Source organism: Orbicella faveolata, unplaced genomic scaffold, assembly GCF_042242905.1.
Source record: "Orbicella faveolata isolate gen_17 unplaced genomic scaffold, um_ofav_v1 contig_47, whole genome shotgun sequence".
Classification (NCBI taxonomy): Eukaryota; Metazoa; Cnidaria; class Anthozoa; order Scleractinia; family Merulinidae; genus Orbicella; species Orbicella faveolata.
In genome coordinates, this window is record NW_028301577.1 from 10,158,075 (window position 1) to 10,300,750 (window position 142,676).

A 142,676-nucleotide genomic window follows, 5' to 3' on the forward strand; every position below is an offset into this window, starting at 1 on the left:
CCAATTAAACAATAGAGTGTTTCAGTGGAGGAACCATCGGCTGATAGTTGCCCCTCGAAAATTTGATATTCTTAAAACAAATATTTGCTCGAGAAGCGAAGCTTCGAGGGCAAATATGCTAGTTTTAAGAACATCAAATTTCTAAGGGGCAACTATCAGTCCGATAGTTCCGAGACATTAACACTGTATTATCTTTATCAGTTGTTCACCACTAAATTTTCTTCCGCGCGCCAGTTCAAAAATCATATTGAATTATTTTCAACTTTTTTTAGATGAAAGCCGTGAAAGCCAAATGTAAAATTTAAAAAGGAAAATAAACAAAACCCACTTAATACAAATTTCATTTGTATATATATATTTTTATAAGCTCGCTTGTCTACAGAAAATTTTTCACGGACAAGTACTATCCATTCGGGTATTTTCCTCGGACGGGCACTATGGGCTAATAGTGTCTCTACGCGGATGAGCACTATCGCGTCACGAGATCAATTTAAACCAATAAGAATCGGAGAAATTTAGTGGTGAACTATAATGGCTGATAGTGTACGAGTAGCTCAACCAATCAGATTGCAGTATTTGAATTAGTATACTATACTAATAGAATTCTACTACAGATGGGAGTTATTGTCCAATCGATCTTTCGTCGGTTCTAGACCCTAAGCGTTTTGATACTGATGACTTTGTAACGGAAATGATCAGAAGGGCTTAAAATTTAATGGTTTGGGACTGAAAGAGTAAATCACAGTCAGAATCTATATACTCACCCCATAATAACATTCGTTTCGTCTCCAAAGCAAAGCAAAATCCAGCAAAAAACTAAGCAAAACAAAAAATACAGGACATTGTTTCACATCTAAACATATCGGCATGTGAAATTTGGAGTTTTTTTTCCACAAAGTTCACTTTTGACCAAAAGTTGCTAACGCCCCTTTGCCATTTACCACCGAATCCTTCAATTGAGATTTGTTCAGTGAAAAACTTTCGTGTTGCTGCTTTTCCCTTTGCCATAGCCCAAAGCATCAAGCATTTTCCAGCAAAAGTGGTAACCAGCAAACAATCACTCTTCTGGCCCACGTTGTTCAAAGGGGTGGGTAACATTATGCACCGGATAAATCGCCATCCAGTGGATGGGCGTTGACAAAACAAACCACTCTATCCATTGGATAGTGATTTATCACGTGACCCTTCGAACAACTGGAACCTGAATTCTACATACGTCATTAATTGACTGAATTGTCAATTTGACATTTGCAATTGCTTACGCGCGCTTATCAGTTTCTTTCAAAAATTTCGAGCTTTTTTAATTAAAGAAACCGTAAATGCCCTCCTTTTAGTCTTCTCAGGAATTTGATTATCCATTTGTTTCTAAACGTTCTTTCAAAGCTTCGGAAAAACGAGGAAACGTTGCAATTTTGTCGACCACACCAAGCTACTGCACATTAATGGCTGATTGTGTGCAATGGCTCAGCCAATCAGATTACAGCATCTGCATTACGTGTAGTATACTAGTAGAATTCTACTAAAACTCTTTTCTTAAATGTATGAGGATTTAATTCCATTGACTTTCACGAGCCAATTTTAACTAAATTACATCAAAAGACACCACTCTTCATAAGTTATTTATTATTAAGCTTATTATCCAGCTGCTGTGTCTTAAATGATCTACAAGTACTTGTACTTGTATAACAACGTCGTGACACTTAACGCTATGCAAATACTTGTTCAACCGCCTATATCTTGCTAAACTCTTTAAAAAAAAACTAAAGTACTGTAAAGCTCCGAAAGTAGCCAGCTTCCCTGAAGCAGCAACAAAATTTCAAGATTGTAACAAATTCTGAATGTTGCAGCCCTCTGGGATTAACCATCTTACTGGAACGACATTAAAGGTACAAGTAACTGACTTTATGTTAAAAAGTAATACACCACAACATACATTGTAATTCCTTCTGGGAGGGGCTTAACATTAGAGAAGGGCTTATTTCAAATAAATTTCTATATATTAGTTAAGTTAGTAAAAGAAGTGAGTGTGCAAAGAAAGATATTTGCTTACCCAGGCTAGCGTGCTTGGGTATGCAACGAAACAGTCTCTCCAAAACAAAAGTCTATTTAGTCTAGCAAAATAAATCAAGCTAGAAAATGAAAATCAACTTTTACTGCTAAGCTGGAGAGAAACAGCGAAGTGAAAAAAACAAACAAACAAACAAACAAACAAAGGGGAAAAAAACTAAAATAAGATAAACCAACAAGTCAATTTTGGTAAAAAATAAACATTCTATTGTCTACTGTAGTTATAATAACCTTCATAATAGTACACATGAAAAAATTACTTGATTCTGATTGGCTAAGAGCAGTGCAGTTCAAGTGTAACACCAGTGCAAAAAGTGTAACACCAGTGCAAAAAGTGTAACACCAGTGCAACAAGTGTAACACCAGTGCAAATTACACATTGAAATTCTGGATTATGATTGACTGAAAGACAATAGGAACTTTTCTAAGAAAATGATATCACATAAAATGATAACGAAAATTTTGTGCTGAAACTTTGAAAAAAGTTTTCTCAAATGAGAAAAAATGGCTTCAAGAAAGATCTTTCAGCACTTCCTCAGCGCGAATTTTTTCATGTTTATATTATTAATAAGTAATCATACAGTTTTTCTCGTTCAATTTTGAGTTAATTTGCACTTGTGAGTTTTTCAAAAAGCTGAAATTACACTCGCCGAAGCGGCTCGTGCAATTTCAGCTTTTTGAAAAGGTCACTCATGCAAATTAATTCCAAAATGAACTTGAAACCGTATGATTACCTATACCAATGTAATTTGAAGCACTGTTTCATTATGTACAATTGAACCTCCTGTAGGTGAACATCTTTTAACCCCTTGAGTACCAGACCACTGCATTTGCTGTGTGTCCTGAAAATGGGTGTCCAGTGAAAAAATTCAAATGCAGTAAGCTTTTTCACTTAAACTATAGACATGAACGCATTTTCTGAAAGGTCATAAAAATGTCTCTTTGATGCGGTTAATTTCGCTGAGGTTGACACTATTTAATTTCCATACGATGTCACAGCAATCTTGAAAAAACTCCTACGAATCTCAGGTGCTGATAAAAGTTGTTTCTGGTGTACTGGGAGTTTGACTAAATCTCTTAAAATTTGCGTATGTCATATAGGCACCTAAGAGGCAAAAATCATGACGTACTGAGTACGTCATATAGGCACTCAAGGGGTTAAATCAAAACTAAGTATTGATTTACAAGACCATGACTTAGTGTCTGCCTATGGAGGTGTCCGTCTGTCAGAGATGTCCATTAGCAGAGGTGCAACTGTACTACACTTCTTACAATGATATATTTGAGATTAAAGGTGTAAAACGAAATCTGCCATAATTACAACAGATAATTTTACCTCAGAGAACAAAGATTATAAGTTTAAAAAAAAAAAAAAAAATTGGGAAGCTTGACATCCTGGCTACACATTTCCTGCCATACATATGTATCAGGGTGCAGTTCTTTGGGAAAATCCAAGTTGGATTCTTGAATCCAAATTCGGAATTTGCATTTCTTTACTGAACAGATTAATCCTGAAGATCACTCAAATCATGGCGCATCAAACGAACGGAAGAATCCACTCTGGGCTAGGATTCTTCAGTTCCTCTATTAAATGCACCACAATCAGAGTGATCTTGGATTAAACTGTTAAGTAAAGAAATGCAAAATCTGTTGTTGGAGTTAAGGATCCAATCGAAATGCAAAATGAATCCCATCGAAATGTGCCCTTAATTAAAATATACAGTTTATCAACAAAACATTTCTAGATAACTCCTGAAGTCAGTCTCTGCCAGCTACTCTTTCATATCATCTCCCTCTATATCTTCAACTTTGGTATCTCCTTTATCATCATCTGTAATATTGAAGAAAAAAACAGTTACTTGGTTATTTAGTCCAAGTATTTTTTTTGTTGGTAGGCTCCGTTCTTCCTGCTGCTCAAGGGATGTCTTAGATTTGCCTTGAAAAACTCCATGCTGTCCATGAAGTGATTGTGATAAAAGGCAGTAACTTATAAGCCCATACTGTAACATCTGTTCTTAAAACCCATGCAAGAACCGATGCAAAACTGCGAAGCTCTTCCAGTAGCACAGAATCTTATAGGTTGAATTTCAGATGTCTTTTGAGTGGGAAAAGAATATTATCAGCACATAAAAAAAATCAGCACAGGACATATGAGGTTCATACTAAAGTTACATGCATACAGGAGTCTTTAAATTACAATACTACTTGTCCAAATAAATTCCTCCAGAAAATAAGTCCCCCAAAAGTTAGACCCCAAAAAATCAAATCCAATTAAATCAGCCTCTTTCCTCTCTCATAAAAAATATTAACCAAAGTTGTTTGGTCAAAATGTCTTTCTTGAGTTGCTATGAACATTGTTCTAATATTTCAACAGGGTCAATGTCAAAAAAAACTTTAAATGCTTATTATTATCATTTTTATTGTTAATCACAGTATACAATTGTGCACTTAAAGACTTCCATGCACAATGTTCATTTAACGTAATTATGTGGATTTTTTTTTCTATATTCTTTACCTAGAAAGCCTTAACCAATGATAATATTATATGTTTTATTCATGTACACTCCAACCTACAATTTTTCAAGACAGTGCAAAATTCTTCCCATATACTGAATAAGTTTCACAATAATCAAATAAACAAAAATAGTCCTTCTGATAATAATCCCAACAAGACCCTTATTCTTGTCTACAACAATCAAACTTAGACAGTGAATTAAGAAACAGTCTGCAGATATTTTGAGGGAAAAATGCTCAAGGGAACAGAGCTTCAGCCTCTAACAACCTCAGAGACAGCTTTCCCAAGGGCATAGCTTAGTTATAATTTTTCATTTTTGTATACTTAACATATATATCTGACTTATAATTTGATATTGTTAACAATAATTAATATGATATATAGGTTAACTTAGTTTATGAAAATGAAAAATTTATATTCTCACAAATATAAAGATATCCCCCAGGCAAACTATTTCTGAGGTTGAAGCTCTCTGGGAGTTGGCAAATTTGCACTGTGACGTAGACCTTTGAACTGAATTTTTTATATTTACTTTTCAAGACGGTTCCATAAACTATAAATGGCTCAGTAAAAAATGAAATGAAAACCTCTAGTGGAGTAATATTTTATTCAAACATGGGTTAAATAGTGTAGTAAGAAGCAAAAAAATCTCCACATCCAAGTGTGTTTTTAAAAGCTCCTTCATTGTTGTCCGGATAGTCTCTGATTGTTGTCCGTGCTTAACACAGTTCACTAAGAAAGATTAGAGAGGTTTTTTGTTTTATTTCCTCTAATCCTGAAAGCAATCCAAAACAGGAATAAAAACAAGTCTCCTGTTCAAGGAAAATACTTACAAGCAGAAATATTCTCACTTCAATGCTTAAACAGCTTAAGACAGCAAAAGCTTGCTGTTTGCTGTTGATCATTTTTTTGCTTCATTTCCATTGTTTCTTACCAAACACTTACCAGCAATGTCAGCAGTCCACAGCGTCAAATTGTCCCTCAAAAGCTGCATTATCAAAGTACTATCCTTGTAGGAGTCTTCACTCAATGTATCCAGGTCACCAATGGCATCATCAAAGGCTGTCTTTGCCACCTTACAGGCTTTGTCTGAATCTCTTAGGATCTCATAATGAAATACGGAGTAGTTTAAGGCCAAGCCCAGTCGGATAGGGCTTGTGCATGGAAGACCTTTGCCTTCCTCTTCGGCTTTCGCATAAGCTTCCCTGGCATCCTCTTTGCGGCCACTATCATCAGATATTTCAGCTTGATATCTGTAGTAATCGCCCTTCCTGTTTGAAAGCAAACTCATCAGCCACTTAGCTAAAAGCCATTTAATGAGCAGCTGCAGGTAAGCTATATATTTTCAAGAGCTATTTCCGCAAAAAATTTCCTTCACTCACAATTTTGGGAAACATTTGCAGGACAATATTAAATATTAATAACTACTTAATAACCGAGAGTGAGGTCATTACGGGAAAATCTCAAACTGAGGTCTTTCCGTATTGACCTGGCTCTCGCTCGGTCAATACGGTAGGCTGAGGTTTGAGATTTTCCCATAATGACTGAACGGTCGAGGTTATTAAGTTGTTTATTATATGGCTCACGAATTGAAGAAAAAAAAAATCATTCGGGCAGAAGTCGTCAATTTACATCCGGCGATGCGCGCGTTTACCGATTCATTCATCGTCTCAAACCCAGGGCAAAACTAGACAGTCAGTGAACTTCACTACTGTAATTCTTTACGGGAAAAATGATTGTCACAGCCCTCAAAAAGGTATTCTAGTATCGTGGAGCCACAACTTGATGAGGGAGTTTTTCCAACTGTTGTGGCGAAACGTCAACGCATATAGAAAAGACAGAAAGTGCTTCAAAATGGTCCAAACCAACAGTCTTTTGGTGAAAGAAAATACTAATGCTGCAGAATGCACTGCTCAGAATAACTCGATCTTCGCATTCGCTTTCGACAACATATCTTGGCCTTCTTCATTCTGGGACTTATGAATGAACTTTTCAAGCCTTGTGAGCGTCTAAATCTTCCTGCAGGTATCAGAAACACTGCTACCGACAGAAACCGCCCGATTGTTTACATCTGATGATCCTGGAAGCTGATTTTCACTTGCTTGTGTTGAAGCGAGGGAATCTATTTGATGAGAACTGAAACGGAGTTCAATATTTTGGTAATTATTGTGACTAAGATGATAACTTATAAGTTTCTCCATGGTTTTCTACTCAGGATACGTGACACATCTGCCGATGGTGTTTTTCACTTAGCGATTTTAGCTTTACTCAACACTCGGCAAACTTTGATTGCTTTTCACTAGTGCTTGCCAAGGTTACCGGTAAGTCAAAAACGACTTCTATATAAATTTTATTAAGGAAAAATCCATAAACTTTTAGCTACTCGGAATTAAATTTACTTCTCTTACTGTTTTTAATCGGCTTTCATCGTTTCAATGCGCTTGAATTTTCAGAGCCGGGCTCTTCCTAATTTGCATAATCCGTAATCGGCCCGTGGGCATTATGGCTGCATAATGACCGCTCAGATCTTGCTCTTAGCCAATCAGAGCGCGCATTATATCGGCCACAAGCCAAAGCCATATAATAATATTAAATATTAAATATTAAGTAATGATTTTAAAGTGACTGGCAACCCAGGTGTGGGGACTCCCATACAAAAATTACAGGGATGCTAAACGTACCTTTTAGGGGTAAAAATTAAATTGGTTTTGGTACCTCTCAGGGTGTTAAGCCTCAAAAGGTCCACAGCAGGAGCTTTAGTGGTACCTTTTAGGGTATTGAGCTGAGAAAATATAGCAGGAGGTAATGAGTTATTTAAGAATTGGTACCTTTAAGGGGAGAAAAAAATTTCGAACCATGCCCACAAAACAGGATCTTCGTACCTCTTAGGGGTTCTTTTCAAAATTTCAAACAAGCATCCCTGTCCTTTTATATGGGAGTCCACCCCCGGGGACTGGCAACAGTTTCAAGCAGTTTCCAACAGTTTTACTTCTATTACAGTTCAGTAGTAACAAACTTTACCAAGTGATGTTACTGAAGTCACATAAATCGTCTGTAGGATGAGTTCAGAGCCACCTTGAATTTTTCAAAAATTTAACAAAAACACAGACTTTTACCAAAATAGAAAAATGCTTAGTTACAAAAAAAGATAATTGACACAGAAAAATTATTAGGTAAATTCACCCAGAATAACTTGAAAGCTAATTGAGCTGGGAAAAGGTGGCTCTGAACCCATCCTATAGATATTTTTAAAAAAACTTGGGAACTGGTGCTTAAAAGGTTAACGGGGTGCCAAATGCCATATGCTGAAGGGGGGTATCCATGGCAACCCTGGAAGCTGGAACCATCCTTGGATGGAAACCTTTGTGCAGGTGCTTGGAGAATGGAAGGACCTGAGAACAGGGTGACTTGGTACCTCCGATCACCAAAATAACCCCAAGCACCAACAATCTGATAGCAAGGATGAATATGAACGGCACACACCAGATGAGGCCAATGACCAGATGTTGCTGCTAGTCCCATGAAACAACAGTTGGACCCTGTTATTTCGAACTCTCTGGGTTAACAAGAAAATTGTTCAAAGTAGAAACCGCTCTTAAGGTCATTCCACTGAAATAGAACCTGCACTGAGATTTTTGAGAAACTTTGCCTATCGATTGTTTATATCATAGGAACTTAAATTTTGAAATAAAAATGAAGGGTCCCCATGTTCGTTTAGGAACAAAAGCACCTTGTTTATACCCATATAAATCCTTACAAAAGCACCATGATTGTAGTTATGATTGCTTGCTAAATTCACGTTTCCGACGGTTGCTTTTTGCCCTACACTGAGAATTGGTCCACAGTTATTTTACACAGAGAAATTTATTACTCAATTCAAAACAACAGAAAAAAATGATAGGTCACCATACTCATTTGCAAGAAAATGACGATTTACTGTTGTAAAGAAAAAGCCGCCATTTTTTAATGCGCACGCACTAATCATGCGTGAAATTATGCACAGTAGGGATGTGCAATGCAATACTGGGGAATGACCTTAAGTGTGGTTACATAGTATTGATGTGTCGAATTATAACTACTGGAAATGTCTCAAAACTGCAAGCCAGCCACCTCAACCTTTAAGCACTTCAAACAAAGTGCAACAAATTGTATATTGACTTCTTCAGTTCCTCTATAAGTCCAGGTCTGTCCAGTACTTACATTTTAAGAAAGAAAACCTTGGATTCGGTGTCGTCAGCATCAGGAATAAGAGGATCCTCCAGGAGAGAAATAATTTGCTCACAGACCTCATTGAGCTCTTTCTCAATTTGAAGTCTAAATTTCTTGCTCAGTTCTTTGTTCTTCTCCTCCTTGCCCTCTGCCTTTGCCTCCAATGAAGAAACTATACGCCATGCAGCTCTTTTAGCTCCGATCACATTCTTGTAGGCAACAGATAGAAGATTTCGCTCTTCAGTTGACAGCTTCGGCCCTTCCTTTGCAACTTTCCACATGTATTCTGCCATTTCTGATACATGAAAAATTGGAGAATATGAGCACCTGTTCTCAAAACAGCCAAATATTACTCCACATTTTATTTAATAAATTTTTTTTGTTACGTAATGCATTAGTGGAATTGCAGTGAGAAATATTATTGTCTTTTGATGTGCACTCCTCAAAAATGCCAAACTTGGCAACATGTCACTTTTCACTTACTGTCAGAATACACGTAGTTACCACTAACCACTGTACACGTAAGACAAAAAGCTAACTGCCAACTACAGATGGCATAGCGCATGTGTGAAGAATTCGTCATTTGAGCAAGCAATTTTAACAAATTATGGTTCAGTTTGGATAATGGCAAGATAACAATAGTGCATTGTTAAATGTGCGAATTCTGTCCTGCAATAACACAGCTCATACAACCTCGGACTGCTCACATGCGTTTTAGCTTTATGTAAAGCATTCCCTGCTAATGTAAAGGAAACTTGCTTCAAAGCACGTTCAAATTCATGACCAGACACACCTGCAATTTGGAAAATTAATTCACTTCAGGCATTTGCTCTCGTCTCACCTGCCAAATTCCTTACAGGTGATTAGATAATTTCCAAATCACATTTGAGCAGATTTTGCCTCCAGCTTTGACCACAAAGATCTGGGAACAATTTGGAGTAGGGTCTCTCCAAATTTTCCCACACCCTAATCATTCCAGAACTTTTTAAAACAACTCCTTGTTTGTCCTCTCTTCTAAATCTATCTCCAGGGGTATTTTTTTTGACAGAAACAAGACAAGTCTGAGGATTGTTAACATCTTTGAAAACCTAGTTTTGGCTTATTACAATACAGAAACGACGTTAACAACCCTCGGATTCATCTTGTTTATGTTATAGTCAAAACTGTTGGATGGTGCTGGATTTTCTATCGAGTTTTAGAATAATTCTACTAGCATTCTATCACGAATTCCAGTCTCTGATCGGCTAAGCTACTCAGTATCTATTCTGTGATAGATGTAGTGATTAGTGTAGCAGTGTGCACTTGTCAACAAAATGACGGCTGCTTCTTGGCGTTTTCAAAGTGTCTGTGAAGAGGATATAGATAAAGTTTTGAAGGACTATTAGATTTATACTTAAACAATTAGATAATTCGCTCTCAATTTCTATGTGAGGGCTATGCCCTCATCAACTATCACATGATAGAAATCCCTAGCTCATAATCTAATTGTTTAATAGAAACACAATTTTAAATTAATCAGCGTGAATATTTTCTTTGAGCTATTTTCTAAACCTATTTAGTGGTATTAAGCTTCATGTCTTATGAAAATGTGCATGGATTGAAGTGCCAATTGAAACTTTCAGCTGTATTCAGCCATCAGTTCAACGAACAATACAAAATGACTGAATGATTTCCTTTCTTTAGCCTTCTTGAGAACTGAATTACCCAGTGATGTTTTTAAATAAAGTTGTTTGAGTAAGGCAAAGCAAATGTTTAAATCCTTCAACTTGACTGAACTATAAAGGGAAAAACTATCCAATTATTATGTGCAGATGGTATAAACTTAGTTTGCCACTCTTCGCATAAGCTTATAAGAAAATTTAAATATTACATTGTTAGGGTACATCAACCAAAATGCTGGAAAATAAAATGCTCAACATATATATTACATGAAAAAGACAAAAAAGTCATTCATTATGTATGTTTCTCAACGTTTAACAGACCATACAAATTTCTCCTCATGCATAAGGTAACTTGGGAAAAACCCATGGACTAAATGAAGTTTTGTCCGCCTATTAAAAATGTAAGCTTATTTCACCCTTAAGCCAAAAATTAACATGTCACCGATTTACGGTGAACAGGAGGCAAGCTTCACAGATACACACCCGAGAGGCATCGCAGCAAACAGTTAAACAGAAACTACCCGATCAGACCAACCAAAATCGAACAGGTTTTTTTTAAAAAAAAAAAAAAAAAGCAGGCATGATAACACATCTTTTCATCAACAAGCCGCCAGAAATATGGAATATAAACGTACTTTTCTCACCACGTTAATTAAACAAACCGACCAGCTAGCACTCCTTTATACTGAATTGAATTGACACTACAATTAGAAAAGTCGCTTTCGACAATTCGTTTTAAGCGTCATTTTTCTCCCAGCGTAGATTATTTTAAACGATATGTCGGTGTACATTACTCAAAATGCCGCTCTGACAGCGCCGAATAACGAAGCGCCCACGCTGACAAGTGGCGAATCGATAAGCTTTTAGCAAAGGCAAAGCAAAGGTAAATCAAAGGCTTGTAGTGGAATTAAGTCTTATTTTCAATACTGCGTAACGAACCTTGGCAGGAGGGTAAAAAGCTAGATTTAACGAGAAGCGTGAATTCCATTCAAAAGTACTACATCAGCGAATCTGAACTCAAGCAATCTTTGTTAAAAGAAGGGGTTTTTTACAGTTTTTCTACCGTAACCGATGTGATGCGATCACAAACCGAGGATTCTAACAGTAACAACACAAAACGCCTACGATGGCGGCAAAAACGATCGGCTTACCTTCATACCGCTCAGCTTGTTCGGCTAGCTTGGCCAGGAACACATTCTTTTCCCTTTCTGACATTTTACTACGTATAAAAGAACGAAGATTTCCGCAACGCAGTGAAAATACCGGCTTTCTTGTTCAAACCAAGGCCAGGGCCATGTAAACTCCGAATAGCCTGGGGGCGAGTCAGCCTGGGCGGGAAACATTACTAACTCACGGGCGTGGAGTGGGGGATTTGCCTACTATCTCAGGGTTAGGCAGAGAATATGGTGCTTCCCAAGAAGGTATAATTTTTTTCAGATAGATCTAAAGACCTTTCAAAGGTTTTTTAATGTAATCTGTTTTCCTTTGCTAAATGTTTGGTGGCTCCTGTCCAACTGCTGGAAATCAAGCCTACTGACCTTCATTAAGGTGGACAGAAGTCACTGAGAATGTTAGAACAGAAAAACAGATCAGATAACAAAACTAACGTATGGATGGCAAGTAGGTTAGGATTGCTTTTATGGACAAATTTCAGATTGCCTTGGAGGATATTGATGGACACAGGGCAGTTACAGTGAAGCACACGCAACCTGTCATGGGAGGTGCAGTGGCCTCATGGTTAGTGCGCTGGCCTCTGCAGGACAAAGCGTTCTGGGTTTGACCCCTAGCTGGGGACACAATTGTGTTGTGTCTGTTGTGTTCTTAGGCAAGGCACTTTACTCTCACAGTGTCTCTCTCCACCCAGGTGTATAAATGGGTACTGGTGGATTTAATGTTGGGGGTAACCCTGCAATGGACTAGCATCCCATCCAAGGGGAGTAGAAATACCCCTAGTTGCTTCATGCTACAGAAACCGGAAATAAGTGCCAGCCTGAAGGGCCACTTGGCTCGTATGCAGACTTTACCTTTGCCTTTTTACATGCAACCTGTCCTGTGACATGGTGTTTAGGTAGTCAGTCAAAAAATAGAGTTTCATAAATGAATTTTACTAAATGAAAACAAGAAATGCAGTTACACATTATAAATACATCATTTATTATTCAACTACCCATGCCAATAATACTAATTATTGTGTAATAGCCCTTTTCACGGTTACCTTTGCTCATTTGTATCACAATAAAATCTAGCATGTAGGTGAGGCAATTTCGGGCTATTTTGTAGTTTTAGCCCGAAATTGCCTCGCATCCACGTGGATTAAATTGTAATGCAAATGAGAAAAATTAACCGTGAAAAGGGCTATTGAATAACAAATTCATGGAACTTATTTTGCAAAAATGTTCAACTGCCAAGTTCTGACTACTCATTTAAAACTGTATAAGTCAATAACTAATAAAAGTACCGTATAACCCCAAACTGAGCAACCTCAAGCATACTTTTTAGTAAAATAAAACGAAGACAAAAAATGGAAAAATAACAAATAGAAGACGTCATTATACACAGTGCATACCAGGATATGAATGATGTTTCTTTCTGATGTTTCTTTCTGATCCTCATTTGCCTCATGTGAAGGACTTCCGAATTACCTTAAGCCTCTTTCTCAAAGCAAGTTTTGGTGCCCATCCTTTCATATGAAAATGAGATTTCATTCACATGCAAATTAAACTCATTTTCAAACGAATGGTTGTGCACCAGGGCCTTGCTTTGATAGAGAGGCTTAGGCCAACTCAGAAATGGGTTATTCTGTGCTGATGTAATTAGTGTTTTCAAAATTGTATTCTCTATTTTGAAAGTTGTATTCTATGTGTTTTAACACTTCTCATGATTTTCTTCAGTTGCATAAGCACAAATAAAAACTCCCCGAACATAGCAACCCTCTATATTAGTACAGTTGCGGATCCAGGGGAGGGGCCTGGCTTCCCCCTTATTTTGGGTAAAAAAAAAAAAAAAAAATCACAGAAGGAAGAAAAGCCGTCAGGGCAAGCAAACCCCCCCCCCCCCCCCCCCCAGCTCAAGATCTGGATCTGCCACCGTAGTGGGCATGCTCACTACTTTTGGCAACGTATGGCACTTGTCTAACCTTCCTAATCAAATATGTAAAATCCCACGTTAAGCCCTGGGCTTATATAACTTCATAAGGGGTTTTGGGTGGGCTTATAAACAGGAGGGAGTTATATCAGGGGGGGGGGGAGGCATATAAGTGGAATAAAAAAATGTTTCGGAACAATGAGATAAAACTTATCTGAGAAATGAAATAAAGCTGACATAACATGACATTTAGAACTATTAAATTTATAATACAATTATCATGCATCACAATAAACAGGGAGTTTATTTCCAAAACATCTAGAAAACACTAATGTGACTGGAACAACTAGAACAGAACAGAACAAAAGTAAAAGAACTACAAGCCTTCACATTATCAGTTTACACATTAGATGGGCTCTATCCGGGGAGCTTACATCCGGAATAATTTCTTTGTTAGCAAATAGAATGGCTTATATCTGGAGGGGGGCTTTAACATGGGATTTTACGGTCTAAGGTGTTCCTAGTTTCAGGTCAAGATTGATTTGTTTGAAATTTCTTCGATACAGCTGCCAGGATTCTTTGAGTCCAGCCGTTCATTTTCCAAGACCATGGCCACACAAAAAAAAAAAAATTTAATTTTTTAAAATAATGGAAATCTCTCTTCCTCCGCTCAGTTCTTCTGCACTTGTGTTTGAGACACCTCTGTGTCAATTCTGAGCTCTACTGAGATCAGTCTACCATTTCTAACAAGCTGCTGCCAGGCTTTCAATTTTTGTGAGCCAGTAATGCAAGTAGTTTAGGGGCAGTTCCAGATCCTGACCCCATGGAAGGTCATAGAAATATTTCTAAGAGGGGGTGAGGTGGGGGGGGGGGGGTTTAAACCAAAATGCCTTCTGTGTGGGGAGGGTGAGGATATTTTCTTGCTCAACACAATCTGAGAGAAACTGTATGGATTTCTGTAGAGATACACAACTGAAACAGCATAGACTTTCACTAGGGGCTGGGCATCAGGCAAATTAATCGGCTGTGAGGATGATTTTGCTGGCCTGGTTTGACCATGTAGAGGAATGTTTTTCTTCTCAAGAATTCAGTTCAAAAAGTTTTGCCTGCCAGTGAAAACCAGTTGCCCTTCTGCTGAAAAAGTTAATGAAACTTTGGGGCTCAACTCTTTGATGTCTGTTATAAGCAGGGGAATATTTGAGTGTGTAAAGAGAGATCTCTATTTTACCAAGTGTTTCCTGGCTGAGTGGACCACAAAGGAGGCAAACAAAACCAATAATTCAATTTGCATGAGAAGTAAAAATTACACAAAACATGCTCGAACCATCAAAGGAGGACCAAAAGGTAAAAAAAGAAAACTTTAGAAAGATTTCCAACAATACACATGTGGTTCAATGTTGCTACTATCCAGAGCTACTACTGTATACATGTTTTCTATAAAAACAAAAAAAACCAGAACACCATAATAGTTACCAGAAATGATTTGAGAACAAAGCCTATGAGCATTAATTAAAATACAATGGAGAAGCTTGCTGTACACACTTGTCACCATATGATATAAAAACAGTTACGCAGCTAAGCATACAAGTCATTGATTAATGGTCTGTGACAAATGCAGAGTGTAGATAGACCTGTAGACTGTTTTTTTTTCCTAAGTACAAGTACAAGGGCTAACTGAAAATAAGCTAACCCATTCAGGTTAACTAGAACACTGTTTAGGTTAAGTTGAGTGCACTTCTACAGTCTGCATTTGTCCCACACCCTTTGATCACTCTTAAGCTTGGACTGCATCAACTACTCTTTGGCATCATCAGCTTCCATATCTTCAACTTTGGTGTCATCACCTTGAGCTGCAATGAAAAAACAAATGATTACCTGTTAATTTTTAAGGTGGCTAGCAGCAGTTTCCGGGGTTCAGAGCTGCTTCTCTGAACTTCATCCACAGAATTTTTTTTTCAAAATTTGCAAAAAGTTGCATCATAACATGCTATGTACAAGTTTAGTGACCAGGCCTATGTGGCCTAGAAGCATGTGTGGTGAAAAGGATACCATGTTTTCGGAGTGACCTTTTTAGTATGTGATGTTTTGCTTTAGCATGTTTCCAGTTTCAGAAGTTCAAGCATGTTCCATAAGTACTGATCAAGCTCGTCAGTGACCAGCGTTTTAGGCATCATAGTACAGCTTATATCCTCCCTTTGCATTTACTTTAGAGACTTTGCTTGCTTTAGAGACTTTGCTTTAGAGACTTTGCTCAACATGCCTAACGTGTCACGTGAACAATGAGTGCAGGGCTCAAAAACAAGTGCTGTCCGGTCATCCGGGACAAGTGGATTCTCCTTCTGGGCAAGTAACTTTTCATTCTCAATTGCTTGATGGGCAAGGGCTCACACAAGTCATCTACCAACTAAATCATTTAAGTCCTGTGGGTGACAAGGATAGTTTGGTGGCAAGTGGACAGTGCGTGGAGCCTTGAATTCTTACGTTTTTCATCTTGTGGTTGGCAAGAGTGGTGCGAAGAACTTTGGTGGCTAGGATTATAATTTGTGTCCACAGACTATAGCTTTGAAACAAGTAAAGATACCCCTGGGTCTCCTTAAATCTCGGGGAGAACACTGAAGTCATGTGACATTATATATCATTACTAAATTTGTATAGATCTCACTACCATGAGTAAACTGATGGAAAATTAATCCACAATGATACTGACACGTACAAAAGTACTAAATCTGCTATGAAAACTAAAAAAAGTGCTCTGAGGGAGGAAAGAATCTAGCTACAATGTACTGACACATCAAAGAGCAAATCCTGTTTTCAAAATTGCAAAAAACCTTTCAGGGGATGATTTCCACCCCCTTGTATGACTGAGGGTTAAGACAATTTCAATTTCTCTTATGGGGAGCAGGGAGGGTGCAGTGGTGAGTGCACCTGGGATTGATTCCGGCCCAGTGCCATATATACGTGGATTGAGTTTGTTGATGGTTCTCGCACAGCTCCAAGGGTTTTTCTCTGGATTCTCCAGTTTTCCTCCCTCCACAGAAACCAACACTCCAAATTCCAATTCAACTGGGATAGAGAACCCACATGAAAACCAGCCAAGGCTGATGTGGCTTCCTCTCTAAATATAGTTAATTATCTATTGAAAGAGATACCTTCAAGGTCAGCAGTCCACAGAGTCAAGTTGTCCCTCAAAAGCTGCATTATCAAGGTGCTGTCCTTGTATGACTCTTCACTCGTTGTATCCAGGTCCCCAATGGCCATATCAAAGGCTTTCTTTGCTAGGGCACAGGCCTTGCCCTGCTCATTGCAGATCTCATAATAAAATACGGAGAAGTTTAAGGCCAAGCCCAAGCGGATTGGGTGAGTGGATGGAAGACTCTCATTAGCTGTTTCCTCTGCCTTCTTGTAAGCCTCCAATGCCTTGTCTTGAATTTCTTTTACCCCAGCAATTTCAGCTTGATACCTGTAGTAATCACCCTTCCTGTTTAAAAGAAAACAGTTAGCTCATCTTATAGAATAAAGGATTTCATTTAACATGGTGGATCCAGGAAATTCAGAAAGAGGAAGTCATGGCAGTTGGCTCAATAAATTAGGGGAGAACAAATTAATTTCATTTGCTCCTCCTAGAAAATTTAAAATCTTTGTCCTCGGAGATCCGTTACCTGTATTCTGGGGCAGCTGTAACAAAAGAGCTGTGGCTTTGATTAATTCTTGGGTTGCACTGTGTGTCACACAATTAAAAAAATAACTCAAAAGCCATTCAGTGTATAAAGTCAAGAAATTATGATGTTATAGGGGATAAATAAAGAAGACATTTCTCCAAGTTTTAGGGCTACGAGTATGTTTTCCCAAACTTCAAATATTCATCAAAATATTTTGCACAAATTTACAGAACCCAGTATGGATCTGCCATGTTGGTGTACCTCCACAGTATACCAACATGGTGGCTGGAAAGTAGTGTAAACATCTGGAACTTACTTTGGCTATCTAGGCCACTGATTATCTGAACTGATCATGAAAGCAAACATTTAAATAAGCACTTGTCCTAATAATTCAACTTTTAAAAAGGCAAAAAATCCCAAGATAAGTATATATTTTTCGACAAACGCGTTCATAGCTTTATGTCACGCAGTGCCATAACTCTGAAATTCGAAATGTGCCTGTTTTCAGACAAAGTAAGCTACTGAGCTGAAAAGAAAATTTGTTAACTTTACTGCCTCTTAAGTCTGATGACGATAACAACTTTGGTGGCTCTTTAGTATTGGATTTTAGAAACTGATGACATCATGTGCAAACCAAGAATAGATCATAGATCATTATAGTGAATTCCTTAGGTAAAGGGGAGAGGGTAAGGGAGGGGGGTTAGCAGCAGCCCCCATTTGCTGTGTAACTCTCCCCTCAAACCCACCCATGAGCTACAGTGTACATCAGATTGTCCAGGTCAAGGCCCATAAACACGCAAAAAATTGATCAGGGACAATAATTATTTATTTTACTTATGTTTAAAACTGGATCAATGGATAACGAAATTCAAGATTTTCATTCAATTAGCCATCACGGAATATGAAACATCATACCATGCTCTACAAATATGGTGTGGAGGCACGGTGGCCTCATGGTTGGTGTGCTTCTCTCCAGATCAAGCGGTCAGGGTTCGAGCCCTGGCCGAGGACATTGCTTTTTGTTCCTGGGCAAGGCATTTTTACTCTCACAGTGCCTCTCTCTCTCCACCCAGGTGTATAAATGGGTACCGGTGAACTTAATGTTGGGAGTAACTCTGCGGTTGACTAGCATTCCATCCAGGAAGGGGGTTGGAGGGAATAGAAATACTCGTAGTTGCTTCATGCTACAGAAACCAGGATAAGCTCCAACCTGAAGGGCCACTTGGCTCGTATGCAGACTACAAATATGGTAAGCATACATATAATTTTTGGGGTATTTTTTCTATATTTTGCAGGCATTTTTTATAAACCAATATTATTCCACTTGTGCTTGTTGGATACAAGATGACATGTACATAATGACTTTTTCTTAAATATCAGTCTATTCTGGTACTTACATTTTATTAAGGAAAACCTTGGATTCACCACTTTCAGCATTAGGAATAAGGCATTCATCAAGCAGCTTGATAATTTCATCACAAATTTCATCAAGCTCCTTCTCTATTTGCTGCTTGAAGTTCTTGGTAATTTTTCTGGACTTCTCATCTTTGCCTTCCTTTTCTGCCTTTCCCTCTATGGAAGATATCATGCGCCATGCGGCTCTTTTAGCCCCAATCACATTCTTATAGGCAACAGACAGAAGATTCCGCTCCTCAACTGTCAGTTCGGTCTTGGTCGCATTCCTTTCTTCCACAACCTTTTTCATATACTCCGCCATTTCTGAAGTGACAAAAAAGAGGGGGATATGAGGACTAGCAGTGTATCAGAGCTTACTAGTAACTGATTATGTGTACAGTATGTACTGCAAGAAATTTGGATGATTTAAAATTAACAACTGGTATATGAATCACATGGTCTTAAGGAAAACTTGGTAATGATACACGTGGTAATATCATTTTGCTGAGCAAGCTTACAATCAATGCTTCTTTTCGGTGGCACAGATGACAATTAAAAAAAAAAATTAAAATTTGAGAGATCGCCAATTTGGTACGAGGGTACTTTTTGTTGGCTCTAAAACAGGGTTAAAAATAAGTTTCGGCTGGCTTTATTAGAGGACAGACGTAATGATATATAGATGGCATCATCAAAATTTGTTTTATTTTATGTTATAAAAAAGATAGATTCCATGTTGCATGCATCCGTTCAGTAAAAAATCATAGAAGACATCAAACTGTCGAAAGAACATCAATTACACACTCCGCTATTGCCTCACCTGCCACTTTTTTGTTCTTACCACATTTTGGTGTCATCTGTGATGTATTACTGAATAGATGGACAGCAGTAACATGGAATCTATTCATTGAGTTGATATTTAATAAACATAAGTTTGGGTGTCTCAAAAACTATGACCTAAGATCAAAGACCTTAGTTTTTGAGATCCTGAGGGAGACTTAGGTCTTAGTTTTTGAGATTCAGAGGGGCTCTTAGGACTTAGTTTTTGAGATTTGGAGGGGGGTCTTTCTGAGGGAGTCTTATGTCTTAGATTTTGAGATTTGCAGGGGGTAAGCCTTCGTTTTTGAGATTCTGAGGGAGTCTTAGGTCTTAATTTTTGAGATTCGGAGGGGCTCTTAGGACTTAGTTTTTGAGATTTGGAGGGGGTCTTTCTGAGGGAGTCTTATGTCTTAGATTTTGAGATTTGCAGGGGGTAAGCCTTCGTTTTTGAGATTCTGAGGGAGTCTTAGGTCTTAGTTTTTGAGATTCGGAGGGGGTCTTAGGTCTTAGTTTTCAAGATTCTGAGGGGGTCTTTTGAGATTCGGGGGGGGGGGTGGGTTAGATCTTAGGTCTTAGTTTTTGAGACACTCATATAAGCTTATATTTGCAGGGTGTGGAAAACATAAATTTATACTTCACTACTCAAAATGTGAAAAGATTTATGAAACCCAACTCCTTAGGAAGGGAAATCAACTGGATAATTTGCTTCTTTAGTGGCCAGTCAGGATGACAAACCTGACTCGGTCATAGTCGTGCCTTGTTTATGACAAGCGTCACTTTCGAGCCACAGTCGGCACAATGTGAAAACGCGTTCGTACAAATACCTAGTAGAAGCTAAGGTTCGCAGCAAAGAACAAACTTTTTGGCATCCAAATTCTGATTTTCCCAGGGTTTCACAGTTCACTTTGAGTCCGGAAAAAAAATGCCTAAAATAACGAAGGATGTCCTTAAGCTTAAGCTCATATTTTGCGGGCGAAATTGACGAATCCACGACGGCTTACCTTACCTAAATAGCAGGACAGATTAACAGAAGTCTACCTGGGAAGTGTAAACATCATTCAAAACTATAGTTTCAGGAAATCTGAATCCGTGAAATGTTTATGGTAAAATTGAAAAGAAGCATTTAATTAAGCTTATTTGTTGTTTGCCAACGTACCGATAAAATTATTTTAGCGCCATGCATAATTAGCTAACTACGATCAGAGGATTCTAACATAACAAAATGGCTACTGACGGTATAAAAACCATCCCTTTACCTTCATATCGCTCAGCTTGCTCGGCTATCTTGGCCACAAAAACGTTATCTCCTCCGCCTGACATTTTACCGCCGGAAAATGCAATGTAAGATTCTCGGCAAGAGTGAGGCAATAGTGGAGAAGTGTGAAGTTCAAAGTTGCGCGAGCCTGCAGTACATTCCACAGAAAGAGGTAAAAAACATGCGCCAAAATTTCAAAATGGCGGCCGCGTGGAGCGAAATAAAACCAAGTTTGTCCCACTCAATTTTAAATATCATGGAAAAGCTTGGCTTCCAAACGATGACACCAGTACAGGTAGGCAAAGAAATAATTTAGTTGTTACCATGTTAAGTGCTTTTTTAATTTGACTTTTCTCGTTACATTCAGACAGCCGCCATTCCCTTGTTTATGTCAAACAAAGATGTCGCTGTTGAAGCGGTAAGCTCATCAATCTCTCCCTACCAGTTGATTGTTATACATTGCCTTTGCTTTCCATGATAGTTCTGATTGATCCCCTGATTGATTTATAACGTTTTGAAAGCATAAAACCTCACAATCTCCTCCATCGATCTTGCCAATGTGCATATTTCCATGAGAAGCTTACGTAAAAGCGGAATCAATATAAATAATAACATCCTCGGTTTTGGGACAGGTTACAATGAAGACTAACCCTAACTTTGACCAAATACTGCCTTAATTATAACACCAGCGTCAAATTAGCTGTAATATAGTCATACAGCAGCCACGTTGGGGACAGGAAAGTGGCTGTTGTCGAGAGGTGGCCATTATGGGGAGGTAGGGGTGTAAATACAGCACCTGTTTTTTTTTTTTTTTCAGAGGGTTCAATATTTTCATATTACCAAAAAATGCTCATTGTAGCACAGAAATACCTAACACAATCAAAACATATCAATAAAACAGAAACCACACAGAGACAAGTCAAAGATCAACAATGTGCTGTACAGATCAAGTTTTGTGACCTTTTGCAATGAAAAGTGGGTTTTTGTATTCATCGTTGGTCATTTGTTGATTAACTGGCCATTGTGGAGAGGTTATTTTGGTAGTTTGGGATGCACTTTGGTGACCATTGCTGTGTTGTGGAGAGGTGGCCCTAATGTAGAGAGGTTAAAATAAGAGTGAATGTATGGAGTGTTCCCTGCGACCAAAAGTAATGACTGTTGTAAAGAGGTGGCTGTTATAGGGAGGTGGCATTAGGGGAAGTTGGACTCTACTATACTGTAACTCTGAAACAAGCCCTATTTGCTAAAGCTAATGGTTCAGTCTATTCCAAGCCCCTTCATCCCCCTCTGAAAAGAGCCATAACTGTTGAGCTAACCACTAGGTTAAAACCTGAGTTTCAGTCTGAAGTCTGCAGTGTCAAATACAAACTGCAGACTGCAGACTGAAATTAGCTTTAAAGCGCAGCGGTTAGATTTTAGTCCGAGAAAGGGTTACTTTTAGCCCTAATGTCAGAGTTAAAGCCAGTTAACTGATTTAAGATTGGAACAGCAAAATATGACTTTGTGTCATGAACATACTTTGTAGCTCTTTGATTTGTGATTTGCAATTTCAGGTTACAGGGTCTGGAAAAACCTTAGCATTCTTGATTCCTATTGTGGAAATTCTTCTTAGAAGGTTATTAGAGTTGTTATTATTTTCTAAATACTATGTTATTCTGTACATAAGCTCCTCTGCTTAAACTTCAACTACAGAATAAAAAGGTAAAGATGAGCTCTCTCTGGTGAAGTAGATATACCATATACAAAAATATTTATTTGCACCCTGTAATTCAGAACCTGTTTAAGAACCTGTTTTAAGCTTGATTGCCCAATAGATCTACCACAAACCTTTATATAATAACAATTTTGCGGGATTCTTGTGTATGTGTGTGTGGGTTTTTTTTTTTTCGATCCTGCCTTTCTCTTGTCGTCCACTGACCTTCTCCAGGATATTTCTAGGAGTCCCAATTGCTCTTTTACCTTCTGGTCTCCACCCCAATACCACAATAGATGGATTCAGCTAATGTGTTTACATCCTTGGTGCACTGTGGTGCCCTATTCAAATCATGTGATGGTTTATCAGGGCTCAATAATAGTGCTGTCCCATTGTCCTGGACAAGTAGATTTTCCCTCTGGGCAAGTAACTTTTCATTCTTACTCGCCTAATGGGCAAGGCCTCAGGCAAGTCAACTGCTAACTAAATCATTAAAAAAGCAAACTGACTTTTTTGGGGCAAGCAAAATTTGAGACCAACTTGTCTCAAGGGCAAGCTGGAATTCACGTTTTTGTCACACCCTGGTTCATTTGGGAGGTTACAATTGTTCTGTTCGTACATATTCCCATGCAATCATTTGTGTGTGACAAATTGCACAATTGTTACTTCCCAAATGAATCATCATATGGTCTGGATTGGGTGGCAGTAGGATGTAATCATGTTAATTAGCCAAATCCATCTATGCCATCACTGTATGTCTTTCCATGAATAATGTTTACGAAAATAAGTGATAAAAAACAGTCCATTGCAGGGCTTACCACTAACAGTATACATAAATAGCACAGTGGGTTTCTTAATGTACTGCTAAAGTGAAAAGACCATCCTAAACATCTTTTCTGATCTTTTTGTATTCCTTGGGCTGTGAAGATTTGCTCTGTCCCAGTCAGCTTTTGGGTATAATTTCTATGCCAATGGCATTGTGAAATATGTGATCCACAAATTCTGATGATGTGGTCTTCTTTTTTGCTTCTTTTCTTTCTTTTTTTTTTTTTTTGCAGGGAAGAAAAACTCAAGAAGCATGATGTAAGTGGTTTGTTGGATTACATGTAGTTAATGCAGAAACAGTAAATTTAAAATTCTATTATTGCACTTTTCAAGAAACCACATATATGCAATTGCCCATCCCAAGGAAGGTTATTTAAAACTCTGAGGGAGTGAAGGGTTTCAAAACCCAAAGCATTTAAAAGAAAGTAGGAAGGAGAAATGGAATTTCACAGAGGATTGGGGGAGCTACATGTGCATGTAGCTCTCAAGCCAAAGAAAAACCTTCTGGATATGTTGTAGTTTAAGATGTATTTTAGGTCAGAATGATTTCAAACTAGTTTAATTTTCGTCAATGGCAAAGTGGGAATCTTGGACTAAGAACTTAGTAGACCAATAAAGGTGAGCAAATTTGCAGTGATTGCTAGCATGGCCCAGTGGAGATGAAAGTTGACTACAAAGTCAGAGACTGTGTGTTTGAATGCAGGTGAGTACTAAATAAAATAAAGATTGGGGGGTGATATGGGATCCTGGCAGTGTAGAGTAGGGTAAGGTTAGGGGATGGGTGATGTGCATGTTATTCTTTTGAAGAACCCCCTTTCCCCCTCCTCCTCCCCCCCCCCTCCCCCCTCTCAAAAAAAAGAAGGTGAAAAAAAAAAAAAAATTAACCCAGGGTGAAATGAAGTAACCTAGGTTGAAATCATTCTGACCTGTTAACTACAACATATATTTTCTTAAATGGCACAAAAAACTTGTTGTTGGGTACAATTTTTGGGTGGTTTATTTTTAGAGGTGCTAGGGCATATTATCAAATGGAATTTTGCATCTTTGAAACATATTTTTCAGGAAGACTGAAATATGTTTCCTTTTCACGTAAATTATGTTACTGAGTAGTGACACAGTAAATTTATGAGTTCTTGAAACATGAAATATTCATTGAACCAAATAGTCAGTGTGATTCTGTTAGGTTGGCGCAATCATCATCACTCCCACGAGAGAACTAGCAAAACAGATTGATGAAGTCTTGAGAACTTTTACTGAAGATCTTCCTCAGTTAAAGTAAGTTTGTTTCTGTTCATAATTTTCCTGCATGTGTTAAATTACATTTAGAAAACACCATGTAAGAAAGCATACACTTAAACCTGTCCTTCAGTCTATTAAACAATTAGATTATGAGCTCAAGATTTCTATCACGTGATAGTTGACAAGGGCGCAGCCTGAGTTAACTATCACACATTGAAATCGAGAGCAAATAATCTAATTGTTTTAGTATATGTCTACTAGTCATTCAAATTTTAACTAAATCCTCTTCATAGACACTTCGAAAATGCCAAGAAGTGGCCTTCATTTTGTTGACAAGGGCACACTGCTACTCTACTCACCATCTATCACAGAATAGATAGTGAGTATTATAGCCAATCAGAGAACAGCGCACATGATAGAATGCTAGTTGATTTATACTAAAACTTATTCGTAAGTATAAATCAACTAGCATTCTATCACAAACACTATTCTCTGATTGGTTACGCTACTCACTATCTACTCTGTTGTAGATAGTGAGTTGCTCAACAGTGTGCAGTTGTTACCAAAATAACAGCCACTTCTTTGCGTTTTTGAAGTGTCTGTGAAGAGAATTTGGATAAAGTTTTGAAAGACTAGTAGATTTATACTAAAACATTTACTAGATTATTCGCTGTCAATTTCTACATGTGATAGTTGACTTGGGCTGTGCCCTCATCAGCTATCACACAATAGAAATCTCAAGTTCATAATAATCAAACTGTTTGATAGAAACACAGAACTGGCTGAGCTGTTGATGTAATGATGGTGTAAACAAAGAGAATTTACATTTTGATAACAAAATAAGCAGGTGATGTTCCATTCGTTTTCTCACATTGTTTGCTATTCATGTAATATATCAAACATGAGAGACAGTGTTTCATTGGAATATCCAAACACCAAGAAGAGAGTTGAAAATACGATGCACAGGAGGGTATTCGCAATTTGAGGTGTTTGGATAGCCAGTGAAACACTGCCTTGAGTGTTTGATAGAAAAACCAAAACTAAGGAGTAATGTTATGTGTAGACTATAATGCATAGATATGTACTCCGTAGACTGTAGTGTAAGTTTAATTGTAATTGTTGTAATTGTTCAAGCAAATGAAAAAAACAAAAAACAAAACGCAGAAGTAAAATCATCAAAATCTATGCTGATTAAGATTGGGTATCCAAACCTCCTTCACGGTTGTGATTTTCTTTGTTTTTACTTGATGAATTATTAATGAGTTTGAGAAGAGAAATAGAACACATTTTCTGTGTGTCTCTCTGCAACATTTCTCATTCTCCAAAAAATGTCCACATGTGTTTCTGTGACTTAATAGCAACAAAGAAGATGTTTTCCAGTTCTTGATGTTCTAATATTATTATTGATAAATTATTTGTGTTTCAATTGCTTTGAATGCTGAATTGTGAGGTCAAGTCTGGCTAGAGTTATTTTGTGGCTTTCTTGGTTTAAACTTTGATACTCTGACTGATTCAAATTGCTCTTCTCCACCCAGTGTTTTAAATAGGTGGAAATATCAGACAAAGTACTTAGCAGGAGATAGCGCAATATGATTATAATATGTGTCTTCTATCAAGTGGGCACTATCCAATTTCTGGATAAGGCTGCCCTGTCACAATACATGTATTTTGAGTCACTTTTTCTGATGAGCAGAATTGCATGTACTTTCAAATGGAAAGAAACATCACTGACAATAACAGTTTCTAAGGTAGTAAAGACAAAAAGTGATACTTAACTGAAAATTAACAAGAACGGTTATGACTAAGGAAGATTAAGACAGACTACAAGCAACAAACTTGAAGAAATTGGCCAATTTTTCCAAGATACACCTTCATTCTGTAGCTCCTTTAATATGGCTTTGACCTTGGTCATTTACTCTTGGTGATCGCCTGAACATGCCTGCCTTCACCAGCTTCAACTTTCCCAGCAATCTGAATTTCATATTATTTCAGTATATATTTCACAGTACTCTTAATAATATTCCACTATTCCCTCTGTAGTTTTATGAGAAGAGAAAATCTCAGCTGTTAGGTTCTGCTTAAATAAGTTGATGGACAAACAAATCAGTGTGAAATAGATGTCTTAAATGTTTTATTAGTAATGTTTTTTTTCAGGCAGTTACTGCTGATAGGAGGGGCAGATCCAGTGGAAGACATACAGAAATTCAAGTTAGATGGGTGAGGAATTTTGTTACAAAAGTCTGATTTTTCAAGTTGTGTTAAATTAAAGACACATTTTTGAGGGATATTTGGGAAAAAAATTTTCACGTCAAGTAATTTAATTTTCTATTTCACTCTACACCATCATGCCCTGCTCTACTCTTCTCCACTCGACTCCACTCCACACCATGCCACACCCTGCACATCCCCTCCCCACCCCACCATGACAGGCCACACAATGTCATGCTACAACTTACTGTTTAAGCTCTTTTTACTGAGAATGTACAAGGCCTCATCAAAACATCTTCTTTTCAATTTTTGTCTTTTCAAAAGAGGCCATATTCTTATTGGCACACCAGGAAGACTAGAGGATTTGTTCACGAGGAAACATGAAGGATTTGACTTGGCTGCTCATGTTCGATGTCTGGTGAGAACTGTTTGTTGAACTTTCACCAATTATACTTTGACATATTCTCTTGTCTTTAAGCTTTCAATAAACAAAGCATTAGAAGCTAAGAAATCTTTCCTCTCCTACACCGTACCCCGAAGCTCTTCATGTTAGGATTAAATAATAAGTATAGTACTGCTAACAGACAATAATTTTTAATTTTTGCATTGTAAATAGGAAGTCCTGGTGTTGGATGAGGCAGACAGATTATTGGACATGGGTTTTGAGACCAGGTGACTGGAACTCACTGTTGTAAAAATAATTGATAATAATTTTTTTTTTGTACATAATTGTATGAGCACTTGATGGTTCATTAGATTATAAGCCATGTGGGAGACCCATGCGTATGGGGGCAATGTGCCTAAGTGAATAGGGCGTGGGACTCGGAATCCTTAGGTCGCACGCGGGGTCAAGTCCCGCTCTGACCAGCAGCTGATTGTTCTTGGTAATCCCAAGGTCAACTATCAGCCAAACTTGTAAACTGACAGCCAGTCTGTCTCCTGCCAGTAAGGGATTTTTAACCATATTTTGTGTCATTGGCCCAGAAAACCCCCATTGGTTGGAGGGGAAGGGGGGCGGGGGCGGGAGGAAGGGGGCAGTGGTCAATTCCAATGTGTATAGTCATGCAAGAGATGGGAACACTCATCTTGGATAGGGTTGCATTAAGCTTAGTCATTTTTATAATAAAATAATTTTGTAATTTTTGATTTTATTTTTATTTTCAGCATAAATGCTATTTTAGGTTTTCTTCCAAAGCAAAGAAGAACAGTAAGTTTTGATCACTGGACTAAATGCTTGCTTTAGAGATATTGTTTACACACATTTTGTAACATCCTTTGAATAGAAAATTGCTTGAAATCAAGCATCTACATGTACTTGTTACAGACAATTGGACAGAGGTATTGTACAGGCTGATTTTTCTGCAGTATAAAGCTGCTAAATCCTCAAGCAACAACTTTGCTACTTTCACAATTCTATCACTTGAGCAGTATCATTGACAAGAATTTGATCACATTGTTTATACGCAGGGCCTGTTCTCTGCTACCCAGACAGATGAAGTTGAGGCATTAGTTAGAGCTGGACTCCGAAATCCTGTAAGAGTAACAGTCAGAGAAAAATATTCCAAATCCAAGGTAAGCATGGGTGGATAAGGTATGGTAAAAAATGAAGTCTGCATACAGTACGAGCCTAGTGGCTCATCAGGCCAGAGTTTATCCCAGTTTCTGTAGCATGAAACATCTAGGGGTATTTCTACTTCCCCCCTGGATAGGATGCTAGTCCATCGCAGGTTACCCCCAGCATTAAATTTGCGGGTACCCATTTATACTCCTGGGTAGAGACAGGCACTGTGAGAGTAAAGTGTCTTACTTAAGAACACGAAAAAATGTCCGAACCCAAGGGCTTGAACCTGGACACCTTGATCTGGAGGTGAGTGCACTAGCGATGAGGCGACTGGGCTTCCAGGTTTAGATCTCTTGATGGCCCTTAATTTACAAACTTGTATTGTTTTAATTTTTCCCATAGTCAGAGCAGAGGACACCATCCACACTAAAAAATTTCTACACAGTAAGTTGTTTTTAGGGTCACATATTGAATATGTTTCTTCAACAAAGCCTTTGTAAGCCTTTGTAATCTAAATATAAAACAACTAAAATATATAATAATAAAATACACTTGTAGACAGGAGGCCATTGTTGGGAGGTTACTGCAGTATTGATCGGCACCCAGGGGGACTCCGGTATAAAAAGGAGGGGGATGTTCCTCGGAAAGATTGAAAAGATCCCCTAAGAGGTACCAAGATCCTGTTTTGTGGGCATGGCTTGAAATGTTTTAACCCCTTAGAAATACCAATTCTACAACAGTACCACATATTAACAGTCAAATTCATTATTTTTAACAGCAATAAATCAGTTGATTGTTAAATACCTCCTGTCATATTGTTTTGAGCTCTAAAAGGTACCATGAAAGCTCCTGCTGTGGACCTTTTGAGGCTGAATACCCAAAGAGGTGCCAAAACCGCTTTTTTAACCCCTAAAAGATATGATGAGCACCCCTGTCCTTGTTATATGGGAGTGCTGGCATTGTGGTAGCATGAAAACTCCTGACCATTTACAGAGAGGCTGCAATAAGTCAGTTGAGTTTGGAATAATAATAGGATATGATACGTTACGATAACTCTATTTATGCATGGTATTTCCATCACTGTATTTATGATAATCAACTAGCTACCTGTCTTCCTAACTACTTGCAATCAAAGAGTACAAATTCCAAAAAAATAAAAACTGCTTTTCATGGAGGCCATGTGGAAAAAAATTCACTTAAAACTGTGGCAACTTAGTGTAGTCTTGAACTTGGTTAATGAAGTTGCTCATTTGAGCTGCACTGTACGAAAAACCTCTCTTCAGATAATTAGTGCGAAGTTGTGGAAGAACTAATACATTTTCAGTACTTCTTAAACAATAATTCTCTATCATGGTAGGCCTGCAATGCATGCAGAGAGCTAGATAATAAAGCTCTCTGCACGCATTGCTGGCCTATGATGATAGATCATTATAATCTATTATCATAGGCCTGCAATGCATGCAGAGAACTAAATAATTAAGCTTTCTGCATGAATTGCAGGTCTCTGATAATAGATTATAATTTTAATCCCATGAATGTTAAGTTTAATGTCATTCTGTTGTAGATTTGTCAAAGTGCGAGAAAGTTTTCAAGATTAGTGGCCTTTCTCAAGACAAGAAAAGTAAGTGACAACAGTAGGTCTGTTTCTCTTATTTGATTCCTTCTATAGGTACATGTTGTATTTCTTTGATTTCTATTTTTTTCTTTTCTGTTCAGACCTGCAAGAACATGGTATTTTTTAGTACTTGTGCTTGTGTCAATTATTTCTCAAAGGCTCTTGAGAGGTTAGTACAAGCTAAGAGAACCAGCAATCATTTACCGACTATCAAAAGAATTATGGTACATTTTCAGTTATTAACCATTAATTCCATCGACATTAAACCTTGGTGCTATATACAAGAATCGTGCAGTTATAGGATTATAGTCGCACTTCCACTAACGTCCACCTCTCTACAGCGGCCACAGTTTTTTTAGTCCCGGCAGACAGTGCATACATTCACTCTTATTTTAACCTCTTTATAACGCCCACCTCTCCACGACGGCCACGGCCACTTAGGAGCATCCCAACTGCGCGCAAAATCTCTCAACAACGGCCAATTAATCAACGACTGATGAACGGCGTATAGAAAAGCCTATTTGTACTGCAAAAGTTCGCAAAACTTGATCCGTACTGCGCACTTACGGGAAAAAGCGCGCGTTTCTCTTAACCAGTGAGACTCGCCTCCTAGCGTTTATTTGAATAATAATAATAGGCAATATGACAGACCTAAGAGATTTCATGAACTGTAAGTAAATGTCCCGAGAACAATAGGCATTCTGCGCGATGTCGTTGGTAGCGCATTGTCATCATTTTATTTTAGATTTATTGTTTGAAAAAAAATGTTGCACTTAAAAAACGGGTGTCAGACTACACTCCTATCTACCCATAACAGCGACTTCTCTGCAACGGTCACTTTTCTCCCTCCCCAAGGTGGTCATTGTGAAGAGTTTCGACTGTATGAGTGTACATTTTTGTGATTGCTGCTGTGGAGCAAGATAAAATATAGCTGATAAGTAATATATATGTATTTTTTTATTTTTTTTTTGCAGGCTTCTTTCAAACGTTAAAGTGTTGTCTATTCACGGCAAAATGAAATCAAAACGGCATAAAGTTTTTGACGCCTTCAGGAAGCTTGCGAGGTAAGCCAGTTGTAAACATGTAGTCACTGATACATGTCAGTTACCTCGTTAACCTGCAAATCTGTATCCTTGCAAATTACCACTATTGGTTCTAACGATTAAAAACTGTGCTACGCCAGATACGGAAAACCACTAAAAAACCGCCCTTTAGATGTGTAGATGTGGCCAAAAAATATGTGGAAAAGTATTCGAGGAAAGGGCCCAAAATCAATAACCTAGAACATTTTACAGTTTCACATACAAGGTGTTATAAAAAAAAAAAACTTAATATAAAAAGTGGACGAACACGAAAACTGACTTAATTAAAATGATCTAAATCTTTCACCAAAAGCCTAAATGGTCCCTAAACGTCCCATTATACGTTTCTACAAACAACAAAAAAAAGCTAGGTAATTGATTACTTGCCTATCTTATCATGACCAATTTGTAGAAAAAGGGTTGCTTTATTCGATTTCAGCATTTGTACGTGGTATGAAATAAAATTCAAGGTAATAAAACTTGAGGTAAATCACTAATGTGAAAACCTACCTCTTGACGTTCAAAACGCGAGTCGAAAACATTAAACGTGACGTCTGGCTCTGAGCACGTGACCGCTAGCCTTTTGCCGTTTGCGGTAAACGTGGATGTAAAAGTCTCTAATAAATTTCTGACTAATTTCGTCCCTTAAATTGTCCGAAATTACATTTATGTTTATTACTAACTTGCTGTTTCAGTGGTGTTTTGGTCTGCACGGATGTCATGGCGCGTGGAGTGGACATCCCTGAAGTGGACTGGGTCATACAGTTTGATCCTCCAAGCAGTGCAAAGTAGGACTCGTTTCAAAAATTGTTAGAACCTTTTTTGATTCACAGTGACGCTGCTACTTTGCGCGCAGCACTACTAGAGAGTTTATAGCCTGGTTTTCACTAGCGGCGCAAACACGAGCCGAACACAATAGTTCTTATTTCACCGTGAAAATGGCCTTGACACGGGCATAAGCACAAGCGCAAGCACAAGCACAAGGATCAATTTTTTTTTTCTCCCGTGCTTGCGCTTAGCTTGCATTTGCGCTGCAACAAGTGAAAACGAAATACTGCTCAGGCATGACACAAGCACAAGGATATTTACCATACATGGTTATGTTTGGCCAATGAAAACACTGGATCCAGATTACCTAGCGCCGTAAAACAGTTTGGAAGGTTGGGATGATTTTGCTTGTGCTTGTGTTTGCGTCGAATTTCGTTTTCACTTGAGTTATCCCTTTTGCTTGCGCTTGTGCTTGCGTCGCTAGTGAAAACCAGGCTGAAGCAAACCACGACTGCAACTTGACGGCGAGAGCGCCACCAAACAAAAGGTTTAATGAGAAAAACAGTAGCAGTGTTAGGGATTGGGAAGGCAAAACAGGCAAATGAGCCTATGGCCCGTGGCATTGGAAAGTTATGGACCATGTATAAAAAGTTTGAGTCATTAAGATAAGTATATGGTTAGTGCCGGCACTCGACTCCTGATCGAGTGGTCCGGGTTCGAGCCCAGGCCGAGGACATTATGTTGTGTTCTTAGGCAAGACACTTTATTCTCACAGTGCCTCTCTCCACCCAGGTGTATAAATGGGTACCGGTGAACTTAATGCTGGGGGGTAACCCTGCGATGGACTAGCATCCCATCCAGGGGGGAGTAGAAATACTCCTAGTTGCTTCATGCTACAGGAACCGGGATAAGCTCCTGCCTGGTGGGCCAACTGGCTCGTATGCATACTATGTCTTATTAAGTGTCAATGGGTGACTAAGATATGGCAGCAATGGCCAATGGGATTTAGATTTTTGCAGTTGGAATACAGTTAAGATTTAAATTCTAAAATCCTGAAAGTAGTTCTTCCTGCGTCCATTTTGGTACTTTCTACTAATTTAAGTAAACAAAATTTATTGGTTTGGTAAGCAATTCTTGTGCTCTTTTTTCCAGTGCCTTTGTTCATCGCTGTGGAAGAACGGCAAGGATTGGAAACCAAGGTAAAGCTAACGTGAACATCACATATACCACGTAGAGTACTTGTGAAAGAAAGGCGCGGTGGCCTGGTGATTAGCCCGCTGGTCTGTTTACTGTCGCTTCCCCTCCTTTTTTCTTAGTTATAAACGAGCGAGCGGAGGGTGCATGCAAGAGCAAACATTCTGGAATTCCGGGAGCAAAATCGAATAGAACGTAGATTTTTGGGAAGAAATTTTCGAAAATTCGGGTTCACCTTGTAGGTTTGTCCCCTTTTCCGGAAACTCATCTATCAGTCCGGTCCAGTACACCGCAAAATGCTGTTCACTTCGCCACTAGAAATTTCTGGAAATTCAAACGGGAATGTTTGATCGAATGTAGTGCCCCCTTTCTCTACTCAGATGTACAAACACCGTACTGGCTAATTGTTGGGCAACTTTGAAAAAATACAAGTGTTGTGTATCATTGGCTGCCAGTATCTCATTCAGAGCTGAGGAGTACTGACGAGTGTTCTCCTGTTTGTGATGTTTTTTTTTTTTCTGTTTTTGTTTTGTTTTGTTTTGTTTTTTTTTTTTTGTAGGAAATGCTTTGTTGTTTTTGCTACCGGCTGAAGAGTCTTACGTGGAATTTATCTCCATAAACCAAAAGGTGTGGAAATGGTTGAATTTCCTTCTTTTAAGGGAGACCTGGCAGCTCGTCAAGTGTGATCGTCTGTGTGGCAGCACTCTCGAGAAAGACTGTTGTTGGTAGCTAACGTTTTTCACAGCTTGAGTCGAAGTCATCTTCGGGCGGACTCAAGAGAAAAAAAAGTGTTTGTCTTGTGACAGTGTTCAGTTGTTTAACTGAGTGGTTAATTTTTTTGTAATGTGATTGTTTGATAAAATCAACCAATTCTACTGGGTTAAAACTGTTTTAAAATTAAAGATACTCCCCTCCCCTGTGAAAATAGTGGTCCTTATACGCAAAACACTTACCCCCGAACTTGAAAGATTGGTTTATGATATACTGCAGTGGTTAATGTTCATGAACCTCTCAGGAAGGGCAATATTATATTATAATTTCACAAATTAGACTGAGTGATTTCAATCTAGTAATTTGCTCAGTTGAGACTAGAGTGGGCGACAAATGTAGTTGGGACAATTTTAGAAAATCACACTTCGAGATATTTAACTCCTTATTCTATTTCAAATGCTTCTAGCGATGTAATTCTCTGAAATCCTGATATCTCTGCCTCCCCTCCCGATTCGATGCTATGCAGGTGCTGTGGTCTGCGTTGTCTGAAAGATAGGAAAAGCAAGATTATTTGGGAGTAGAGGGGTAGGGGTAAATGTTTCTAAGACGATTGGAAATAGAATTTTACCGTCGTGAAGTGTCTCAGCTTTTCTGTCTCTCATTGTAGTTCTGATTTTGCTTTACGTTACTCTCTTGAGAGCAGGTACCTCTGCAGTTGTTTGAAATAGAAGATGATGGAGCAGATGTCACGCCCAAGCTACGAAAAATGGCCATGAAGGACAGGTAGACAGTAAACTGTTTGATTCGAATTTTTTATTTGAAGTGGCTTTTACATGATTAAATAGCTGATTGAACTACAAGAAGGCCGAGAGAAAGAGGGTATGACTATAGGAGACATGGAGAAGTATGGTTGAGATGGAAGGAAGAGGAGTAGGTGAAGGAAGAGGAGGAATAGGAGCGAGAGTAGGAGTAGGAGGAAGACATGAAGGGAGAAGGTGTTGAAGGGGAGGAAAAAGGAGGAGGAAGTTAGAATGAGGGGAGGAGGCAGAGGAGAATGTGAAGTAGGAGGCGTAAGCGGCAGCGGACTCCGGAGGAAGGGGAGGAGTGGGAGGATGAAGAGGTAGAAAGCAGAAGAAGCTGCGTGTGGACCACCGCTAATGGTGCTGACGGGGTTGCTTGAGGGGAGACTGGTTAACAGTTCTAAACGTCCTTCCTCTGAATGTTTGAAATGTTGCCGCAGCACAATCCTCTTGTCATGACTTGTATTGACACTGGGTACGATCGAGACCTGAATCAATGTTAACGACTTGTCTCTAGATCAGGTTTCTTCACTTTTAGTCTTTAGTCTTTAGTATTTACAGGCCTCGGAATAACATAGCAGGAGAGGAATCTTGATGTTATCAATCGCACATGTCACGGATCCCGTCATAAAAAGTTCATCTTCCAATCCCTCCCACCCCCTTCCACCCTTTCCCACCCCCCGTAGCCCGGTGCTCGTGACTTGAAAGCCGCCGTTATGTAGGCTCCAAGCCCCAGCCGTGTGTTCCATGTTCATCATTCGCCAATGTAAGATATTTACATGAATGTGTATTGCCTATCATGTTTCAGGGATGTATACGAAAAGGGAATGAAGGCTTTTGTCTCATTTGTGCAGTTCTACAGAAAACATGAGTGCAGTCTAATCTTCCGATCAAGTGGTAAGGAAATGAATTTTTGTGTTTTCCTGAAAACTTGGCTCCCACCATGATTGAAGAACTTTGGACTTCAGTTCTAGTTCGCACGTGCAACCCAAACAATAACAAAACTATGCCATTCTTTCTTATTGCATTTGATAAGTTTGATTGACGTGGGACAGTGAGTAAAAACGACCGCGAAAACTATGAAAGTATTCAAAATATAATGCTAATGCGCTCAATACTGTAAGAAATTACTCTGTGGAGTCAACTTAGGTTATACCGTAACGGAAACGGGGTTCAGAGCCACCTTTTGAAAATTTAAGTTGGCTCTGAACCCTATATACAGACAGAATTATTTGTATGTGTTGTGTGAAATTGCCTTTTCTTTCCGTTTAACTTTTCTAAAGATCTAGAACTTGGAAAACTCGCCACCGGATTTGGCCTTCTCAAGTTGCCCGTCATGCCAGAGCTGAAGGATAAAACAGTCGACTTTGAACCAGCAGATGTGGATGTCGAGAAACTTTATTACAAGGACAAAAATAGGGAAAAGCAACGGAAGCGAAAACTGCAGGAACAACAGGACTCCAACCAGGATAGTTCGATTCAAACCAGCTCGAAGAAGAAGAAGAAATTCGGCAACGATTCTGTGGCCTGGTCCAAGAACAAGGAGAAGAGGGTGAAGAGAGAGAAACGGAGGGCACGAAGAGAATATCTGAAGAAGCAGCGTCAGAAACATTCATTTGATAACGACGAACTCGAGGACCTCGCGCGGGAAGCAAGCTTGGTTAAAAAGCTTAAGGCGGGAAAGATCAGCAAAGAACAGTTTGATTCGCAATTAGGAAATGATGAAGAAGAGGAAAATTAAGAACTGTGGGGAATTTTATTTGCGCGTTTTTAAAGCAGATGAATTCAACTTTGGGTGTTTTGTTGTTGTTGTTGTTATTATTTATTTAGCTATTTGTTTACAAAACAGACACTATAGAAAATAACACAAGTACACTGATGGGCCATTTCCGATATTTAACTCTAACTTGGTTCCGAGGCTTAGGATGATGAAACAAAAGAAATTAATTATTCATTCCTCAGCCTCGATGTGATTCCTTTTGTTTTATTCCCGGAGCCAAGTTAGAATTTTACATCTTGAAAATGGCCTATTATAATACAATGATTAACACTAAAAAACAATAGAAAACTTTCACTTCTTGGGCGCGCTACCTACAATCCCAGACAAAAGTCTTGGGACACCAAGCAAGTTCTCCCCTCCCCTCGCTTACAATGTTGATAATGGTGTGAATTTTTCCATTTTTGTTGAAAAAAACGCGACATTTTCCAACATTGATTAGAGGAGATGGGGGACACGTGGTCCGGCTCAAGTGTCCCAACTAATTGAAAATTCTCTCAAAATTGCACGAGCCTTTAGGCAAGTGCAATTTGAAATAATTTTCAAATATCACGAGTAGAGTAAATCCTTAATCCCCCGTAGGAGAAAAGATGCCGGCTGTACATTTTACCACAATGCCTTGCGAACGTAACACAGCCTGTAAGGCACAAAGAAAGCCAACTTTTTACAATATTTGTCCCTGGACTAAGGACACTGAGTAGCCTAGGTTTGTAGATTTTATAACGTTTCTGTACGTTTTTATGAACGTTGTTAAGGTTTTCGTGCGCTAAGTAAATATACCAGTCGCCATCTTTTTTCTTACGGAGGATTGCTCGAGCTTTCATACGATTACTCATTTATTATGACTGAGATAAGCACGAAAGCGCACGCGTTTATTTTCACTGCGGTGCAAATTAAAAATGATCGATGAATTGGCCTGCTCTCAGCCAATCACGATGGAGTAATTTTCTCAGTTTTATAATGAGGGAGTTTAATCAATGTACAGCACCGCAAATGATTCCCGATTTGGACTGCAAATGATCCCGAACCGCAAATGATCCCGCCGGAAAACGATGGATGGAATGGGGTTTGGTTCCACGTTGTTATTTATTTTATTTATTTTATTTTCATCATCCAAACGATAACTTTAATCAATCTAAAGAACAGGTACTGACAACGTAAACTACAATTTTAAATATAATTCTCATTAAAATTAATTTGATCTCATTATCTCTTGACAATTCTTCTGAAAACTCACGGAAAAAATGAAAGCTCGTAAACAGCGATACCATTTCTCAATTGGCTCGATCTACAGGAATAGCTTAATGCTAGTTATCAGAAGACTTACAAGGCTTTTTGGGGGCAGAGCTCAGTCACAGTGGCGACCAGATTATTTTTCGGTGTTTACGTGGTCACGTGAAAAGTTTACGTACTTTCGCATGGCACATTTTACAGAAATAGGCTTACCTCGCAATTGAGGTTAATGCGAGGAGTCTTTTCAAATGCAAATAACATAAATCTCTTTATGTCATGATAATCCTCGCATGATGAGCCTGTATTGTAAGCTAGTTCCAGTTAAATACGAATATGGCCTGTTGTATTCAAATTATTGTTTCGTGAAAGCCAGTGTCTGCTTAAGGCATTCACGAAATATGCACATCGGATAGGCAACATTTAATGTGCTCTTTATATGAATACACTAGCGCCAGTGTCGTAGCTACAGGTAGAAATAATCAGATTTGTCTTCGCGAATAAGTCTGGTTTTCCTGTGGCGCATCGTTTTTATTGACGTAACCCAGGCTGTTTACCATGCATTTACCCAAAAATTCCGGAAATTTCGGTTCTAGGTCGACCAACCGGAACATTTTCGACAGTATACGGGACGCCGAAATATTGGAGTGGAAAACGTGCTTACCATTCTCAATTCTTCAACGCTTTCTTGGAATTTATTGATCAGCCCGAGGTTGAACTCGTCCTAGTCTCTTTCGTGAAACTGTTTTTTCCCTTTATCGAGTCAACTATCACGCCAGAGTCAAATTCGTTAACAAGCGCTCACTTCTACGCTATTCGCTATCTACAACAGGATCATGGATAGTGAGTAGCGTAGCCAATCAGAGAACGGCATTCGTGGTAAAACGCTGGTAGATTTATACAAAAACTCGATAGAAACACGGTACATGTTTGCTGTTTCTGTTCCTAGATGTCACCGAACTAACGTGAGGTCCGTATTGGAGAAATATCATCGTCGATTTCTTGTTATCTTTGCAGGTTCGTAAAGAAAAAGAGGGAAACCAACATTTCTTCAATACGCACCTCAAGCAGATTTTCCTTTTCAGCGCGGACTAGTTCAGCGATAAACGATACTACGAAACAACGTAAATTTAATTCAGAGTTGGTACATGAATGTAACCACCGGGAGCACACAATCTTGCTGAGTAGGAAGAGGGTAAATAAAGGAATGAAAAGAGTGATTGAATAGTTCACCTTTGTTTCCTGTTGTCATTTCATACGCGACCTTACAGGGAAAACCGCAACCTACAAGTCCTGCGTAAACTCGTACCTAGGCCTTTTCGCGCTCTACGAATGTTTTTTTTTTTGGTTTGCATATAACACTGACGTCAATGTTATATGCAAACCAAAAAAAAAATTCGCAGAGCGCGAAAAGGCCTAGGTACGAGTTTACGCAGGATTTGCAGGTAGCGGTTTTTCATGTAAGGTCGCGTAAGAGATGACAACAGGAGACAAAGGTAAACTATTCATTCTTTTCATTCCTTTATTTACTCTCTTCCTACTCAGCAAGATTGTGTGCTCCATGTGATGTAACGAACATATTCAGCAGGTAAAAATACGGAAAATTCAATACATTGAAAACGCCTTCCTTTGCGTCGCTTAGGCCGTTTCAAAGTGATTTTTCAGTCAGTTTTTGCTTCAATACCACTGATGATATAGAAATAGGGTCAAAACTAAACCTCGTGGAATCGTCGTAAAACGGTCAGAAACTCATCAAGAACCAAGACTATGATCTGTAGCAGAAACATATTAAATAGTAAAAAACGTTTGAATTCTGGGCTTGCACTGTCACAGAATTAAAAATAATTCGGAAACCATTCAGTGGATAAAGTTAGACAATTGTGATGTTATAGGAGATTGGTAAAGAAGACACTTCTCCAAGTCTTGAGTCTGTGCGTTTTCCTAAACTTCAGATATTCGTCGAAATATTTTGTACAAATTTACAGAGCCCAGTATGGAGCCGCCATGTTGGTGTACCTCCATGGGACACCAACATGGCGGCCCGAAAATAGTGTAAACATCTGGAACTTAGTTTGTTTATCTAGGCCACTGATTATCTGTACTGAACAAACAAAGATTTACATAAGCCCTTTTCCTAATACTTTAACTTCTGAATAGGCTAAAAATCACGAGATAAGTATGTATTTTTCGACAAACGCGTTCGTAGCTTTATGTCACTCACCGCGATAACTCTGAAATTCAAAATGCGCTGGTTTCCAGAGGAAGCAAGTTACTGATCTGAAAAGTTGTAAACAGATATAAATTTACTTCCTCTTATGCCTAAGGATAAAAACTTTGGTGGCTCGTTAGTTTTGGATTTAAGAAAATGATCAAAATCAATCATTCCCATAATATATAGATTTAGCCAAGCCTAAAAGCGGAGCTCCTGGGCCGCTTTGTTCAAAACCCGATTAAGCTAACCCAGGATAAGCGAGAACTTTGATTTGAGTTTTGTAACTTTGCGGTGAGGTTTTACGTTTATTATTTTTGGCCCTCTGTTTTGATTTTGGATAATCTCAAACTACACCAAGACCCTAAAGCAGTGAAAAACACTTGTGTAGAGGATAAATTTATACTTCGGTTAACTTTTAATCCTGGGTTAGCGTTAACCCAATTTCCGAACAACCCGGCCCAGCCTCTGATTACAACCTGACATGAGCCCGCGATCCAATCGAAAACAAGTACTTGGTCAGCGGCCAACTTAAAAAACACATGACCTTTATGAGCTATAACCCTGAGCCCGCTATATGGTCATGTGATACTGGTCAGCGGATACGTTGTTTTGACAGGTGTCAATTGATCATAATATGGACGTCAAATATCAAAGACGTACGCTGGAAACCAAGACTTGGTATTAGCTGAAGTACGGCCGCGATGTTGTGCGACGTCGTCGTTGTCGTTTGTTGGGCGCACACGCCCGCGATGCACGTAATCGTGCGCCGATTACGTGACAAATAGGCGCGCAGAGAACCAATCACTAGTAAAAAAAACCCGCCGTAGATTTCCGATGAAACTTGGTACTTTTGTTGTTACTGGACAAGGAGATATTTAAAACGTAGTAAAAAGAGGGGGTCACTGCGCTTGTTTTCACGTCACAATGCTGACAAATACGGTTATTTAGGTGACTTTTGGTAATCTCCGTGCGCAACAAATAAGCTCGATTATTTTTCAATGCAGCGTGTTATATCACACAGAGTTTGACTTTCTTTGATTGTTTATTCATCTTCGTCTCAGAAAAAATGTCTTCAAATACCCTGCATTTTTTTATCTTTTAAGGAAACATAATTTGGACATGCGCTGTTGGGCCCGTTGTCTCTCTCTGTAGTATTTATTTCATTTGCCAAAAAAGTGGCCATAGATTTCTGCTAATGTTTTTCTCAGTTATCGAGGATATTGTTCTCATTTAAATTATGAAATAAAAAATGGGGGTCACCGTGCTCGTTTGAGAGAACAGGAGCATTTATTTCGCTATCGAGCTTAGTTTGAGGGAAATCTCTTACGTCTTGTACGCGCACGCGCTTATGCGCGCGCGCTAATGACGCGAAAATCGTGCGCAGTCTACAGTTCTCAAAACTTATGAAACGCGCTACATACTTTTTCGCTCAAAAGAGGTTCTCAAAAGACTTTTTAATTCCGAAATTTGTTACAGATACGATTGATTAGTAACTGGACCTAGTGTCGTACAATTTAGGGAGTAATCGTGTTTGTGATTTCAAATCGACCCGATTTTGAATTTACTCGCGCGATTAGTCCCTGAATTGTACTCCACTCGGTCCAATTACTATTGCAAGTAAGTCCGTGAGATGTGCCACTGCAATCGAGTTTGATGTGGGGAGCGGTTTCCTCTGTTCGCGCGTAAGACTGACTCCTGGACAGCTACTGACATCAGGAAAACAAAGGTATGAAAGCTTAGGAAACCTTTCATTCTTTTCTTTCCCTTATTTACTCTCACCCTCACTCCCCGTTGCTGATTCCCTTCCAAACCGCCGCCGTTATTCAAAAGCGAAATATCTGCGTAAGACTCGTTGAGAGTGAGGGAAAAACAAAAGAAAAACCTGGACACACTGCTCAATTGCACAGCATGAAAATCCTCGTCTTCGGCTCGTTACTGTAAGTACTATGTTGGTTGCCTCGACGACACCATACGTCATCATGTATCACGTGACAGTATGCCCGTCCGTTTACCGCGCCCCGCGTCCATCTTGCATTCTTCGCTTCGGGAGTTTTAACAGGTTCATCCGTTTGATATCCTCCTTAGTTTTGCCCATCGAAATGGCTGACCATGACCAATGTGTCTATATGGCCAAACTGGCAGAGCAGGCGGAGCGTTATGATGGTTTGTAGGCTTTTCTTGTTCGCCTTTTGTTTTTTTCGTAGAGAGTTGTAAGACAGGTTAAGCTAAATCGATGGAATTTTGCTGTATGCTACTCAACTGATGTATTCCTATCTATATTATCGTCTGTTTAAACTTTCGTTTTTGTTAACTGCTGAGCAAAGCTTACGATGGACAATTAAGGAGGGGATTTTGTATTGGAGGCAATATGCCATATCTAGTCGAAGTTTGACAAGCGATAGCTTCCTGAGGTTCGGATCGGTTTGAAGTGTTTACCTGTCGGTACACATTTTTGTTTGAGGGTTTTTTTTAAGGAAGTTGTTTACCTCTTTTTGCAGAAATGGTAGAATATATGAAGAAAATTGCTAACGAAAAAGGCCATCTTGAGATAGAAGAGCGCAATTTGCTCTCAGTAGCCTACAAGAATGTCATTGGAGCGAGAAGAGCTTCTTGGCGTGTTCTTTCGAGTCTGGAGAAAAACCAGCACGACCCATCGAAGACCGCCGATATAAAATCGTATAGAGAAAAAGTGGAACGAGAATTAAAAGATATCTGCCAGGATATTTTAAAATTATTGGATGAGCATTTGATCAAGAACGCAAAAGATGCTGAATCGAAGGTGTTTTACCATAAAATGTAAGTCGCTTTGATTTATTTATAAATGTAAGCGTGTACATTATTAGGTTAGGTACACGCCTGTGCGCTGAGTGTATCCAGGTTTGAATTTGATTAGCAAGACGTTTGAAATTCATGAAGTTTACCAAGCTAGGTATCCGAATCCAAGTTCACTGGAATAATGAATCTCTATAGATTATATAGAGTATTTCGGTATAAACTCTTAATCGATCAACATACGACACTTCGAATTTTTTGTCTTTCTTTTCAGCTGTTTGACTTCCATGCCCGTAGTTAAAAATTTAGCCTTCGAAGCTGTAAGCTTTTTATTAGCCTGCAAGTACAGACTTTTGTTGTCTTGGTGGACTGCTCAAAATTTAATCTGTATTGTTACGACTTGACAGCTTTGATGGCGTGACGATGCAACTCACATGTGACTCGTTTATAATATTATAATTTCAAAAGATATAGTTTAGTACATTATGATTGAATGAGTGGCCTTTTGACCTGCAGATCGATGCTTATGCTATACTTCTCCAGCAACTCCAATCCACTCTGAGTTGGTTTCATTTTTGCTGATGATGATCACAAACATACTTTTACATGTACAAAATAATGCAGTCCTGGTCATTACAGCTTCCCAGATTTGGGTAGCAGTATTTTCATTTTTATTTTGACTTGGTGTAGAAACAGACGTTTCGCAGTGGATGGCAGTAGCACATCGAAACGAAAGCTGCTCACTGGGGCAAAGCCACAGTAGGACGCTTATTTTCACTCATCTGCCTGTCATCTACCTTTCAGTTGAGAACTGTGCACCTTGTGTACAACGGTACCTTAGTCGCTATTTTGTACACTGATCCTTGTTCCTTGCTCACTGGTTGTATGGCTGAATCTCAACTGAAGCACAAATTGTTAAATGGCAAATTTGATCTTGTACATTTGACGGTTTCCTGTGGCCAGGAAACAGCAGTTTTCTCCTCTGGTGTCAGTAAACAGGGATTTCCATCAGTTTTCAAAAAGCAGATGCTAAGTTCTTGGCAAAAGCCTGGTACATACAAGGTTGATCCATTATTTTCTCAGGCTCACTCAAGTTGAAGCTCAAATAGTCAATGGATATTGTTAAAGCATTGAGCAAAAGTCAAGACAGATTAAGTTGTTGGGTGATATTAGTTAGCTTATTATGCCCTGTATTCTTGTGATCACCTGTGTACTGCTCTTGTATGGTTTCTATTCATACAAATTAATGTGCATTGATCTTGGGTATTGTGTTGTGATAGCCCTTTTAGCCGGGAGTAAATTATCTTTTCTCAGCTTCTTGGTTTGTTTTTACATAACATCTTGACTGTTGTCATCATCATTTTGGTCTTTAAAAGGAATTGTTTTCAGCTTAATTGATATCTAAGGTAGGCCTTCTGTTATTAAGCAATGGTGAGCCCAATCTACCTCACATTGCATCCGATTGCTGTCTCTACAGACTTTGCTGCATGTTTTCTGTGCTGGCAAGACTGAAGGGTGGCAGTCTTGCAGTATGGTTAATAAGATAATTAGAAATTGTATTTACTTATGTGTCAATGATCAGAGTCGTAAACAACTTTTGAGTGGGAAGGCAAGGGCTGAATGGATAATTATCTCTTTTGGATAACGGTCAAGTTCACAACATGGCAAGCTGTGCAATATCTTGCTTTAAAAGATTGCCGTTTTCCAACGTGTGGTGCAATAGCTACTTAATTTGTTCTCAAAGTTTAATATCAGCTTAATGACTCAGTAGGAAGGATAGACAGGAAATTGTTTTTCTCTCTGTTGTTGCACATGGACAAGATTAATGCAATGCTATCAAGGGATTCTTACTACCACTTGTCAGAATAAACCATGTAACGACTAGGACTTTCTTTGCTTTTGGGTGTCACATTTTTCCGTGACCCCCTGGGAATTATGCAACCCACTCTGTAGTACTTAAGCATTCTTCATTATGCGTAGTTTTGTTTTTTCATTTCCTCCAGTGCTTCTTAGCACTGAAAGTTCAATCTGCTGGTTTCTACCGGGTTTTCCTTAGTTGCTTCACTTTTGTTAGCCCTGAAGTACAGATTCTAGAGTTTGAGTCACCACAGTTTTTTGAATCACACACACCCATGATCACCATTTGTTTCTCTTGTGCCTACGCCCGGCATGATTAAACTTGTGCATTCAAACTGTGACGTCTGTAGCGCTTACTGGACCTACAAACCAGTTGACTGTGAACACTCTGCTTTGTTGTCAGTTTACTGTTAACTGTATGGTTTGTTTTGCGGGATTGTGCCATCGAACACGACATGAAGCGATTTAAAACAAACACTCAATAGCTCGACTGGATGATTATTCAAGCCATTTTATGTCAAGAGTACCACTGAAGAATTAATCGTTTTACTGGTTCCAGTAGCTGGTCTGTTAGTCAAATTCTAAATGACTCGAATAGGTCAGCATCTTGACACCAAGTGATGTTGTGGAAAAGCTGGGAAATTTTGAAAATATCTTTTTAGCAATTATGTGCATAATGGTTGGCTACTGCCAACCCATTAAAGCCCTACTAAGGTCATCATGCATGTTATTTTTTTGTTGGATTATCTCAACTGGGCCATATGGCAGTGTTTCAAATTACATAGTTAACCAAACAGGGAGTGTAATGAATTTATTCCGTTTTCTGACTTAGACTGGCGAAAGTGAATCAGACCAAGTTTAAACTAGAATTCCAGAGTTCAATCCATAAATGCAATGAAAACATACACAACAAGACATGATTTGAGTTAAATTTCATCATGTGACTAACAATCAGTAAATCAATGTCAGCTAAGGGGGGTCCCCTGAATTCCACACAGGGGGAAATGTTTTTGATTCATCACAGCATTTTTGCAGATGACTTTGAAAATATATGTCTATCATTGGTGGGAAAAAAGGTACAACTGTTTTGTAAATCTAATTCATTCTTATACAAGCTGGTTCTTAGCACTGCTTTAAGAAAACACTGAAAATGTATGGAAAATCCCTGTTGTCTCCTAACCTTCCTTCTGTAACTTCTTATTTGAAGGAAGGGGGACTACTGGCGCTATCAGGCTGAGTATCTTCCTGAAGATAAAAAGAGTAAAGGTGCTGAATCGGAAGAAGCTAAAAATTCTAAGACAGCTTATGAAGCGGCTCAAGATGAAGCCACAAGTTTGCCACCAACACATCCCATAAGACTGGGCCTGGCTCTTAACTTTTCTGTTTTCTACTATGAGATCATGGAACAATCAGACAAAGCCTGTAAGTTGGCTAAGACTGCCTTTGATGATGCTATGTTGGAGCTAGAAAATTCTGACAATTCAGATTTCAAGGATAGCACCTTAATTATGCAGCTGCTCAGGGACAACTTGACGTTGTGGACTTCTGAGTCAGAAGGTACATGTACATTCATGTCTGTTCTGTTTCGTTGGTTATTAACTCTTAATTGGACAATGCGAGTTGTCTTAATCAAGCTTTCAGCCCGAGAGGTGATAAAGTTATGATTCGCTTAAGAACTATTGTAAGCAGCAGAGGAATGGACAACATCTGTTTTCATTTTAGTAATTAAAACTGACTTTGTGATTGGCTGGATTTGATAGTAAGTTGAAATATAGCCCCCCCAAAAAAATTCAGAGAAGTAATAATGATGGTAGATGAATTCACAGGTGAAACACATGTCTAAAAAGATTTATATTGAGATGGCATTTAAGTTCAGAAACTTGTGTAGAAAAATTTAGAAACTTCATTGATGGCCCTTTTGATTAAAATTTAGTGTTGTTTTTTTATTACCACTTTGCAGATGTAGACCCAGATGGAGAAGACAAGGACTCTTAAGGATCTTAAAGAGAGAATTTAAAAAACTGTATAAACGTAAACAGCTACTGATTATTCTTTTGCTATAGATTGAACAAAGAAAGTTTGTGCTCTGTGCGCAGATAATGGTTAACTTTATGAGCATCCTTGCAGATATTTCCACTGTCAGGGTCCTGTTTCTTAAAGTGCTTGGTTTATGACGCTCGTCTATCAGTTGCATCTAAGTGTGAAAGCATAATGAAATGACATTTTCTACATGAGCATGAAAGTTAATGTTGTAATAGTGGTCTTCAGACTTCAAGATGAAGACGTCAAGACTTCGTTTGATTGAATGACAGATAATGACAGATTGAACTGGGTTGAGGTGAATTTTAGTTCTGTGTTGTAATGGTAAAGGTGATGTCCATGTCGGCCCAAGTGGTCCATACAGCCAGAGCTTTTTCTGCTTTCCGTAGCATTAAGCAACTGGGAGTCAGTCTTTTGATGGACAAAATTTGAGTGAAGTCAAGTTTCTGATTATTTATAGCACTTTCAAGCAGGAAGAGAAGAAATTTTTGACCTGCTTACACTTGAAGACACATTGAGAGAAATTGTTTATTTTGTTACACAAATCTAAACTTCTCAGTAATTTTTCATGTCTTCATATTGTAACTTTTGCTGAACGAAGTTGTTTTTGCCCCCAACATTGATGTTGAGCACTAATTTTGTCTTGTCAAACTGTCTTGGCTTTGTCCCACCTGAAATGTGTGATAAAACATTAACTAATTATTAATGACACACTATCAGTGTACTGTTGCGTTATTTGCAACTCTTGCCCACGTAAAGATTATCTGCAGGGCTGTCATTAAGGGCTGTAACCTGTAACACCTGTTACGGCTGAGTATGCTTGATTTTCCCTTGATGTTACGGGCGAAATAGCCTGTTGATAGAATTCACCCACAGAGTACTAAGTTTGCTACTGGTGTGTAGAGCAAGGTTACAGGTGACTCAAAACTTAATGACAGCCCTGATCTGTCATTCAATCAAAGTTTGAAGGTCAAGGAACAATCATGTTACAAGAAGTTGTTTTTTTTAATCATTTGTGCACACTTGATGCAACCAATGGTAACTAAATGTACATGTAAACATGACAACATAGCAGTAGCTGTATCAAAGTGCAAGACCCTTTCTCTGAAAAATCTTTGTCAGGAAGCCAAAATTTCATGTAAAATAATTATTAATGTATCTCAATTTCTAGCATGCAATCTTGAACTACAATGATTATATTTTTAGGTCTGAAAGCATCAATTCAATTTTTGTTACTTCTCCTGGTACACAGGGAATTTTCTGATTGTATGTACTATTATGTATGTATGTATTCACTTTTTTTTAGCAATAAAACAAATAAGCAGTTTGTGTTGATTTACAACAGTTGCATTGCTTTGTAGACTTGTTATAGTTAGCCTCCAAAGTACAAGCCATGACAATAGACCAGTTTTCAATATAATTTATTGAAATTCTAACGGGCTCCCGAGGCTTACTAAAACTAAAGAAATTAAATTGACTTAGAGGCACAAAATAGACAAAATTGGCCTATTTTACCTGCTGTTTTTGAATTGCTAAATATCTTGTTGATTAGCCTTGGCCTTACAGTGGATGAAGGAAAACACCTTAGTAACCTAGTAAGCTTCATATCAAAGGTGCAAATGCCTTTGTTGTGCATTAGAGCATGTTTCTTGCACTCAATGCAACATTTTGGCAGCATTTTCTTGGTCAGGATTACAGAGGATTTCCAAACTGTGTTTGTATGTCTCAAGTTGGTCACAAACTTGACAATTTCATTGCCAAGATACCAGAAATATGAACTTCAAAACAAAGTTGTGAATTTTGTTGTACACTTCAACTTGACGGAGTTTTGAGGCCTGGTTGATAGCGCCATTAGCATACATCCTGTAGTAGTTTGTATAGTGTGATTGTCTGGGTGAGGGTATTTCTAAAAAGAACTGTTGTTGGTGATTGACGTTTCAACAACCTGAGTGGAAGTTATCTTCAGAGTTAAGTGACTCCCTTGACTCTGAAGATGACTTCCACTCAGGTTGTCGAAACATCGGTCACCAACAACAGTAATGTTGTTTTCAAAGCTACCCTCGGATGACTACACTGTACAAACTACTGATACTCCTGGGTTCAAACCATTTACTATGACACATCCTTAACCCAACAAGGACAAGTTGTACAGATCCCCTTCAACAACACCATAGGAATGTAGAAAGATGAACATGATAATTGAGGTGTACCTTGGGAAGATGGGATGGAAGTATCCTGCCTCATGGGGTATGGTTTTCAAGCTATTGTTAGCCTTCGAGCCGGCTCATGTTGAAGCACGAGCCATGAGTTTAGAATTGAGCGGCAAAGCTGCAAGACGAGAAAGTGAGCTTGCTCTGATCTCTGCAAATTTTTCATTTCCCACTTTTCGACCAATGGTATTTCACTTTGCTTAGCAAAAAAAGAAAATTTCAGAGATCAGGACAGGCTCACTTTCTTGGTGCCTTTTCACCAGACTCCACCCACCAGATCACTTCTTTCTTTGCTGCCCAAGCTTGTAACTTAAAGGTGAGCCTGCTTGCAGGCTAGGCTATTGTGAATTGTTTTAACCCTTTGATTTGTAACAGGGTTTGCATCCACTATACTGGATATAAGCTTAGTGGCTCTAACGAGAAAGAATTAGCTAATGGCTGCTTTGAGCTATGAGAAATAGGGTACAGATTTTATATTCCGGATGGGAAATATGTATTGGTTTCAAATGGAATAAGCCACCAACAATTGTTTTGGAAAGCACCCACCTCTACTGGTGCTGTGTACATACAACAGCTCATAATTTTTGTTTTAATTTTGTAGGAAAGGTGATTATCTCAGATACGAGGCTGAATTTAGCACAGAAAATGAGAGAAAAAAGGCCGCAGAGGAATCATTGCAGGCATACAAAGAAGCCTCGGATGTAGCTACGAAAGAACTAGCACCAACCAATGCTATCCGACTTGGTTTGGCTCTCAACTTTTCTGTGTTCTATTACGAGATCCTTAATGCTCCAGAACGAGCCTGTCGGTTGGCCAAGTCGGCCTTTGATGATGCTATCACCCAACTTGGAAATATGGAAGAAGGCCAATACAAGGACAGCACCCTGATCATGCAACTCTTGAGAGACAACTTGACTCTCTGGACTTCAGACATGCAAGGAGATGGAGAGGGCGAAGGTCAGTTATTCACTTTGTTCTAAGGCCCCATATTTATGGTCTTGTTAACCTGAGACAATCGCCCCCTGAGTTACCAAGGCTGTAGCCAGACTTTCATCAGACACTAGGTATGTTGTATCAGTCATAAGACTGTAAAGTGTTGTGCAGGCATACCCCTCCCACCACCCCCCAAAACTGAATTTTTATCAGCTCTAAAGTGCTCTATTTTTTTTAGCATTGTCTCTGCATTCTTCATTTACATAGGAAGAAGATGACATTGTAGAATTATGAAGTTAAGAACTCTCGAGTTAATCTTTCCAAAAAAAGTGTAAATCAGTGACTGCTGTTTCTTGCCTTATGGGGAGGGGATGGTTGGAGAGGGGGGGGGGGGTGGATGGAAGCATGCCCCCTCTCTAAAAAATAATTAGAAAAATCAAAGTCTTGAAGATGTGTGTTCCTTGATTTTGAGTGGCACTCTGGCTCTTTGGTGGGACTTTTCTACTTTAAAGTGAAGGTAGTGTAAGATTGCTTTCATTCACTTGATGCTTGAGGGCTCTGAAAATGGCATGCTTTTATTGCTTGCAACATATTTATACTTGCTACAAAGCGGCGTCCATTTGCTAAGATTGTGTGTTTTTTCTTTTTTATATAATAATCAAATGAATGTGTGTGCTCTGATTGGTCAATCAGCTATGGTTTATGGTGCCAGTAAACTCATGGAAATTTTGTGTGTCTTCTGAATTATTGTATAAAAGTAGTAGACCACAAGTTTTTATGGTTTGGAGGCATGATAAACCACTTGGGATGTTGGAAGAACACTCGAAGAATTCGTAAATCACTCACCTACGGCTCATGATTTATGAATTCTTCTCATGTTCTTCCAACATCCTGCATGGTTTATCAGGCGATAAACCATAAAAGCTTGTGGTCTATTGCTTAAATATACCTCTCCTCACAAACTTGTCATGCAAAGTCTTCCCATTATTTGAAGAAAACTCAGAATCACTCTGATAAGTCATTTGTCTCTCTCCCATAACCTTGCAGCTTAGAATGTATGTCAGCAAGGATATTTTGCACTTAGAAAAAGGCCTGAATGGAGATCTTGTTGCTAATGGTAATAAGTTCTTTGACTAAATGTTAGTTTTTTTTATTTTTTCAGATGAAACCGCACAGGGTAATTTAGAGATTCAAGATGTTGAGCAGGACGATGCTTAGCAATTTGTCACTGTGTTACATTAGAAAGGTATACTATGCTAAATATTGCAAAGACTATGTTGATTGGAACAAATTATGTTGTATCTCGTACCTTTACCTTGCCGTTGGCCAATACTGCTATGTAGTATTTTTTAATAATTTGTGCTCCATATTATATTGTCATATGGTTTGATTTTATTAGTGATTAATATAAGGCCCTCCAGTTGACTTTGTCTCTGACATAATACAATCATATGGAATGCATCTGTGTCAGTCTTTGATTAATTATGTAAAAGTGTTAATAAAGAAAATGTTATATGCTGGACTAAAAACCTGTTTGTACACAACAAGAAACAGCAAAATATTAACTTCTTATTAACTGAGAGTGAGGTCTTTATGGGAAAATCTCAAACCAAGAACTTGCCATACTGACCGAGCGATAGCAGGGTCAATACAGCAAGGCCAAGGTTATAAGTTATTAATTAATGAGTTGCTTACTATATGGCTTTCTGTTTTGGTTTTGCGAGCCCATAATAGGCCTGTGGGCATTATGGGAGAATAATGCACTACAGTTGGCCAATCAGAGTGCTTATTATATTGGCCACAAACGCAAGCCATATAATAAATTATTGCTGTTATTATAATTATTATTGTTCTTGTTCTTATTAGTAGTAGTATTGGTATAGATAATCATGAATGCGAGTGCAATCAAGGATTTCCACTACATTTGATATATTTGAAAATTCTCCCCCATTTGCACGAGCCTTTAGGCGAGAGTAATTTGAAAGAATTTTCAAATATCACGAGTAGTAAATCCGTAATTGCGTGCACAATAAGTGAATTACTTGTTTATTATATGAATGAGAACATTACCAATGCATACGTGTTAAGTTGCACTGGAGTCCAAATTAAAAATTAACGATTAATTGACCTGCTGTCAGCCAATCACAATGAAGAAATTTCACCAGTCATATAATAATTATCTCTATTTTTGTTTCGCATGTCACAGTTCCTTTTTCAAACAAACAGCTTTTCAAGTACCACTGGGTGGGTAATGTTCTGAATGGGATGAATCACTGTCAAGTGGATGGAAGTTGACAAAACAAACTCTGTTATCCTCTGTACATTGATTTATATGATGGATAACGACCTCTGGGAACAGGCAACTCAATGCCCTGTTTTTGTGGTATTGAAAATTTGCAAAAATGGTGAAAAATCAGCGATTAATTTTTGTAAGTAAAGTCATTTTACGATATTCTTTGAGTCATAAGCAAAACTGGGAAAGTACTAAACTTTGAGTCCTCGCAATTGAGTTAAATTTATTATTAATAACTTTTAATAGATGAAAAGCAAATCCATATGATCAGTCGTCAGGGGCAGATAAGGAGGCAAAAGGAATGTGCCATCCCCCTCCCCCTCCCCTTTGTGGTTCAGGACCTAAAGATCTAGGTCAGGGCACTTTGAGTAATACTGTTTCAGTTATTTTTGTTAATTATGAGCTCTTCAAAATGGCAGAAGAAGGGGGAAGGTTATGCCATGGCATGAAGATGAGCTGTTTCCTGGACTGCTACAACCACCCCCCAACCACTCCCCATGTCTGTAGTTCTGGTTACAAGTCATTTCGGGGCTAGCGTCTGCGGAAAAAGTTGAACCAGATTTTATTTCATGCATCAAAGGGCGTGAATTTTAATTAAATTGAGCACATGTATGGACGGCTGCCGCCTACGGAAAAAGTGCGGTTCAACTTTTTCAGCAGACTTTAGCCTTCCATACATTTGCTCCGTTTTATTTTATGCACGTAAAGCTTCTCAAATTCACGCTCATTGACAGGCATAAAAAACGTGACAGTGGAAATCCAGCGTTTCACCTATAGATGGGAAATTCACTAAAAAGGCGCCATTCTTACCACGGGAAAAACAATTTGTAATTTTGTTAAGCGACAACAACCGTCGGCGGCCCGGAATTTGATTCTCGGAGTAATCACATTGGTACTTGGAAGGGGGAAAATCTGTGGGTAGATCTTGTGTATGTTTTAAATTTTAAAATAGTGCACTCTTGGACAACTTATTGAGGGCTGTAATTGACTGTAGCCTATTTAGCAGTCAAAGATGTCATCAGCCAGTTCTTTATTAATAATATTAAGAAAGCCCTATCTATGGTGGTGTTTTTTTTTTTTGTGAATTCTTTTAAGTTCAATGCATGCGAAGTGTTGTGGTAAAAAAGATGGTAGTAGCAATGCGCTTTAGAAAATAGCCCAAAGACAATAAGCGCGCTGATTGGTTAAAAACACAAAGAAAGAAAAAACGTTCTCTTAGTTGTTCGTTATTATTATATCTAGAAAACATTTTTTTTCCGTGTCTCTATTGAGTTTTAGTATAAATCTACTAGCGTTCTATCACAAATGTCGTTCTCTGATTGGCTACGCTATTCGCTATCTATTCTGTGATAGATAGTGAGTTGCGTAGCAGTGTACCCTTGCTAACAAAATGGCGGCCGCTTCTTGGCGTTTTCGAAATGTCTGTAAAGTGGATTTAGATAAAGTTTTGAACGACTTGTAGAGTTAAACTGAAACGATTAGATTATTCGCTCTCGATTTCCGTGTGCGATAGTTGACTCTTGCTGCGCCCTCGTCGACTATCACGCGATAGAAATCTCGAGCTCATAATCTAATTGTTTAATAAAAACACGGTACGTGTTTTCTATTTCTCAAGTGTAAAAAAGAGCACAATAGAAGCGATGCATAGTGGTTGTAAAAAAAGCGAGGTTTTAAGCCTTTCCACAAATATCCGGATATTTCTTGGGATATTTTAGTTTCCGAGATATTTAGAGAATATTAAGATATTTAGACAATTTAGGGATATTTAGCCATATTTATAGCTTATTTTGGCGTAGACCTGTGTTTTCCAGTTCTATGGCAGAAACAACCCAGTTCTGCGATTTCCCACTTGAAAGATATATTCCATATCACTAAAAGCGCTAAAGCAGCAATTTTCCTAAATGGTGGATGCTGGTAACATCAAAGCGCTTAAATCTTCTTCCTAGGCTTTTGTACATTATGCTTTTATTTCCCCACTAAAATGCTCCACCTTAATGCTCCATTTTTCCCACTAAAATGCTCGGTCACCCCCAAAAAAGTCACTAAAATGTTCGGTTAATGCTCATACATAGGGTTTCTCACAAAGGTGACTAAACAAACATGGCCGCCTTTAATTTGATTTCACTGCCGCTGACCTCTCCTCAGTTTCCACTCGGCTGTATTGGGGTGGCGTTTGAAATTTTTCCAATTTCGAGTTACGTCTTCATTTTCTCATAAAAAAAAAAATTATTTCTATTTTCTGTAGAAAAAAAAACAACAAATTTTCCAAGAAAATGCCAGTAAAATGCTTGAATAATGCTTAATGCTTTTGCCTAACTAAAATGCTCAAAAAAATGCTAGCATAATGTACAAAAGCCTACTTCTTCCCCAACTTCTGTTACTGCAAGAAAATTTTGGCCTAAGTGATTCAGAATCGATTATTTTTAAAACAAAAAGAGTTGTGAAGAGGGTTCTATTTTTTAAAACAATACGAGTTATGTAGAGGGTTTTGCGAGATGTTAAGGAAAATTTTGTGATGTTTAGAAATTTTTTGAGAACTTCCGGAAAGATAGGCGATTTTATAATCACGCGATTGTTGTGGAAAGGCCAACGAGGTTTTGACCCCAGAAACCCTCACGTGCTGCACGTGCCCCAGAATACTAAGAGACACATCTTGAAAGACAGCCCAACGGCTCATAAGTCAGATGATCACGATTGTGAATTACATACATTTGAAAGGAGTTGAACTTATAACATTTTATTAGAAAATTAATGCATCCAGTTCAAAAGACATTATTTTGTAATTTACACAGGCTAAAAATACATCTTGAATGATTCACCAGAATCTGTGACACTCGCTCGACCTCTAGAATGGTACACAGACCTCTCTCAGGCCTGGGCAAGGTGGGTGTCACACATTGGTTTGTCACGCAACCTTTCTTTTACTGTAAAAGAATTTGCGTAACGATCCAAATAAACAGCAGCAAAGGAGAGAGAAGAGACTGAACAACAGGATAAAAGGCATGGGATGGAAAGAAATATTTCTTGGACATGAAATTGGCGATAGCTCCACTTTTTTAGCTCTGGTATTTTAGGGAGTCAGCTGCGGTCTACCCCGATGTCCCTAGGGAGAGGCATTTTGTTTCCCTCGAAACATGACCCCGAGGGAACGAGGCTGAGTCGCGGTCGTTTGATAACAAACTTGGCTTATATATGAGATTAAAAAAGGTGAAAACATTTTGTGTAGGGGGTCGGATGGGGGTGTGAGTATTTTGTTGTTGTTAATTTACGACATTATTCAGCTCCTCTGACCTTGATGCCCCTCCCCAGGCAATGGAACTTTCTTGGAGGAACATTCATGAACCTCGATTTATTTAGAATCCCTAATTTCTTATCTTACGCTACTTATCATCACTATTATTATCGTTATTTTCAAACAACTAGGCCTTGCTGATTTGAAGGGTGTTGATGACTCAGTCATCCTCGCCACCTGAGAAAAGAAAAAAAATTCATGTATGGCTAGTGGTGGGAAAGCCTTAGGGGTTAGAGGCGCATACATCAGGGGGAGGGTGGAGATCTAATCTTTACCTCGTCAACTCTAGCTCCGAGGACCGGAGCAAGACCTGCTCGGTATAGGGAATATATATTTTTGCTAGTCTTTGCAAGGGCGTAGCTGGGGGGGGGGGGGGGTGGGTCCTGGGGTGCCCATGACTCCCCCTTTGTAAGCCTTTTTTTTAAGCAAACAACCTACAACAGGTGGCGCAAACGGCATGGCAATCTGGTGAGTACCCTCACTTTGACCCAGTGTGACCCCCTTTTGAAAAATCCTTGCTACGCCCCTGCATTGCCTGATTAGCGTTCGACGTTTAGGCATGGTGTTAGATACGAATTGACTCGATCCAAGCATTTCAAAAAAAGCCTGCGAAACTTAGTTATTAGGCACTGGTCAAAAAGTCTAGCGAGGGAGCATTTTAAAATGCGGTGGATAGACAACACATGATCAACCCCTTCCATACGACACAAAACTAAGTGACTCACCCCTGAATGAAGGTTGAAAATTACATGACCCACCTCCTATAAAGCATGACATTTTTGGCTGCATAATCCAACAAAATAATAATTTCAGCCCGATGCGTAATTAAATGTGTGGTCAATTGTTCCAGAAGTATCAAGGCTTTGATTATCTAAAACAATTAATTTTTGAATGCGTTTAGCTCTTTGGAAGGTCCTTTAGATGTTATTTTCAAGGTGCAGTTGACTTCCAAAAACTCCAAACTTTGTAGGTGGCAAAAGTACTACTGAGCCCATACAAAGTAAAATTTTGCGTTTTTAAACCCAGGCTGCAATAAAGTTTTTTAGAACGTTATCGGGGCTCAAATTTATCGGGCTAGTTCAATTGTACCAATTCCTTTCAATATTCAGAGTTGAACTCTTTGTATCTTATCAGAGGCGAAGTGCTTACGGTTTTCTTACAATGGTTGCTTGTTACTCACCTTCCTGCATTTCTGCAGTCCAGAGCGTCAAATTATCTCTAAGAAGCTGCATTATCAACGTGCTCTCCTTATACTGGCTCTCGTTCCCACTAGGATCCAGCTCATTTACGGCATCGTCAAAGGCTGCCTTCGCCAATTTACAGGCCTTATCTGGGGAATCGAGGATCTCGTAGTAGAACACAGAGAAGTTAAGCGCCAGGCCCAGTCGTATCGGATGCGTTGATTGTAACTTTGAGGCGGCCTCCTCAGCCGCCTGGTAGGCTTGTAGTGCGTTATCTGCAGGCTCTTTGCGGCGGTCTCCTTGCAGTATCTCGGTTAAGTAGCGGTAGTAGTCGCCCTTCCTGAGAAACAAGAAAGATGAAGGGTAAGGTGTAAACATGACTGTAACAGCTCAGAAGACGGAGGTAATCCTTGTTTTCGGAGTATAAAGCGATCCGGAGTATCGTTGCTCTGCCCTCACCCCCTCCACTGCATCCCCTCCCCCGCCACATCCTGGTGGTATGGGACTGTAAGTCATTCATGCCCCTCCTCCTTACGTTTGATAAGTTTTGGGAAATTCAGGGAGAGTAGCCTATGGAGAGTAGTTCGTAGCATTACGTTCAATTAATAGACGTGGCGAACCAAGGAAAATCATGCGAAGAAGCGATAATAGAGAGAGGCACTGTGAGATGGAATAGCTTTGTGTAAGGTTATAACACTAGCTATAAATGTTATAGAGGAAATTAGGGGAACGGGAACCCGACATTAATGGGGGGCGGGGAATTAGGAAAGGGGGAAGAACCGAGAGTAAAAGGTAGCGTGAAGTGGATAGTTCAGACAACATGGTATATACTGGTGCGAGACTAAGGTAAATATGAAGTCCGATAAAACTTACATTTTGTGGAAAAACACTTTGGATTCGTCCGTCTCGGCGTGTTTGATCAAATGGTCATCTAAAAGTTGCAAGATCCCATTGGATATCTCTTCTATTTCCTTCTCTATCTTGTCTCTGTAGTCGCTCACTAGTTTCTTGTTTTTGGCGTTATCGTCATGTTTCTGTTCCAAACCAGAGAATATTCTCCACGCGGCCCTTCTGGCCCCGATGACGTTCTTGTAGGCTACGGAAAGCATATTGCGCTCCTCCGTCTCCAGAACACCAGTCATTACAACTATTCTCTTCATAGCGTCCATCATATCTAGAAAGAATAAAGCGACAATGAATTGATCGCGAAAAGTGGAGAGGGCTGAGTAGAAATCCCCCAGGGGGAGTACTCCACAATGTTTTATACGGGGAGGCTCCGCCCCGAGGTCCAACCCCTTATCGTTTTGTATACCATTTAGACAGGAAAGGTACCCGACCGTACCCCTGTCGTATACCCTTCATTGAAAAAGGTACCCCTTTTGCATTCCTACTTAACGACACTGCATCCCTTTTCTAAACCCTTGGAATGAAGTTAATGAACTGTTCTAATGGGAGAACATCAAGCGTTACCAGATACAGCAACAAGGTACGTCCGTTCGAAACATTTTAATTAAAGGCCCCTTTAAATACCTAAATGAGAGGTTTCCTTACCCATTTATTTACCTCAACTTGTAAAATCCCTACCCTTTTGTATACCTAAAGCCTGAGAAAAGTACCCCTTTCGGGCGGAGCCTCGATGTATAGGGAGCATCCCCTCGGGGGTAGAAATCCCGGGAATTCTTTCATGGTTTTCTTGCAAACTGACATATTTGACTCCCTTAATGGCGCGAAATGTTCGTAACCGGCGCGGGATAGTTCGCGCTGCTCCGACTATTTGCCGAAAATATTATCGTTCGAGTTCCCGGAATGAGTGTGGTTACAAGTATACTCTACATAGCTTCTATCATATTTTGAAAGAAAGAGTGATTCGTTGATGACAAAAATGGCAGGGAAATAAGCAAAAGGCTCGTCCGGGATTTTTGGTTACTTATGCAGTGACTTCACGAAAGGGTTCGTAGTTGGCTCGTGAGAGCTCGCGCTACTTTCCGATTGCGTAATAAGTAACAGAAAATCCGACGATTTGCCGAAGTTAGTTCGTGTTCCCTGACTGAATGTGGGCAAATACTCGGGGAAAACAAATCACAACCCATACTTACCATCGTATCGCTCTGCCTGCTCGGCGAGATTTGCTATAATTAAAAGTTCAGCTTTGTCCTTAGTTTCACTCATCGTGCCGCACTGAAATAAACAAGAAAAACAAGGTTACTCTGTCATTCGTTTGTTAGGATCGTCCGGAGAAATTCGAAATCGGAGGTTTCACTCTGAAAACGTATCAAATGTTTTTCGTCCACACTACGCCAGAGGTATTCAAAAACGCAACAATCACCGGTCATTTTGGATTTGATTTTTCAGAAAACTCTAACAGAAAATTGCCCAACTCTCCTTAAAAAATAATGGTCCACCATAATTGATAATTCTAATCCTTTAATAAGAACAGCCGAGTGCTACATTTTTCAGACATACAATAGTTGATTAGCACTGAATGGAATGATCCCGAGCGAAACAGTTGTGTTTCTCAGAGACCTGCGATGTTCAGTTAGTCACCCAGAACACCAAATCTGTTCAAATAGAACATGTGTGCCTCCACGTCACTATGAAGACTCTTGGCGATTTATGTTGGCTTAATTGGAGAAGAGCATAATGCCCCGACCCCTCCAAAAAATAACGGCCCATCCCTGATGATAATTCTAATCCTTTAATAAGAACAGCCTTTTTCAGAACTACGTGACGTTCAGTTAGTCACCCAGAACACCAAATCTGTTCAGATAGTACATGTGTCCCTCCACGTCACTATAAAGACTTAAGCCTCCCGGTGATTTATGTTGGTTTGGAGGAAGGCATTATGTAACAGAGTTACCTTGGAAAACAAAAATTTAATTTTGTTTTGCCGCATGAACGGTTTATGCGCGATCATGATTAGATATGAAGACAAAATGGTGCATCATGATGGGTAAGAGAATGAACGAGAAATGAAATTCGTGAATTTATTACTAAATGTATCGTTAAAATCACAAAATTATACGTGACACTTAAAACTTTGGTAAAATTCGTGCGTTAAACGGGATCTTGAGTCTCTCTCCACTCACCCCCCCGTCCCTCTCCATTCCCCTTTGGACAAATCATGGACAAAAAAAGTTTAGACACCCCCCGAAAAAAACCTGTTTCGCTGAACGCGTGAGTTATTCAGTCTCCAATTTTCACATTTCGATCCCCTCTCCCCTTTTCAATGTTGTAACCACGAGACAGTGTCCCCGGAGCGTATTTCAACATTGAAAAGGGGGAGAGGGGGGTTTGGCTATTTGGCTTTTTTTTTTTCTTTTTTTTTTTTCCAATTACGGAAGGACGTTTAGAAAGCGTTTGTTTTGCTCAAATGTGTCAACACTTATGTCCATGATTGTAATTATTGTCGTGTTCTGAAACATTTGTTCTTTGTCAATCTCAACCTTCTCACAGAATCTGGGTTCTGAAATAAACATAAATGTAGCTAAGGAGACAAACGAAGCTCCAGACATTAAACGTTTCGTGACCTTTGAACGATCGGTTTTCGATTGCGTAATTTCTACTCCAATTCGTCACGACCATTTATTTATTCATACCATAATGATTTGATTCAGCGCTCTCAATAATTGCTCCCTTCCTATCAAGCGTTCCCCACTGAGCGTTTTTTTGTTTTTCTTATAAGCGCCCATATTCCAGAAAGTGCTTCTTTGCAATAAGCGCAGCCCCAAAGCGAAAGTAGCATTCAAGACCCATTCAATACAGTGACACAGAAGAGACTTTAGGGGAATAAATTACGAGGTCTTTTTTTTCTCATCTGGAAGTAATATTGAATATTATGACCCTTATAACCCCTACTGTGTCAGCTCTTCAGTTGAAGTATCTTGTTTTTCTTTAAAATATTATACCACATTCAGAAAGCCAAATGAATGCCCCGTGCCTGATATTAAAGCGCTCCTTTTCATATAAGCGCCCTCCTTTGGACGTTAAAAGATCATTGTCATATTCAATTTATTAACGTACACTTTAAAAAATTGTAAGGTGGGTCAGAAATTTATATTCATACAGTCGAACCTCCCGTAAGAGACCACCCAAAATATCAACCCTAGGTGGTTGCCTACGGGAGGTAGTCGCTTACGAGAGCTCAGACCATATTGGGTCAAAATTTTGCCTCATTAGGATATTGTAAACATAACCCATGTTTTAAATACTTTATTCATATGACGAGTCAGTTTCGAGAAAAAATACGGTACCTCCCTTTGAGAAATGTCCGTCTAATGTTAAAACACCATATTATCCAATTTCTGCTCTATTATATCTGTCAAGTGGTCGTTTACGGGAGGTTAAAAACAAAAGAAAATTTCAAACTCTTAGCTCTGAAAGTGGTCGCGGTCGCTTAGAGAGGTGGTCGCTTACAAGAGGCTCCAAATTTAGTGACTGACTTGGAAACTTTTGGTATTTTGGAAAACGCCGAGGAGAGGTGGTCGCAACCGGAGGCTCGACTGTATGTAGAAAAAAAAATCCATAATTCTAGACAATAAAGTCGCTCAAAAGAGTTGTGACGGTACACTGTATCATGTACGATGTACAAAATACATAAAAATAGCCTTCAAATTAAAGCAACTGTGAATATGATATTTTCGTAAGGTAGAGGAACACGCTACTATGACGTCACGGCAGCCATATTGGTGTCCCTCAACCACGAAACGGCGGCAATGTTGGTGTCCCATACTAATCCTGTGGGAATTGAACTCTCAGTATGTAAACAAAATAAATTTGCCCCTGACCATGTGAGTGAAAACGCTGTGTAAGAAAATAAGAGGGCAACAAGGATGGAAAAGAATCGTGATGACTGAGCTGCACTGCGAACGACGAACTCGCCATATCTGTGACGTAAGAGCTTTACACACTGATACTAAAGTTTTTCCTTTTGTCTCTTTTGTCCTTGATCTCCGAACAATCTACTACGCTGATTTTAAAACGTTGTAAAATCTTCCTTGTGTTTCTTTCTTACATCGGAAGCTGTGCTTACCGCTTATTCACCGCTGTTCATGTAGCCACAACACAGTTTCTCTAGTTACGCAAGAAAGCCACGATAATAAAATTCCATGTCTGTCACCTTCTCATCGCCTGAGTGCTTACGGGGCGTATTTGCATGTAGCAGCCCAGAATATAGTGAGTTTTCTTTGCAATACTGCGGGGAAGCTCGGCGAACCAAAAATGAGATATAGCATGGGGTTCACAAAAAGAATTCCTACATATGTGAGGCGTATTTGTTATCGCCGAAGCTCGCACGACGAAGGAGCTGTTTTGTTTGTCTGTGTTGTTCGCGTGATCAATCAGTCACACGCAACTCAATGATAATCAGTATTTACATTGCAGGCCGATGAAGTCGTGAGCGTTGAACAAATCACGGAAACCCTCTGGCATTCAGCTACAGTATTCAGTTAACTGACCTTAACTCGTCGCTTAAATGGTCATGGCTCCAAGCCATGGTGATCGCGTAAAAGTGCAATGCAATCAGGTTGGAAAACGGCTATTATAATTATCTTCACGATTATTATTCAAACGTCGTTAACTATAAACATCATAGTTGGGCAATACAGTGCTTGATTCGGTAAACACTACGGCATCATGGTCTATCAGGTCCCCTGAGTCTATGATTTAATTTAACGTAGCAAAAGTACAAGAACTGTTGAAGGTCGTGTCATTGTGGCGAACAGAACAGACTGAATTACTAGTCTGTTCAGCATCTATGCGCACAACTTTCACGAAGGACAATAGCAGTAAAAGGAAGAAGTTTACTCACCGTTTCACAAACGATGTTTTTTCCCTTCTCCAGAGACTTTCGTCTTCACACCCAAAGTTGTCTAGCAAATCACAGACGCTTGGTACAGACCACAAAGATGTCCGAGAACACTAGCACAATTGATAATGTAACTTAAATATAGCGTGCCAGCGCCCGCCGATTGTAATGAAGAGCTTTTTTTGTTTAGTGGTGTGACCTTTTATTTTAGGGCAACGAGCCGAAACTAGAGCCCAAACTCCCGCGCCCGCGTGCATGTTTGAGATGTGGTACACCTCAGTGTGCGGCAGGTGCTCAAAGGTGACTCGGGGAGAGGGGGAATCTAATAGGAGCACGAAGTTCCCTTCCCTCTCCCTCTGATCGTGCTTTCACTATTCCCCCTCTCCCTCCCCTTTGAAATCCTGCTACACAGACTGGCAATTCAGGTGCTATAACACCCGATGATTGACAGCTATTTCATAATATCGGGTACACGCATATTTACATGAATGACGAGTACAAAGTTCATTCACACTTAAGCTTCCCGTTGCGTTACACTTCCGCATTCGGGCTAAAAAGCGTCACTATCGATGGCCAACCAGATTCGTGAATTTGGTCATAGTTAAAATAATGTTTATAGGACGGAGTAGATTTAACAAATTGACGTCACTTTTTCTTGCGTCTGTCCTGTTATTGGTCATGAATTTCTTCATAACATTGTCAAAGTAGCTGTGGATCCACAAGGCGATAGCCGAGTGGATTCGCAGATTACTTTGACAATGTTATGACGAAAATCTTTGTCAATAACAGGACAGACGCTTGCAAAAAAAAAAAAAAAACGTCAATTTGTTTTTTACTATAAAAAATTACTAAATTGTCCGCTTGCGCTCTTTGATGGATCGCATGACATATTAATTCATGTGTCTGTTCGCTTATTGACCATGGAAATTAGTCAATGAGCGCACGAGAATTTCTGCAGTTATCGTAAAAAAGTGAGTGAACTCCAATCGTTATGATTACGGTCAGAATTTAAACGGCATGTAGTCCTGGTGCCAAGGAATAAAATCTTTGACAAAATTTATGTCAAGACTATAACCAACGGTACAAGTCTTGGTGAATAAATGATTGCCGTTGAGTTTATTTTTGTCCACAGCTTGAACGAGAAAATGAGCCGATCAAGTACATCGCTGACCTATAAAAGCAACGGACACAATTGACGTGCACAATTCCACTACACCCTCTAACCATAAACATAGGCACGCAAGGCGTGCAAGAGTTATTTTTTTTGTGAAGTGCCGGAGATAGGAGCATTCATGGAGCTGTTTACAGTAATGATTTGGTAAATCTGACAAGTTTTTTTTGGTTGCGATGTACAGCAAAAATGAAACTGGGAATTTATGATGTACATATGATGTTACATCGGTAATGGTAAGATAGCTAAATAGTAAGCCATAAAATGTTTGAACAAACTACAGTAATCTGACACGTCTCCAGATTAATGTAGATACCATCTTTCTCTCTTCTTTGATTCGTTCTTTGATAAAACCCACACTGTGATTGGTGTGACACGTACACATGCATAACTCCCTCACTCACCCATCACATAGCCCTTCCAACCCCCAAGAGGAATTTTTGCTCAAAAATACTCAAGTTAAGAGACCTTTTCGCATTTTATACGAGTCGTAAGTTTACCCTTTTTACACAACACAACACTACTTCACCGAAAATAGAAAGAAAGAGAAAAAAAAACCTCTCTGACACACTGAAAGTCTGATTTAATTAAATTGCACATTAACTTGGTGCCACGCAGTCTTCAAAGAACATTTGAGAGTTTTGATACTTTTTACCTTTAAAAATATCGGACTGAAAAGAATGTCATAAAATGCCCATCAAATAAAAATAAACTGCTACTGCAGAGACGTAAAAACCGTCCAGAAATGAAAGCTTTTTTTTTGTTTAATATCCTGGGAACAATAGCCGATAACTTGTCAGCTCTAATTGAATTTACTCCCATATAAAAAAACAAAAGTGTTAAGTTACCATCTGTTACTAAAGATAGGTAACATCTCGTGGGAAAGAGCGGTGACGATTCGTCAGCTCTAATTGAATTTACTCTCTTGTGAAAAACAAGAGTGTCAAATTACACTTTGTAAATAAAAATAAAAATATCTCGTATTTGCATGCAACAAGAACAAAACAATCGTCACCTGCACTTACTATTGTAAACGTTAGAACTGTTTCAAATCTAAATAGTCTCGTCTCCTCTAAAATATGTCCTAAGAACTAAAAGCGACGATTCGTGACCTCTAATTGAATTTACTCCTTGTGAAAAACAAAAGTATCAAGTTACCTTTGTAACTAAAAATAAAAATATCTCGTTGCATTTGCATACTTCTAACTCACGAACCGAAGGCTCATCTCGTTCATTTAACTAAAATCCTCAGCCTAACCCACAGAAAATGTCGAAGAAGAAGAATAAATATGGCCATTCTAAACTGTATCGGGATCAAATCTTCTCACATACCGTTTACCTTTACAAAACGAAATTTGATTGGCTGTTTATAGTAGATCCAATCTGATTGGTGTGACATACATACATCTCTCACTCACTTACTCACTCACTCACTCACTCACTCACTCACTCACTCACTCACTCACTCACTCACTCACTCACTCACTCATTCACTCATCCATTGACCCGTCCATAACATACCCGACGCGCCGACTAAGAGGTATCTTTTTTTTACAAAAAAAATAACTCAAAAATTACACTTTTTTCGATTGTGATTAGTTTCAAAAACTCCTATTTTCCACTAATACACTTGCCAAGTTGTTATCGGACAGTTTGTTATTGGACAGTTTGTTATCGGACAGTTCAATAAACCAATCACATTCAAAGTTATCAATATCAGAGCGACATTAAACAATTTACGCTTCCTTTGTCAGTCTTTTAATGCACATTTTCCCTTTCTTTCATAACTTGGCTCTTCTTCTTTTCTCGGAAATTGTAATTTTTATGATTAATTGGTAATAAGACTTCGTGTCGTCCAATTTGGTCTGTAATCATGCTCGTGATAAACAAATGGGACTTTCCCGCTGCGCGGTCGTCCGATTTTGTAATCACTCGTATGATTACAGACCGAATGAATTAGGGTTGTGCCTAAATCCTACCGCTCAGAAGGACAACCGAGGAGTACTAGGAGCGAGTTTCCGAGTCGAGCAGTTTTCGGAAATTGTCGGCTATTCCAATATGGCGATTCAGCGCGCGCACAAGGATTGAAAAAAACAAACATGCCGTTAATAGAGCGATCATTTTATTTACTCAACACCCTCAGTATCTGGGCTATTTTTCTCTATTATTGAACGCAGTGTATTGATGGCTTTAGTCTTTTATCAGAAAGATATGTTAGAAAAGGTAACGATGCAAAGAACCCAGCAATTCTCAGCTTTTTCTTTTTTACCGAAAGAACCCAGTTAAATGCAGCGCATGCGTAGTAAGTACAAAAATTGCGATTGAATGAAAATTTGCACTCTCGGAAATACGTCTATTTCTCGAGAACCACTCATTAGAATTTCACGAAATTTGGCAGAAAAATACTTAAGGAAATAAGTAACTGGAGTATCGAAAATAATTGAACTTTAACAAAGGAAATTCTAGATATTCCAGTGAACCTTCAACAACGGATAATTAAAGATCTCTCTGTTAAATTATTAGCAAAATGGTGTTAACTTGTGAGAATCGTTACAAGCTTGTTGCATGCAAATTATAAAGAAAATCTAATGACTAGATTTTCTACAAATAAACAAAACCGATTTTAAAGATCTGTTTATTTTTATTCCTGTTGCCATGGCAACGGCACATACGTCAGCTTAACCATCAAAAAAACAAAGTTTATGTTGTTAACTTGCTTGCTGCCATTTTTGGTGACCGAGAGATCAAGGGTTTTAGAGAAAAAGGTGAATGAAACACAGGTATCAAAAACTGTGTTCAGCTACCTTAAATATGCGAATTGCCAGTAGTAAAACTATGTTGATCAACAAGACAAGTACGTTTTTATTCACCTGAAATGTTAAGAATAATGTGTAGAGAGTAAAGCAGTGAATTGTTCGGCAAATGCTGTATATTTGTTTAGATCTCTTCCCGTCTAGTTCGTAGACCGTAAATTTGTACTCCACTCAGTCCTATTACCATTCCTAATCACATAAACGGCGCGCGCGCCCATTGCATACATAACGTATACACTGTCCAGTTACAACCTCGATCCCAGGTTCCTCTCTCTTCCTCACTCGAGAAAGTACCCTGGGTACGGCTGGTCACGTGTTTACGTATACCAACCAAGGCCGCACGCGGAGGGTGGACCCTCAACTTAATTTTGTCAACAGTACAATTCAATTCTGTCAAGGGAGCTGAGGGAGAATCAAAATTTTACAGACGAATTATTCTACACGTGAAACAAGTTGTTTGTCTCAATTAGAACTTGCCTGACCAGTGGTTCGTCTCTACTTGAACTTCTATGAGTATGAAGTGTTGAGTGACAGTCTCTTTAAAAGCGATCCACCGCATTTCGAGTCGAAGAACAGTCCGAAGGCGGTGGATTCATGCTCGTTTACAACCGTATTGGCCAACGCGCTGAGGTTTTCGACTTCAGAGATAGTGCTCCAGCCTAAGCTACGGAAGACATGATTACATCATGTCGTCTAACCTTTGCAGGAACCTTTGTAATTGCCACGGGCAATGGAACTATCTTGGAGGAACATGCATGAACCTCGATTCTCTTGAAGTCTCTAATTGCTTATCTTACGTTACTTATCATTACTATTATTATCGTTATTTTCGAACAACTAGGCCTTGCTGATTTGAAGAATGTCGATGACTCAGTAATCCTCGCCACCTCAGAAAGAAGAAAAATTCATGTATGGCTGCTGGTGAGAAAGCCTTAGGGGGTAGAGGCGAATACATCAGGGGGGAGGGGGATCTAAACTCTGCAACGTCAACTCCAGCGCAGACAACTGAAGTAAGACCTGCTCCGTATAAGGAATATTTTTTGCTGATTATTACCTGATTAGCATACAACCTCGAGTACAGAAGACATCGTACTAGATTACGAATTGACTCCATCCAAACATTTTCAAAAGAGCTTGCAAAACTTGTAATTATTAGTGGAATTTATAGCTCTTTAGGAGGTCTTTTGGATGTTATATTGAGGGCAATGTTGACATTCAAAAACTGCAACGTTTCTGGGTGTCAAAAGCAACGAGCCCATACAATCCTTGTAAAATTTTGCGTTTTTAAACCCAAGTATTTTGTAGAACACGGGGCTCGATTGTATCGGGACAGTTTAATTGTACCAAGTCCCTTCAATATTCGGAGTTGAACTCTTTGTATCTTATCCGAGAGATGAAGTGCTCACGATTCCTTCACAACGGTTGCTTGTTACTCACCTTCCTGCATTTCTGAAGTCCAAAGCGTCAAATTACCTTCAAGAAGCTGCATTATCAACGTGCCCTCCGTATACTAGCTCTCGTCCTCAATCAGACCCCTGTCAACCATGGCCTCGTCAAAGGCTGTCCTCGCCAATTTAAAGGCCGTTTCTGGGGAATTAAGGATCTTGTAGTAGAACACAGAGAAGTTGAGCACCAGGCCCAGTCGTATTGGATGTGTGGGTTGTGCATGCAACTGGTTGGCGGCCTCGAAGGTCGTATGGTACGGTAAGCCTCTTCTGTTTTCTTTCTAAGATCATCACGACGTTCGCGACTGTTTCTGTTTTGAATCTCGTTTAGGTAGCGATAGTAATCGCCTTTCCCGGGAAACAAAAAAAAAAGATGAATGGTAAAGCGTGAACAAGCCCACCCGTAACGACTCGAAAGACCGAAGTAATCCTTGTTTGGGGAGCATGCAGTGATCCGGAGTATCGTTTCTCTGCATTCCCCACCCCTCCACTTCACCCCACAACGTTTAATCCGCTCCACTGCATCCCCACCCCCGCCACATCCTGGTGGCATGGGATGCAAGTAATTCGTACCCCTCCTCCTTGTGTTAGGATGACTTTTGGGAAATCATCACAGGGAGAGTAGCCTAGGGAGATTGGCCCATAGCGTTGCGTTACGAATTACGTGGCGAACTAGAGGAAATACCCGCGAGGAAGGGATGATGTAGAGAGGCACTGTGAGATGAAGTAGATTTGTGTGAGAACTTAACGCTAGTAAATGTTATAGACGAAGTTAGGGGAGCGTGAACCTGGCGTTAATGGGGGCGGGGAATTAGGAGAGGAAGAAGAACAGGGAGTGAAAGGTAGCGCGAAGTTCGATAGTTCAGACAACATGGTACACGCTGGTGCGAGACTGAGGTAAATATGAAGTCCAATAAAACTAACATTTTGAGGAAAACACATTAGACTCATCCATTTCAGCGTGTTTTATCAAATGATCATCTAACAGTTACAAGATCTCATTGGATATCTCGTGTACTTCCTTCTCTATGCTCTCGATATAGTTGCTCGCTAATTGTTTGTTTTTGGCGTTGTCTTCGTGCTTCTCTTCTAAGACAGTGATTATTCTTCATGTAGACCTTCTGAATGCGATGACGTTCTTGTAGGCTGTGGACAGCAGATTACGCTCCTCCGTCTCCAAAACGTTGGTCATTAGAACTACTCTATTCATAGCTTTGATCATATCTAGGAAGGAGAAGACTGACTCGTTGACGACAAAACGTGAAAGACAAAAAGCAAACAGTTCGCCGGAATATGGTAACCTACGCAGGTTGTTCACGAAACTGTTCGGAGTTGGCTCGTCAGAGCTCGCGCTACGTTCTGATTGGGTAATGAGAACCAGAAAATCCGACGATTTGCCGAAATTAGTTCGTGTTCCCTGACTGAATGTGGGCAAATACTCGGGGAAGCAAATCACAGACTATACTTACCGTCATATCGCTCTACTTGCTCGGCGAAATTTGCTATAATTAAAAAAGCTGTTATCTTCACGTTTTCAAACGTGGTAATCTATCGAGGGTGGGATTCTTCGCCGACGTCAGTGTCTACCTTATGACTCATTAGCATACGGGTTTGCGTACAGAAGGAATCTTGTTAGACATAGCCTGCGAACGCAGACGTATTTCCGGTTGTCGCTTGTCTCCGCCGAAAATAACGTCTGCGAACCCGAGCTAGCCAGAAAACGATTTCTGTGACGTAATGACTTTTGTTTCTCCTTGGCCAATCAGGTTCCACGATAGAATGAAACTCGAGTGCTCCTCGCAGCGAATACCTCGCGCAGTAGTTCTGGGGCAACTTGAGCTAAACTGTGATTGGCTTAAAATTCCTACGTCACAGATATCGTTTCCTGGCTGGCGTTCGCAGACGTTATTTTCGGCGGAGACAAGCGACAGCCGGAAATACGTCTGCGTTCGCAGGCTGGTTAGACATGGATTGACTCCAAACAGTTAAAGAGCTTGTGAAACGCAGTACATGGTAAAATGTTTAGTTCCTTTAGGAGAAATTGTTTTTTAAAAACTGCGAAATTTCTGGGTAGCAAAAGCGCGTTTTTTTTTTGTTTTTTTTTTGTAAGATTTTGAGTTTTTAAATCCGCGTTGCACAAAGAGTATTCGGGCTCAAATTCTCAGGCAGCGCGTATACGTATACACAGAAACTGAGTAAAGCAAAAAAGAAAGCTTGGAATAAAGCAACAATACAGCTCCATTGAACCTTTTGTTGCTGATTTTTTTAAAATGACCCTTTAAATTGGGTGACATTTTCCCGCAATTGCTAACTGTTTTATTGACCTAACAGAAAAAAAAAATTAAAAAATAAAAGATTCTCCGGAAACACGGCTGCCATGCGTGTTGACATGACATTCAATTCGTCACACAATTGCTGATCGCGTGATGTGAGTCACGAGCTTGGGAAGGTCCATCATTCATGGCAGAAAACTCCGTCTCAGAAATTGACCTCGTTGAGTAAGTTGTCCGAATATTTACTTCATTTTAAGTGCGATGCTTTACTGAATGTGTACCCGTACTATCTTTGTATTTATTGAAGAGTTTCAAAGTAAGGAACTTAAAGAACCGGGAAGGAAATCTTGCGAAGTCATTGCACGATGTCGCAAGTGAGGCGAAACGCTGAACGCTACTCGTCGATCATAAAAAAAACCTGCTGATTATTGGCGCAGATTTGGAGCAGTTCGAGTCCATTAGTTAACGGTAGTACAAAGAAAGCTCGAAACACGTCAAAACGTCGAATCGATGAAAATATTCTCAAGGTATTCCCGGTTGTATTTTGTTACGCCGGAACTCAAATATTCACTTTGTTCTAAAATATTTCGATTCCAGGAGCTGGCAAATTTAATTCACCAATGTTTGATTAGGAAAGAAATGGACCGAAATTTTTATGCTTGATCTAACACAGTGCAAGCAACGAAGTACAAACAGTGCATTGAGATATGTGTACAACAAGAGTTATCCTATATATCCGTGCCCGGTATCCGTGGCAGCGGATTACACTGCATCCGTGACTTGTAAATGACATTCTCGACTGGATTGTCACGCAACATTCGTGAATTTGGTTATAGTTAAAATAATGTTTATAGGACTGAGTGGATAATTAAGTGGACTCCAATTCGGTCCGTTATGATTACAGTCAGAATTTATACGAGGTCGGTCAGTGTAAAACGGAGACGGCAGACTGCAGATCGCGGGTAAAATAAAGAATCCGGGGAGGGGGGTACTCCCTTATACGGGCCATATAAGTATGTGCAGTCCCAAAGGGTAGGGTTTTCAGCCGTTTTGGTCATAAATAGGATATCGATTTGGCTATTTTGGCCATAAACAGGGCATTTTTTCTTTTGCACCCTAGTCTTGAACTGTATACATTTTTTAAAAGAAGCTCCTTTTTCAGGTCATAAATAGAGTAGGGAAAATCGCATATTTTGGTCATAAATAGGATAACGGTTTTGGGAAGCGGGCTGCGCACTGCCCCCAATTTTTCTGGGAGTACTATACCCCCCGGGGCAAAATGCAGACTGCATAATTTTTCAGGATATATCGTGTTATTTCCCCAATATCGAGTGCTAACCATAAATAGTGTTATTCAGACTAATCGTAGTGGACGTCTGCACTCCGGTTAGCTTGAATATCACTCAGGTTAAAATAACGCTCTGGTTAGCCTGTTTACGGTTAGTTCTCAATGATAGAGGTGACAACACGATTCAGTTAAGAAGTCTATAGTCTGCAGTCTGCATTTTACCTTCAATCTGCATTTTACCCTCGACCCTCAGTCTACATGTACAGTCCGCAGTCCGCGGACTGAGTTTTACACTGGCCGAAAACGAGGTCCTGCTGCCGATGAATCAAAACTATAACAAAATTTATGTCGAGCTATAAATACTGGTTAAAAGTCTTGATGAACATAAAATATTACCGTTGAATTTTTTTTTTTTTTTTGATCAACATGAAAAAGAGCCTACTGAAGTACACCGCTGTACAAAAAGCAACGCACGCAAATGAAGCATACTGTTATATTACACCGTCTAAGACCTTCTAAATAACAGATGTGGCGCGCACACTGTTACCGTCCATATCCATAACATGAGATAATATGCATGACGCGTACACTGTCGCATATTAGCCAATCACATGAGTGAATTTTGTTTTAGTTTAAATTAAAAAGAAACAATCTCCCTTTTTTTGTGAAATATGATCTGCGGCTAGCCTTCACCAGCACGTTCTCACCACTACCATGTTCGTGGGAGTGGCAGCTCATTTAGCTGTGTTTGTTGTTTCTTCACAGAATGTCTGGCTCTGAATCGGACATCAAGAGAAAACGATTGTGGGCAATTGCTCTTGTTGTTGCTTTTGTCGCGATTGTGGTCGCCATCGGCATCTTTCTCGCTTACTGGTTCACCAGGAACCCTTTGCACGAGATCAGCCCTCCCGGGTATCCCGACTCGCTTGGCGGGCCGTACAAGCACGCGAGCGTGGCATCCGACGCGGGACCGTGTTCGCACATCGGAAAGAACATTCTTCAAGAAAACGGTTCGGCCGTGGATTCGGCCATTGCTGCGATGCTATGTGTAGGGGTAATCAATATGCACTCGACGGGGATCGGAGGCGGTGGATTTATGCTCGTTTACAATCGTAGAGGCCGAGTCGCTGAGGTGTTCGACTTCAGAGAAAGTGCTCCAGCCAAAGCTACGGAAGACATGTTTAAAAACGCAAGTTACAAAGAATTGAACAGTGAGTAAGGTGGAGTGACGGCGAGTGACTTGGGACCATTTGAATCACGTTACCTTAAGCCACGATCCTTTTAGCTTACTGTTACCATTTGGGTGTTTTACTACCCTAGTGACCTAATATGTCATTGAGGTTTCATTGCGTGACGTTTGATTGTTTGGGTTTCTTGTTTCTTAGGCACATTAGCCACAGGCGTCCCAGGGGAGGTGCGCGGTTACTACACAGCCTGGCTATCGTATGGACGGTTACCATGGAAACAGCTGGTTCAACCGGCGATCGATAAGGCTAAGTATGGCTTCCTTATAAACCAAGCGCTTTACAAGACAATGGTTCAATCAGAAAATGACATCAGGAAAGATCCAGGCTTGAAGTGAGTCTATTAATTTTCCATCAATAAATTCCAAAACCTTACAGCCGCTTAATTTAGTGCAAAATTGCAATATTTAGCGTTCATTTATTTTTGGTACCACAGGAAGGGCGCCTATTGGGGACAGAGAGCTTTTGAGGAAATACAAATCCTTTACTATTCAAAACCCGTCCAAACTCAGAGCGCTAGGTACCGATATTGGACGAGAAGTTGTTGAGAAGTTCACTGATTGAAATAAGAGTATGGGACGCTTACAAAAAAAACACCCTCGATATGGGAAGCGTTTAATATCGAGGAGAGATTCACTGGAATGTGGGCACTGCATGGAATAGCCTTCGTAGCAAGCGCGCGTCCCCGTACAAAGGGCTTTTCCTCTCTCGCCCCACCACCCCCTGCTACGTCGAATTTTTGCTCTCGCTCCAATTTAGGCGCGGCCAGAATGCGGAAAATCTCTTTGTACGGGAACGCTTGTTACGCAGGCTATGAATGGAATCATTACAATATAATTTAGTTTGTTTATTTGTTTGTTTTTTAGAGAGTTATTGTTCGATAAGAAAGGAAACCTAAGACAGTTTGGAGACAATATCACTAACCCACAATACGCGAAATCCCTCGAGGAGATACGGGATCATCCCGAGAGCTTCTACAACGGATCGTTGGCAACGAAGATCGTTCGGGACATCAGAAGACGCGGCGGGATCGTCACCTCGCAGGACCTGAGAGACTACAAAGTCATCAGAAGGAAGGCCCTAGTTAACCAGCTGGGTGATATGACATGGTATACGGCCCCGCCACCGGCAAGCGGGCCAGTGATAACTCTCATATTGAACATTCTTAAAGGTTTGTTTTTGTGTAGATAAGTATATGTGGGGATGTAGCATCCCCATAATTTGTTATAAATAACAATCAATCCTACAACTGATTTGTTAGAATTAATGCAGCGATTTGTTCTGGCGAGCGTACAATTTGTAATTTAAGGAGCTTTAGCGCAAGCTGTTTGTTGACCGAAACAAGCCCCACTCACCCCCACCCCCCTTCGGCGAGAACCAACAACAAACTCAACCCACATATGGCACCGGGCCAGAATCGAACCCAGGCCACATTGGTGGAAGGCGAGCGCTCTCACCACCGCGCCTACTCCAACACTTGTCTCTCTACTTAATTCCGTTCAATACATGTCCACAGAGTCATGCGACACAGGCCATATGTATGCAACTTGTTTTCTTGCCATACGACAAAGATCGATATCAGTTATACATGCACTGATGCGGGTTCTCTCTTGTCACAGGTTACAACATGACAGCAGAGTCACGTGATTCTCCTTTGACGTTTCATCGTGTAATCGAGGCTTTCAAGTTTGGTTATTCGTGGCGATCACTCCTTGGCGACCCGGCCTTTAATGATGGTATGAACGAGGTAATAGAGTTACAACAGAGGGAAATCATCAAGTTTAAACAAAGGAAATCATGACCGTGACGGTGTTTAGATGTGTGATCTTAACTAGCATAGATTTTTACGATTTTGTTTCTCCGTTTCCTCCTTAGTTTTAGTTTCGACTGAGAAGATATATTAAACACTCGAGACAGTGTTTCATCGGCTATCCAAACGCCTCGAATTTCGTCAAAAATTACTCCGCTACGCGTCGAATTTTCAACTCTCTTCTTGGTCTTTGGAAGTGTGGGCAAACACTGTATTTCGTGTTTCATGTAATATATCAAACACGAGAGACAGTGTTTCATCGGAATATCCAAACAACGAGAAGAGAGTTGAAAATACAACGCGCAGCGGAGTATTTTTCGACGAAATTCGAGGTGTTTGGATAGCCGATGAAACATTGTCTCGAGTTTTTAATATATCTTCTCAATCGAAACAAAAACTAAGGAGTAAATGGAAAAGTAAAATCTTGAAAATCTATGCTAATTAAGACCGGGTATTCAAACCTCCTTCACGGTTGTGATATTCTTTGTTTTAACTTGATGAATTATTAATGAGTTTGAGAAATATTTCTTTAAATACAACCTGACCATTTTCAAAACAGAAAATTCTCCTCTCCCGGAAAAAAAGACCCTCATAAAAACAAGCTCAGTCCTTAATATACATGTATACACTTTACGATAGACATGTAATTAGGAGAGGATAAAGAGTAACAGAGTGAATCCCCAATATTGAGCTATTTTAAGATATGGTACCCACTTCTTCCGCGGATATTATCATGCGCGTTGCATAGACGCTTTGTTAAGGATGAAAATGCGTGTCTTTTTCTCTTCTTTGTCTTTTCTTTCTGGTTGCGGGGGCAAGCAATTCTTTTAACTATGTAAGAAAATAAAATGAAATTGCATTGAATTGGACTGACCGTGTGAGCTAAATCGAATTCGTCACAGGCCAGGATTGGGATTTCTCAAACCAGAAATCATCTTGAAAATAACTTGAGAGGGATTCCTTCAGGAATAAGGTCTATACGAAGGATTTAACTCCGTTTATTAAATTCTCAGCCTCGGATAATGCAATTCTAGCTTTCTGATTGGTTCACTGGATCTCGGTTACCAGCCATTATACCTGCGTTTGACCTTATATGGAAATGAAAGCAGCAAATGTCGCTCGGCATGAGCTTTTTCGCGTGAAGCAAAGGTTCGTCGACAAAAAAAATGGATGAAAAAAAGCATATTCGGTGAGCTATCTACACAGCAAATACAGGAAATTATGGACAATGCCGACCCAGTAACAACAAAAAAGCCACAAAACTCGAGATAAGATTATTTAACGGTACGTATACGTTAAGTTTCCCTTAAAGTTGCAAAATTAAAATATGACCGGCGAGATTTTACGCATTCATGAAGATTATGTAACAAAAACAAATTTTACCTGAACAGAATGGCTTGCTAGTCCTGGTGGCACCAAATTTTCGAAACCGATATAAGAAATGTCAAAAGAAGAACTGAATGTTCGGTTGAAGTGTTTTTACGCGTCTGCGAGGAAGAAAGATGACACGTATTGCAAAAGTTCATTGATTAAATCCATTAAAGCCGCCAGTTGATCATTTCCTTCGCACGCCGCCGCACAACAAACCGTTTTCCATTATCTCTGACCAGGCAAATAAATTATTAGAGCATATGCATTTGTAAAAGGCCGCAGGAAAACAGGCATAATTGCCGGCGTAGTCCATAAGAAACCAGTTTCCAATGAGCAGATGAGGAAACTGTTCGACTAAGCAAGCTCGGATCGGCCGAGAGCAAGAATCCCGCACAGCTATAGAGGACGACCTAGTTTTATCTCAGTCTCTTTTTTGGCCGACGACGACGAAGAGAATCAACGACAGCTAGCGCCAACAATTCTGTCCTTGCGAAATACACCTCAAGGAGCTGAGTGTTTTGAGCTGAACCGAAGTAAGCCCGGTTCTTTACCAGCCACGAAAAACCACCGGGGTGGCCTCGGAGATTCTGAAGATGAATCTGACGCTAAGATAGTTTCTGTCCTTGACTCTAAAACTGACCAACAATGAGCTCCACACATACAGCTCGAAATGCCAAGGCTTTCAAAACAAGGGAATCCTGAGAGAGATCTTGTCGAGAATAATTTTGGCACAACGTCTGTGTCACATGGCGATCAAAGTTTTCCGCAGCATTATTACGATGGCAATGTGCAAGTGCACAATTATTTAGCTCTTCTCCATGACTCGAACTCGAACGCTTTTCAAACTTTCTGGCCAAGGTTATATCTCCTTCATTTGATAGACGTTTCTTGAATTCTATTTGATTGCAATTTCATTCAGCAAATTCGTTTGCTTCGCTCTCAAATTTTTCATTCAACTAATTTTACAAACGGCGCGCATGTCATGTGATTTCCCACTTGTTGTTGTTTTTGTCACATCGACTTCCGGTCGTTTTGTAAAATTAAAACCCAATAAAATTAAGCTATATTTCCAAGAATACAAACGCACCGAATTTAATAAAACAATTATTCCATTCGCGCTTGTTGGATATGAGATTGGTTATAGCCAACTCGGCCTTACGGGCCTCGTTGGCTATTTACCATCTCATATCCAACGCGCGCGCATGGAATAATTGTTAATTATCCTCTTGATATAATGTAATTTAAACATTTTTTCTCCACGGGAATAAATTTCCGCAAACAGAATATGACGCCTTACAGCCAGTTCACTTCTATGATTCTGGAGAGCTTTGAACACATTATTGACGAATATGAGGTTCGAGTTATCGAGGGTAAATTTATAAAGAAAATGGCCTGAAGAGATACAAGATGACTTCGAGTTAGAGAGAGGTTTGAGTTACCGAGTTCGAGGAAGGAAACTTCAGAGAAATCAATCCTTTGACGCGCTTTTAGCTCACATGGACAGCTCATACGGTTTTGGACGAATTTTCACGAAAACATCCACGAATTTTCACGAAAACATCCACGCAGCGCGAGTGGTAAAATTAGCCGCGAAAGAACTGGGTATTATGTTTAAAAATAACTCGAGAGGGACTAACTTGAGAATAAGGCCGATGGCTAAAGGTGAGCTTATCCCCGTTTCAGTAGCATGAAGCGACTATTTCTACTCCCCCCTGGATGGGATGCTAGTCCATCGGAGGGTTACCCCCAGCATTAAGTTCGCCGGAACCCATTTATACACTTGGGTGGAGAGAGGCACTGTGAGATAGAGTAAAGAGTCTTGCCCAAGAACACAACAAAGTTAGGCCTCACGGAATGGTTTGCAGTACATCAGCAGGAAAAAATTTATGACATGCGCAGTTGAACCGTTTCTCGGAAACACTTGCTCCAGTCAAATTATTGTAAACTTTTTGGCTGAATATCGTCTTCCGACGCGAAGTTTTTGGCCCATAGACGTGCTAAGAAGGAAGAATGGGACACGGCTGAAAGTTCTACCGTTTTAATTTTTTCTCTTTCGTCGCGTAAGTGGCAGAAATACGTATTTTTTTACTTTTTTGCCGTCCTCAGCGGGCAGAGGCGGTGATGTCGAAAAACCGAAACGGTGAAATTGGAGATTTGCCTTCTAGTTTCCTGGATAATGAAGGTCTGGAGGCCTAGACTGATTGCTCTTGAAGTTATTTCAACTTTTTCCCCGCGCGTCCAAGATATTGTAGTGAAATAAATATTGAATGCACTAAGCGCACGGAGACAGCTTGGGAGATGTTAAATTCGAGGCTACGAGAGGTGAGTTCACGCTCCATTCTTTCAGGTAAATGCAAATAGTTACCCCCTGCTAGTATTGATTAGCAAGCCACAACAACTGTTTGGTATTCCAGTAATGATTTTTTCCAGCATAATAGGCACTTTCATTTTTAATGTTCTGAATAAAGGTGGTCTTGTTTAGACATCCCGCTGTTGATAACATTTTCATATTTTGGGAGGGAATAAAATTATTCAGTCTGTTGTGCGTTTTATCAGTTACATCAGGTTTTAATAAACACTGCTCTGCTTTACATTCCACTATATTAGGCTACTTTCGATTCCTTTCTACCTTGTTTTTTCTCTCATGCAACATGGTACCTCATGTACATTAGTACACTGCTTTATGTTATTTTATCTTATACAAGCTACACTCTTGTGTAATTTTAAGCAAACTTTACGTTAAAAATTACCAATACTTACATTTTTACTGTGAAAATTATGCGGCTTACTTATCATGCTAGTTTTAAACAACTGCCCCATATGAATGATAATGAAAAACAATTATGTATGTTCAAATCCATTGTAAACTGCCGACTGTACAACTTTACAGCAATCATGCATTATAATCACTCAGAAGTATTTTTATATTCACATTCACTGTAAACTGCTGACTGTACAACTCTACAGTAATCATGCATTACATTATAATCACTCAGAAGTATTTTGATATTTATGATCACTATTATTTACACTGCAACAATTTGTATTTTACAAATGGGTAAGACTCCCCACAAACTAATTACTTTATCTGAATCTCAGATAGAACATAGTTGAAGTGCATTTGTTTAGTATGAAATTGTTACAATTGAAAATAATCTTTTTGTGAAAGTACCTTTTTAGAAAGAGCCACCCCATATTTGACTTTCATTCTTCTTGTATAGGAAACTGGGTGGTATGCATGTCCAATGTGGATGGAAGATCAATGTTCAAAGACTGTACAATGTTTGGCAGGTTTTGTACGAAGAACTGGCATTCTCTTGGTAAGTCATGTGTTGAAAGTTCCTGTCCATAACCCCATACCTCAGTAGCTGCAAGTTGCATTAGAGATGGAACCTTTCCAGCTGTTCTGAATTCTGTAATGACAGTTGGCCGGAATGACCTCTGGTTTTCCAATTGTGATGTGCCTTTGGTGGAAGCTTTCCACTGCAGTTCAAGTTTGTGGCCTTCAGCTTTGAGGGACTGGATCATGCTTGAGGTGTTGCTATTTAGTTTCCTTGCTTCCCAAGCTTTGGGATATACATCTTTTGCAGTCAGTGGCCCATGGTTTTCACATTTTCGGATCATATTTAACTTCTTTCTTGCCTCTTGCAAAAGGTCTGAGGTCAGCATGTTTGCATATGCCTTCATTCTCTCTTCATGTACTTCTCTTGCTGCTTCAGTGGTGCGGTTGTTGTTTTTTCCACTGTGAAGTATGTTCTCAACAAATGTTATCGAGGCTTGTTTTGACAGCTCTGACATGTTGTTTTGAAGATAAAGTTGTGAAAGGTTGAACTGCCTTTCAGCAATTACATTGTTCACAGGAATACTGAAAATGTGTTTGGCATAGAACTCGAAAAGGTGGGGGTTAGCTTCTTTACTGATGAGACTACTCTGTGGTGATGTTGCAACTCTTTTGATATCATTCAGTAGTTTTGGTTCCTTCAAGTTCCAGATTTCTGCCCATTTAACTAAACCAGTTCTGTCCTTACAAACCAATGTGTGAAGATTTTGTCCGTGGACATAGAAATTTTGCACTGACCTGCTTTCTTTTTCTCTTTCAGTTGACAGCATGACAGGAATTTCAAGAGCCTTCAAAACAGAATACCAGAAAGAACTTTGGTATCTTGGATCAGCTCCAATTCCAAATAACTTGGGGAAGGACAACCACTCTGATCCATGGTCTTTAACAACTTTAAGTGCTTCTTGCAACATTGGCCTCTGCACTTCCTGACGAAAGTGGTTGATGGCTGCAGGATCCTTCAGTGACATCTTCATCTGCTGCTCAGTTAAAGGAAAATATGCTGATGGAGACATCAACATTTTACTTAATGTTTCATGATGTTTAAGGACAGTTGCTGGCCATAATCGTGCCAGGTATCCACTGGAGAAGCCAAGTTCTTGATCTGTTGCTTGTGATGCATTGAGAGATGGAATAAGAAACTTGTCAAGAAACTCATACAAAAACTTAATTTCCACTTGAATCATTGGACAGGAGCTCAACTTGATAACATTCTGCCACACTGTGTAGTGGCTGTCTGACTTTGGCATTCTTTCCAGGACACTCTCTCCAAGTTGTAGACAGGCTTTACCATACTTCAAGTGCCATTGAAGTGTCTCATAATAGTATGTCCACCTCGTGTCAATAAAGGACTGGGGAAGGGGTGGCTCTTTACTTAAGATTCCTAGTGATACATACATTGATTTGTACTGACTTGGGCGTTCATGATGAAGCCAAGATACCTTATAAAGTAGTTGCAATACATGGTTGTTATTCATGTCACCCTTGGCCCCAAACCCAGCTTGGCACATCCTTCTTAACATAATGTTCAGGACATGGGGGTAACATCCAACAAAGAACATGTCCTTTTCAAAAACCCTTGAATTATTTGCTATTAAACCATTAGCCTTCCCCTTCTGGGTTGAGGCATTATCCCCAACCAAACCTGAAACATTAGTTATGCCATATTCATCATGAACAACATGATATTCTACATCAGACTGGTGTTTTCCTGACCCACTCGCTGTCAAACTGTTACCAAGGACATATGCCCTGGGTTCATTGATCTCTGGGCACCAGGTGTGGACACCTACAATGTGCCGCTCTTCGCCACCTTTGTTGGAGTCATCACTCCATACATGGAAATCATATTGGCTACTTGCAAATCTTTTGCGTAATATCAGTTTATCGGCCTCCCCTAATAGGATATTCCAGTCTGCCAGTGTGGATGGCGAGACAACAACATTTGTTGGGGGGCTACAGTTGAATAAAATACTGAAAATTAGATGTAATGCAATGGGTGTCTTTTGGCTAGAAAGCAAACATGCATGCTGTAAATATCTCATGCAGGCCATAAACATGACTGTTCTACGATTTGTTCCATTTTTGCCATGAGAAAATGTGTCCACAAGGGAATACCTAGGTTTCTTTACATTTTCATCATTTTCCTTTAATTGTCTTTTCAGCTTTGTGGAAGCAGATTTTGTCCCTCGTAGTTTGTTACCGACTTGTTTCGTTTTCAATTCAGTAGACTTCAAAGTTCTTTCACGCTTCTTTGCTTCACTTTGTAACTTCAAGACATCTTTCCTTAGGTCATTGTTAATTCTTCTCAAAAATACTGTAAATATGAAAATGTCATAATTAAAAACTGTTCCTTACTATGATAAATAGGGCCTTACAAGTTTTACTTGTATTTTGTCTTTTTTTTTAAACAATAAATTTAAGGATAGAAAAACTTAAGTATACAGTGTACTTGTGTGGATTTCTGAAAGTTACTGTTTCCTCGGCGGTCCGCTTATATCGAGTCGAGATGTTGACTTGCGAATTTACAAAACGAAAGGCAGACAAACCCTTTGGGGAAAAATTGCATTCTCACAAAATTTACGACTAGACTAAAATTTGTCGGTCGCTTTTGGTTAAAAGGCTGTTAACATGAACCTACGAAAGTACCTGAAGTACTGGCGTAATACACGAAAGCCGGCCGGCCACAGAAAATTAAAAATAACCTAAATATCTATCTAATTTTGAACATTTTGCAATGGTTCGAGCAAGCAGACTTTTTTAAAAGAGCATTTAGCTGCGATTCAAATCTTGTTTACTGCGTACCCAGCTATGAAGGAGCCCTTTTTTTGCGAAGCGGTGATATCCAGTCCAGAGTATGTTATTAAATTTTTGTCTGCTTCGGAACTCGGTGTCCAACTCGATCGCCAAAATCGCCGCTTCAAGTTTGGTATTTTGACACAGCCGTGTCCTATGTGACCATACCATTTAGTTTGCTTCATTTTACAAACTTTTTAAAACTATTTTCGTTTTAAGTATTCCTTGACCCCTTGTAGTGGTAATATATTATTACGTTAAATAAGTTTGAGTTTAAAAAATTTAGTGACAACATCGAAACTCGCATTAATTGACATCGCCACGAATTTTTAATGTATTTGTGGGAAAGCGGCTTTTACTGGTAATTCAGAAGCTTTAAGAAACACTTTTTAGGAGATTTATAGACGGCTTGATGACTACTTGAGCAGACACTTACCTATACTTCGTCGTAGAGTTTGTATTGTCCTCTTCAGGCCGGCACTTTCACACTGTAGGCGTTTACAGTCTCGCTCGAGTTTGTCGATTTTTTCCTCGCTCGACAGGTTTTTCAATTCTACTCGGACACTGCTTGCAGCTATTTTTTTCACGTTTTCATCGGTAATTTCTTTCTTCTTCTTTACTGACGGTTGATTTAACCGGGAAAAATGACTGCCGTGAACTCTTTTTCGTCCCATCTGCTCGACATTTTGTTGCAATTTTAAAATAATTTGCTTGAGTGAGCTTGAATGTAAACATCAGCGAGTTGAGCCCGCGTATCCCTACGAACAGCAGTTTCCCAAAAAAAAGTACTCTGCGCATGTCACAAAAAATTGGGCATCAGCGGTCCAAGGGGTAGGATACCGTTCCGTGAGACCTAAAAGTGTCCCCGGCCAGGGCTCGAACCCAGACCGCTCGCTCCGGAGTCGAGCACACTAACCATAAGGCCACCGCGCCTCCCACCGATCCCCTCCCTAGCGTGGAGATTAAATCTCTTGCCCTTCTTTGGATGAATTGAAGTTTATCCTCTCTTGCTGGGAGTCAACTGTATTTTCACTGACACTTCCTTTACTTTTTTTGCAGACAGTCGCCAAGATGACGAACGAAACTTTTGCCGAGATCTTGAGACGGAAGATTTGGGATAACCAAACCCACAGCAACGCTTCGTATTACCGCGGAAACTTTCATTTTGAGGAGGACTACGGAACCTCACATCTTTCTGTGCTATCTCCGAAAGGTGATGCTGTGGCCCTTACCTCTACTATAAACTTCCAGTAAGTATAATCAGCAAAATGGGAATGCTGTGACTCTTATCAGTACACAGTACAATAAACCCGTAATAAAGTATAACAGGAAAAATGAGAATGTTGTGGCTCGTACTGGGAACTTCCATAAGTATAACAAGCAATCTGATTGGCTGAGCTGTTGTGACAGTGGCGCGGCTGGCCATGTGGCTGTAGGTCGTCTACAAAATGGCGACACCTTTCTTGTTTGCAAGTAAATATATAAAAGATCATGTATTTGAAAGGTGGAGAGAGATGTAAAGACATGAATGATCATAGCAGTTATGTACACGACTTAAGCAGTTGTGAAATTAAAGGAGCTTGCCAGCTCTTAGTTGGTAGACACAAAAAAGGTCTTGACAAGAGATCTTTCACTTTCGTGGCTAAAATGTTTTTGCAGTTTTCTTGCATAGCGTATGAACGCAAAACAAAAGATGGACTTCTATCTTGGCATATCTTTGTTTACCCCTTTAAAGTTTCTTAGGCTTCATTCTCCCCTATTAACTAGGAGGAAACTAATGCAAAACTATTTGCTGTGTATTTGTTGCGACAGCTTTGGATGTAAATACCGTTCCAGGATCACTGGAATAATTTACAACAACGAGATGGGAGACTTCTCGACCCCAGGCCAGCTCAACCCTGATGACATCCCGCCTTCAAAGAGCAACTTTATCAAACCCGGAAAAAGGCCCCAGTCCTCTATTAGCCCTGTTATTTTCACTGACAGAAGTGGCCGAGTGAGACTGGTCGCGGGTGCTTCTGGAGGACCGCTTATAACGACAGCGGTTTCTCTCGTAAGTGATCTTAGATAACCGCTGACCGAGCACAAAGTACAAATCACGTAGTGCTAATTTTTTGGCTCCCTAGCAAGACAAAATACCTAAATGAAGTTGATACAAGTGCATGATAATCTTTTTACTGAATAGATTATCACATTTAAGTAAACGCTCAATTCATATAGGGGAATCGTTGTTTACAATATTTGCCTCATTAGTCAAAGCAATTCAGTTTTTGACATAGTTACAATCAGGGAAGATAGAGCCGGGGGGATTCGGGGGCTTAGCGCCCCCCCCCCCCAATTTCAAGCACAAAATACATAAAATATTAATTAAAAACCCATAAAACGAATATCTCCAGACCCCCCCCAACAAGTTAGCACTTGTAAGCCCCCCCCCCAATTCACAATACGCTCCGCCATCCCTGACAATAATATCAGTTCCAGATACTGAAATGGCATAGCACGATTAACTGTCCCAAGAAATTTGAGCCCGATATGTATTAAAAACTTTTTGTGCGACGCGGATTTAAAAACTCAAAAGCTTAATAGCGTTTTTGCCACCCTTAACAAATTGACGTCAGTTTTTCATGCGTCTGTCCTGTTATTGATCATGAATTTCGTCATAACATTGTCAAAATAGCTGTGGATCCATGAGGCGAAAGGTGATATTTTGTACATTTTTTTTTGTACATTTTTGCGCCTGATCTTCGGGAAATTTATCCCTTTGGTGAAAAATATAATGGGTTTTTCAGCAAAACTGAGGCTCATTTAGCGTCATGGCAGCAAAAAAACTGATTTAACGGTTAAAAACGGCATTTTTTGGTGAAATTTTAGGGGGTTAATTGGTTAACAAGCTCTGTCAATGTTTGAAGTCAGTTTGTATCCAGCACTATGCTTTCTCTGTGTGAAGTCGTGTCTCGATTAGCAAAAATGTAAACAATGACGTCAGTAAATATTCGCCTATAGTAATGTGATAATATGATATTTCCAGCTTTTTTCCGTTTTATTTGCAGGTAGTCGTCAACGAGCTGTGGTTGTCACGTGGTATTTCAAGTGCAGTCGATTATCCACGCGTCCATCACCAACTCTTTCCAAATACGGTCATGATCGAAAAGCCTCCTTACACCATCTCCCAGAACATTCAAGACGGTTTGAGAGCCCGCAAACATAACATCTCAGAGGAGGCTTTCTTTGCCGTTGTACAGGCGGTGGTTAGAGACAAGGACGAAGAAATCTATGGGAAAAGTGACCCGAGAAAATATGGATGGCCAGATGGATTTTGAATAAGAATACAGTGAAACCTGTTTTAAGGGGACACCCTTGGGACACTCACTAGTGTCCGCTTAATACAGGGTGTCCGTTCAAAGCTGGTTCTAATATCTTTTGCAATAATAGTTAATTATTAACCCTTTTGTAACACAGTGTGACACAGAGTAAGATCAAAGACTGGTCATAGCACTTTGTTCCAGCTGGCAGTCGATGCATCAATCTGGAATAATCCACTTAGTTTTTAAACGACATCGCTGAACAATGTTAAAGGAGTCTGAGCTGAGCTTTTAAAAGTAAAAAGCCCTTGACGTGTCCGCTTATTGCAGGTTTTGTGCAACAAAATGGCTCAATGCAGCTGTCTGCGTCCGCTTAACAGAGGTGTCTACTGAATGCTGGCTTATTTCACAGTAAATGTGGGTAGAAAATTTAGGGACTCAAGCTGGTGTCCGCTTAATAGAGGGTGTCCGCTTAATACAGGTTTCACTGTATTCAAAAACAGGCCTCAAACATTTTGCTCAGTTTTTATCTGTCACCTGACACAATTTGGTGGGGCAATTTGTTCCCAAGCGATGGAATTTTATGCTACATTATATCAGAAAACTGATCTAGCTAGTTTAAATCACGAATCGATAAGTTACATGATGAATTGTTTCCTTGTCAAACGTTTTGGTAAAAGGAAGTCCAGTTTTGTCCTTGAATGCCGTGTTAATCTTCGGTCATCCCTGGTCAGTCCCATAATCACAGGTCAGCCAGGTCAGGTTAGCCAAAGCGTACCACATACAGTAAAGGTTTGTAAGGATGTAAAATTCAATTGAAGGAATTGATCTTTTCTAATTCGTTAGTTGTAAATAAAATGGGTAAAAGTGTTTAAAACCTCTCCTGGTGTCATTTCTTTCTTTTTCATTAAATTAAAATTTCACCGCAAGCGCGACTCTCTCCGCCCCGGACTGGCACTAGTTACGCAAGGACTGTCGATTGTCAAGTGGACAAATTTTGCATTTGCCGCCAAAGACGAAGCATAACTGGTTATAGCTTTTTTTAAAGGAAAGATTGTTTCTTTGGGACTCTGCTGTGATAATGACCTGGGACACTTAGATAACCTTGGTTTTTGGCCACTTTTTCAGAACTCCGGCCATCGATCGAGCTGTTTAAGTGAGGCATCAGAGTGAACGGATCATGGCATTCGAGGACTGTAAAAAAAAGGTTCGTAACATTTGGAAAATGCTCACTTGTTTTATTCGGGTTCACGTGGTCTCCATATAAACAAGGGATATGCAAAGTTGTATCGAAGAAAGCGTGCAGAGGGTGTTTTTTGTCAAAAATTCGTGACGTATTTGTTAGCTGATTGGTCTAATCACATTTTGCATATTCATGATGAGTATTGCTGATCCGAGGTGCTTGTTTGTCATTTTAAGATGTTTGCCGTCGGAGTAAGATGTGTCAGTACTTCCAAGTTCCTTCTACACGAGAAGCAAATTCTTACGTTGAAGAAGAAATGGCGTCGACCTTTAGGGAAGGGAAGTCGGTTGACACCCATTTCTGCCAATGGTTAGTATTAATTTCTTTGCATTCTACCTTCGCATGTAACATTTAAACCATGTGCTCTCGCCGGACTCGGTTTACATTTCGTGTTGAGCTTCAGAACAACCGCATGGGTTTAGTAACAGAGTAAAATTTTAAAAGTACACATTAGAAGCTAGTTCAGAAACCATATGCGACGAGGAGTTTTTCGACGAGAGTTTGGGCTTCTTCGAGAAAGTGGCGTTTCTTTGTCAAACTTTGTCTTGTACCTGTGAACAAGCACTCGTGTTGAATTCTCTTCTCCTTGTTACTCGTTTGTTTCCACACTTGGATTTATTCCTCACGTAATTTTTATCTATTCTATGACGGGAAAATCAGGAAAACACTGCAGAAGATCAAAAGGATTCAAGCAGGGAGGATGAAGACGAAGTTGAGAATAGCATTTGAGAATTTGGTTAAATTGAAATCTCTCCGAAAAGAAATGGCAGCCTTGAAACTAGAGAAGATATAATCGTGTTCAACTGAAAATCGCTGTGTTTGCCAAAAGTTTTATTTTGTTTTTATTTTTTTCGGCTGAAATATCTGCACTGCAGTGACATTCGGGCGCGAAAAAAAAAAAACAAAAAAACAATCGGTAGTGATTGTTAATTAACTCTGCCATTTTTGACGGAAAGGTTTCAACCGCTTTCGAGCTATCAATTAGGACATGTTTTCAAATTATGGGGAGTTTTATTTCTTTGCTCGAGCGATCGTTAACGTGATTATCGGTTCGGCATTTGCATGCTTTACTACCTGTATTTTGTCAAAGTCGAGTATTTTTTGCTTTATTTTTGAAAATTTCAAATTGTTTTACAATCGCTCTACTCTCCTAAATTTGGAAACATGCATATGTTACTAGACGATAACCTCTGAGTATTTAATAAGGTGGCGCTGCATGCATGTTGAAAATGAAAAAAACAAAACAAAAAACAAAAAAAAAAAACCGTGATAGTAACTATTGGTTACGTGATCATGTCAGTCATAACAAATTCTGATTTGATATAAATTGGACGAAAAATTCAACGCTGAACATTTTAAAATGTCTTGTTCTCCAAAATCGCATTAATTAATTAAGCATTAAGTTTTATGAAGGCCTAGTTTCAGTTTATGATGTAAATTGTCTGTTGGAGGGCAATGCCCTTGTTAAAAAAAAAAAACATTAAATGATCGGTGGTGAAAAATTGTTTCAGTTGTGGTATCAAACTTTGTGTTGTCGGTGAATTATTTCTACTTTTCAAATCTTAGCATTTTCAGATACGAAATTAAAGAAGTGTCTCGATCGATTCTTCGATTTACAGTCGAATAGAATAGACGCAAACGATCATAAACTTTTTTCTGCCTTTTTCCCAGAAAGGTCATTAATCACGGTAATTAATTAATCTGATGTAATGTGTATGCTAAGAAGAAATTTCCTTGTTCAAAATTAATCTATGACCCAAATGATCCGAAATGCTGCAGCTTGCATTGAAGTTAATTAAAGGTGTTAAGAATGACTTTCTTCGCTTTCTTCGTCATTTGAAATTATGAAACATTTCAACTTATTCCTGGGATTAGTTTGTAAATCTGAATTTGCATGCAACTTCATTCAAGTTAATTTTTGAATATTTATGACATGATCACAACATATTATTTAACGCTGTCGTCGTTTTTTCTTTTTTTCGTTTTATGCGCTACAGTAAAAAGCGCGAACATTTTTTGACGTTTAATGTGTATTAAAATGTTTTAACATGCAGCGCCACCTTGGAAATAAATAATTTTAGAAGAGGATATTTGGCTTTCTGAATGATCTGTGTGCTGAAAATACTAGATTAATTTATCGCCAGATATTCGTCATACATTTCTTTACGAAAAACATTCGGTTTATATCGCGTTTCTTCGGAAGGGGAATAAGGTCAAAGAGGTCAATCAAAAACCAAATATATCCTCTTGTTTAACTTTCAGCGAGGCTGTAATGAATTATGTCTGGTATCAAGCAACAATTTCCAAAAAATGTAGGTCTAATTGTCTGATTTTTGAAATTGTTTGGGCGTTCATTTTTACCGATCAGATATTATATTGAGTTTGAAAAATGTAGCTTTAGTTGTCTGAATATTTTAAAATTTTAAAGCTACTATATATTTGCAATGGACTGATAAACATTTTGACCAAAACTATTCACGAATAGATCTTTTGTTTTTCAAAGATTTGCAGCTCTAATTGTTTGATTGTTCTAAAATAATATTGCTTTCGTCCGCAACTGACAGTCATTTTTACATCTCTGATTTTCAACGCTTCGCTCCAATTGTCTGATTCTTTAAAAATTTATCGCTGTCGTTTGTATTCACTAATTACATCAATTATAACAAACGTAACTACAATTGTCTGATTCTTAAACCTTATCGCTACCGTTTGCTGCGGACAAAAATTTACCAAACATTTGCTGATAGCTTTATTGCTTTATCAAAGTTGTAGTTTAGATTGTCTGATTGCTCCAAAATTTTATAGCTTTCGTTCGCAAATGACGAAGTTTTTAATAAAAAAATATATTTCACTGAAGACATAAGGTTTATAGTGATACGTTTTGAAGCTTGATAACCAGACATTAATCTTCAACACCCCGCTGGAAGTAATTTCTAGAAGATAACGAAGCAAGCCATGAACACATTTTTTTTAATTGGCCAATAATTTGTCGGGTTTCGCCTTTTCATCTCGACTAAAAGTGACGGAAGTTCTAAAATTATTCTAGACTAAAGTTTTCGCTGGTTTTTTTTTTATCATTATTTCGTATAGGAACAATCGGATTCATGGCTTGCCTCGGCTATCTCCTTGAAATATATTGCAGGATGATATCTTGATAAATAGTTAAGCTGTGAATGGCGTGCAGCTAGAAATTTATATAAAGAAATGAGACGAGCCAGTTAAAATGTCTACAACTGCAACGTTTCTGCACAACATTGAGAGGGTCGCGACATTTTAGAATCGCTATAGTTAAGTGAGTTTATGTAGTTGGGGCGCAAGTTACCCAGCTATATAAACTTTCTTAAATATTTCGATTTAAAAATGTTTTTCCTTCTCAGTGTGGTGTAGAACCGGTGCAGTTGTAGGAATTTTAACTTGCTCTTCTCATTTTTGTAAATAGCTTTCTAGTTTCCCATCTTTTTACGGCCGACTATTTAACAAGATATCATCATGGAATATACCATCTTGAACACAAACTAAAATTTACTGGATTCAAACTCTTAGTTGTTTGAAAAACTCGAATGATTGGAATCAACTTTTTTTCGTTAGTTTGTGTTCAAGATGGTATATGTTAAATTTTTTTGGCGGGAAAAATTCAAGGGGGTACCCCCTTAAAATGTTTGTCAAAAAAGTTGTCAGGGGAAACGCTGTGCAAATTTTCTCAAATTTTCCCGCCAAAAGTCTTAGTATATATAGGGCGAATTTTTTGATGACACCTTTGTAATTAATTTAATTGAATTTCATTAAACTAATTAAGGAATAGTTGTAGCTTATTCACTTGTCATTATTCAGTTAAAGTTATTTGAAGTCAATAAAACAAACAAAAGAAGAAAAAACAAGTTTGAGTGTTGTATTCATTACCTTTCTTGAGAGAATAAAATAATACTTTATTGAATTAAAGTTAACAGTAATAATACACAGTAGTTAAAATTATAAGAAAAAAATTTTAAAAAACGGCGCATGCGTATTTTAGGCGCCCGTATTTTTTCTAAGTTTTTTGGCGGGAAAATAAATATTTTCGACAAGGGTTGAAAGAAATTGTTTAGAAAAAAAATTGGCGCATGCGTATTTAAAGCGCCCGTATTCTTTTTGTAAGTCTTTTGGCGGGAAAATTTAAAATTTTAACATGGTTCACCCTGAGAGTAAATTTAGGCAGTCAGGACAATTTTTAGAACGCGTTTAATAACCACAAGTGATTGATTTTGTACAAAACTAACTCGATGGAATACACTTGAAATAACTCAACAAAACCTTAGCAGCAACATTTTTTTTTTCAAATTCTGGTTTGAAGAAAAACTTTTTAAAATCGCTTTTGGCTGAGAAATTTTTTTAAAAAAGACAATCCATTCTGAAATAGTGGTCCGTGAAAGAAACTAACAAAAAGTTGTGATTCTAAACACGAAGGCTAACTATAAAAACTTGCTTCTCAAGGAAAATCAAAGACTTACCAAAGCTCACGATACGAGAACTCGGTAAATCATATGATAGAAACGTTCGTGACTATTGAACAACAATGCTGGGGTTATGCTGATGTCTATTCGGAATATGTTAAAAAGTTTAACACGGGAATTATTCAAGTTCAGGAAATGTTGCCGTATTTTAACTGGTAATTTGAATAATAAGGAAAAGAAAGCTGTTTGTCTAAACGAGCCAACAAAATGTCAAATAGCTCTTCACAATCTTTATTTGATAACTTCCCAGTTGAATCTCCTAATGGTATTGAAATTCCCGCAAAAAGCCTTATAAACAAACTCTCAACGGCCGCTAGTGTAACGCAACACCACTGATTTTCATGTCACGAACGCGTCAGTCACACAATTCACCGAGCTCTCCCATCGTGAACAAAGACAAAAAAAGATTAAAAATGGATCAAAATTTGTAAAGCAAAGCTGAAAAAAAATTTACTACAAAACCTAACTGTAAATTATTTTGCCGAGCCAGGTCATTTTTAATTGATAGCCTTCGTGTTCTATTTAATTGTGAGGAAAACATCACCGAAAACATCCACGCCCTACTTTTTGGCTTGAAACAATCTCTCAATCCTTCTTACTTTGGTCCCTTGTGTGCTTCATGTATGTCTGTCTTTAGTGTCCTAACTTCTTAATATTGCCTCCAGTGTCTTGCCTTTGCCTTTGCCTTTCTCTTCCTTCAATCTTCTGGCCACAGAGAAATCCTTCAAGAAAGCAAACAAAAAAGAATGCTTGAAATCCATACACTGAGCTTTGTATTGTATTTGCAATTTCTTTGCAACCACATAAAGCTTTCTTCATCCTATCCCATATACACTGGCTACAGAATTCCTGTACTGTTGGTTTCTTTATTCTCATCACCTGTTTGCTTGACAATGCATTGATTTTGTAAAGTAATGAGTCACAAAACCTTAACATTAATTTGCAGTAACTATTAGATTAATAATGGTTTTGATGTACTTCCTGATTTTCATTACTCTTTGAACAGAGAGGAATAGAGTTGAATTTGCAGACTGGTTAGCAGGCAATAACACAGGCTTCAAACCCAATAATGAAATTACGCCAGTAGTACAATTAATGACAACAGTGTGACACTATTTGATTCAATAACCACTTTTGCTGTTGTTGTTGTTTAAACAGTAATCCGAGTGAAGATTAACACCCCTGGGGGGTCGCCCCATAATAGCTTATATGGGGAGGCTCCATCCAAAAAGGGTTACCTTTTTCAGGCTTCAGGTCTATAGAAGGGTAGGGATTTCACAAACTGAGGTATATGAAAGGGTAGGGAAATCTGTCATTCAGTTATTTAAAAGAGCCTTTAATTAATCATGTGAAAGGGGTACCTTTTTACAATTAAAGGTATTACAAAAGGGGTGCCTTTTCTTTCAAAATGATATACAAAAAGGTAAGGAGTTGGACCTTGGGGGCAGAGCCTCAGAGTATAGGGGAATCCTTGTTTACAATATTTGCCTCATTAGCATAAGCAATTCAGTCTCTGATGGAGCTACAAATAAAACAGTTCTGAATATTGAAAGGTCATAGTATGGTTAACTCTGCCAATGAATATGAGCCTGATGTATTAAATATTTTTTGTGCAACACAGGTTTAAAAACCCAAACTTTTACAAAAACGTATGAGCTCATTAGGGTTTTTGCCAGCCAGAAATTTTACGGTTTTTGAAGGACAATTTCTCCTTGAATACTTACACCCAAAAAGCTACAAATTTCACCATGTATTAAGTTTCACTAGCTCTCTAACCGCTTGGAGTCAATTCATATCAAACATGTTTCCTTCTGTACATAATGCTGTATGTAAATGAGCAGAAATGTAAACAATCACGTCACCATGAATCCCCCTATAAAACTTTGTAGAGTGCCCTCCTCCCGGGAGATTAACCAGCCTCAGCAACATTAACCATTGAAAAGCTTCAGTTTTGTGTCTATGTACAATATTTGCAATAAATGTACTCTCAATTTACTTTTGTTCTGTCAACCTAGAAAAACAAAACTACACGTATCTGGTGACGAACAATTTTTGTAAAAAAAAAATTAACTTAAAGAGAATAATTTGTGCACCCAAATTATGTTGTATAAATAATATGTCACCATGCTTATTTGAGAGACATTTCGCTGTCAAGCCTGGCTTGAGGGAAATCTCTTGATGTTGAGTCTGTGCATGCACTCGTGAGTGTGCACTAATGATGTGAAAATTGTCCACAGTAGGGATTCTGAGGAATCACCTTAAAACGGGGAGTAATCTGTCAGTAGTCAGTCAGGATGTAGTAATCAAGACTAGTCAGTTAAAATTTAAGGTCATCTGTCAGTAATTAAGTATTGCTCAGATCAAAACAGGACTTGCCCGTCGGTTTAGATAAGACAAGATAACATAATTTATTTAACGTCATAATAATTATACTCAGGGGGTGGTTACACGGTTCACCAAGCCAGAGGCTCATGGTTAAGGTGGCTTTATAGGGTAATCGTTTATCGCGTTGCGCGCGTTAGTATTATGTTTTGAATGTTGTTTTTGCATTCATTTTTACACCCAGTCCTCTCAAACTTGTTGAATGTAATATGCAATGATGAAATATTGTTTTACTATCATCTCTGTAAACATTTTGCCTTTTAGTCTTGGCTTTAGTTATGATTTTGTTGAATTTCCTTCCGTTTAATCTTCCAAAATTTCCACAGCACATCGCATCTTGCGGATATGAATTTAAAATACGAAAGAAGTAGGGTTTGTTAAGGCAGTTTCTTTGATTTTTGCAAATTTATATCTTTCACCGCTGCGGAAAACTGGTCTTATAGAATTCCGTGAAAAACGAACGCCAACTAAAGTAAAATATTTATTACCACTCTGCGAAATTCTAAGGAATTTCACCAAAGGAAACGCGAGAAAATTCACTGTTAGTTTTGCTTTTTGTGATCACGTTGACGCCATAAAATATCAAAAAACATCAACGTTTTCCTGAGCTCACGTAGATTACTAAACATTTCGTCTTCAGTGCGCGCAATCGTAAAACTTTAGGGAGCCACCTTAAAGTGTTTGACAAGCTAAAAATACTACACAAATCTATGCAATTAATTTGGTCAAGTCTAAGTTGCTTTGAGGCCAACTGTCAGGTCCCAGTAAAGATGTAGCAAATGAAATATGAATGGTCACTTAAAATTTCAATCCATCTGTCAGTGGTCAATACAGATTAAATAATTTGGAACCACCAAGAACATGGAGATCAAAACATGATTGTCAGATAAAATTTGGGACCAACTGTCAGTTGTCAGTGAGGATGTTGAGATCAGATTCATAATTATTTTGAGTGCGGGCACTTCAAGGCCTGTTCAAATTATGATGGTCAACATTTTCGATGACTAGATCTGCACATTTTAAATTGCTTGTAGTAAGACGAAGAAGTACCACTTCCAGTTGACAAATCCTTGCAAAAACCCCCACAGAACTTCACAATCTCTCCGTCTAATAAACCAAAAAGTCATGGATGTTCCAAAATAATCTTGACACCAACAAGTAATATTCAACCAAATATCTCAAGACTGAATTCAATTCCCTAATGCACAGGTACAAATGTACCTGTTCTTTAAGGTGATTAAAATTTATAATGATACCAGGGGTTTCATTAAGGGATGGGCACCAGCCAAATTGAATGGCTGAGAAGATGATTTTGCCGCCCTGGTTTGAACATCCAGAGGAACGTTTTCTTAGAAAGAAGTTCAGTTTAAAAGGTTTTGCTTGCCTGTGAAAACCAGCTACCCTCCTGCTGATACATGTACATGTTCACACTAGTCCACTGACTACAGATATACCATGTAGAAAAACTTCGACTGACCTTCCTTGTCTGATGTATTTCTCTTCCTCCACTGATCCTTTGGTGTTTATGTGGTTCTTGTTTGCCCTGACAAGAGATACAAACATATTGTCAAGTTACTTATGATTTCTTACAGTTGGTACATGTATACTTTAGCATTGTAAATTTAACTGATGGAATAAGAACTAAGGGCCTGTTTACAAGGAGAGAGGGTTACCCTAGAAGGCGGGTTACCTTAGCAAGTGGGTTACCCTACAGCACTCACACACTTCCTCTTTTTTCCTCCATCATGTTTACAATGCAGCTAGGGTTGCCCGCATAGGCAGGTTACACTATCTGCGTGCTAGGGTTACCCTGGCAGGCGGGTTAACTTTCTAACTGTTTCCAGACCCTTTGAGTGTAACCGTGCATTAAGTTGTCCCAGGATGTAGGGTTATCCTACCAGTAAAATTTTACTTGTAAACCAGGGCTATCTTTTGTTCTCCAGCTAAGGTAACCCGCTTGCTAAGGTAACCCTCCCTCCTTGTAAACAGGGGCCTGTTTCTCGAAAGCCCCAGAATCTTTTTGGGCCCGAAAAGCCATTTTTAGTTAATTGGTATTTAAAGACAGAGAGGCGCATAAGCCTGAAAATCCTTGTATAGAGAGAACCTCTGCTTGTATTAAGAATATATGATTGAAACAGCTCTGTAGTCAAAAGGTTTGAGATTTTGCTGCGGCTTTTCGGGTGTGAAAACTTCATGTGGGACCTTTGAGAAACGGTCCCAGACCCTAATAAAAGTAGTAACATATACAACTGCAGGTATACAACTGTACTTGTGAATACCATACCAGAAAGTAACTGACCTGGTCTACATGAAGCTGTATCTGCCTCTGCAAATGGTTTTACATGTAGTAGTCCTTCTTGTTTGCCTGAATAAATGAAAATATTTCAATGAAAGACCTATCAATTGCTGTTTACGTTTGAGTAGAATTTATTACATGTACATGCAACGTGAAAATAGCATTCAAAAATGTTGTATTAATAAAAGTGACCAATCAAACAGCAGCTTTAATTACATTTTTACAGCATTCTCTAGGTAACCAAGCTCATTATTTCAACCTTCTCAACACACCAAGATGATCTAGTGTTCTTTTGAATGAAGCCTCAAGGAGGGGGGGGGGGGGGGTCCATTGGTCATCAATTTGTTACTAAGGAAGGTTTCAAACCCTCATATTTTGAAAAGCAGACCTCCTAAAGATAAGCTTTTTGCACAAGTTTGTTCCATTGAAGGGTCCTGCATAAGTTTTGAAATGATGGCCATATTTTAACCAGTTACGTGACCAGAACAGAAAAACCTCTAAGACTTCAAAGGTATCTAAATCCGAAAATTTAAGAGGCCCTGCGCCTAAGAAACGACCGATGATTTCCGGCTAAAAAATAAAATCGGCTGATTTTTATCTCCCAAGCAGAGGTTACCGAATACTATTTAAAAATGAATTTCTTTTGTTTCAGTTTCGCTTTAAACCAAAAATATTGAGCCGCAAACTTTTTCCGTCTGATAGCAGCAAAATCAGGCCGAAAATAAGCCCCCGCAAAAAACTGTTCAGAAATTACTATCGCAACGCAAAATAACGAGAAAACTACACAGTGTTGAAGAAAAAGGCCTTTTAATGCAATATCATTCGATAAACATCAAAAAACTGCCGAAGCGATTAAAAAATAAAGTTTCAAATATTGCATACTAAATTAGATGGAGTGTTGGAACTGATTTTAAAATAACTATTTCTCAAAAGTTCAACGCTTTTGAAAGCAATCACAGTGATGAATTAGACATTGGAGGGATATACATCACGTTTCTGGAAAAACATTTTTCGGCCAAAGTATACTGACTTTGTACAAAGCGTTCAAAGTTACCGTGTTTACCGTTATCCTGCTACTTCGGCGAAACACTTCTCTTTTGCCAATACGGCCGTGGATAGCGTGGTAAATGCCACTTTAAACCTTGCTAGGCATTCAAAGACCATCCTGAGTAGAAGGACGTAGAATTAAAAGAGAAAGGAAGATGAAAAATACGCAGAAAAAGAAAATAACTCGAAATTACCATCTGCTAACGAAAGTTGAATCTGGAAAATGTCGTGGCGTGACAGCGGCCATTGACGTCATTTGTCACGTCAACTCGCAAGAGCGTGGGAAAACGAGTCTGCAATGTCCTTCGGGTGGTCAGCGGCTAGGGATCCAGTCGTGACCTCATAACTCAGATCACGCTGCGGCCAAAACGATGTGGCGGTTGGGGAAGTATTTCTTTTTCAGTGACCATCATTTGTGAGAAATAATATAACATTGTTCCACTAAACGTTTTCTGGCCGGGAAAAATTGTTTTCCTATTTGTGCATTCGTTTGGATTCCGCCGCTATTTATACAAATGACGTCAATGGCCGCTGTCACGCCACGACATTTTCCAGATTCAACTTTCGTTAGCAGATGGTAATTTCGGGTTTTTATTTTCTTTTTCTGCGTATTGTTCATCTTCCTTTCTCTTTTAATTCTACGTCCTTCTACTTAGGATGGTCTTTGAATGCCTAGCAAGGTTTAAAGTGGCGTTTACCACGCTATCCACGGCCGTATTGGCAAAAGAGAAGTGTTTCGCTGAAGTAGCAGGATAACGGTAAACACGGTAACTTTGAACGCTTTGTACAAAGTCAGTATACTTTGGCCGAAAAATGTTTTTCCAGAAACGTGATGTATATCCCTCCAATGTCTGATTCATCACTGTGATTGCTTTCAAAAGCGTTGAACTTTTGAGAAATAATTATTTTAAAATCAGCTCCAACGCTCCATCTAATTTAGTATGCATTATTTGAAACTTTATTTTTTAATCGCTTCGGCAGTTTTTTGATGTTTATCGAATGATATTGCATTAAAAGGCCTTTTTCTTCAACACTGTGTAGTTTTCTCATTATTTTGCGTTGCGATAGTAATTTCTGAACAGTTTTTTGCGGGGGCTTATTTTCAGCCTGATTTTGCTGCTATCAGACGGAAAAAGTTTGCGGCTCGATATTTTTGGTTTAAAGCGAAACTGAAACAAAAGAAATTCATTTTTAAATAGTATTCGGTAACCTCTGCTTGGGAGATAAAAATCGGCCGATTTTATTTTTTAGCCGGAAATCATCGGTCGTTTCTTAGGCGCAGGACCTCTTAAGGGGCTTTCTTAGGGAGCTTAAGCAAACTATGATGACGACAGCAATGAGAACATCACCAAACAAAAGGTTTCATGAGCAAAACAATAGCATGCATTATAAATCTTTGTACATTTCTTTAATGTCCTCTGCAAAACACAAATGTGCAATGATCAAGTTCTGCGTTGTCTCAGGAAGGCAAACGACGAGGGCTAATTTTTCGTATTTCCATTTGGAATTGAATGCAGTCATCACAAATTTAGCCTGAGCAAAATTTTAAGAGCCATTGGCATACTGAACAGATCTAATGTAATGCGATGGAACACGCAAAACATGCTAAGAAGTAATGCTGAAAAGACGGAGGTTATACTATTTACATCCCGGTTCACCAAGACACCTAACATCGAGAAGCTCTCTTTTTACAATACCGTCATTGAACTAACTGAGAGAGTTTGTGATCTTGGTGTTAATTTAGATAAAAACCTATCACTGACATACCACATAAACGAGACGTGCAAGAAAGCAACTAACACCATCAGGTCCATAGGCCGCATTTGCAAATACCTCACCAAGGAAAATCTTAAACTGTTAGTTAATGCGCTTGTAATATCCCGTCTGGACTACTGCAATAGTATCCTTTATGGTCTCCCAAAACAGGAACTGGATGAACTTCAAAGAGTTGAAAACACTGCCGCACGCCTTATCACTGGAACCAAGCAATACGACCACATCAAACCTGCCCTTCGAGAATTACACTGGCTACCTGTTGAATCACGGATTATATTCAAACTTCTGCTCATCACTTTTAAGATTATCCATGGACTTTGTCCAGCCTACTTGTCGTCCCTCCTACAACAATACCACCCGCAACGGAGCTTACGCTCATCCTCTAAATTTCTTTTCACTGTCCCTACTGTGACATACGGTGAACGTGCCTTTTCTTTCTCCACACCTATATTATAGAACAGTCTACCGGATTCTGTTAAAAATACAACATCTCTTTCGTCTTTTAAATCTGCCCTCAAAACATTCTTGTTTCGGAAATCCTACTTCTGATTTCATTTATTTTATTTATTACTGTTATTAGAAATATTTCATAGGATTTAACTAATTTATTTTTTATAGTAATGTAAGCGCATTGAGTTTTTTTTAAATGCGCCCAAAAAACTTTATTATTATTATTATTATTGTTATTATTATTATTATTAGTATTATTATCATCATCTAGACAATTGCAAATTTCACTGGTAAAATATAAATTCAATTTTGACTAGGCTTCATCCTCAGAGTCACTGTTATCGTTGCTTAAGCTCCCTATTAACTCCCTAACGTTCTTGCGGTTGCGCCGAAGGCATTTTATACGCACTCTTTTACATGCATCTCTTCCCAGACAATGTTCTTCTTGACATTTGTTGTAGTGTTTGTAAAGTTGCTTTTGTGACGATAAGTTTTCTCGGTAAGCTACTGTGACGATAGGTTTTTCCTGCAACACTGTAAATTTCGGACTGAACGGACACTTGAACTGACAACTGGGGGAATCTAACTCTGGAGAGCACTGCTTGGCTGCGGGAACGGAAATTCGTCACGATTTCCTGGTACACGAGGATCTACTTCAATGGTGTTCACTACGGACGTCAAGGAAGAGACATAACTTGGTCCAACAGTAGTTTATTCTGCACTCTAACGTCGAGGGTGAAACTGACATACTCGGCGGAGTAGCCGCTGTAGAATCGTAACGATGTAGCCGATGTAATCGATGTAATCGAAAAAGCTTTACAAACGTACTTGCTTATATATCATCCTTTACACGACAAGTGTTTACAATATGCTAATGTAACTTCAAGTATACAATACGAGCGGAAAGTACTTAATTAAGATAGCGAATTCTAATCAACACCACGAGGCTTCCAAAATTAAAAATAGAGTGCTAGGATTAAAATTACACAGGCTGAGATTAAGATAGACCAACTTAGGAAATTAAAAGTGAGATACCTAAATTTGAAACCCCGAATTGGTGTTACCGACAGCAAGAAAAAATTATCCTATGAATTAGTGAAAAGTAGTTCAGCTGGCTAGTTTCTGGGGGAACGGAAAGTAGATTGCAACAACAAAAGAAACTCAAATGACCCGATAACGAACTACTTGTCTCCCAAATGAAAGTTAGTGAAACAGCGCTGCACACGCTCAGGCGTACAAAGAATCGGCAAAGTACAAAGAAGAACAAAACTTAAGATTTCTAGCTGTTAACTGAAAAGAGGCTACCGTTAGGTTTTTTTCTATAATTTTCCAAATAATAAAGAAATGCCTGTGCAACGGCGAATTTTCTCATAACACTTTCCAGGATGTCCATGTTTTCTTCAAAATTTTCCATGAAAAAGGAAATATTCTGCAGGTGAAAACTTTGCTTTGTGCACTTTTTTTCACTGGGGAAGCCATATTGAAAAATCAAAGGCCCTTTGGACTGCCTCAAGTCGTTAGTGCTGGCATGTTGAATCGATTAAATCGATAATCGATAAAAATTAATTGAAAATAATAAATTGTAATTCGGAAATTTATAAAGGGATACTCTGTGAGTATTGATTTTTAAATTATTCTTATCGCTTTTATTTAGTTATGACCTTTATCAGCTATCAAATTTTTAAGGAATCAGTAAAAAGTGATCTGGTTAAAGATTATTAGTTACATGATTAGGTTATTTTAGATTGCAGTTGTGTCATTTCCCTTATGATCTGGTAAATTAGTCTTTTGTTAAATTGTGTCACCTTTCTAAGCTTTTATCAACAAATCGTGACCTCTTCACTAGCATGGACTTTGACACTACGCATAGCTGACTGTAAAACCTCGGTTGCTGCTGAAAAATGTTGATTTTAGCAATGGACAAAGGTTGAAAGTCAGTTAGTGAAATCATTTATTTACAGTATATATATATATATATATATATATATATATATATATATTAAAGTGAGAGTGTCAAACGCACTCTCATAATCTCTGATTACTTCTAGTCATATGTTCTTTTATAGATTATATTGTATATTGTATATAATGTTATTACATGTTATTAGTTGTCTTAGCTATAAAATTGTGTTCTTAACTCTTATGTTAAAGTGCTACATAACTATGATACATACATACATACATACATACATTCTTTATTCAAGACGCAAAGTTACAAAAGTATACTTATAAAAACAAAAGATAAAAAAGAAAAGGCGTCTTGAAAAGGAAGTTATGAGGTAAACCCTATGTAAAAACTCCCTAAAATAATACGAGAAATACAGAAAATATATAAAAGCAAGGATCCTTAATTAAACATTCAGATACAATTTGAGCTTGGATCAGAATAGCTGGAAGCTATCAGCTTCCACTAAGTCTCTTGCTAAATTATTCCATAGCTTAACTATTCTAATAAAAAAAGAATGTTTGTAACAATTGAGTTTGGCAGGTTTGATATAATTGATTTGATTTTGATTTTGTACGTGTATCACATAGAATTCCATGAAAGAATAAAAACGCTGTGCACCATATGCAAATATCTGCATTAGTTCCAGAGATATTTAAGTTTGAAAAATGTGTAAAATATGCAAATGAGATGACTGATGACATCATACACTCAACCCAATATTATATCAAGTATATAAATAGAGCTATCTTGGCAAATTTGTAGCACAGACCATTGAAACTTGGTAGGGTAATAGTTCTTCAGAAAACACACCAACGGCTATAAAAATTCTGTTTCCATGGCAACTCACTCTTTTCCAGTCCCCACCCACTTGATTTCAATATGTTAGTGATTTTCAGCTCCCAAAACGTTAAATGAGGCCATAAACTCAAGCTAACATATTTATATGCTTTCTGGATCATGCATATGAGGCACCATTTGCAAACATCAAAATGGAATGCCAAAGGTGGTCAGAGATGCCTTTAATATTGGGAAGGTCTGGAGCCCAGTATGTTAACATGGTAACAAAACTGTTAAGATCACATTGTGGAGCACATTTATTAGAATCTTACAGCAAAGAATCAAACATTTCTGATACAAATTGGCTGAGATATCTTTTTTCATCATATTTGATCAAAATTTGGTTGAGTGTATGACGTCATCACTGGCCTAACTTGCATATTTTAAAAACTTGAATATCTCTGGACCAAAACGAGATATTTGAAAATAGTAAACAGCATTTTTTTCCTCTTACAGGCTACTTGTTTATGTTTTAAAATGGCTTTGATAGGAAAGATGCGATTTTTGTCATAGTACCACTTTAATATTTTTATACTCTTACATAAATTTAATTATTTCATACTTCCCTTGTAGCTAAGTTGTAGTTTTAAGTTCCTATAGAGGAGAAAATCAGTCTAAAAGGAGGAACAGTTGATCTAGAATCTTTGGCCATATAAATCATATAACATAGCTGGTTGAGAACCGGTGGGATAAATATCCCAGTAAGTACCAGACCATTTTTCTTAAGCTTACGTTAATACTGTTACAACTGACTTTTGCTGCGTAATGTTAAATCAGATTACAATTTCTTAAATTTAGAGTCAGGTCACTTGAGCGCTACAATGCCATTACTGTTATCAGGTCTTAGGATCATGATGTCTTTGTTCTTTTTGAGTTTTCTTCAGTATTTTAAGTTTTTCCAAGACATGCATTTAGTGAAGTGGTTGTCACATGCTGGATTTCACTTCTACTTCATTCGCTTTGCTCTTCTCTGGGAGATTTCTCTTAAGATCTTGGTGAAGAAGTTCAAATGTTGTGAAAATGTGACTTTTATTTAGATGCAGTGGTTTAGTGGAAAAAGTACAACCAAATTTCAAAATGTCAAGTTCTTCTTCAGGCAATTTGTAAGACAAAATGTTGACAACTGCATCTTTGTAAGTGAAAGGAACAGAGGAATTTCTTGTGAGGCCCTTAAGCTTCTTCTCATGTGCCTTGACAAATTTGCTGACTTTTTGATCAACATTGTTTTGCATGAATTTCTTGAGAATGAATAGGTCATGCTGTTCAAAACCTTATCAAAGTGAACACAATTCAAGCGTTATATACATGTACCTCTGGTCGCAATTCGATCTGGATGCCCTGATCTGACCCATGTGCGCTCCTTTATGTACAGTGAGATATTGACCATAGCTGTCCGGTCAGCCTTTCAATTGATTTTATTGATCATAGACCTAACAGTTAATTTTTGTGAGTTACACCTGTTTGCTTATTCACAGAAAATGCACTTTAGAGGTTTGTTTTTAACCACTCATTGTCATCTTCTGCACGACTGAAACCCATCACTTCAATGTTTCAAGCCTGTTATCTGTTGTCAAATTTAATTTAAATGTAAGCGAGTTGCATGAACTGATGGCTCAGACACAAAATATAGTGCTAATAACAGCCTGTCACAAAGAGCTACAAATGCTTGTGTCCCCAAGGTCTGCATCCCAGGCCAGTCCCGGTAACAAAAAAAAAAACTTACGATAAATAAAGTGTCTTGAATCTGTGTGAAACAATTAAAATCAATAGCACCAAACGCTGTCAATTTATCGCCGGTTTTGTACCTGTCTTTTGAAGCCAAAATTGATTAACCCACAAGTTGCCTGAACCATATCTATCTACCTATCTTCACGGGAACCTTACATTAAGAATGCAAAGAATGGTTACACAGGAATGTCTTACACAGGAATGTTTCAAACTCTCCTATTACCTCGTGTGCATGTGACTAAGTCACGCAGACACGAGGCAAAAAAGGAGAGAGATTTCCAACAATGTTATGATGCAAACTAGTGCAAAATACATTATGATAATCACAATAATTCATTTTACACTTAATCAGGGACTCCTAAATCGACCGACTAATCTCCCTTTAAACAACCGTTTTTAAATTGGCGATTAACTAACCCATGATTACGACATTTAATCAATGATTAGGCTTAATCGGCGATTAGTTTAATTGCGGTTTTGAACAACTGTCAAGTTCAAAAACAGTGTTATCCTCTCAAGTCCTCAATATTCTTAACAGAAAGAATCCCAGCCATTACCACATGTAGTACTCACAGCTGCCATGTAGAGTTTCTTACTCCCCTAAAATTACCTTTTTAATAGTTTCATCTGATGTCCACCATTGGCCTCTCAGTACTCCAGGCCTGTCACTTTATGTTTATGTGCTTCATGTTTTACCTGATAAGTAATACAGATACTTTAGCAAGCAAGTGTACTGTCTCATTTTTAAAGTAGAAGATGCAACATGATTCCCACAATGTTCAAACAATTAATCAATCAATTAATCAATTGTGTATATTTATATATTTAATACAGACCAATGAAAAGTGTTCATTAAAATAAGGGGTAGTCCATTATTCAGATTATTGTTGGGGGGGGGGGGGGGGGGGGGTGATGGGGAAGGCCAATTTCCCAAAAAAGGCAACTAGGTAAACCAGTTGAGGAGGAAAAAATGTTGCAGGGCTTTGAAAAAATGACCTGTTAACCACTGCCTACCTATGGTCAAGGTAAGTGTTAATCTCAATTGTTTGGGCATATGTAAGGCAACGGTGATATAGATGCTGTGAAAGGTTTAATTCAAACCCGGAAAGGTTTGCATAGATCTCTCCAACAACATTTTGTGTTACTGCATTGGTAAACAGTTTTTAAATAACCTTTCTGTCTGGAGAAAAGATCTTTGTGAAAGTTTACTATGATGAGAATCATCATTTTCAGCTGGAGAAGCTTTAGTTATTGCTTATCATAATTTTTCCTCTTAAAAACATTTATTTTAGTGCTTTTTTATGAAAAGAGAAATTTCATGTTTAACACAAAAGATTACATCATGTCAATCATCATTCAAATGATGGGAAATTCACAGTTGTGTTCATTGAGCACTTTGATACTTTTTAAGTGCTGCTAGTAAGAACTAAATTGAAAATAGGTTTTGATAATTTCCAGGGTTAAAAACTAAAATCTAAAAAGTACTGTCAAAATGCAGTACAAATATATGTATTCAATACTCTGTGTTATAAGCTCCTGTTTCATCGTAACAAATTTGAAATTAATATGTATCAATATACGTGACTGTATATTAAATTAAATGCAGATACACTTGTACTAAGATGAAGAATGAAGTTATGAAGAATTTTGCTTCATATGGCTTGTTATGAAACACTACATGTAGTTGCAAGAAGTAAAGCTGTTTGCCAACAAGTTGACAACTGTGACATCATGAAATTATGGCTTGAAATCATCTAAGATTTTCTCTTCCTTCTCTACTGAACTGTAATATACTGGTGAACTACATGTACATTAAAACACAAGATCTAATTTTGCCACAGTTAGTGCAAAACCCAGCCTGTAGATTGCAGACTGCAAACCGGGGATAAACTGCAGACTGAGGGTAAAATAAAGACTGCCAACCAGGGACAAAATGCAGACTGTAGACTTTTTAACAGAATAGTGTTACCATTTCGAACATTGACAGCAAACCGTCAACAGGCTAAAATGAGCGTTATTCAAGCTAACTGGAGTGATATTAAACATTGTTATTAGATGAGGTTTTTGTGATATCCAGAATAATCAAGGACGAGGTAGGGGTTAGCCAAAGCCAAAGGCTGAGGCTGATAACCCTTACTGAGACCTTAATTATTCTGGATATCACAGAACTGAATCTAATAATTGTTTTATTATACATTGAACAAAAAATAATGGAAGTCATGTTTTTGCTTCTTCACTAACGGCAAGCAACACAAAGTGCGCGAACTTGACATGCTTACCCTCAAAAATCAAGCACTGCAGTCATACAAGAAATGATTACCTCTGACCTTGAGTATCCATGGTATGATTATTGTATACTATTTTTTTCTCAAGCACCTGAGCCGGCCGGAATCCTAAATCCTCAAATTTGATTGGCTAATCATAAGCACGTGACTAGTTCAGCTTTTTACAATACGGCCCACAGGCCGGATTCTTTCCACGCTACCTAAATTTTGTTCCTAAAAGTTAGTGGTAATCGTCAATCTTTTGCCTCTTTTACACATCCATCGACGATTAGTCAACGCAAGTTTATCTCTGTTCACTTTAAAATGGCAAGGAAAGTCACTGTAAGTAAATTCAATTGAGTGTTTTGAAGTTGTGAGAGTTTGCTTAATTGTTTGTAGCTTGGCGCTGTAATGGCACATAATCCTGTGTTTCTCTCGCCGTAAAATTTGAGTCAATTTCAGTCGAGTTTACTTCTCTAATCATTGCTGTATTTTAAAGAATTTCTGTGGAATACACTTAACGAATTTCCACGCTGTCTGTTATTCAGTTTATGGTAGAAATGTGATGAAGTGATTTTAAAAGCAACAACTGACAGAAATTGTTTTTGTAGTAAAACTTCAAACTTCGCACAAAATTTCACACCGCAAAAACAATTTTGGAGAACTTAACTGATGAAATAACTGCAACTAACATAAAGTAGTCCAAAAAAAAATCTCTTCTTTAATACATCTGTCTTTGTCTTATTAACTATTTGAGTTACTCGCTCGTTGTGAAGAGTTTTTTAAAAATTGTTAGTAGACGGCGCGGAAGCCGATTCAGTGACAAAGTTGCGTACACAAACCCATTTGTAATCTGCAAAACCAATTTACTGCAGGAAAAAAAATAAACATGTTACTAGCCGGCTTAGGGTCAGTCCATATAGTGAAAAACTGTGACCTCGGGCTTGAAAATGCTGCCCTCTGCCTGCGACCCCGGGTAGCATTTTCAAGACCTTGGTCACAATTTTTCACTATACAGACCTCCCAGCCAGCAAATAACATATCTATCTGCAGCTGGATGACCTCACAGGCGCTGATTTCGAAAATTCACTGTACGCTTTCGGCCAATCAAAAAAGAGATAGTGAGTTTCAAGTATAATAATCAGACTAACCAGTGCAGACTTTCCCTAGCCTGAATAACCCTGTTTACAGTGCAGTTATCACTCAGAAAAGAAAGTAACATAGCCTACGTGTAGGCTAGAAGTAACAGGATATCTGCTTAAAAAGTCTGAAGTCTGCAATCCGCATTTTACCCCTGGTTTGCAGTCTGCAGTTTACCCTCAGTCTGCATTTTACCTCAGGTCTGCAGACTCCCGTTTTCCACTGAACAAGTTTTCTACTTAACAATTTTGCCGAGATTTTAATCAACAAGATATCGATTTATTTCGGCTAAATACATATCCCAAGTTTTTCAACAAAAAAGTACCAATAAAACAGAACGTTTTCGTTAGATGTACATACCTGGTCGCTTGAAGGCCGATTGAAAGTCGCTTGCTGTTCCTGGCTGTTGAATAAGGACCCAATAAGAGAGCGAATTTTCCTCTAGTTTGTGGAACCAGCAAAAGGTTCTGCTGGGACACGTTTGGGGACATTTCCTGTAAAATAGACCCGACACTAGGCAGTGGTCTAAGAGAAGAAGCTTGCAAGCACCTCGTACCAAAGTGGTGCGAAAAATTCTTTGCAATGCAAATTCAATTTGAGTCCCAGGGCCGCCAGTTTTTCTTAACCGGCGGGGCCTTGGCGCAAGGAAAGCTGAAGCGAAAAAAATTTCTGGAACTGAACAAATAAAAACTGGCTCTATTCTCAGAAATATTCACTTGTTGACTAAAACCTTTGCATTACTGCTTCTACGTACGTATGTTTTAACAATGGGAGCATGTATATGTTTTATTATCGGGGCCATAGCAACGACTGTTTACTACAAGAACGTGACCAAAAATATAGATTATTTTTAACTGATATGAACCAAACTATTTAGGAAAAAACTTTTAAGACATGCACAACTCGATTGGTATAATTATTTGTAAAAAGCTTTGCCTCAAATTGCCATCACAGGCTCATTCATTTCCCTTGTGACAAGGAATATTTCCCACAACTGCGGTAACTTTTTACAAAATAGAACAACCATTGCACCCCTTCCCCGGATCCAATCTGCACCCCCCTTCCCCGCTATTTGTGGCTCGTTAAACGCTTAATACTTCGTGTAAGAAACTTAAAGTGCATTTTTCTCAAAAGTTTACTTTTGTACCGACTGACTTCGCGCCAACATTTCTACTTTGCAAGGTTTTTAAGTAGAATTCCCCAAACTTGGGCTGATCAAAGACCAATAGTGTCGTGATGTCATAAACCAAAAAAATCGTAACATTTTAAGGTCTGTCATGTGACATGAGATGATTTGTCCACTGGGTGTGGTAAAAAATAAGGTTATTTCCAAATAAAGCTGTAAAAAGCACTGAAAAGAAGAGTTAACTGTCAAAACTTAGGTTCATTGCACAGAACAAAACAGAAACTTACATGATATGCCTATTTGACAGTCAATTCTTGTTTTGTAAAAGAGCAGGAAGTGTTGGCGTCAATACTATACAACACTACTTCAAAAGGCTGTGGCTGGTTTCCATAGCAACCATTTTGAGTAAAACTCTAGAAATTTAATTTCTCTTCTTGAGTGCAATAGCACACAATTGATCTTTCTTCACCATATTTAAACAAACTTTTTGGTCCATTTGAGGGTACCATACCACCTTAACAGTTCCTCTCGGCTTCTCAGCCCAACTCATACTCTGGGAAATACAATATAACACACCTTTTCGGCTTCTCAGCCCAAGTTAAAAGACCTTCTTGAATTCTCTGCTCTACCAATTGAACTGTGGGGAATCACATGGAATATAATCTACTTGGCTTCTCAGCCCAAATTGGGGGGTGGAACAAAGCCTAGCCTGCGAGCAGGCTCACCTTTGAGTCACGCGCGCGAGCGGCGAAGAGCAAAGCGATCCGGCGGGAAGGAGTCTGGTGAAGAGGCGCCAAGAAAGTGGCTTTCTTGTCACTTTCTCGTCTTGCAGCTTCGCCGCTCGATTTCGCGCTCGTGGCTACGACGCGCGATTGTACTCCAACGTGACTTTGCTCGCAGGCTAAACAAAACCGGGACTAGGATTCGATACATTATGCTCGAAAGTTTGAACAATATGCTTTTAAGCGTCACCCTCAAAACAACAGCATTATGCCTAAATATTATGCTCGAAAAGTAGTATTATTCTCTAGTGATCTTGGTTATATTTGATGCCCTTTTCCATCCTTGCAAACAAAAATTACCTCCATAAGTCAGAGACACATTTTATTCCATCAATCGCAACTTTACAAGCAATTAACGACAAATACATCTCAAAAGCACTCAAAATGTCTTATTTCCATGGAACTCGCATTGGGATACACTCTCTGATCAGTTCGTTAGCGGGCACAGAAATTGAAAGAAGTAACCAAGCCCTTGAATATGTTAAATCCTTACTAAAAGCACTTGAAAGTGAAAATTTCTTATTACAGCCATGGAGTTATTAATTGTTTTGCTCATTATTCTCTTTTTGCTGAAAAAAAATTTCTTAAAAACAAATAAATAAATAAATGCCCATTATGCCGGCATTATGCTCGATGCACCGACTTCAGCATTATGCCCAAAATCATGCCGGCATAATGTATCTAGCCCTAGGGTACATGTTTTGCAAGCTCTACAATTTGATGCACTTTTACTCAAAAAGATTCCAGACTTGGAAAAAGAGGTTGGCAGCTGATAGCATTTTATGAAATCTATCACAGGCTCTAATCAAAACAGTTTTTTTTAAATTCTATGAAATCAATCTCCCAAACGTACAATCAGATAAATCCTGGTCAAGCTTTAAACTTCTCCTGTTTACTGTCGTCATGCATTAAACATCACGACAACTGATGATGTGGGAAAAAATAAAAACAGTTTATTAAGAATTCTCTTCCTATGATATTTTATTTATGTTACAAGACAATTGTGTTTCCACTTTTGCCCTGCTGGTACATTATCACACTTATTATTGGTCTTGTTAATGTCACACAGGACACACTAGTAATTGATTACAACAAATTCAGTTGAAATGTTCTTTGTAGAAGATCATGCTTCTTCTAACTTAGACCAATCTACAAATTATACAGCTAGGTCGGTTCTGAGACAAGAAATCTAAATTAAGGTAATTCCTCTGAAATAAAAGTGACAATAGATTTGTGTTCAAACTTTGTCCACTGAATATTTGTCATGTGATAACTTCAATTTTGAAATAAAAAAGGGGGGTGCCCATGCTCATTAAGGAGCAGTGAGGCATTGAAAATGCCCCATTTTGGCATTATTTAATGCTTATTATAAGAACGCATTCCCAGTAATTGTAACATCTTTGTGAGCCCAGACTCATAAGAACACGCATTAAACTACAGTCAATACAATGTGTCGGACACAAATAAACGTTTTAAGTTTGATTCGGACAGAAAGCTAAATCCTTGATTAAAAATTTGAACCAAATTTCTTGACGTGGTTACCGACTGCAAAATAGAAAAGACCACAGTGTATCTGCTATTTTTCTTATTTATTCAATTTTCAGCAATAGAAATTAGATCAGTCTTTTCTCACGCAAAGCTTATGATTAGTTGATTACAATAACCGGAATAAAAATTAGGATGCCCGTGCTCGTTGGTGAGCTAGAGCCATTTTTCAACTGACAGAGCTCAATATCAAGGCAAATCCGTCATGTTTTCAATGTGCACGTGCACGAGCGCGCGCTAATGACGCCATAAATTATGCGCAGTAAGGATGCGCAATGCAAATGTGAGGAATGACCTTAAACTACATATATGCATATAGCAGTGATAGATATTGACAACTGATATCACACAATCTACCACTAATGAGGAAATATAATGGTGTTAGAACACTTGAAATTTAAGTAAGTTTTCAGTCTTTTCCCCTTGAAACAAAACATATGTTACATTCGAAACGAAATTAAATGAGGTAACTATATAAAGGTAACTTTTCAGCTTTTTCTATTCTGTGAGATTTTCTAATATGTAACCAACTACAGACTACCAGTGACAAATCTCGGTGCGAAATCCTATATTTAACTAATAGCAATGACAACCGATTCATATTACATCACAAGCGAGTGGACATGTCTATTCAAAAATCTGAATGCGATCGTTCCAGAAGTCAGTCACAACTATCCTACCATCACTAAGAACTGCTGTAGAGAATTGGCGATCAAACTCTCCTATCCCGCTCCCTTGTGTTCCAAACTTTGCGATAAACTTTCCACTCAGTTCAAACTCCTGAACTCTGTGATTCCTTGAATCACAGACCATCAAGTGTCCTGCCTTGTTAACAGACAAGAAACGAGGCTCATGGAGCTCCCCGTTCCCCTTCCCCTTCTTTCCAAATTTATACCAAAAATTCCCATAATAATCAAAAACTTTGATACAATGTTCATCACTGTCTGATACTATAAGATAGTTGTTAAATTGGACACAGTGACAGGGAAAGCTGAAAGAACCCTCTCCGCCAATTTTACGTAAAAACTGACCACTGGGAGAAAATATCTTGATTAGTTTGTTAGTTGAATCAGCAACAATATAATTTCCGTCACTGTCTATGGATAAACCATAAGGATCCTGAAGATGGTGATCAAGACTTCCTTGTTCACCAAACTGGTTCAGGAACTCACCCTGCGCACTAAAAACTTGGACTCGGTGGTTGTCACTGTCCACCACTATAATAAGGCCATTCTTATCAAAAGCTATCCCAACAGGAAAGTTAAATTCTCCCTGTTTATCACCCTTTGTACCAAACGATCTTAAGTAAGTTCCATCACTACTGAATACTTGAATCCTATTGTTGTCATTGTCAGTCACTGCAATTTCATCACGTTCATTCACTGCCACTCCCCAAGGGCAGACAAGCATTCCAACAGCAGAGCCTTGTTGTCCAAATGATTGCACAGGTCTGAACTGTCTAGGTTTCACTTTAACAGCAAAGGGGCTGCCATTAACATGATCTTCATTCACCTTTACTGACAATTCACGGTTACCAGTTTCTTTAGCGAAGTAACTGATCTTGTAGCTGCCATCTTTGTTATCTTGGATTCGCGCTTTCGTCGCACAGTCCTGTCTTCGACGATTCCCGATTTCCACTATTACGCAGTCACGCTCGTCATAACATTGTTCTCCTTCGGCATTTCTTGTTGTCAAAACAAACTGCGCTTCGAGACCGACAGTTGCTTCACGGATTCCTTTACCTTGAGCACCTGACTGATTCGCAATAGTTTTGCTGAAAAATGTTTTGAATGCGCCGATTCCTTCAGTGACGCTTTTCGCCATTAATGATTCGTTTTCTACGAAAATGAATCGACGAAAGCCTTCAAGGTCATAGTCCACTTGGTCTTCTTCATCGCTGACTTCCACCTCAAATGACTTGTCCATCTGTACAATCCCAGTGCTTGTGCTTCGCTTTACAAGAGTTTCAGTTTTTTCTATCTCTCTCTCAATTAGCTTTATTTGCTCGCCCAGATTTCGTTCTTCAGTTCGCAGACGCTCGCGAGATTCTTTAACTTGTATCTCCACTTTGTTCAATAATTCCTTCTTCTTCGCTTTTATTACCGCCATCAATTTTTCAAAAAATCTGTTTACGTTTCGTTTCACGGTAGAAGCTCGTCTTTCAATGTGAATGCAGTTTTGTCCAAGTTTAACGATTTTGTTTCTCTTTTGTTGAGCTTTTAACTTCTGCAATTCAATCGCCGATTGCACTTGTAACTTGCGTTCACTAGCAGCTTCTTCCAAATGTATTTTGGCATGACCTTCGTGAAGTATGGCAACACAGGAATTGCAAATGGCAACTTCACAGTCCTTGCAAAAGAACTTCAATTCTTCTTTTTCATGGTGTTTCTGCTGGCAAAATGCTGGTCGTTTTAACACTTCCTCGATGTCTTGCTCTTGCAAGTCTGTGAGTGCCAGCACATGGTGTTCTTTATTAGCTCGGATTATGTTGTGTGCGGTAATACAGTCATCACACCAAAATGTACAGCACTGGAAACAATACAAACTCTGTACGCTTTTTTTGTCGCAATTTCCACATTTCACTCCCGTGGAATTACACTCTTTGATTACCAACACATCTAGCAAACTGTTGATGCGAAAGTTGGTCGGCAAGTCCTTCAGATTTCCACTTCCAGGGACTCTACTCTCTCTTCTACATTCTGGGCAAGCTATGACATCACGGCGGCCACTCGTTCGTAGAATACCTTCCAAGCAGTGAAGACAAAAACTGTGTAAACATGGCAGCTGTTTGGGATCAGTGAATGTGTCATGCACACAGAACAGGATACTTCTTCGTGAAGATTGTCTAGCAAGGTTTTTATATCCATGTTTAAAAGCGGAAAGACAAAATGTTTTTAGAGATGAAAACAACAATCTCCAACAATGGAGCCTTGTGATACAAAAATAGCGTATTTATCAGACTGTTGGAATTGACCAATCACGAGAGGTTTGACTTTCTATAGTGTCTGACTTCTAAGATTTGTTTACACTTTGATTGCCAAGATTTCTAAGAATCTTCAGAATAGCGTGAGCATTGTAGAAGATTGCGAAACAGCGAGCTGTCTTTACTGCTCACAGCGTTTCTGAACCAGTCTGTCTTCAGGTGGGAGGTACTCCCACATATTGGCTATATATGTGCCGCGGGATAGGATAGAGGTTTTCGATCCGCACCCCTGTTGGCATTTTGTTTCCGATGTGATCCTTAAATAAAGACCTAAATTTGATATTTCAATATCAAAGAAGGCATCCCCGTAGCATGGGAAGTTTTATTTCGTTTTGTTGCATAGATGTATTTGTAGAGTCTACAAATACATCTATGCAACATCTTTAAGGTCTTTATTGGAATCAAGTTCTTTGGCAGAAATTAATGTTTAGCGAAGCAGCGCTCAGGGCTCGGCTCGACTCAACCTCGCTCTTGCCGCAAGCCCTTGCTGGGGGCCGAGTCGCCTGTTACGCTCGTCTCCGCGTTCGTGCCGGACGCGAAACTGTTGTTTCGCTGACCAGGCCTCTGGTGCCTCGCCCCTTTGCATCCCCTGCCACCCCTCGCCGGTAGTTGCGGCGTAGCGCAAACATTAATGAGGGATTACCTCTCTTACCTTGATCTTCTCTTGGTATGATCTGATCAACATCTCACTGTTTACATATCAACATGGGTCATATAAGGCCAGATCCAGTTGCACTCGTAATGATACCAAAAGTGTAACGTTTGTATTCTTTACTTTTCGTTTTATTTATAGCATGAGGGAATATCATCACTTCATGCTACTTGCGTTAAACCAAGAAGCAAGTAGCAAGTCCTGAAACAGAATTCTAGCCTGTGTGACAATTTGTTTTTGGAAACCCTTTTGATAGAGGGTCGTAAAACCTGAAATACCAACAAACTCAAAGCAACCCTCCGATAAGAAAACTCAAAGGATCACAGTGAGCCGATTAAAAACTATCATATAATGCACACTTTCCGAGAATAAGCGAGCAGGTAGAGGTCATAGAAATTAATCGTCAGTAAGGGTCAAATCAGACCAGATTGAGGCAGATCGAATTGTGTTTGTAGAAAGACCGGAAGTAAAAATTCGCTCCTGTTTACTTTATCTAGCGTTAAGCTTGCATTACACTTGTTTGGTTTGGCATTGGCTTTCTACGCACTCTAAAACAAGCGACAAGAGGTATCCCAAGGCAAAGAGTGTTTGATTAAATTATTGAAAGGCGGACATTGTCAAGCTTTGTTTACTTGATATTTCTATTAGCAACATATTGGCCTTATTAGTGCAGAGAGCACTATTGGAGTTGTTTTGAGGGACTGCCACCCGCTTACTACGATTATCAGTTGAATAAGGCGAAACAAAGCTTTGGTGACGAAGTTTTGGCCTAAAATTAATTACGGTGTTGTCACGGACAGCGTTCCTCGTTTCGAATGGCAACAACAGCCGTGCGTCGCCTACAGTTTTGCGTGCTTTGGTCTGCTTTGTTGCTAATAACATCAAAGGCCGACAAGTTTCCACTGGAAACGGAGCCCGTTAACCTGATCGCTAAAGGCTGGTTTTCACTAGCGACGGAGTCGTAGTCGGAGTCTTAATCAGAAGCGTAGAGCGATGCTAAAATCAAACATCTGTTCCCCTTATGACTCCGTCGCTTACAGTGAAAACTTGATTAAATTATATTTGTCGGAGTAGGAAGCAGAAGGGGAAGAATAAACCAATCAAAATGCTGGATTCCTAGCGTTGTGATTGTTTGATTCTTCCGCTTCTCCTTCCGACTCCGATAATCTAGTTTTCACTGGATCATAAGCAACAGAGTCGGAAGCCGAATCGGAAGAAATGGAACTGCGTTCTGATTCTTCCGACTCCGATTCCATCGAGCTTATGACTCCGCTAGCTTACCACTCCGATTTTCACTGACTCCGACCCCAGCTCCGTCGCTAGTGCAATCCAGTCTTAACGCGTAATATTTTAATGTAAATGTCACCCAACAAAATCAAGGCAAGGTTTTGGTCATTTGACATGTGACGACGTTTGTCACGCGAAGTTTTACTTTGAAACATTCCCAATCTTGTGTTACTGATCTTCATCTCCCACATGTACAATCAAATAAATCAATCGCCCTTTAAACTTCTCCTGTTTTCTATCGTCAAGCATTAAACATCACGACAAATATGGGAAAATATAAGATCAGTTTATTGCGATTTCTCTTCCTATGATTTTTATTTTTACAACTGAGAGAAATGTATATCCACTTTTGCCCTGCTGATACATCATCACACTTACTTATAGTCTTGTTTAAAATGTCACACAACATACACTACTGATTGTTTACGACTAGCCTGCGTAGCAAGCGTTTCTATGGGGTTCGGGACCAAAGAATTACAGCGCGAAAAATGGCGCGAGTAAAAGAGGGGGAAGGGGGTTCCCCACGGAAACGCTTGCTACGCAGGCTAGTTTAAGACAAACTCAGAACAAAAATGTTCTTTGTGGAAGATGCTTCTTCTAAACTTAGTTTAACCCTTAAATTAAACGTACAGCCAGGTCACTTTTTACAAGTTAGCTAAACTACCTATAACAATGACAGATATTGGCAACCCTGAATATGAGGAAATAGAATGGTTTAGCCAACACTTGAAATCTAAATTTTAAATAAGTCATGTCTCAGTCTTTTCCTCTCGAAAAAAACCATATGAAACATTTGAGACGAAAAATACATGAGGTAACTATAAAAGGTAACTTCTCAGCTTTTTCTATTCTGTGAGATTTTCTCATATATAACGGACTACAGACTACCAGTAGCGGACAAATAGTTTAAAATCATAATTTTAACTGATAGCAATAAGAGAACCGATTCATACTACATCGCAAGTGAGTGGATTCATCTATTCAAAAATCTGAATGCGGTGGTTCTCCATGTCAGTCACAGTTATCCTACCATCACTAAAAACAGCTGTAGCGATTGGGCGATTAAACTGTCCTATCCCGCTCCCTTGTTTCCCAAACTTTTTTAGAAACTTTCCACTCAGCTCAAACACCTGAACTCTATGATTTCCTGAGTCACAGACCATCAGGTGTCCTGCCTTGTTAACAGACAAGCAACCAGGATCATTGAATTCCCCATCCCCCTCGTCCTGCTTTCCAAATTGGTAAACCTATCAAATACTTTGATATAGTGTTCATTACTGTCTGATACTATAAGATGGTTGTCATACTGGACGCAGTGAGAAGGACTGGTAACGGAACCTTCTCCGCAAATTTTACGTAAAAACTGACCACTAGGAGAAAAGATCTTGATTAGTTTGTTATTTGAATCAACAACAATATAATTTCCGTCACTGTCTATGGATAAACCAAAAGGATCCTGAAGCTGGTGATCAAGACTTCCTTATCCACCAAACTGGTTCAGGAACTCACCCTGCTCACTAAAAACTTGGACTCGGTGGTTATCACTGTCTACTATTATAATGTGGCCATTCTTATCAAAAGCTATCCCAACAGGCCAGTTTAATTCTCCCTGTTTATCACCCAACCTACCAAACGATCTTAAGTAAGTTCCATCACTACTAAACAGCTGTACTCTGTGGTTACTAACCTCAGTCACTGCAATTTCATTACGTTCATTCACTGCCACTCCCCAGGGACTCCTAAGCATTCCAGCAGCTGAGCCGTGTTGTCCAAACGATACAACAGCTCTAAACCCTCTGGGTTTAGCTTCAACAGTAAAAGGGCTCCATAAACAGGCCTGCCGTTTACCTTTACTGACAAGTCACATTTTCCAGTTTCTTTGGTAAGGTAACTGATCTTGAAGCTGCCATCTTTGTTATCTTGGACTCGCGCTTTCGTCGCACAGTCCTGTCCTTGATGATTTTTTTATTTCCACTGTTACACAGTCACGCGCTTCATAACATCGTTCTCCTTCAGTATTTCTTGTTGTCAAAACAAACTGCGCTTCGAGACCGACAATTGTTTCACACATTCCTTTTCCTTGAGCACCTGATTGATTCGCGCTAGTTTTGCTGATAAATGTTTTGAAAGCGCCGATTCCTTCAGTGACGCTTTTCGCCATTAATGAATCGTTTTCTATGAAAATGAATCGACGAAAGCCTTCAAGGTCGCAGTCCACTTGGTCTTCTCCATCGATGACATCTTCCTTAAACATTGTGTTCAATGACTTTTCTAACTGTACAATCTCAGCGCTTGTGCTTCGCTTTAAAAGTGTTTCCGTTTTTTCAATCCCTGTCTCGATAAGCTTTACTTCTTTGTCCACATCGTGCTGTTCAGTTCGCAGACGTTCGTGAGATTCTTTTACTTGTTTGTCCACTTTGTTCGATATCTCCTTCTCCTTCGCTTCGATAACTGCCATCAAATGTTCAGCAAATCTGTGTACCTTTCGTTTGACGGCAGCGGCTTGTTCTTCAGTATGAATGCAGTTCTCTTCAAGTTCAGCGATTTTGTTTCTCTTCTGTTGCGCTTTTTGTTTTTGCAATTCAATCGCTGTTTTCACTTGTAACTTGCGTTCATTTGCAGCCACTTCCAAAAGCATCTTGGCATGACCTTCGTGATCCGTTAAAGCACAAGCGTTGCAAATGGCAACTTCACAGTCCTTTTTCATGGTGTTTCTGTTGGCAAAATGCTGGTCGTTTTAACACTTCCTCGATGTCGTGATCTTGAAAGTCTTAAAGCGCCAACACACGGTGTTCTTTGTTTACCCGAATTATGTTGTGCCTGATGATACAGTCGTCACACCAGAATGCACAACACTGGAAACAGCACAAACTCTGTGCGCTTCTTTCGTCGCAATTTCCACATTTCACCCCCGTGGAATTACGCTCTTTGATTGCCAACACATCTCGCAAACTGTTGATGCGAAAGTTGGTCGGCAAGTCCTTCAGGTTTCCACTTCCAGGGACTCTACTCTCTCCTCTACATTCTGGGCATGTAATGATATCATGGCGGCCACTCCTTCGTAGAATTTCTTCCAAGCAGTGAAGACAAAAACTATGTAAACATGGCAGCTGTTTTGGATCAGTGAATGTGGTCATGCACACAGAACAGGATACTTCTTCATGAAGATTGTTTAGTAAGGTTTTTATATCCATGATTTAAGGCGGAGAGACAAACTGGGTATCGAGATGAAAACGCCTCCAACAATGGAGCCTTGTGATAAAAAAATAGCGTATTTATCAGACTGTTAATATGGACCAGTCACGAGAGGTTTGAATTTCTGTTATGTTTTACTTCTTAGAATTGTTTACAGTTTGATTGCCAAGATGCTAAGAATCGTCAAAATAGCGTGACCTATGAAGACGATTGCGAAAGTGCGAGGTGTGCTTTACAGGTTATACACTTTCTGAGTCAGTGTCTGCATCTTTTCGTTGCAAAACTTAAATCTCCATCTCTTTTCTCTGATGAATAGAAGGTCTTCTTTGGTTCGTTTAAGAAATTTATCGAAATTGTCTACAAGGATAAACATTTCTGAGAAGAGGGGGAGGGGGAGTTTGGGTAAAAGAACAACAAAATGACTGGGACGGCAACGATTGCAAAATAACAAGATTGGGAATTTCAACGCTCGAGTAATATTACATGTAACTCTGGGAATGGATTGCTATTTCCACATGACCCTTTTTGTATTTAAGGATGTATTTAAGGATGAAGTTAAGTAAGTTAGCGGGTGGCTGCTTCCTGTCCTAGACCGTGACTGCCTTGAACTGACCACGTAACCCCTCAGTATTGGCAGAGTTGAGTGAACATTCATTTGTTTGAGATACGCACGTATAACTAATACTTATTTTGTAGGCTCCATGATTAGGTGACTTCAAATATTCACTCAAAGAGAGTCCAGATTTGGGAAAAGCGATAAAGCTCTGGTGAAATCTAATGGCGGCGGTAATCAATAGATTACTAATGTGCTGATCGCAGACGATCGCAGACGATTGCAGACGATCGCGGATCGCAAAGCGCAGATCGCAGATGATCGCAAAGAGAGTTGTCTCCATATAATAGCAGACGATCGCAAGCAATCGCAAAGCCGACTGTTGGATACATTTCGGACAGCGGAAGTGTCAAAATAACACACGCGTTGTGCTGGCGGAAAAAAATCGCAGTAAACAATATGGCGGACGTCGAGAAGGAAATTTTGCAGCAAGCAAATTTATTCTTGTTTTTGTCAGCCTAGTTTGGAATTCCCTTGGCGCTGCATCTCGCTCCGATCCAGAAGGTAGCGTTTTTAATCGCTTCAGATAACGACCAGACGCAGTTCTTATGTTGCGGAATTTGACCTCCGCCTCAGCCGCCGATAAATTAAATTTCTCTCCGATTTTTTCCCAGCAGTTACCCTTTTTGTTTTTGTCTTTGAAATCTTTACTGTTACGGTGGTAAACGCACTGATATCGCGCAACTTCCTCCATAAGTTTCTCGTTACTAACGTTACCTTATTCAACGTCAGCCATGTTTACAACAAATAAGCGGTTGCTTCGTTGCTAACAAGCGTTGAATCATGGGTCGGAATTCAAAATATTATGGGATACGTTTCGATCGCAGATCGCAGAACTTTGGTTTCCATATGATCACACGATCGCAATTGATCGCAGACGATCGCAGAAGTGTGTTTCAATATCATCGCAGACGATCGCAAAACTTTTTGCGATCTGCGATCCGCGATCCGCGATCGTCTGCGATCATATGGAAACCAGCCTTAAATCAATCTCCCAAATAAATCATCCCAATTAAACTTCACTTGTTTATCGTCGACAAAACATCACAAGTTTGAGCAAAAATTGCTACAGTTTACTAACATCTCGCTACACCTAAACCGTGAATCCCATTAATTTTAGGCACTGAAGTGAACAGTCAAACGCATTATGTAATGTTACAAAACATACACTATACTACTGCTTTTTAACACAAATTCAGAATTAAAATGTTTTTTGGAAGAAATATGTCCACCAAACGTTGTTCAACCTACAAGTCATACTGCTGTGTGGTTTCTGAGACCAGTAATTCAAACTATCTATAACAATGATTAATAACACACAATTTACTTGTTTCATGTTTCAGTCCATGAGCGAGCAACTCAAGCAAATTGGAGGACAGGATATTTAGATTAAACACGCTCTTTTTTATTTTAACATCTTGGGGCCTGTTCATATGAGCCCGGTAACCAGGCTGGCTCGGTTACCGGGACGAATTTTGTTGTCTGTTAATATGGGAAATTTCAGCCCGGTCTACCGTGATAAAATCCAAGAAACACAACCAAATTGGTGGAACATAAACTTTTATCGTTCGCGGCTGTCGCAGCTTTGTGGACTCTTGTAACTTTACTAATAAAGCTAATTCGCCTACTCCTAAAGTGGAAATACATACAAAGCAAAAATTATGCCATTTTGGCCGCTATGTTGCGAACGCGAAGCTATTTCGTCTAAAAAGTGCGTCCCGGTTACGCGGGCTGGAGTGTTCATATGGGAAAAACTTCATCCCAGTTACCGAGATCTCGGTCGCAAAACCCGAGATCTCGGTAACCGAGCCAGCCTGGCTTCTCATATGAACACATCGAAATTTTTACGAAGGAAAGAGAAACGAGGCGAGATCTCGGAAACCAAGCCAGCTCTGTTGACCGGGCTTATATAAAGAGGCCCTTAGAAGAGTTTAAGCCTGAAACTGTTATTGCAAAGGCAGATCATTCTATAGCCATGGCTTTCACACTCAGCTTTCACAATTCATTGTTTCCCTAAACCTGGTTCACAGGGCTTTTCCGTTAGGTTCGAACAATCTTTAAGGAGAAAGCCTTGGGAACGAGGCTGTGTTTCCGTGACTTTTTTTCCAATATTGTCAATTTTTCCTGAGCCAAAATAAAACTCCATGACATTTCTCTGACCTTGAAGAAGTTTTTTCCATGCAGACCATTTCCTAACTTGTCGCAATCATTATAACCGAGAAGCTGGCCGAGTGAGAAAGTTTGATTGGATTTACTGAAATGTTTGTTCGCCTCTTCTTGTTATATGTTGAGAAACCTACATGAATGACGGACCAATTTCTTGTCCAAAGCACTAGACGCTTCTCCTGCTACAAAACCTAACCAGCCTTAAGAACCCAGTGAGAGGCCAAGAATCGGGTGCAACCTTTGGCTTACTTCCTTTCTGATTCGAGGTCCGCACTTAAAGCGCTGGCTACATAACATAGTCATGCAAAAAAGACACTTAAGGTAACTACTTCAATATACAAAAAATTGTCAACTAGCAGGCGGTTTTCCCCTAGTACAAGGGAAAATTAAACTGAGATAAAAAAGTCTCGACTCCCTGCTCCCGTCCCTTTCCGTCCTGTTCCTGAGACTCAAAACATATCCTAGCCATTTAGCTGCGCAATTCGTAGGCGGAAGTAAGTCCTTTTTTCCGCCCAAGCACGAATTTTTGTTTGCTCGGTTGCTCAGAAGTCTCAGAAACGTCCCGCACATTTTGGGTTCTTGTCCTTGTTATTCTAACGTATCGATAACTGGAAAAAAACTCGTTTGTCATTTCTTCTTCGCTTCCCGCCCTCTTGAAACTCCCGCATTTCGCTATTTCCTCTCCCGCTTCTCGATCCCTTCCCGTCTTCACATCTCAGTATCCTAAACTATAGCGAATGATGGAAGGACAGCAAAAGGAGAGAAAGTGGGAGCTTGGCTGTTGTCTGTGGCCTGTCTCTCTTCCTTGCACACTATCCTAGATATCCTAGATCGGAGTTTCGTGCTCATGGACAAGTTAATGCAATTAGAGAATCAATGGCTCGGCCCCGGAGGAAAGAGGGGTACTTCCCATTTGTAGGCTAATGGGGATGGGCCGCGTGATGGGGTCGCATTTTCACAAGTGAATTGAGTACGATGGCATTGCATTTTCAAAAGAGTTACTAGAATGAGGTCGCGCATTTTCGAGATTTCTGGGACACGAAAAGTTTGGATTTAAAAATGGGAAGATTCGCGGTGAAAAAGTTTTAAACGTTCTACGTTCAGTTTTACAAAAGTGTCACTTCATTTTAGGATGAACTAGTGTGTATTTTAGGATGAGCTAGGTGCGTAAACAAAAAGTGACTAAACTGGGATCGCGGAAATTACATTTACCTAAAAGTGGGTAAGATAAGCTCTAAATTGACCACAGAGTAGACTATTTAAACAATAGAGTGTTTATGTCGAAGAACTATCGGCTGATAGTTGCCCAGCGGAAATTTGATGTTCTTTAAACAAACATTTGCCCGAGAAGCGAAGCTTCGGGGGCAAATATGCCACTTTTAAGAAAACCAAATTTCCAAGGGAAACTATCAAACTGACAGTTCCGAGACATAAACACTGTGTTGTCTTTATTGTTCACCTCTAAATTTTCTTCTGCGCGCCAGTTCAAAAGTCACATATTAATTATTTAGATGAAAGCCATGAAAGCCAAGTGTAAAATTTGAAAAAGAAAACGGAGCAAAAGCCACCTAATACTATTCCAATTGTTTATTTTCTATAAACCCGCTTGTTTGCAGAAAAATTTTTACGGACGAGTACTATCCATCCTTTTATTTTCCTCGGACGGGCACTATGGGCTGATAGTGTCTCTCCGCGGATGAACACGATCGCGACGTGTGATCAATTTAAACCAATACGAATCGGAGAAAATTTAGTGGTGAACTATAAAATGGGACAGGGGTTCTGAGGGGACAGCGACCAATACCCGGGTTACTACTGAGAGAATCAAGTCGCTTTTTATTTGCAAATCAATGCCAGTGAATAGTGGTGGTTATCATTACTGCTATTTCCATTGTTATGTTTTGTTAAACTACCACTGTTCAGCGTTTTAAAAATGATTTATAGGTACCCTATGCTTAAACAAAATGTACTGTTAATACTGGGTTTCACTATAGAAACACTGACCGGCATTTAGGGACTTTGTGCGGAGGGGGTGCGAACGCACTCGGTGCACATTCCCTAACTACAAGCCTGAGCTAGCAAGCGTGTAAAACTAATAATTAATTTCAAGCACAATAATTAAACGAGTTCAAGCATTTACCCAAAAATGTAGAAAAGCTACAAAAATTGTGAAAACTAACCCCGGCTGTACTCAAAGGATTAGGAATTCTGTGAAATCAATCGCGTAGATTGGTAGTTAAATAAATCAATCGCCCTTTAAACGTCCCCTGTTTACAAGCATTAAATATCACGACAAATATGGGAAAATATTGAAACAGTTTATTGACATTTCTTCGCCTAACAATTTTTATCTTACAAGACAAGCGCGTATCCACTTTTACCAGCTGGTACATTGTCACGCCCATTATTAGTCTTGCTAATGTCACACAACATACACTACTGATTGTTTCAGTGTACAACAAATTCAAAATTAAAATGTTCTTTGTTAAGGACGTACCTTCTAAACTTAGGTGAACCTACAAATTACTCCGCTAACTCATTTTGGAGACAAGTAATCTAAACTAGCTATAGCAATGATAGATATTGACAACTAATATCACACAATCTACCACTAATAAGGAAATATAATGGTTTTAGAACCCTTGAAATTTAAATTTGAGACAATGCAAGTTTTTAATCTTTTCCCTTCGAAACAATGCACACGTTATACTCGAAACGGAAAATAAATGTGGTAGCTACTTGAAAGGTAACTTTTCAGCTTTTTCTATTCTGTGAGTTTTTCTAATATGCAACGAACTAAAGACTACCAGCGACAAATAGTTTAAAATCATATATTTAACTTATAGCAATGAGTGAACCGATTCATATTACATTACAAGTGAGTGGATGTATCTACTCAAAAATCTGAATGCGATGGTTCCCGAGGTCAGTCACTACTATCCTACCATCACTAAGAACTGCTGTAGAGACTGGAGGATAAAAATCTCCTATCCCGCTACCTTTTGTTCCAAACTTTTTTACAAACTTTCCACTCAGTTCAAACACCTGAACTCTGTGATTCTCTGTATCACAGACCATCAGGTGTCCTGCCTTGTTAACAGACAAGAAACGCGGATCATTGAACTCCCCGTCCCCCTCACCCTTCTTTCCAAATTGGTTAACAAAATTCCCATCCCTAGAGAATACTTTGATACAGTGTTCTTTCCTGTCTGATACTATAAAATGGTTGTCATGTTGCACACAGTGATAGGGAAAGGTAAAAGAGCCCTCTCCGCCAATTTTACGTAAAAACTGACCGCTAGGAGAAAAGACCTTGATTAGTTTGTTACTTGAATCAGCAACAATATAATTTCCGTCGCTGTCTATGGATAAACCATGAGGATCCTTGAGCTGGTGATCTAGATTTCCCTTTCCACCAAACTGGTTCAGGAACTGACCCTGCTCACTAAAAACTTGGACTCGGTGGTTATTACGGTCCACCACTACAATATGGCCATTCTTATCAAAAGCTATACCAAGAGGATAGTTAAACTCTACCTGTCTATCACCCTTTCTACCAAACGATCTTAAGTAAGTTCCATCACTACTAAATACCTGAATTCTGTCGTTAATTAAATCAGTCACTGCAATTTCATTACGTTCATTCACTGCGACTCCCCAAAGGACTAAAAACATTCCAGAAGTTGAGCCAGTTCGTCCAAACGATAGCACGGGTCTGAAATGTCTGGGTTTGACTTGAACAACAAAAGGGCTGCCATAAACGTGATCTTCATTTACCTTCACTGCCAAGTCACGTTTCCCGGTTTCTTTAGCGAAGTAACTGATCTTGAAGCTGCCGTCTTTGTTATCTTGCACTCGCGCTTTCGTTGTGCAGTCCTTTCCTTGATGATTTTTGATTTTCACTGTTACACAGTCACGCGCTTCATAACATTGTTCTCCATCAGCATTTGTTGTTGTCAAAACAAACTGTGCTTCAAGTCCAACAATAGCTTCACTTGTTCCTTTTCCTTGGGCGCTTGATTGATGCGCGCTAGTTTTGCTGATAAATGTTTTGAAAGCGCCGATTCCTTCAGTGACGCTTTTCGCCATTAATGAATCGTTTTCTACGAAAATGAATCGACGAAAGCCTTCAAGGTCGCAGTCCACTTGGTCTTCTCCATCGATGACATCTTCCTTAAACATTGTGTTCAATGACTTTTCTAACTGTACAATCTCAGTGCTTGTGCTTCACTTTAAAAGTGTTTCCGTTTTCTCAATCCCTGTCTCGATAAGCTTTACTTGTTTGTCCACTTCGTGCTGTTCAGTTCGCAGACGTTCTTGAGATTCTTTTACTTGTTTGTCCACTTTGTTCGATATCTCCTTCTCCTTTGCTTCGATAACTGCCATCAAATGTTCAGCAAATCTGTGTACCTTTCGTTTGACGACAGCGGCTTGTTGTTCAATATGAATGCAGTTCTCGTCAAGTTCAGCGATTTTGTTTCTCTTCTGTTGCGCTTTTTGTTTTTGCAATTCAATCGCTGTTTTCACTTGTAACTTGCGTTCATTTGCAACTACCTCCAAAAGCATCTTGGCATGACCTTCATGATCTGTTAAAGCACAGGCGTTGCAAATGGCAACTTCACAGCCCTTGCAAAAGAACTTCAACTCTTCTTTTTCATGGTGTTTCTGTTGGCAAAATGCTGGTCGTTTTAACACTTCCTCGATGTCTTGATCTTGAAAGTCTTTAAGCGCCAACACTCGGTGTTCTTTGTTGACTCGAATTATGTTGTGCCCGGTTATACAGTCGTCACACCAGAATGCACAACACTGGAAACAGTACAAACTCTGTGCGCTTCTTTTGTCGCAATTTCCACATTTCACCCCCGTGGAATTACACTCTTTGATTGCCAACACATCTAGCAAACTGTTGATGCGAAAGTTGGTCGGCAAGTCCTTCAGGTTTCCACTGCTAGGGACTCTACTCTCTCTTCTACATTCTGGGCATGTAATGATATCATGGCGGCCACTCCTTCGTAGAATCCCGTTCAAGCAGTGAAGACAAAAACTGTGTAAACATGGCAGCTGTTTTGGATCAGTGAATGTGGTCATGCACACAGAACAGGATACTTCTTCATGAAGATTGTCTAGCAAGGTTTTTATATCCATGATTAAAGGCGGAGAGACAAACTGGGTCTCGAGATGAAAATGCCTCCAACAATGGAGCCTTGTAATATAAAAATAGCGTATTTATCAGACTGTTAATATTGACCAATCACGAGAGGTTTGACTTTCTGTTATGTCTGACTTCTTAGAATTGTTTACAGTTTGATTGCAAAGATTTCTAAGAATCCTCAAAATAGCGTGACCTATGAAGACGATTGCGAAAGTGCGAGGTGTGCTTTGCAGGTTATATACTGTCTGAATCAGTCTAACGCCATGTTTTTGCTACAAAAAGCTAAATCTCGATCACTTGGCACTGATGAATTGAAGATGTTCTTTGGCTCCTTTAAGACATTTATCGAAAATGTCTACCAGGATAAACATTTCCGGGAAGAGGGGGGAGGGGGAGTTTGGGTAAAAGGACAACAAAATGACTGGGACGCCATCGATTGCAAAATAGCAAGGTTGGGAAATTTCAACACTCGTGTAATATCAACTCTGGGAATGGATTTCTAGCTATTCTCACATGACATATTGTGTATTCAAGGATGAAGTTAATAAGTTACGTGGTAACATTCACTTAAAGAGAGTCCAGTTTTGGGAAAAGCGATAACGATCTGGTGAAATCTAATTGCGACGGTAATCAATAGATTGCTAATCTGTTGGCTAAATCAATCTCCCAAATAAATCATCGCAATTAAACTTTTCATGTTCATCATCGACTAAACATCACTACAAGTTTGAGCAAAAATTGTCACAGTTTATTAACATTTCTCTACACCTAAATCAAAGCGTGAATCCCATTTAGGCACTGAAGTGAACAGTCAAACGCATTATGTAATGTTACAAAACATACACTATATTACTGTTTTTTAACACAAATTGAGAATGAAGATGTTCTTTGGAAGAGATACGTCCACCAAACGTTGTTCAACGTACAAGTCATACTGCTGTGTGGTTTCTGAGACCAGTAATTCAAACTATCTATAACAATGATTAATAACACACAATTTACTTGTTTCATGTTTCAGTCCATGAGCGAGCAACTCAAGCAAATTGGAAGACAGGATATTAAGATTAAACATGCTCTATTTATTTTAACATCTTAGAAGAGTTTAAGCCTGAAACTGTTATTACAAAGGCAGATCATTCTCTAGCCATGGCTTTCACACTCAGCTTTCACAATTCATTGTTTCCCTAAACCTGGTTCCCAGGGCTTTTCCGTTAGGTCCAAACAATCTTTAAGGAGAAAGCCTTGGGAACGAGATTTTGTTTCCCTGACTTTTTTTTCAAATTGTCAATTTTTCCTGAGCCAAAATAAAACTCCATGACATTTCTCTGACCTTGAAGAAGTTTTTATCCATGCAGACCATTTCCTAACTTGTCGCAATCATAATAACTGAGAAACTGGCCGAGTGAGAAAGTTTGATTGGATTTACTGAAATGTTTGTTCGCCTCTTCTTGTTATATGTCGAGAAACCTACATGAATGACGGACCAATTTCTTGTCCAAAGCACTAGTCGCTTCGCCTGCTACGAAACCTAACCAGCCTTAAGAACCCAGTGAGAGCCCAATGTTCGGGTACAACCTTTGGCTTACTTCCTTTCTGATGCAAGGTCCGCACTTAAAGCGCTGGCTACATAGTATAGTCCTGCAAAAGTGACACTAAAGGCAACTACTTATATATACAAAAAATTGCCAACTAGCAGGCAGTTTTGACCTGGTACAAGGGAAATTAAACTGAGATAAATAAGTCTCGACTCCCTACTCCCGCCCCTTTCCGTCCTGTTCCTGAGACTCAAAACATATCCTAGCCATTTAGCTGCGCAATTCGTAGGCGGAAGTAAGTCCTTTTTTCCGCTCAAGCACGAATTTTTGTTTGCTCGGTTGCTCAGAAGTCTCAGAAACGTCCCGCACATTTTGGGTTCTTGTCCTTGTTATTCTAACGTATCGATAACTGGAAAAAAACTCGTTTGTCATTTCTTCTTCGCTTCCCGCCCTCTTGAAACTCCCGCATTTCGCTATTTCCTCTCCCGCTTCTCGATCCCTTCCCGTCTTCACACCTCAGTATCCTAAACTATAGCGAATGATGGAAGGACAGCAAAAGGAGAGAAAGTGGGAGCTTGGCTGTTGTCTGTGGCCTGTCTCTCTTCCTTGCACACTATCCTAGATATCCTAGATCGGAGTTTCGTGCTCATGGACAAGTTAATGCAATTAGAGAATCAATGGCTCGGCCCCGGAGGAAAGAGGGGTACTTCCCATTTGTAGGCTAATGGGGATGGGCCGCGTGATGGGGTCGCATTTTCACAAGTGAATTGAGTACGATGGCATTGCATTTTCAAAAGAGTTACTAGAATGAGGTCGCGCATTTTCGAGATATCTGGGGCAAGAAAAGTTTGGATTTAAAAATGGGAAGATTCGCGGTGAAAAAGTTTTAAACGTTCTACGTTCAGTTTTACAAAAGTGTCACTTCATTTTAGGATGAACTAGTGTGTATTTTAGGATGAGCTAGGTGCGTAAACAAAAAGTGACTAAATTGGGATCGCGGAAATTACATTTACCTAAAAGTGGGTAAGATAAGCTCTAAATTGGCCACAGAGTAGACTATTTAAACAATAGAGTGTTTATGTCGAAGAACTATCGGCTGATAGTTGCCCCGCGGAAATTTGATGTTCTTTAAACAAACATTTGCCCGAGAAGCGAAGCTTCGGGGGCAAATATGCCACTTTTAAGAAAACCAAATTTCCAAGGGAAACTATCAAACTGACAGTTCCGAGACATAAACACTGTGTTGTCTTTACTGTTCACCTCTAAATTTTCTTCTGCGCGCCAGTTCAAAAGTCACATATTAAGATTATTTAGATGAAAGCCATGAAAGCCAAGTGTAAAATTTGAAAAAGAAAACGGAGCAAAAACCACCTAATACTATTCCAATTGTTTATTTTCTATAAACCCGCTTGTTTGCAGAAAAATTTTTACAGACGAGTACTATCCATCCTTTTATTTTCCTCGGACGGGCACTATGGGCTGATAGTGTCTCTCCGCGGATGAACACGATCGCGACGTGTGATCAATTTAAACCAATACGAATCGGAGAAAATTTAGTTGTGAACTATAAAATGGGACAGGGGTTCTGAGGGGACAGCGGCCAATACCCGGGTTACTACTGAGAGAATCAAGTCGCTTTTTATTTGCAAATCAATGCCAGTGAATAGTGGTGGTTATCATTACTGCTATTTCCATTGTTATGTTTTGTTAAACTACCACTGTTCAGCGTTTTAAAAATGATTTATAGGTACCCTATGCTTAAACAAAATGTACTGTTAATACTGGGTTTCACTATAGAAACACTGACCGGCATTTAGGGACTTTGTGCGGAGGGGGTGCGAACGCACTCGGTGCACATCCCCTAACTACAGACCTGAGCTAGTACGCGTGTAAAACTAATAATTAATTTCAAGCACAGTAATTAAACGAGTTCAAGCATTTACCCAAAAATGTAGAAAAGCTACAAAAATTGTGAAAACTAACCCCGGCTATACTCAAAGGATTAGGAATTCTGTGAAATCAATCGCGTAGATTGGTAGTTAAATAAATCAATCGCCCTTTAAACGTCCCCTGTTTACAAGCATTAAGTATCACGACAAATATGGGAAAATATTGAAACAGTTTATTGACATTTCTTCAAGTAACAATTTTTATCTTACAAGACAAGCGCGTATCCACTTTTACCAGCTGGTACATTGTCACGCCCATTATTAGTCCTGCTAATGTCACACAACATACACTACTGATTGTTTCAGTGTACAACAAATTCGAAATTAAAATGTTCTTTGTTAAGGACGTACCTTCTAAACTTAGGTGAACCTACAAATTACTCCGCTAACTCATTTTGGAGACAAGTGATCTAAACTAGCTATAGCAATGATAGATATTGACAACTAATATCACACAATCTACCACTAATAAGGAAATATAATGGTTTTAGAACCCTTGAAATTTAAATTTTAGACAATGCAAGTTTTTAATCTTTTCCCTTCGAAACAATGCACACGTTATACTCGAAACGGAAAATAAATGTGGTAGCTACTTGAAAGGTAACTTTTCAGCTTTTTCTATTCTGTGAGTTTTTCTAATATGCAACGAACTAAAGACTACCAGCGACAAATAGTTCACAATCATATATTTAACTTATAGCAATGAGTGAACCGATTCATATTACATTACAAGTGAGTGGATGTATCTACTCAAAAATCTGAATGCGAAGGTTCCGGTAGTCAGTCACAACTATCCTACCATCACTAAGAACTGCTGTAGAGACTGGGCGATCAAACTCTCCTATCCCGCTACCTTTTGTTCCAAACTTTTTTACAAACTTTCCACTCAGTTCAAACACCTGAACTCTGTGATTCTCTGCATCACAGACCATCAAGTGTCCTGCCTTGTTAACAGACAAGCAATAAGGATCATTGAAATCCCCGTCCCCGTCCCCCTCTTTTCCAAATTGGTAAACAAACTTCCCATCGCTATCGTGCACTTTGATACAGTGTTCCCTCCTGTCTGATACTATAAAATGGTTGTCATATTGCACACAGTGATAGGGAGAGGTAAAAGAACCCTCTCCGCCAATTTTACGTAAAAACTGACCGCTAGGAGAAAAGACCTTGATTAGTTTGTTACTTGAATCAGCAACAATATAATTTCCGTCACTGTCTATGGATAAACCATAAGGATCCCTGAGCTGGTGATCTAGATTTCCCTTTCCACCAAACTGGTTCAGGAACTGATCCTGCTCACTAAAAACTTGGACTCGGTGGTTATTACTGTCCACCACTACAACATGGCCATTCTTATCAAAAGCTATACCAACAGGAAAGTTAAACTCTCCCTGTTTATCACCCTTTCTACCAAACGATCTTAAGTAAGTTCCATCACTATTAAATACCCGAATTCTGTGGTTAATAAGATCAGTCACTGCAATTTCATTACGTTCATTCACTGCGACTCCCCAAAGGGCTAAAAACATTCCAGAAGCTGAGCCAGGTGGTCTAAACGATAGCACGGGTCTGAAATGTCTGGGTTTGACTTGAACAACAAAAGGGCTGCCATAAACGTGATCTTCATTTACCTTCACTGCCAAGTCACGTTTCCCGGTTTCTTTAGCGAAGTAACTGATCTTGAAGCTGCCGTCTTTGTTATCTTGCACTCGCGCTTTCGTTGTGCAGTCCTGTCCTTGATGATTTTTGATTTCCACTGTTACACAGTCACGCGCTTCATAACATCGTTCTCCATCAGCATTTGTTGTTGTCAAAACAAACTGTGCTTCAAGTCCAACAATAGCTTCACTTGTTCCTTTTCCTTGGGCGCTTGATTGATGCGCGCTAGTTTTGCTGATAAATGTTTTGAAAGCGCCGATTCCTTCAGTGACGCTTTTCGCCATTAATGAATCGTTTTCTACGAAAATGAATCGACGAAAGCCTTCAAGGTCGCAGTCCACTTGGTCTTCTCCATCGATGACATCTTCCTTAAACATTGTGTTCAATGACTTTTCTAACTGTACAATCTCAGCGCTTGTGCTTCGCTTTAAAAGTGTTTCCGTTTTTTCAATCCCTGTCTCGATAAGCTTTACTTGTTGGTCCACATCGCGCTGTTCAGTTCGCAGACGTTCGTGAGATTCTTTTACTTGTCTGTCCACTTTGTTCGATATTTCCTTCTCCTTCGCTTCGATAACTGCCATCAAATGTTCAGCAAATCTGTGTACCTTTCGTTTGACGGCAGCGGCTTGTTGTTCAATATGAATGCAGTTCTCGTCAAGTTCAGCGATTTTGTTTCTCTTCTGTTGCGCTTTTTGTTTTTGCAATTCAATCGCTGTTTTCACTTGTAACTTGCATTCATTTGCAACTACCTCCAAAAGCATCTTGGCATGACCCTCATGATCTGTTAAAGCACAGGCGTTGCAGATTGCAACTTCACAGCCCTTGCAAAAGAACTTCAACTCTTCTTTTTCATGGTGTTTCTGTTGGCAAAATGCTGGTCGTTTTAACACGTCCTCGATGTCTTGATCTTGAAAGTCTTTAAGCGCCAACACTCGGTGTTCTTTGTTAACTCGAATGATGTTGTGCCCGGTAATACAGTCGTCACACCAGAATGCACAACACTGGAAACAGTACAAACTCTGTGCGCTTCTTTGGTCGCAATTTCCACATTTCACCCCCGTGGAATTACACTCTTTGATTGCCAACACATCTAGCAAACTGTTGATGCGAAAGTTGGTCGGCAAGTCCTTCAGGTTTCCACTGCTAGGGACTCTACTCTCTCTTCTACATTCTGGGCATGTAATGATATCATGGCGGCCACTCGTTCGTAGAATCCCGTTCAAGCGGTGAAGACAAAAACTGTGTAAACATGGCAGCTGTTTTGGATCAGTGAATGTGGTCATGCACACAGAACAGGATACTCCTTCGTGAAGATTGTCTAGCAAGGTTTTTATATCCATGATTAAAGGCAGAAAGACAAAATGGGTTTGGAGATGAAAACAACAACCTACAACAATGGAGCCTTGTGAAATAAAAATACCGTATTTATCAAACTATTATTATTGACCAATAACGAGAGATTATACATGCTGCATGACCTCTAGGAATTGTTTCTATTGTTCGCCGAGATTTCTAAGAATCTTGATCGCAAAAGTGTGACGGATTGCGAAACTCTTATGCAAGAGCCTCCCTGTCTCTCTCTTCGTCAAGAGACAATCATGCGTGTAAATATCAAAGCAAACAAATAACAAGCGTGACTGGTACATTTTGCAAAGTAGTATTATATAGTATTATATTTTTGTAGGGAAATATTTGAAAACCAGTCCTCTCCAATTTATTTTATATCACCTCTTAAGAACACCCAGAATATGTTACCGTGATTTCAGCCAGCTAAGAGAAGGGCTGTAAAAAAAAAAGGTTTATAACATTTGGAAAATGCTCATTTGTTTTATTCGGGTTCACGTGGTCTCCATATAAACAAGGGACATGCAAAGTTGAAGCGAAGAAAGCGTGCAAAAGGTGTTTTTTGTCAAAAATTCGTGACGTATTTGTCAGCTGATTGGCCTAATCACATTGTGCATATTCATGATGAGTATTGCTGATCTGAGGTGCTTGTTTGTCATTTTAAGGTATCTTACATCAAGGTTTACATCTAAAGTGCCCACCCATGTGCCAGCAACATAAATTTCAACTGGACTGAAGAATTTCTAAACGATTTATAAGAAATCCGTGTTTTTACGAATTACACCCACAGCCTTAGAGGAACACAGCCATGTTATCATAGAATTGAAAACAAACAAACAAACAAACAAACACCAAGAAAATATACCTACAGTAGAAGTCATTTGCGTTCCCTCATGGGGTGAGAGATTCTCGCCCATATCAACTTTCTTTTCTCTGGTAAGTTCTCGCACGTTAAGAGATGCGCCACACTCGCGTTTCAGGTGCAGGAATCCCAAACAATGCTTGCCTAACTTTTTAAAAACTCTACTTTTAGCCCTCCACCAAATCTACGCACGTGTATTTCACTTGTGAAAAACTATCGATTTGCACAGGGTTTGGGTTGGACATTCTCGCCCATATCAATTTTCTTTACTCTCGTAAGTTCTCGCGCGCTTACAGATGCGCCACACTCGCGTTTCAGGTGCAGGGATCCCAACCAATCCTTACTAAACTTTTTAAAGATGCTACTTTTAGCCCTCACCCAATTCTACACACGTGTTTGATGTGCTTGGGTTAGACATTCTTTGTGCTTTATGTGCTTGGGTTGGATATTCTTGGGTTGGAGATTCCCGACCACATCAACTTTCTTTTCTCTCGTAAGTTCTCGCGCGTTTGCAGATGCGCTACTCTCGCGTTTTAGGTGCAAGGATCCCAACCAATGCTTACCTAACTTTTTAAAGGTGCTGCTTTTAGCCCTCCCTCAAACCTACTCACGTGTTTGATGTGCTTGGGTTGGACATTCTTTGTGCTTGATTTGCTTGGGTTGGATATTCTTGGGTTGGAGATTCCCCCCCATATCAACTTTCTTTTCTCTCGTAAGTTCTCGGGCGTTTAGATGCGCCATAGTAGAGTTTTAGGTGCAGGGATCTCAAACAATGCTTACCTTACTTTTTAAAAATGCTACTTTTAGCCTTGCCCTAAATCTACACACGAGTATTTCACTTGTGGAAGTCTATCGATTTGGACAGTGCTTGGGTTGAAGATTCTCGCCCATATCAACTTCATATCAACGGAAGTTTTCGCGCGGTTAAAGATGCGCCACACTCGCGTTTTAGGTGCGGGAATCCTAACCAATGCTGACCTAACTTTTTAAAGATGCTACTTTCAGCCCTACCCCAAATCTAGACACGTATTTTCCACTTGTGAAAAACTATCGATTTGCACAGTGTTTGGGTTGGAAATTCCTGCCCATATCAACTTCCTTTTCTCTCGTAAGTTCTCGCGCTTTTACAAACGCGCCACACTCGCGTTTTAGGTGCAGGGATTCCAACAGTTGCATACCTAACTTTTTAAAGGTGCTGCTTTTAGCCCTCCCCCAAATCTACACACTTGTTTGATGTGCTTGGGTTGGACATTTTTTGTGCTTGATGTGCTTGTGTTGGAGATTCCGGACCATATCAACTTTATTTTATCTCGTAAGTTCTCGCGCCTTTAGAAATGCCCCTCACTCGAGTTTTAAGTGCAGGGATCCCAACCAATCCTTACCAAACGTTTTAAAGATGCTACTTTTAGCCTTGCCCCAAATCTACACACGTGTATTTCACTTGTGGAAGTCTCTCGGTTTGTACAGTGCTTAGGTTGGACATTCCTGCCCATATCAACTTTCTTTTCTCTCGGAAGTTCTCGCACGTTTAGAGATACGCCACACTTGCGTTTTAGGTTCGGCAATCCCAAGCAATGCTTAGCTAACTTTTTAAAGATGCTACTTTTAGCCCTGCCGCAAATCAACACATGTTTTTTTCACTTTTGGAAAACAATCGATTTGCACAGTGTTTGGGTTGGAGATTCCCGTCAATATCAACTTTCTTTTCTCTCATAAGTTCTTGCGCGTTTAGAGATGTGCCACATCCGCACATTAGGTTCACGAATCCCAACCAATGCTTACCTAACTTTTTAAAGATGCTACTTTTAGCCCTCCCCGAAATCTACACACGTTTATTTTACTTGTGGAATTCTATCGATTTGGACATTGCTTGGGTGAGAGATTCTTGCCACTATCAACTTTCTTTTCTTTCGCAAGTTTTCGCGCGTTTAGAGATGCGCCACACTTGTGTTTTAGCTGCAGGGATCCAAACCAATGCTTGCCTAACTTTTTTAAGATGCTGCTTTTAGCCCTCCTCCAAATCTACACACGTGTATTTCGCTTGTGGAAGTATATCGATTTGGACAGTGCTTGGGTAAGAGATTCTCGCCACTATCAACTTTCTTTTGTCTCGTAAGTTCTCGCACGCTTAGAGATGCGCCACACTCGCGATTTAGGTGCAGGAATCCCAACCAGTGCTTACCTAACTTTTTAAAGATGCTACTTTTAGCACTTCCCCAAATCTACACACGTGTATTTTACTTGTTGAAGTCTTTCGATTTGGACAGTGCTTGCGTAAGAGATTCTCGCCCATAACAACTTTCTTTGCTCTTGTAAATTCTTCCGCGTTTAGAGATACGCCACACTCGCGTTTTAGGTGCGAGAATCCCAATTAATGCTTATTTTAGTTTTTAAAGATGCTACATCTAGTCCTCCCCCAAATCTACACACCTTTATTTTACTCGTGGAAGTCTATCGATTTGGACAGTGCTTGAGTGAGAAATTTTCTCTCGTAAGTTCTCGTGCCTTTAAAGACGCGTCACACTCGCGTTTTGAATGCAGGGATCCCAACCAATGCTTACCTAAGTTTTTAAAGGTGCTACTTTTAGCCCTCCCCCAAATCTATACACGTGTTTGATATGCTTGCGTTGGATATTCTTTGTGCTTGATTTTCTTTGGTTGGATATTAGTGGGTTGCAGATTCCCGCCCATATCAACTTTTTTTTTTCTTGTATGTTCTCGCGCGTTTAGAGATGGGCCACACTCGAGTTCTAGGTGCAGGGATCCAAACCAACGCTTACCTAAATTTACGAAGATGCTACTTTTAGCCTTGCCCCAAATCTACACACGTGTATTTCACTTGTGGAAGTCTATCGATTTCGACAGTGCTTGAGTTGGACATTCTCGCTCATATCAACTTTCGTTTCTCTCGTATGTCCTCGCGCGTTTAGAGATGCGCCACACTCGCGTTTTAAGTGCGGGAATCCCAACCGATGCTTATCTAACTTTTTCAAGATGCTACTTTCCGCCTTGCCCCAAATCTCATACGTGTTTTTCACTAGTGGATGTCTATCGATTTGAAGAGTGCTTGGGTGTGCCATTCTTGCCTATATCAAGTTTGTTTTCTCTCGTAAGTTCTCGCGCGTTTAGAGATGCGCCACACTCGCTTTTAAGGTTCAAGAATCACAACCAATGCTTACCTAACTTTTTAAAGATGCTACTTTTAGCCCTCCCTAAAATCTACACACGTTTATTTTACTTGTGGAAGTCTATCGATTTGGACAGTGTTTGGGTGAAAGAATCTCGCACGTATCATCTTTCTTTTCTCTCGTAAGTTTTCGTGCGTTTAGAGAAGCGCCACACTCGCGTTTTAAGTGCAGGGTCCTAAACAATGCTTACCTAACTTTTTAAAGGTGCTGGGTTTAGGCCTGCCCCAAATCTACACAAGTGTATTTCACTTGTTGAAGTCTTTCGATTTGCACACTGCTTGGGTTGGACATTTTAGCCCATATCAACTTTGCTTTTTCTCGTAAGTTCTCGCGCGTTTAGAGTTACGACACACTCGCGTTCAGGTAAAGGTATCCCATTCAATGCTTACCAAACCTTTTAAAGATGCTACTTTTAGTCTTGCCCCAAATCTACTCACGTGTTTTTCACTTGTGAAAACTATCGATTTGCACAGTGTTTGGGATGGAGATTCCTGCCCGTATTAACTTCGTTTTCTCTCGTAAGTTTTTGCGCGTTTCGAGCTTCGCCACACTCACGTTTTAGGTGCACGCATCCCAACCAATGCTTACCTAACATTTTAAAGAGGCTACTTTTAGCCCTGCCCCAAATCTACACACTTTTATTTCACTTGTGAAAGTCTATCGATTTGGACAGCGGTTGCTTGGGTGAGAGATTCTCGCCACTATCAACTTTCTTTCCTCTCGTAAGTTCTCGCGCGTTTAGAGATGGCACACGCTCGCGTTTTAGGTGCAGGGATCCCAACCAATGCTTACCTAACTTTTTAAAGGTGCTGGTTTTAGGCCTGCCCCAAATCTACACACTTGTATTTCACTTGTGAAAGTCTTTCGATTTGAACAGTGCTTGGGTGAGAGATCCTTGCGCATATCAATTTTCTTTCCTCTTGCAAGTTCTCGCGCGTTTAGACATGCGCCACACTTGCGCTTTACGTGCGGGAATCCCAACCAATGCTTACCTAGCTTTTTAAAAATGGTACTTTTAGCCCTGCCCCAAATCTACACACGTGTGTTTCACTTGTTGAAAACTATCGATTTGCACAGTTTTTGGGTTGGAGCTTCCCGCCCATGCCAGCTTTCTTTTCTCTTGTAAGTTCTCCTGCGTTTAGATGTAAGACGGTCAAAACGGTCGACGTAGTTACGACAGATACGAATGTACGATTTAAGAGTTTATTGACAAAAATAGCTGAGACAATAACAAAATAAACGGGAACGAGTAACACAAGGGTTATTGAGAATATAGCATTCGAACTAAACCAGTGCTTGCCTTGAGAACTTGAGTATAGCTCAGAATAAACCAACTGAATCAACTGAATTTGCTGAACAAATGGTTGCCAATTTATAACAGATTTGAGGAAAGTGTAGGAATAACTCTAAACCAAATAAGGCTAGGGAGTGTATTTGTTGCCCACGAATACAGGATTTAGCTAAGGGAACTAGGAGGTAACTTCTCCTACACAACAGGATTTAGCTAAGAGAAGTGTGTGGGAATGAATCACCAACACATACCAAAATAAGGTGTGTAAGGAAACCAAAATAATGTAGGAAAATAACCCAAATAGTAAGAAGAAAAATAATAACACAACACTAATAAAAAAGTTTGAAAATTAGGACTGAAAATGAACTAAAGTGACCTTGTCACATAGAGATGCGCCACAATCGCGTTTTACGTGCGGGGATCCAAACCAATGCTTACCTAACTTTTTAAAGGTGCTGCTTTTAGCCCTCTTTCAAATCTGCATACGTGTATTTCACTTGTTAAAGTCTTTCGATTTGGACAGTGCTTGGGTGAGAGATCCTTGCCCATATCAACTTTCTTTTCTCTTTTAAGTTCTCGCGCTTTTAGAGAAGCGGCACACTTGAATTTTTGGTGCAGGAATCCCAACCAATGCTTACCTAACTTTGTAAAGGTGCTACTTTTTGCCCTCCCCCACATCTACACACCTGTATTTCACTTGTGGAAGTCTTTCGATTTGAACAGTGCTTGGGTGAGAGATCCTTGCCCATATCAACTTTCTTTTCTCTTTTAAGTTCTCGCGCTTTTAGAGAAGCGGCACACTTGAATTTTTGGTGCGGGAATCCCAACCAATGCTTACCTAACTTTGTAAAGGTGCTACTTTTTGCCCTCCCCCACATCTACACACCTGTATTTCACTTGTGGAAGTCTTTCGATTTGAACGGTGCTTGGGTGAGATATTCTTGCCCATATCTACTTTCTTTTCTCTGGTAAGTTCTCCCGCGTTTAGAGATGCGCCACACTTGCGTTTTACGTGCGGGAATCCCAACCAATGCTTACCTAAGTTTTTAAAGGTTTTGTTTTTAGCCCTCTTGCAAATCTACACACGTGTATTTCACTTGTTAAGGTCTTTCGATTTGGAGAGTGCTTTGGTGAGAGATTCTTGCTCATATCAAGTGTTTTGTTTTCCATCGTAAGTTCTCGCGCGGTTAGAGATGCGCCACACTCGCGTTTTAGGTGCGGGGATCCCAACCAATGCTTACGTAACTTTTTAAAGGTGCTGCTTTTAGCCCTCTTGCAAATCTACACACGTGCATTTCACTTGTTGAAGTCTTTCGATTTGGACAGTGCTTGACTGAGAGATCCCTGCCCATATCAACTTTGTTTTCTCTTGTAAGTTCCCGCGCGTTTAGAGATGCGCCACACTTGCATTTTAGGTGCAGGAATCCCAACCAATGCTTACCTAACTTTTTAAAGGTACTACTTTTAGCCCTCCCGCAAATCTACACAGCTGTATTTCACTTGTTGAGGTCTTTCGATTTCAACAGTGGTTGGGGGAGAGATTCTTGCCCATATCAACTTTTTTTCCTCTCGTAAGTTCTCGCGCGTTTAGAGATGGCACACACTTGCGTTTTAGGTGCAGAGATCCCAACCAATGCTTACCTAACTTTTTAAAGATGCTGCTTTTAACCCTCCCCCAAATCTATACACGTGTATTTCACTTTTTAAAGTCTCTCGATGTGGACAGTGCTTGGGTGAGAGATCCTTGCCCATATCGACTTTCTTTTCCTTTGTAAGTTCTCGCGCGTTTAGGAATTCACCACACCTGCGTATTACGTGCGGGAATCCCAATCAGTGCTTACCTAACTTTTTAAAGGTGCTACTTTTAGCCCTGCCCCAAATCTACACACGTGTGTTTCACTTGTGGAAAACTATCGATTTGCACAGTGTTTGGGTTGGAGCTTCCCGCCCATGCCAGCTTTCTTTTCTCTCGTAAGTTCTCCCGCGTTTAGAGACGCGTCACACTCGCGTTTTAGGTGCGGGGATCCCAACCAATGCTTACCTAACTTTTTTAAGGTGCTTCTTTTAGCCCTCTTGGAAATCTACACACGTGCATTTCACTTTTTAAAGTCTTTTGATTTGGACAGTGCTATGATGAGAGATCCTTGCCCATATCAACTTTTTTTTCCCTCGTAAGTTCTCGCGCGTTTAGAGATGCGCCACACTCGCGCTTTAGGTGCGGGGATTTTAATTAATGCTAACCTATATTTTTAAAGATGCTACTTTTAGCGCTACCCTAAATCTACGCACGTGTATTTTATTTGTTGAAGTCTTTCGATTTGGACAGTGTTTGGGTGAGAGATTCTCTCCTATATCATTTTTTTTCTCTCTTGTAAGTTGTCGCGCGTTTAGAGATGCGCCACACTCGCGTTTTAGGTGCGGAGATCCCAACCAGTGCTTACCTAACTTTTTAAAGGTGCAGCTCTCAGCCTTCTTGAAAATCTACACACGTGTATTTGACTTATGGAAAACTATCGATTTGTACAGTGTTTAGGTTGGAGATTCCCGCCCATATCAACTTTGTTTTCTCTCGTAAGTTCTCGCGCGTTTAGAGATGCGCCACACTTGCGTTTTAGGTGCAGGGATCACAACCAATGCTTACCTGACTCTTGAAAGTAGCTACTTTTAGCCCTGCCCCAAATCTACACACGTGGTTTGTTACTTGTGGAAAACTTTCGATTAGCAGTGTTTGGGTTGGAGATTCCCGCCCAGATCAACTTTGTTTTCTCTCGTAAGTTCTCGCGCGTTTAGAGATGCGCGACACTTGCGTTTTAGGTGCAGGGATCACAACCAATGCTTACCTAACTCTTTAAAGGTGCTACTTTTAGCCCTGCCCCAAATCTACACTCGTGTTTTTTTACTTGTGGAAAACTATTGATTTGCGGTGTTTGAGTTGGAGATTCCCTCCCAGATCAACTTTCTTTTCTTTCGTAAGTTCTTGCGCGTTTAGAGATGCGCCACAGTCTCGTTTTAGGTTCCCAACCACTGCTTACGTAACTTTTTGAAGATGCTGGTTTTAGCCCTCCCCCAAATCTACACACGTTTATTTTACTTGTGGAAGTGTATCGATTTGGACAGTGCTTGTGTGAGAGATTCGCGCCCATATTAACTTTCCCATCAAATGTTCTGCAAATCTTTGTAGGCCTCGTTTGACTGGAGTGGCTTGTTCTTCAATATGAATGCAGTTCTCGTCAAGTTCAGCGATTTTTTTTCTCTTGTGTTGCGCTTTTTGTTTGTGCAATTCAATCGCTGATTTCACTTGTAACTTGCGTTCAGTTGCAGCTACTTCCAAAAGCATCTTGACATGACCTTCGTGATCTGTTAAAGCACAAGCGTTGCAAATGGCAACTTCACAGTCCCAGCAAAAGAACTTCAACTCTTCTTTTTTATGGTGTGTCTGCTGGCAAAAGGCTGGTCGTTTTAACACTTCCTCGATGTCTTGATCTTGAAATTCTTTAAGCGCCAACACACGGTGTTCTTTGTTAACTGGAATTATGTTGTGCCCGGTGATACAGTCGTCACACCAGAATGCACAACACTGGAAACAGTACAAACTCTGTACGCTACTTTTGTCGCAATTTCCACATTTCACTTCGGTGGAATTACACTCTTTGATTGCCAACACATCTAGCAAACTGTTGATGCGAAAGTTGGTCGGCAAGTCCTTCAGGTTTCCACTGCCAGGGACTCTACTCTCTCCTCTACATTCTGGGCAAGCTATGACATCATGGCGTCTACTCGTTCGTAGAATACCTTCCAATCAGTGAAGACAAACACTGTGTAAACATGGCAGCTGTTTTGGATCAGTGAGTGTGGTCATGCACACAGAGCAGGATACTTCTTCATGAAGATTGTCTAGCAAGGGTTTTATATCCATGTTTAAAGGCAGAAACAGAAAATGGGTTTGGAGATGAAAACAACAACCTCCAACAATGGGCCCTGTGACATAAAAATACCGTCTTTATCAGACCGTTAATATTGGCCAATCACGAAAGATAAGACAAGCTGCACGATCTCTAGGAATTGTTTCTATTGGCCACCGTGACTTCCACGAATCTTGATCTCAAAAGTGTGACGGATTGCGAAACTTTGATGCAAGAGCCTCTCTGTCTTTCTCTTCGTCAAGAGACAATCATGCGTGTAAATCTCAAAGCAAACAAACAACAAGCATGACTGGTACATTTTGCAAAGCAGTATTTTTTGAAGCAAAATATTTGAAAACCAGTCCTCTCCAATTTATTTTATATCACCTCTTAAGAACACCCAGAATATGTTACTGTGATTTTAGCCAGCGAAGAGAAGGGCGACAAGATATATCCCCAGGGGTCGGGGCTTGGGCTTCAATGTAACAATATTTCCGGGAAACGTGCGACCTCAAACACAGCTATCCCTGAAAGACGAGCTCAATTTAATTCGCGATAGTTTCAACAGGGGAGGAAACAATGGAGAAACGGTAAGCACTATTTTTCCGCTCTTGAATTCATTTGTTTTCACGAGCAGCTTTTCAGCTTTTGCTGCAGGTCAAATAGAAATTATGATAATAATGAACTGATCAAGATTGGCATTGTTTGTGGTTCGTTACACATGGCAGCTCACCCGTCGAGATTCTTTTGATCATTAAATTCATAGCTTTAAACATTGTCAATACCAAGGTTGATGCAAGACCTTTGAGGAAAATGTGAATGGCAATCAAACCGAAGGTAATGTTGGGAATGATCAGATCAACTTGGTTGCGACTAGCATTGACTTTAACGCAGATCAGTTTGGATGTTCGACTTGTTGATGACGTACTATTGTTGATTTCCGAGAAAAGTACCGCGCTTGAAAGCGAAATCATTGTTTTAATTCTCAATAATATTTAGATTTTTTAAATGAGCTCAATCAATCAGTCAGTTCCAGG

The 142,676-nt window shown here is 39.3% G+C and overlaps 9 protein-coding genes, 3 long non-coding RNA genes and 5 pseudogenes across 14 annotated transcripts in view; 6 read left to right on the forward strand and 11 right to left on the reverse strand.

Moving 5' to 3' along the window:
- Positions 1-1,528: 1,528 nt before the first annotated feature.
- On the reverse strand, positions 1,529-11,782 carry LOC110048425 (14-3-3 protein zeta-like). The gene is made up of 4 exons (XM_020754218.2): positions 11,604-11,782; positions 8,783-9,086; positions 5,528-5,853; positions 1,529-3,898 (listed from the first exon to the last, which is right to left on the reverse strand). Exons 1-4 carry the CDS (start codon positions 11,665-11,667, stop codon positions 3,840-3,842), a joined length of 753 nt encoding a protein of 250 aa, XP_020609877.1. The 5' UTR covers positions 11,668-11,782; the 3' UTR covers positions 1,529-3,839.
- Positions 11,783-12,536: 754 nt separating this feature from the next.
- On the reverse strand, positions 12,537-20,791 carry LOC110048431 (uncharacterized). The gene is made up of 4 exons (XM_020754226.2): positions 20,663-20,791; positions 18,593-18,914; positions 16,686-17,014; positions 12,537-15,386 (listed from the first exon to the last, which is right to left on the reverse strand). Exons 1-4 carry the CDS (start codon positions 20,724-20,726, stop codon positions 15,331-15,333), a joined length of 771 nt encoding a protein of 256 aa, XP_020609885.2. The 5' UTR covers positions 20,727-20,791; the 3' UTR covers positions 12,537-15,330.
- LOC110048397 (ATP-dependent RNA helicase DDX55-like) lies at positions 20,741-37,340 on the forward strand. Its single transcript, XM_089278825.1, has 20 exons — positions 20,741-20,956; positions 21,029-21,079; positions 22,215-22,276; positions 23,413-23,437; positions 24,363-24,454; positions 26,573-26,635; positions 26,951-27,044; positions 27,243-27,298; positions 27,791-27,833; positions 28,094-28,198; positions 28,590-28,631; positions 29,752-29,808; positions 29,904-29,971; positions 30,777-30,866; positions 31,580-31,672; positions 32,805-32,851; positions 33,406-33,473; positions 34,261-34,340; positions 35,166-35,254; positions 35,641-37,340. The coding sequence occupies exons 1-20, from the start codon at positions 20,741-20,743 to the stop codon at positions 36,096-36,098; spliced, it is 1,899 nt and encodes a 632-aa protein (XP_089134951.1). The 3' UTR covers positions 36,099-37,340.
- A 4,167-nt stretch (positions 37,341-41,507) lies between these two features.
- Positions 41,508-50,917, forward strand: LOC110048429 (14-3-3 protein epsilon-like). Of its 2 annotated transcripts, none has more exons than XM_089279173.1 (4): positions 41,508-41,739; positions 42,075-42,372; positions 49,057-49,412; positions 50,551-50,917. In XM_089279173.1, exons 1-4 carry the CDS (start codon positions 41,523-41,525, stop codon positions 50,604-50,606), a joined length of 927 nt encoding a protein of 308 aa, XP_089135299.1. In that variant the 5' UTR covers positions 41,508-41,522; the 3' UTR covers positions 50,607-50,917. The 2 variants fall into 2 exon arrangements, with proteins under 2 accessions (XP_089135299.1, XP_020609882.2); XM_020754223.2 differs by lacking the exons at positions 49,057-49,412; positions 50,551-50,917 and adding exons at positions 45,413-45,762; positions 46,166-47,587.
- A 3,485-nt stretch (positions 50,918-54,402) lies between these two features.
- Positions 54,403-62,154, reverse strand: LOC110068579 (14-3-3 protein beta/alpha-like). Its single transcript, XM_089279174.1, has 5 exons — positions 61,961-62,154; positions 58,251-58,332; positions 57,028-57,328; positions 56,154-56,494; positions 54,403-55,150 (listed from the first exon to the last, which is right to left on the reverse strand). Exons 2-5 carry the CDS (start codon positions 58,321-58,323, stop codon positions 55,134-55,136), a joined length of 732 nt encoding a protein of 243 aa, XP_089135300.1. The 5' UTR covers positions 58,324-58,332; positions 61,961-62,154; the 3' UTR covers positions 54,403-55,133.
- Positions 62,155-66,448: 4,294 nt separating this feature from the next.
- LOC149097071 (14-3-3-like protein) lies at positions 66,449-69,841 on the reverse strand (annotated as a pseudogene).
- LOC110048427 (glutathione hydrolase 1 proenzyme-like) lies at positions 69,309-85,684 on the forward strand. Of its 2 annotated transcripts, XM_089280614.1 has the most exons (9): positions 69,309-69,884; positions 69,967-70,186; positions 71,713-72,158; positions 72,333-72,525; positions 73,058-73,362; positions 73,811-73,938; positions 82,565-82,755; positions 83,318-83,558; positions 84,556-85,684. In XM_089280614.1, exons 2-9 carry the CDS (start codon positions 70,170-70,172, stop codon positions 84,823-84,825), a joined length of 1,791 nt encoding a protein of 596 aa, XP_089136740.1. In that variant the 5' UTR covers positions 69,309-69,884; positions 69,967-70,169; the 3' UTR covers positions 84,826-85,684. The 2 variants fall into 2 exon arrangements, with proteins under 2 accessions (XP_089136740.1, XP_020609879.2); XM_020754220.2 differs by lacking the exon at positions 69,967-70,186 and having other exon boundaries at positions 69,310-69,884.
- On the reverse strand, positions 77,875-82,359 carry LOC149097072 (uncharacterized). Its single transcript, XM_089280613.1, has 2 exons — positions 81,942-82,359; positions 77,875-81,026 (listed from the first exon to the last, which is right to left on the reverse strand). Exons 1-2 carry the CDS (start codon positions 82,177-82,179, stop codon positions 78,577-78,579), a joined length of 2,688 nt encoding a protein of 895 aa, XP_089136739.1. The 5' UTR covers positions 82,180-82,359; the 3' UTR covers positions 77,875-78,576.
- A 135-nt stretch (positions 85,685-85,819) lies between the features above and the next one.
- LOC149097073 (uncharacterized) lies at positions 85,820-89,928 on the forward strand. Its single transcript, XR_016204413.1, has 3 exons — positions 85,820-86,014; positions 86,227-86,359; positions 86,711-89,928. It is a non-coding gene; the product is annotated as an uncharacterized LOC149097073 (long non-coding RNA).
- Position 89,929: 1 nt separating this feature from the next.
- On the reverse strand, positions 89,930-106,994 carry LOC110048336 (uncharacterized). The gene is made up of 5 exons (XR_016204414.1): positions 106,769-106,994; positions 103,615-103,700; positions 95,222-95,287; positions 94,400-94,465; positions 89,930-91,262 (listed from the first exon to the last, which is right to left on the reverse strand). It is a non-coding gene; the product is annotated as an uncharacterized LOC110048336 (long non-coding RNA).
- On the forward strand, positions 96,380-97,296 carry LOC149097074 (uncharacterized). Its single transcript, XR_016204415.1, has 2 exons — positions 96,380-96,842; positions 96,922-97,296. It is a non-coding gene; the product is annotated as an uncharacterized LOC149097074 (long non-coding RNA).
- A 2,255-nt stretch (positions 106,995-109,249) lies between the features above and the next one.
- Positions 109,250-113,045, reverse strand: LOC149097075 (E3 ubiquitin-protein ligase TRIM71-like; annotated as a pseudogene).
- Positions 113,046-115,050: 2,005 nt separating this feature from the next.
- On the reverse strand, positions 115,051-118,061 carry LOC149097076 (E3 ubiquitin-protein ligase TRIM71-like; annotated as a pseudogene).
- A 4,995-nt stretch (positions 118,062-123,056) lies between these two features.
- On the reverse strand, positions 123,057-125,960 carry LOC110056181 (E3 ubiquitin-protein ligase TRIM71-like; annotated as a pseudogene).
- Positions 125,961-129,546: 3,586 nt separating this feature from the next.
- Positions 129,547-132,470, reverse strand: LOC149097077 (E3 ubiquitin-protein ligase TRIM71-like). The gene has a single exon (XM_089279375.1). The coding sequence runs from the start codon at positions 132,390-132,392 to the stop codon at positions 130,140-130,142; it is 2,253 nt and encodes a 750-aa protein (XP_089135501.1). The 5' UTR covers positions 132,393-132,470; the 3' UTR covers positions 129,547-130,139.
- Positions 132,471-139,708: 7,238 nt separating this feature from the next.
- LOC149097078 (E3 ubiquitin-protein ligase TRIM56-like) lies at positions 139,709-141,865 on the reverse strand (annotated as a pseudogene).
- A 20-nt stretch (positions 141,866-141,885) lies between these two features.
- Positions 141,886-142,676, forward strand: part of LOC149097079 (glutathione hydrolase 1 proenzyme-like) — a 10,506-nt gene continuing 9,715 nt past the window's right edge. The window contains exon 1 of the mRNA XM_089279381.1: positions 141,886-142,229. Coding sequence (XP_089135507.1) covers positions 142,219-142,229 — 11 coding nt within the window. The 5' untranslated portion in view covers positions 141,886-142,218. The remainder of the gene's footprint in view (positions 142,230-142,676) is intronic.

Bases quoted from the DNA above. Each gene is read 5' to 3' on its own strand.
- LOC149097072 (XM_089280613.1), bottom strand. From the start codon at position 82,179: ATGGGACGAAAAAGAGTTCACGGCAGTCATTTTTCCCGGTTAAATCAA. The intron at 81,027-81,941 runs GTAAGTGTCTGC...TCATATTTACAG, and splicing joins AACTCTACGACGAAGTATAG to TATTTTTGAGAAGAATTAAC.
- LOC110048431 (XM_020754226.2), bottom strand. From the start codon at position 20,726: ATGTCAGGCGGAGGAGATAACGTTTTTGTGGCCAAGATAGCCGAGCAA. The intron at 18,915-20,662 runs GTAAAGGGATGG...TTGTCACTTCAG, and splicing joins GCAAGCTGAGCGATATGAAG to AAATGGCGGAGTATATGAAA. The intron at 15,387-16,685 runs GTATCTCTTTCA...TTTTCATTGCAG, and splicing joins GTGGACTGCTGACCTTGAAG to CTCAAGGTGATGACACCAAA.
- LOC110048429 (XM_089279173.1), top strand. From the start codon at position 41,523: ATGTTGGTTGCCTCGACGACACCATACGTCATCATGTATCACGTGACA. The intron at 42,373-49,056 runs GTAAGTCGCTTT...TTAATTTTGTAG, and splicing joins AAGGTGTTTTACCATAAAAT to GAAAGGTGATTATCTCAGAT. The intron at 49,413-50,550 runs GTCAGTTATTCA...TTATTTTTTCAG, and splicing joins AGGAGATGGAGAGGGCGAAG to ATGAAACCGCACAGGGTAAT.
- LOC110048397 (XM_089278825.1), top strand. From the start codon at position 20,741: ATGCAATGTAAGATTCTCGGCAAGAGTGAGGCAATAGTGGAGAAGTGT. The intron at 23,438-24,362 runs GTAAGTGGTTTG...TGATTCTGTTAG, and splicing joins AAAAACTCAAGAAGCATGAT to GTTGGCGCAATCATCATCAC. The intron at 28,199-28,589 runs GTAAGCATGGGT...TTTTTCCCATAG, and splicing joins AAAAATATTCCAAATCCAAG to TCAGAGCAGAGGACACCATC.
- LOC110048427 (XM_020754220.2), top strand. From the start codon at position 69,847: ATGGCAGAAAACTCCGTCTCAGAAATTGACCTCGTTGA. The intron at 72,526-73,057 runs GTGAGTCTATTA...TTTGTTTTTTAG, and splicing joins AGGAAAGATCCAGGCTTGAA to AGAGTTATTGTTCGATAAGA. The intron at 82,756-83,317 runs GTAAGTATAATC...TTGTTGCGACAG, and splicing joins ACCTCTACTATAAACTTCCA to CTTTGGATGTAAATACCGTT.
- LOC110048425 (XM_020754218.2), bottom strand. From the start codon at position 11,667: ATGTCAGAAAGGGAAAAGAATGTGTTCCTGGCCAAGCTAGCCGAACAA. The intron at 5,854-8,782 runs GTAAGTACTGGA...GCTTTCAAACAG, and splicing joins AAGGTTTTCTTTCTTAAAAT to GAAGGGCGATTACTACAGAT. The intron at 3,899-5,527 runs GTAAGTGTTTGG...TCAATATTACAG, and splicing joins GTGGACTGCTGACATTGCTG to ATGATGATAAAGGAGATACC.
- LOC110068579 (XM_089279174.1), bottom strand. From the start codon at position 58,323: ATGAGTGAAACTAAGGACAAAGCTGAACTTTTAATTATAGCAAATCTC. The intron at 57,329-58,250 runs GTAAGTATGGGT...TATTCTTTCTAG, and splicing joins GCAGGCAGAGCGATACGATG to ATATGATGGACGCTATGAAG. The intron at 56,495-57,027 runs GTAAGTTTTATC...CTTGTTTCTCAG, and splicing joins AAAGTGTTTTTCCACAAAAT to GAAGGGCGACTACTACCGCT.
- LOC149097077 (XM_089279375.1), bottom strand. From the start codon at position 132,392: ATGGATATAAAAACCTTGCTAGACAATCTTCACGAAGGAGTATCCTGT.